This window comes from Schistocerca americana, chromosome 6 (assembly GCF_021461395.2).
Source record: "Schistocerca americana isolate TAMUIC-IGC-003095 chromosome 6, iqSchAmer2.1, whole genome shotgun sequence".
NCBI classification, from domain to species: Eukaryota; Metazoa; Arthropoda; class Insecta; order Orthoptera; family Acrididae; genus Schistocerca; species Schistocerca americana.
Genome location: NC_060124.1, coordinates 336,312,323 through 336,456,501, shown reverse-complemented (window position 1 = coordinate 336,456,501; position 144,179 = coordinate 336,312,323). Strand labels below are relative to the sequence as shown.

The 144,179-nt window shown below is 40.6% G+C and overlaps 1 protein-coding gene across 1 annotated transcript; it reads left to right on the top strand.

Moving 5' to 3' along the window:
* Window positions 1–63,666: 63,666 nt before the first annotated feature.
* Window positions 63,667–125,143, top strand: LOC124620128 (odorant receptor Or2-like). Its single transcript, XM_047146799.1, has 7 exons — window positions 63,667–63,731; window positions 80,576–80,924; window positions 90,096–90,544; window positions 101,588–101,687; window positions 120,394–120,498; window positions 123,375–123,536; window positions 125,081–125,143. The coding sequence occupies exons 1-7, from the start codon at window positions 63,667–63,669 to the stop codon at window positions 125,141–125,143; spliced, it is 1,293 nt and encodes a 430-aa protein (XP_047002755.1).
* The last annotated feature ends 19,036 nt before the right edge of the window (window positions 125,144–144,179 follow it).

Genomic DNA, 144,179 nt, shown 5'->3' with positions numbered 1-144,179 from the left:
ATTTCGTTCTTTGTAGTTTTTTAGTTTGATGCTTATTGCTGATAGATATTTGGCCCGGTCACTATCAATGGACCACCCTGTATACGACTGAGCTGCATAACCAACGGGCACTCAGAATTTGCTGTGAAACGACTTTACAGTACTGCACTATGCAAAAAGAATTTGAAGAATTATATGGCTATGAAAGAGCAAAAACTTTACAACAGTCGACAGACGGGAATCATTGTTCTGTATACGAAGAAGCACGTAGTGCAAAATTTGGAGGCCTGGAGCATATGAAGAAATTCGTGCCGGATACGATGGCCTATGTCCAGTGACCAATTTTCATCCAAAGCGCTGGGCAAGTTCACTCGTTTGTTCACAAGGGGAGGCCGACGGTATCTGGCACCTTCCGGATAGTTGGCAATGAGAGAAGCGAGGTCATACCCTGAATTCTTTCTCAAGCAAGTTTGCGGAGATTATTCGGTATAAAAATGTAATTTGCTTCACTTATAGGTTTATATCGCGCCGCGCCAGCGATGAAATCAGAGTGAAATATCGGCAACACTCCTCATATTTTATGGATAATTTGACATATCGAAGAAAGATTTTGGCAAATGATAGCACATAAAGAAAAGAGCATGTTGCCATATAATTATTAAGCAAAACTTCATTATCTACCATGTTATTCAACTAGCCACAGACATTTTTTATTAAACATTTTGGTTTTTAAGGGCCATCGATAACCGGTGAACGAGAAATGCTGTGGGTTTACGAACAAAATAATCGAAGACATTACACGTTTGTCTTGTCCGGAACACGAGCTTTTTTTTTAAGTTTCTAACCTTACTGTTCCTCAGTTCCTTCTTGATAAAGTAAATAAACTACTGTTTCAAAATTCTCTCGCTGTTGTTTCTACACACTATGTTGTAAGTAGGCTGTTTAGGTTTTCATGTTGGTAACGCCACGTAGCGCTCCGTATGAAAATCACTGACTGTGCTGTGTGCTGTCGGTGCCTGGTTGGACTCATTGTAGGAATATTCGCTTGTGTAGTGTTGGGCAGTTGGATGATGTGAACAGCTCGTAGTGTTGGGCAGTTGGAGGTGAGCCGCCAGCAGTGGTGGATGTGGAGAGAGAGGTGCCACAGTTTTGAGAGATTACTAAAAGCGGACGATCTGGACGTATGTCCGCCAGAAAAAGGAAATTTCTAAAGATGGATGTCATCAACTGATAGATATATATGTATATATATGATAACTTTTGAAGATTATTAAGGTAAATACATTGTTTGTTCTCTATCAAAATCTTTCATTTGCTAATATGCCTTATCAGTAGTTACTGCTTTCAGTAGTTAGAATCTTTTATTTAGCTGGCAGTATTGGCGCTCGCCAGCAATATTGGCGCTCGCTGTATTGCAGTAGGTCGAGTAACGAAGATTTTGTGAGGTAAGTGATTCATGAAAGCCATAGGTTATTGTTAGTCAGGGCCATTCTTTTGTGGGGATTATTGAAATTCACATTGCGTTGAGCTAAAAATATTGTGTGTCAGTTTAGTGATGATCAGAAAAAGTAAAGAGAGACATGTCTGAGTACGCTCAGTTTTGCTCTGCTGTTAGAAAATCAAATAACGTAGAAGTATTTCCAGCACTGTCATTCACAATATTTCAAAGGGGACGTATAAATGTTAGGTAGTTGATGTTTTGTAAGCCCCTCTGTGTTTTGGCAAAAGAAGCAGATTTTAACATGACAACAAGAGGAATTTCGCCATTCATGACGTTTCTGAGAAAGTTACAAATGGTTAAGAAGCGGAGCGAAAATAAATCACTGCATTTTCAATGGAGTTCTTTTTAGAGAGTAACCAAAGCAGTGGCGACAAATCTTTTTGAATGATAACCATGCAACAGTGGCTATGGAGGGGCGAGCTTAATATTTACAAAAAATATCAGCTTCAGTTTAAAATGGCAGTTCCCCTCCATCACTCGGCATTTCCCCTACGGTGCCTGCCCATGGCTCTCACCACTACCGCTCCCGCCAAACGTGCCCTGCCAGCTTCGCATCTACTGGCCACGGTATATTCCACAGACTCTACGAATAGTAAAATTACTAAACTCTTGCACACTATACCACTGTCAGTTGAAACTACTTTCAATGGAACTTAATGAGGAGGATGGAGACTTTATATTTTAATGCAAAGTAAGTTGGTTAAGTCAATGGGCATGAGTGGAACGACTGTTCGAACTAAATCTGTTGTTAAACCTATGATGAAAAAAGGAGTGCACGAACGAAAATTATAATATCTGAAAATGATTGCAGACCTCTCGTTTTAAAATGTGTGCAAGGTGAAGTAAAACTTTTTTCTGGTTTCATCTGGGTGCACTTAAAAAGAAAATCGCGTTGTAAAAGGAATGCATTCTGACAGAGTCCAGTTTCCTAGGTTAACCAGTGTTAAAGAAAGCAAATGATTTGAAGAAGCCATTGTGCCCTTGAAAGAAATATAATGATAATGTCATAAATTCTTTGATGACAATGCCAATGTTACATACTTTTTCGAGACCGTTTGTGGTTTCAGTTGAAAGCGCCGCTGTACACGTGCAGTTGTAACTGATCTGCAAGGTAATTTCCGTTTCGAAAAAAAAAAATTCCTTTAATGTTAAAACTGTCCATACGTCTACAGTTATTTTCTCAGGTACAGTTTATCATCTCCATTATGACCCTGGAATAGTGCTACAATATTTAGACCAACGCATGTGTGTAAAAGGCATATTTTCGTTCGCCAAATACAATAAGTCACAATTACGGATCAATTTTAGTGGTTAAAATCTGCAAATTTGTCTGCGTCTGTCTGTATGCCAATAGTTTGTACCGTATAGAAATTATATTATGCTTTCAGCGCCCCAAATCACACTGAAAATTAGTTTTGTGATGTATGTTGTTGAGAAATGTGAAGAATAAAATCAGGTCGTACGAAGTGCGACTTTAGTGCCATTTAATGTGGAACGTTCGCAGTTTCCCCCTCCCCCAGCAATTCATAGGCAAGATTAGTTACGTGTGGGTTGAATCAATATCCAACTATTATGGAAATGTTTCGGGATGACAGATGGGAATCCCTGGGTGGAGAGCGACATTCTTTTCGATGAAAACTATTGAGAAAATTTAGAGAACTGGCATTTGATGCTGTCTTCAGAACACTTCTATTGCCGCACCGGCAACATACATTTCGCATAGGGACGTCGGAGATAAGATAAATTAAGGAATGCCCTAGCTCTATTTGCGAGTCTAACAAGAAAAGAAATTACTGCTGGTGGTACAATGTACACCCTGCCACGCACCACACGGTGCCTTGTGGAGTATCTGTGTATATTCTTTGTGTTGTAATTTTGACAAACGTTACTGTGTACGGAAAATAGAACGGTACATTCGTAAAGAAGTTTGAGCATCAGTCGTCTCACTTGTTTGTTGCACGCCGCCACGAATTCCCTTCAGGTGCCAACCTCTTCATATCACAAGGGAAATTTCCAACCGCAGCCTCCTCAGATTTAGTGACAAAATGGCACCCTGGGTAGCCAATCAAAAACTAAACACTGATCAAGCACGAAACCTGGAAGAAGGTGTGCTGAACTGTGAAAAGAGAAGTAAAACAGAAGCAATCAACGGGCTGAGCTCAAGATGTGCGATATTGATCGAAATGGAAGAACCACGACGTCGTGATTTGTCTGATCACATTATTAGACTGCAACGCGGGAGATACTTGTTGAAATCTTTCTCGTCCTCAGTTTTTTTTTTCTTTTTTTCACAAAATTATGAAACTGTCCCCCCCAGTCATAGACGTGTCTGTACTCCTTCTGTAGTTTTGGAAATTTTCACACTATACATCGGTTATAGAACATGAGTCATGTGGTAAGAATAAGTTACGGTCGCAAGTAAACGTGATGAATGATGAGAGCTGGCAAAGTGCCGCAAAGCGCCCTCACAGAAATGAAAACAGCAAATAAACGGGTGTGAACTATGTTACAATAAACGAATTCAAGACTCAAAACTTCCATACTGGAAATCAAGTCATAACAAGTGGTATCTGGGTCGAACAAACAGTAAGTATGTAAGTCTGGAGGTCGCATACTGACGTCACGCTGTTGTAAACGGACGATACTCCACGACACAGACATAAATTTGAATAAAGCGAACGGACACGTCAATGGTCGGATCACAATGAAGAGAAAAAAATGGAGCATGAGAGAAATTTGAACGCTGATCTCCCCCCTCGCAGTTCAACATCATGACCACATTACTACGACGCTATAGCTACTCAAAGTCTCTCGATGTTGCACATCACGAGCTCGGATCGGTCACTGATTCTATTTTACTTCTTTTTTCGCAGTTCAATGCATCTGCTTCCTGTTTTCAGGCTTGATCTGTACTCAGTTTCTGGGGAGCTATCCACTGGGCCATCTTGTCACTGAATCTGAGGGGGACGAGATTGGGAGTTTCCCTTGTAAGAGTAGCACTGACAATGGGGTTTTTGTCATCTCTTAATGGCTTTCGACTGTGTGAGTCATGAAATTCTTCTAGATAAGCTAAAGTACTGTGACATGGGTGGGGAAGCGAACAAATAGTTTAATTCATATTTAACTGGAAGAATGCAGAATTTTTAAATTTACTGTGCAGTCTGCAGAAACGAGCAGAGTCCTCTAAAGGGGAGGTAGCAAGAACAGTGTCCCACAGGGTTCAGTCAATGGTCCTTATTGTTCTAAATATACATTAATGACTGGCCACTCTATATTCATGAAGGTAGAAAGTTAGTTCGTTATGCTGATGAGGCAAGTATAGTAATCAAACCCAACTAACAATAATTAAGTGAGGAAATTGTCGATAACGTCTTTCTGAAAAGTGTGAAGTGGTTCTCTGCAAATGGACTGTCACTAAATTTTGATAAAGCACAGCATATAGAGTTCTGTACAGTAAATGGCGTAGCATTATTAATAAGTATAGATTTTGAGCAGAGGTCTGTTGCTATGGTAGAATATTTAAAATTTCTGGGTCTGTGCACTGACGACAAATGGAATTGGAAGAAATACATTCGTGATCTGCTGAAACGTTTAGGTTCAGCTGCTTGTGTTGTTAAGGTTATTGCCAATTTTGGTGATAAACATATCAGTAAAATAGCCTGCTATGCATATTTTGGTTCACTGCTGTCTTAATCGATCGTATTTTGGGGTAACTCGTCGTTAAGAAAAAAAATATCCATTGCACAAAGGTGTGTAATCAGAATAAGAATACCTTGCGCACCTATATTTAACAAACTCGTGGTATTTATAGTATCTTCGCAATAGTGCATAGCTACAGCACTGGATAAATGGAAGATCTTCACTACTCTGGGTTAAAGCCGACTTTGGCCCAAAAAGAGGTGTATTGTGCTGGCACAAAAATCTTTCGTCATTTGCCAAAATGAATTAAAAGTCGGACAGAAAGTCAATCAGCATTAAGGGAATTACTGAATAACAGCTCCTTCTACTTAATAGGTGTCTTTTTAGATATGAAGGAGTAACTGTACAAAATAAACGAAAAATATAATATAAAGAAAACTTACTTTAAACTGACACATTTAATATCATTAATAAATTTCATATTGAAATCTATGGAACAAGTATTAATGTAATATAATAACGGCCTCAATGATTTGTTGGATTTATTCCAGTCTCTGTCTTTATTTACACTTTCCGTTCTTTATTCCAGTTCTTGTCTTCAGACTTTCTGACCTCTACGGTCCCCTTGTCGTGATGGAAGCTCTTCCCTGAATACGTAACAGATTTTGTGTCATCCCATACCTTCATGTTGTTAAGCGCTTCCTTACCAATTCTGCGGGAAGCCTCATCATTTCTTATGGTATTAGTCGTCCTAATTTTCATCAGCCTTATCTTGATCTATTTGGTTCTCTTCTTATCTCACAGTACATACTCACGTCTGAGGAGTACTGTTCATCACACGCTCTTTCTCAGTAATTTCTTCCTCAGAATTAACGGCCTCGTTAGGGAGTAGAAGATTACTTGCAGTGAGGAATGCTTCTGTGCCTGTGTTACTTTTACTTCTCGTATCGTTCTCGATTCTTCTGTCATGTGTTATTTTGCTTCGGAAATAGCGTAATGTCTTCGTGTGCAATGGAAGTTTTGTTTAAAGCCTTTCACTACGTTTCATTGTAAATAAAAGTTACTTCTTCAGAAGCAAAATTTTGACACTCTAAGCAGGTAACAGGAAATATTACTAGCGCTCTCTTTCGTCGGAAGCTTTCCTTACCCAGAGCGTTTTGTACGTGATGACAGTGCGGTAGCTGTTCGTTGTTGAAGTATTTCTCAATGACGACCACCATAGTATGCATATTTTTAACTTATGGGGATGAAATTATACATTTTACCCACGTCTTTCGATTGTATTTCAACGTACCTCCAGTAAAACATGTACCCCCGTAAGTCTGAATAATTTTTTATATTATTAAGCTGTTATCATTATTTTTGTATATACACTCCTGGAAATGGAAAAAAGAACACATTGACACCGGTGTGTCAGACCCACCATACTTGCTCCGGACACTGCGAGAGGGCTGTACAAGCAATGATCACACGCACGGCACAGCGGACACACCAGGAACCGCGGTGTTGGCCGTCGATTGGCGCTAGCTGTGCAGCATTTGTGCACCGCCGCCGTCAGTGTCAGCCAGTTTGCCGTGGCATACGGAGCTCCATCGCAGTCTTTAACACTGGTAGCATGCCGCGACAGCGTGGACATGAACCGTATGTGCAGTTGACGGACTTTGAGCGAGGGCGTATAGTGGGCATGCGGGAGGCCGGGTGGACGTACCGACGAATTGATCAACATGTGGGGCGTGAGGTCTCCACAGTACATCGATGTTGTCGCCAGTGGTCGGCGGAAGGTGCACGTGCCCGTCGACCTGGGACCGGACCGCAGCGACGCACGGATGCACGCCAAGACCGTAGGATCCTACGCAGTGCCGTAGAGGACCGCACCGCCACTTCCCAGCAAATTAGGGACACTGTTGCTCCTGGGGTATCGGCGAGGACCATTCGCAACCGTCTCCATGAAGCTGGGCTACGGTCCCGCACACCGTTAGGCCGTCTTCCGCTCACGCCCCAACATCGTGCAGCCCGCCTCCAGTGGTGTCGCGACAGGCGTGAATGGAGGGACGAATGGAGACGTGTCGTCTTCAGCGATGAGAGTCGTTTCTGTCTTGGTGCCAATGATGGTCGTATGCGTGTTTGGCGCCGTGCAGGTGAGCGCCACAATCAGGACTGCATACGACCGAGGCACACAGGGCCAACACCCGGCATCATGGTGTGGGGAGCGATCTCCTACACTGGCCGTACACCACTGGTGATCGTCGAGGGGACACTGAATAGTGCACGGTACATCCAAACCGTCATCGAACCCACCGTTCTACCATTCCTAGACCGGCAAGGGAACTTGCTGTTCCAACAGGACAATGCACGTCCGCATGTATCCCGTGCCACCCAACGTGCTCTAGAAGGTGTAAGTCAACTACCCTGGCCAGCAAGATCTCCGGATCTGTCCCCCATTGAGCATGTTTGGGACTGGATGAAGCGTCGTCTCACGCGGTCTGCACGTCCAGCACGAACGCTGGTCCAACTGAGGCGCCAGGTGGAAATGGCATGGCAAGCCGTTCCACAGGACTACATCCAGCATCTCTACGATCGTCTCCATGGGAGAATAGCAGCCTGCATTGCTGCGAAAGGTGGATATACACTGTACTAGTGCCGACATTGTGCATGCTCTGCTGCCTGTGTCTATGTCCCTGTGCTTCTGTCAGTGTGATCATGTGATGTATCTGACCCCAGGAATGTGTCAATAAAGTTTCCTCTTCCTGGGACAATGAATTCACGGTGTTCTTATTTCAATTTCCAGGAGTGTATGTAGCTTCACATACTGGCACTGTTTTCGGGGTAAGTTCACAGAATTCGAAGAAGGTGACAATGTTCCTATCCCACAGCACAAAAGAGAAACAAACACCATCCGAACAGGCCGTGAAGGTCCAATGGTAACGACAGACCGCCGTGTCGTCCTCGGCCCTTAAGCACCACCATGTGTGGATTCAGAGGGACGTGTGGTCAACACACTGCTCTCCCAGCTATTGTCAGTCTAGTGACTGGTATCGCTCCTTCTCAATCAAGTAGCATCTAAACTGGCCTCAAAGCACTCGGTAGCCCCGAATTGTGATCCATCAAATTACAAGCAAAGCCCAACAACACTTTACGTAGGTGATCTGATGGGATCTGGTGCTATGACTGTGGCAAGGAGGTTGACCATCTCACAACACACCCATCCTGAAAGCAATACCACTGAGTGTTATCATAGCATCCCCCAACCTCTTGGGACTCGTCAGTGCAGAGGTCCTCGATCCAAATTGAAGTGACCACCTAGCTGTCCTCCTTACCATTTCTTACATGGTACCTTAACTTCATGCAAACCATCCCAGTCTCACTCCTAAAGTAGCCAACAACTACTCTTACTTCAACTGTAATGCCTACTGAGAATCTATGGATACCCATATTTGCAGCCATCCACCCACCTACCAGCAACCTGACGGTAATCCCTCATGTCATGTCCTTCTGGCCACAGACCTTGTTGGACTGTATAAGTGTCCACATCCCTACCATGGCCAATACCCTTATCGCCCTACACACTCCCAAGTCCTAATCCTTTTCCGAGGATTCCATCCCATACACCATGCCTTACTAAGGACTTGTGACGAGGATACACTCACGCACTACCGTCAAATACAGAGGCGCACCAAAATTCTTCTCAACACTAATGAACGCCAGGACTGGTCTTATACACGCACCAGAGTCAACGTTGCAGTGCTCATTAACTCTCGTAAGCACTGGAATGTATTCCACCGACTCACTGGCAACCATTCCAAACTGAAGTACCCGCTCCTCCACAACAATCATTCCTTACCTGACAACCAGAGCAAAGCTGATGACTTTGCGTCTTACTTCTCTGACACCTTTTCAATCCAAGACGACCGTCACTTTTTCCCTACTATTCATGAGTGCGCAAATATCATTTTCTCATCCCTGACTAATAGCTCCCAGTACTTGGACAACATTAAACAAACAGAATTAAAACTAGTACTTCAGAGAAAGCGCAACACACCCTTGGTCACCACTGCATAAGATATTGACACCTTAAAGAGTACATCTCTCCTTTCTGGTCACCCTTGCAACCCTTTATACCACTATTGTCTCACAGATTACTATATTGAGCTATGGGAAAACACGAAAATTCTCCTTTTTCTCAAACCACGGAAATCCTCTAAAGAGACCTCCTCCTGTGGCCCTGTCTGGCTCATATTCTTATTCTCCAAAGTCTTAGAACTCATCCTATCTGGGCATACCCATCAACATCTGAACCAACACCAACTCCTTCCCATTAAATAGCGCAACTTCCATCCTACTTTCTTCTCTGATGACTAGATCATGCATCTCACCAATCTCCTGTCCCTTCCGATCAACACCTGTAAATCTGCTATCTTGGTCTCCCTCGACCTGGAGAAAGCTTCCTACCAAGTATAGCATTCCAGTCTCCTGTTCAAACTCCAGATCTACATATATACATTAATTTTGCTCATCTTGTGGCATCCTTCCTTTCTAATCATCCATTCTTTGCCACCATTAGCAGCACCAATTCCTACATTTTCCATTCCAAGCCTCTATCCTCTCTCCTCTCTCCTCTCCGTTATCTTCTTTAAATTGCTGATATACCCAAGCCATAGTCTAACTTCTTCACTTTTACGGTGACACCACTTACCTCACAGATATCCCAATAGTCGTTCCAAACCCACCTCAATCAATTTAACTCCCGCTGTAACCAATGGCTCCTGAAAATCAGTCCTTCCAAAAATCGGGCAAAAAATAGGATACACCATTCTCATCATTGTCTACATGAACTCTACCTCACCATTTACGATCGTCCATTCCAGTTAACCAACATATTGTAATATCTTGGACTAACTCTCGACCGACCACGAACTTGGAAACATCACTTTCTAACCATCCAAGAGAAAGCTCAAAATAGGCTAAAACTACAGCTACCAAAACTACTAACGCCCTGAACTTGTTGATTGCACCACTCAATTGTCCTCCATTCCTAAAAAGCTTTATCTGACCCTTCCTTTGATACGAAACTGTTGCACGGATATCCGCCCCCTAAGGAAGTCCCTCCAGATCTTTGAACGCTATGCCCTGCACGTCGCCATCCTCACATGACTATTTACCGTCAAATGGGCCCAACTCATCAAATTCCTGTCTCTTCTCACTCACACTGAACACCATCGAACGATATATACCATATACAGTCTCAACTCCGATAAATAGTGTTCACTTTACTTTCCCACCTTAGTACACTGCTGTAACCCTGCCAACACATGCCACAAATCCCTACACCTACATACCCGCCACATAGTCTCCCAAAGCAACTTGAACCGTCTCCCTACTCCAGGTCATGAACTCCATCCCAACATTTAACCCTCCTGCCAACTCAAAGCCCATTGCGATAATTCCACCTCGTCCTTTTGTCGGTGCTTACTCTCCCATCCTCCTCCATATTTTCTGTATTTCTTCTTTTAGCCCTTCCACCCTTCTCTCCCTAGCCCCTTTTCCCCACAATGCTTTAGCGTCACTAATATCCCCTCTACTCCAATCCCTCTTGGTTTCCAACAGACACCCCTTCCCAATCGATACATTCACATACCTCCTCCATTCTCACCTCCTCAGCGACCAACCTTTCCCCTCTGACAAGATAATACTTATCTCAGTGCAAGTCCTTCCAGCTTCAGTGCCAGGAAAGAGTTTCTTTTTAAAGTCTTTCTTTTCTGCATAAAGATTTTTAAGACGTTGCAAATGCTGTTAAATATAATCATACTGCATCTGTTTTATACTTTTATTGCAAGTATAACTAAAGGCGAAAGAAGTTATGCGTCTTACATATAAATGCTTCCTATTTTATTTTCAGTTCTTAACTTTTTTAATTCATTGAAATATTCCGCCTTTCCGTTTAGTATTCTTCCACCTCATTTCGATTTTTTGTCAATTATCTGAAGACCACCCTCTCCCTTCCCACGTCCATATGCGGCGAAGTCGGATTAAGTAATAATAAAGGAAAAAACTCACTGTTTTCCACCTGAAGAACATGTTTTTGACAACGTTGAAACGTAGTCTAGGAGTTACGTACAAAATTTAAAATATTTTTTTTCTCAGACAGTAATATGTCACAGCTATTAATATCGTACATCTGTAGAAAATCCGTTGTAATCTGTTGATTAACTGAGGTACTTGTCATTTCTTTCAGAGCGAAAAAGTAGCGCTCTCGGCATACGACGCGGTGACGTCAGTGCAGGAATGCCCCACGTCCACCAAACGGTCGCTGGTGCTTCTGATGGTCAGAGCCCAGAGGCCACTCCGCATCACTGCTGGTGGCTTCTTCACTCTCTCTAGAGAGTCTTTCGTGTCGGTGAGGATTTCTTCTAGCCAAGCCATAAGATCGTGTATCATGGATATATGTGTTAGCTTTATCCCTAAAAGTTTGCAGCATTCCAAATGTGCACTGATGTTCCAATGTGTTGCTAACTGTTACTGTACTGCCTCCTAAGCTGTCGCCAACAGCCAAAAATTAGTAAGATATTGGTTTCATGATAACAATACGTTTGCTGCTATCACAGCTGTTAATCTAATTCGCGGATAGGATACATTTACCTACTTTTCACGCTGTAACTTCATTTGGTTTGTCTAGTTTGTAGTACAAAATAGTCTGTACTGGGTTGATCAGTATTCTCTGTGAGTTGACCAGTATTCCCTATAGACCCGATGCTGCGGTTTCACATTGGTCCAAGATCAGTCTGTGAAAAGAGATGCACACCGCAGCAGTTTCTGCGCCACTCTACTCATAGGCAGAAATAGTCTCTGCTTAACAATACTTACCTGTTAATCGAGGTAAGGATTTGAGGTCCTCCTACGCGCGGAAATCTTGCATCTGCGGAATCATCCATCTGAAAGAGGTGCAAGGGTATGAGTGTATACACTTTTTGAGCATCAGACAGTCTACCACGTTCCTGGCTAAATAGCTGATCTCGCTGTGGTTTCCCTGCAGAGTGTGACGCTGCCGACGGCAACACGTCCGTCGGTCTATTGGATGGGAAATCAAAGCTCGGTGGGTTTTGATAGTAGCAGTTAATGAATCGACGACGGGTTTGGTCCTTTCGTTTCATTCATCCATAATCGTACAAAGATGAACATGCACTGGATTATATATAATGACTACGTTCACACAACTGTCACTTGGCATTCGCCAGGAGCGTCCGTAATATTACAAAGGCATTCATCTCAGTTGATCTCGCCACATAACGCCTGTCCTTTCTTTTATTACCGAAAGTAACTCTTTTTAAAGGACTGTAATCAGGACGTAGTTTCGTGATTGTTGTATTATGTTCAACATCCAGGTGGAACCTAAGAATAAACATCAGTCGACAGAGTCTGTTGAAAGCCTGTGATATGGTTTGTATCTAATCTTACCAGTTTAATTACTTCGTAAACCGGAGGCAAGTGCAGTGTTTTTCGATCTCACATTGAGTAAGATACTTTTATGACATACTGACAATTTTCACCTCAACTTGCCATTAATAGTTCACTGCAGTGTAATAAATTGCCAAAATTCACACGGATCAAATAAAGGAAACGATGAGCACTGATAACAACCCTTCCTTCAGACGTACTCAACCCTAGTCGTATTGTTCTTCGATGTCAGAAACAAATAAGATTTCATAGAAAGGTAACATTCATCTAATATGGTAAAATGTAGTTATTATTGGTCTTCCCGTTTTAAGCTTACAGCATTTTAATTAAAGAGAATTTTACATCAGACACGTTTCATTTTTATATACAAATCATCCTCCGTGGTTATTCTGCGAGTTGGATACATATGTATGTAATGAAAAAATTAAAGGACCATCAGAATGATGTATTATCAGTACGCCGAAGAGAATCAATTACGATGTTATTCCAGATGGCGACATCCTATGGTTACGCCCACTAGATCGATGGGTGGATAGATATTGAGATAGTAAAGTTAATAGTAAATGTACCTTGAAGATAATTTGTTAAGTTGAATGCCGTTTCCGAAAAAATAATCCCAAATATCATTATATGCAGAGTTTGTGGTATATTTCGTGATGATGTTACACGTCGTTAACAATGACCGAAAATGGTCGATGTATAGATTTGACGTAGGTCCTGAATTCACAGAGGACGGAATGTTGTAGAAATGTTTTCATCTATACAGCTTCTTCTGAGTGCATGCTGACGACAACTGTTAAGGCTTCTGTGCCTACGTGACATCATGGAAGTTAGTTGTTTCAAACGCTTTCAAGCCCGAGATTCTTCCTGTACATTTGTCAGTATGTAAGAATTTAAAAATTCATACCAGTTGAGATGACAATCATTAGGCTACTGGACGCGTGTTAGGAAAAGGCTAAAATCTCGAAACGGAAATCATCATATACGATCTGAACAAATAAAAGTCAAGAAAATGGCTGCAGGATTGTTCAAAGAGTTCCAGTCTGCTGCCTACCAAAATATTTCTAGGTTTACTTAAGGAGGCGTTCTTCCATGACGTATGTGTCACAGAGTTGCGGAACTGCAACTCTTAGTCTACACTTAACTTCCAGGTAGACCTTATGCATCGCGAGATATTAAATGCAGATGGCGTTACAACGTTTCTGACTGTCACTGATGCTCTGACTTTTATTTATGTTCATCAGTTCCAGAAATATTGTAGGCACGAATCTCTAGCAATTACCTCTCCTCCCGAAGAGGCCATGGAGGCCCCACAGGACCGACCGACCGCCGTGTCACTCTCGGACCATAGGCGTCACTGGATCCGGATATGTAGGGGCATGTGGTCAGCACCCCACTCTCCAGGCCGTATGTCAGTTTCCGAGACCGGAGCAGCTACTTCTCAATCAAGTAGCTACTCAGTTTGCCCCATAAGGGGAGAGTGCAACCCTCTTGCCAACAGCGCTCGGCAGACCGGATGGTCACCCATCCAAGTGCTAGCCCAGCCCGACAGTGCTTATTTTTGGTGATCAGGCGGGATCTGGTGTTACCACTGCGTCAAGACCGTTGGATCTAGTAAATATAGGTTAAGAAAAATTGTATGGAGACAATTTAAAAGTACTTTGGTATCAAGCAATAAGGAACCAGAAATGCTCCGGCACTGATATAACTACATTGCTGTTTCCAGTTATAGATGTACAGTTAATTTTTCTAAATGCAGCACTATTGAACAGCGTAGAGTTTGATTAAGAGGTGGGTGCTAAAGTTGTAAGTCCAAGATTGTTTCATTGCGTAACATTTGAGATCTACGTATCTATTACAATATACAACAATTTTGTGATTAAATTAAAAAATATAGATTTTCTACCGCATAGTTAATTTCTTGCAGGTGTTGAATGTGTCGTATTCATTCTTCGCCATTCTTCGTAATTTCAAGGATGATTAGAAGTGCCTGAATTCTGTTTGGGTTGCTTCTTCCGACTGATTTAACTACCTGGCTCGCTATAAGGCTACAACGGAACAGCTGTATCAAATATCACACTAATCAATAAAGTGGTATTGCAAATGCTTCACAATATTTATTGAACTGAACTATTCCCTATCGATAAACCGACATGCGGGTGCGAACGTACACACACACACATACATACACACGCACACACACACACACACACACACACACACACACACAGAGAGAGAGAGAGAGAGAGAGAGAGAGAGAGAGAGAGAGAGAGGCACTGACGTGTATCTTTCAATGAAAGGCAACGGAACAGCGCGTTAAGATACACATGCAGTTGTTAACAATTGAATCACAGAAGTGTCCTTAGTAGCACCAAGGAAGACGTTACATGTCCTGTGTGAAAATCACAACATCCTAAACTATACATTGAATGAGTGTTAATCCTCTGAGTGTAATGTCCATCCGTCTTTGGTTGCATGTTCGAAAGACAAAAAGGAATATCGTTATACTTACATTGGGGACATGATTTATTTGAGGAATCCAGTACTGGTGAGAGCGTATGTAGACCTTGAAATCACGTACCTGGTTAAATTAAAGTCCTACTGGGATGTCGCCCTATCTTAGCGCACATGAACAGTGTTAAGTTGTACATTAGAAGTCCTCCTACTGAAACAGCCAATGAACCGGAAGAACGGAAGCGAGGCAGACCTCGGTAGCAGCTGGGACAGCAGAAGAAGGCGTCAGACGGTGTCTAGCTGGTGACCCGACGCCGCCGAAATCCGCTGTTCGTCGCCGACCAGCTAGCATGCCGTCAGACGAGACAGTGAGCGGGTGTGAGCAGCACTTCGACACGGTATCTACTATGACCGAGACAGCGTAAAGCGTTAGCTTAGTGGATGTACATCGCTTACAGACAGTACCTTGGTTTCTTTGAGTTGAAGTGGTCAAGGTCCTCTACGCCTTCCAAGCTCAATCCTCGTCCTGCTGTTGACATTGTGGTTTACTTTTACGAATGGAGCGTAACAGTTCTGTAGCGTGAGTGCACCACCATTTGCCACATTCTTAGAATGAATACGGTAGAGAACTGTTCTTAAATGAGCCGTTGCTGTAGCTCATCGCTACTGATGAAGGCGGTGTAAGAGAACAGAAACAGAGTACACGAAGATTCACCCTTCGCTGCTGTAAGTGCATTCCCGCGTCTGCTGAATCAGTTGTTGACGAATACAACTGGCCACTCCGAACAAGAGTGAGACCTTGCTGCCACGCGGGTACCTTATCGTCACCGATCATAGCTCGTCCGAGTCGCGTTAGCGTCAGTAGGCGGCCGCGGCCCTCGAGTGTGTATATAAGTCGTGTTACAAGTAAAGTTATGTAAAAGTAGCTTGAAATTACGAATGGAGCGTAACAGTTCTGTAGCGTGAGTGCACCACCATTTGCCACATTCTTAGAATGAATACGGTAGAGAACTGTTCTTAAATGAGCCGTTGCTGTAGCTCATCGCTACTGATGAAGGCGGTGTAAGAGAACAGAAACAGAGTACACGAAGATTCACCCTTCGCTGCTGTAAGTGCATTCCCGCGTCTGCTGAATCAGTTGTTGACGAATACAACTGGCCACTCCGAACAAGAGTGAGACCTTGCTGCCACGCGGGTACCTTATCGTCACCGATCATAGCTCGTCCGAGTCGCGTTAGCGTCAGTAGGCGGCCGCGGCCCTCGAGTGTGTATATAAGTCGTGTTACAAGTAAAGTTATGTAAAAGTAGCTTGAAATTTGACATAAGTACCGATCACCTGCTCTACCTAATGACCCCACAGCTCTTCATCGCTCACACTGGACCAGACAAAATGAATACGTAATAACAAGAAATCTGTACTAATATTTTCACAGCACTGACATATGAAAAACTCTCGTATGACAATAATGTGCGAACAGAATGGAGCGGAGTGTGCGCTGATATGAAACTTCCTGGCAGATTAAAACTGTGTGCCGGACCGAGACTCGAACTCGGGACCTTTGTCTTTCGCTGGCAAGTGCTCTAGCAACTGAGCTACCCAAGCGTGACTCACGGCCCGTCCTCACAGATTTACTTCTGCCAGTACCTCGTCTCCTACCTTCCTAACTTTACAGAAGCTCTTCTGCGAACCTTGCAGAACTAGCACTCCTGAAAGAAATGATATTGCGGAGACATTGAGGAGACGGGGCGTGAGTCGTGCTTGGGTGGCTCTGTTGCTAGAGTTCTTGCCCGCGAAAGTCAAAGGTCACGAGTTTCAGTCTCGGTCCGGCACACAGTTTTAATTTCCTAAGAAGTTTAATAATGTGCAAAATAATCATCTGGAGTAGAGAAATTCCCAGTGCAAATTAACGAAGAAGGATATACCTACTAAGAAAAATAACACATTATTTTCATTTCGTCCTTGACTCTGTTGCGAGTCTTACTGAAGAACACCTTAATTACGATTTGATTGATCAGGAAATAAGAGTGTTTCATTACATTCAGGTGAACTGTATGGTCACAAATTAATGTTTACTTGATCTCTGAGTGAAAGAATATTGATGTGACTGACAGTCATAAGAAATATATTTGGTAAAAGCAAATAAATAAATTTACGTTGGCTGTATTAGGTAGACATGTACTACCTACTGGTGAAGTATGGGAATTTGTGCGAGATCTGAAACTGAACCCGCATTTTCCTGTGTATTGCCAGCGGTCGCTTTACCATTAGGCTGTCAATGTACGTTTCAAGCACAGACTCAAACTTCCATATGTTACTGTGTCCACCCTTATACGTGGTCTCTTACATTCATCAGTGAATGCTCGCTGCTTAAGTCTGCAATGCAGCACCAGTGACAGTGAGAGTGCGGGGAATCGAGACCTATGCAACTACCAACAGTGGACGCCTTCTCATTGTATTATTCTGACTGGTGTGGAATACAGTATTAAACAGTGAGCATTTAATGATGAATGTAGAAGATAATGGAACAGAGATGTAGACAGTGTGACATGTCAAAGATTGGAGCAGTCAGTAAAGTGTGCACGAACAGCCTAAAGGCGACCAGTGACAGTAAGCGGGAAATCTGGGTTCGAGTCCCTCTTTGGCACAAATATTCGTATGTCACCTAATACAGCTGATACCATGATATTTGCATTCAGTGAATTTATTCTGAACTAAGAAACTAATGAATATCGACTACTTTATTACATGTGCGAGTGCTGTCATGCAGTGTGCAATACTTCCTTGCCACCTTTATGACTAAGAGTAACCAAAGTCTTTGCCATTACTTAAAGTGCAAATATGACTGTAGAGTAAGTTTAGATATTCCTATTTAAAGTCTATAAGGAGTTATGTGGAAGTGATATAATAATACTGCAATTTAATAGTGAGAATTAAATGTGGATAACATTAACACTGATTGAAAGTGATACTAATGTATAATTTTAACATCAAGTTGTTGTGATGTAATATTTAGAACTAGAAACAATTTTCGTCTACTTATTTGAAAGACGAAATTGACACTCTCAATAAAGAAGATATTCTTCGAAAAAAACGACGAGAGGGTAAGTGCAGAATTATACATTACCAACTGACTTTTGGCAGAAAATACCATATGCGCTCAGTAAAACTATATGGTTCATCAGTCAAGGTCGATCAAAAATTGAATGTTGAAAGCAAGTACAGATGACACATGTGCTGCAACTTTATTGAATATAAACTCAGTTTATAAGGAGAATTATTAGAGACAGAGACGACAAAGTGTGTAGAAGAGCTACTGAGCCACCAGCGGCATCTTTGTCAGCTTGCATTTCGCTGTCAGCAGTTTGAACACGATGCAGCTAGGAGGTGCTGATGTATTACAACCAATCACGAAGAGACAACTCCCCATTCATGACCACACTGCAGAATCCTGTCAGTCAACAGGTGGGGTTCTCTGTTTCTTAGCTACACAATTCAGTGTGAAGTTAACTCTTAGTTGAGAACTCATATATTTGTTGTGGCAATCGATAATATGAACGTGTTAGGTAAATACCAACGTAAGCAAATGAAATGTCAAGCAATACTGAATTTCAAAAGAGAACTTCTACATCGAATTTAATTCATTACTGAAATACTGAAACAAAAGAGATAAATACTGTCTCATTCACATTTTCTTAGTTCATAATACAACCCCCAGAACTGTATGAATAAAAATTACTTGAAAGATTGATGAAAATTGCTATCTTAGCACACGATTTTAAAAGCAGTCAACAGACACAAAAGCAGTATGACACAAAGATGTTACTAAAATGAACAAAAAATTGATCAATAGATGATAGATTGGATCAAGTAGATAATAACTGAAAGTAGGACTATCTGATGTACAATACCAACAATGAGTAGAGGTATATGATCCCACAGACCTTAAGAAAGAAGCATGCTATGGCAATGTTAAACATATTAGTACTACAACTTCATTGAAGGCTGGCCATCTGAATGAAGAGTTATTGTCAGAAACAGAAGTAGTAGGAATATTAGATAACTTATGACAGTTGCGAATTGAGATTTAGAAATTTTTGTAGAAAGTATACAAAAATGGAACCTCAGCTGGAGAAATTAAAAACTGATTTCATCTGATAATGGTGAAATTGCTCACAGAACAGGTATGCAACCAATTTTACGTAATTTAAATCAGTGATATAACGGTCGCTATAAAAATACATTGAAGTTGCAGATTGTGTGGTGGCTACTTTCTTCAATTACACATTTCGATTACATCATCAGATTAATCAAGGCTTGGGTGAATACATCATACATGTGTATATAGTTACCTATCTTATCCACATGACAATATAATTAGTTGATGATGATGTACGAATCGAAAGATATAATTAAAAAATACTCACCACACAACCTGTGACTGTCGTGTTACTTTTGAGGTAACCAATAAAACAATGATGCAACTTTCTAAGTAATATACCAGCATGAAGCGCCACTGTGTATTCATCATCAGTGTCATCAGTTAGATGATTTCATCTTCTGAAACAACAGAAATTCGAGTAGTTTACCATCAAGAATTTATTACCTCCTGATAGCATTAAAACTTAGTGTGTTTTGTTGTTACTGAAATACTACTGATTTCAGTTAGTATTGATTCTTTAGTACTAAAATTTTACCTTCTGCTCTGCACAGGATTCACATATTCGTAATTGTTTGTACTTCAGATATGTTACAAGTGAGAGAAGTATACTATCAAATGGTTTATACTTTGGACCAAAATTGCTTTATGATTATGAACAATATTACAAATAATGTGCATGTTAGAAACTGACAGTAGTTACTACAGTTGTAGATTACATACGATGTTTAATAATATTAGAATCCTTATGAGACTTCATTGATGTGGAACATGTTGGTCCATTGCTTTGTGGAGATGGAGAATACCAGGCATTCCACTGGCATTTAATTTGTGGTGTTCATGCAGATGGAACAATGACAATTACATGCTGTGACTCATCAACACTAACAACAGAAATTAATGAGTGTGATTTAGAAATATTGATAATAGTGGTTAAAAACATAACGTTTATTAAAGAAAGTTTGCCATCTCATAATACCCACAAATTAAAAATTTAGAGATGCATAGTATTTCTAGCATCTTCCAAATATAGTGGGTCATTTATTTGGTTAAATATTAGGCAAAGTGACACTTTAAAAAGATAATTTGAAATTTTTTTTATTAATAACTACCAATATTTCTCTACTAACTCAGAGGGATTCATATAAAACTAGACATGTTGATTAGTAGTCATGGTGTGAAGAATTGGAGGCTATTCATGAGATGTAATTAGGAATGTAAATGTGCAGTGGCCCTGAGGACCTGCAGTGCTCAAGTAAGCGTTTGGTATCTGTTTCAATGTATTTATCAGATTTTAAAAGGTGATGATTGACAATGGGTCATAGCATTAACTGATATGCTCGTCTAGGACGCAATTTGACTTTTGCCTTTGAAGGAGTGAGCACATGTGTGCTGTATACAGAAACAGTGTGAAGTAGTGGGGACTCAAGAAACGTCTACCAGTATGTATCACGGTATAACTACCTTTGGTTCTCCATACACGAAAGAACCTTTCTTTCTTTGCTACAGGGAAGTAGCCAGCCATTCATTAGGAATTACCTTTGTCACTTTATCCATTGTCCTCTGTGCTGGGAGGCAACATTTTTCTTGTGCTAGATGGGAGTATCAGTTTTCTGAAGGAAATTTTCATTAGATAATAGAGTTCACCAGAAGTGATAATGGTGCTATTTGATATCCTGGAGGATACTGAACATCCTTGGGGAGCTTTACACAATGAGAGAAATACTTTTGGTCAAAAGATGTTGTGAATACCTTAACAGACTTAGAGTGTATTTTCCTAGAGTAACGATTGTTTCTGTATTATGGGAAGTCACAGACAAAAATTATGTGGAATTTATACCCATTAATAAGATTTATAGGTTTAATTCATTAAATTACAAATCCTGGTAAGCCTTTGTATAATTTCTACAGTCTTGTTATAAATACTGGCATTTTGTATGAAGGTTTATTGTGCTATTTTTAACACACAAAAGTATATGGTTCAGTTGATACAATTTTAATAGAGGCAAGCTTATATTAGTATAAGTAGTCAAGCATATTTTTTATCCTAAGAAGGTAAAGAATTAGAAAACAAGGTGCAGGTGTGAATTCCTAATTAGTCCACTTTGTAATTTAGTTAACGTGTTGTACAGAGGTTAATATTTTATTTCTGCCATCATCATAGCCTTTCTGCAGTCGGGCAATAGAACTAACTTTTGGTGTCTGTATAGGAGAAGCTGATGGTGGTTATCTGCGAGGCTTACTGGAATGCCTCTCATTAAATGCAGTATTGTTAGAGCTTGAAGGGGCGCACATACAAGCAGTACAATAGTGATTTTTCCAGATCGTCATTACAACAACTTTACTCTCTCACTGTTCAACTGAAACTGACAAGAATATCACCTGCTCGAGGCACTTAGCACTTGACAATCTATTCTGCACCTAACTTAGACCTGTGCAAGCAAAGTATGTTTAGCTCTCAGTAAGGGAGAATGGATCCCTTACATAATGAAGATCTTTATCACCTAGCCCACCTATGAAATACCATCAAAGAACATATCCTGCATTTGCAGTAAGAGATCTGTCTTTGGGGTCTATCTTCTTTCTTCCTTAGATTGTAACATTTCTTATCTTTCACTTTATTCCTTAATTCCCCATTTGGAATGCCATTTCCTCCTCCCCATATTGAGGAGTTCCACTCTGTAAATAGTCTTTTTGTATCTGTATTTAAACGCTTTTCTCATGTTTGCCCAAGTACATATCAGACAAGGTATTCCACCATACCATAGTACCATAAGGGGATCTGATAATTTCTACATTTCGTTTTGAAAAGAATAATTAATGTAGTAATGTAAGTAAAAGCGAGTACATAAATACCTTATGATATGATCATTGAAAGGCTGATAGAAAATATCATTTAATACGTGCAAGATTGCAACAGGTCTGATGAAACAGGTTCCTCAAAGCAGGATCTTGCTGCGATTAGATACTTGAAGTTGCGAGGTGAAGCAAGGACATTAGCACATGGTGTAAGATTATACAACATTGTGATATTAACAGAGCTGATGCAATTAATAAAGAAATTCATTTTATTAAAATCTACAAAATTATCATACTAAAAAAACAAAAAGAAAGCATAGCAATGAATAACAATACGAAATGATTTCTAATGATAATCGCAGAATTGTAAAAATCTTTAATTAATAGAATAACCTGGTAATGAGAAACAAAGACGAATATGAATTGTATCCAGTGGCCACTAGAATTGAATGAAAAACTATTCTTATTGTAATGTTTAATATTTCATTTGTATTACTTACACAACTATAACAGACTTACTCACCGACACTGGGCAGCATTTGTGGGGACACAGAATTTTTGTTAGGTTACACTTAAGATTATTCATGTGGTGCGAATTTTTCAATATCCCCATCATCTATAAACGAAGAATATTTACTTGACTTACATCTTGGGCACTGTGCCCAAATTGTAGTTCACTGGCAAACGCTGTTACACTACGGTTCACCATGGAGCTATCAACACAACATGGGCTACCCACAGGGCCCCTCAGAATCTACAAGATTAGAGACATAAGAGATAAAAGAAATACTAATGGTTGTAATTGCTGCTGAGACGACTTTTAAATTTTAATTCTGTGTGGTATCGGACTACACAAACCTGATATATTTACTGAATGTGAGTTATACGTTCTTTGTTACGTACAGGGTGTTACAAAAAGGTACGGCCAAACTTTCAGGAAACATCCCTCAAACACAAAGAAAGAAAATATGTTATGAGGACATGTGTCCGGAAACCCTTACTTTCCATGTTAGAGCTCATTTTATTACTTCTCTTCAAATCACATTAATCATGGAATGGAAACACACAGCAACAGAACGTACCTGCGTGACTTCAAACACTTTGTTACAAGAAATGTTCAAAATGTCCTCCGTTAGCGCGGATACATGCATCCACCCTCTATCGTATGGAATCACTGATGCGCTGATGCAGCCCTGGAGAATGGCGTATTGTATCACAGCCGTCCACAATACGAGCACCAAGAGTCTCTACATTTGGTACTGGGGTTGCGTAGATAAGAGCTTTCAAATGCCCCCATAAATGAAAGTCAAGAGGGTTGAGGTCAGGAGAGCGTGGAGGCCATGGTATTGGTCCGCCTCTACCAATCCATCGGTCACCGAATCTGTTGAGAGGCGTACGAACACTTCGACTGAAATGTGCAGGAGCTTCATCGTGCATGAACCACATGTTGTGTCGTACTTGTAAAGGCACATGTTCTAGCACCACAGGTAGAGTATCCCGTATGAAATCATGATAACGTTCTCCATTGAGCGTAGGTGGAAGAACATGGGGCCCAATCAAGACATCACCAACAATGCCTGCCCAAACGTTCACAGAAAATCTGTGTTGATGACGTTATTGCACAATTGCGTGAGGATTCTCGTCAGCCCACGCATGTTGATTGTCAAAATTTACAATCTGATCACATTGGAATGAAGCCTCATCCGTAAAGAGAACATTTGCACTGGAATGAGGATGGATACATTGTAGGATGAACCATTCGCAGAAGTGTACCTGTGGAAGCCAATCAGCTGCTGATAGTGTGTGCACACGCTGTACATGGTACGGAAACAACTGTTTCTCCCGTAGCACTCTCCATATAGTGACGTGGTCAAGGTTACCTTGTACAGCAGCAACTTCTCTGACGCTGACATTAGGGTTATCGTCAACTGCACGAAGAATTGCCTCGTCCATTGCAGGTGTCCTCGTCGTTCTAGGTCTTCCCCAGTCGCGAGTCATACGCCAGAATGTTTCATGCTCCCTAAGACGCCGATCAATTACTTCGAACGTCTTCATGTTGGGACACCTTCGTTCTGGAAATCTGTCTCGATACAAACGTATCGCGCCATGGCTATTGCCCTGTGCTAATCCATACTTCAAATGGGCATCAGACAACTCCGCATTTGTAAACATTGCACTGACTGCAAAACCAGGTTCGTGATGAAGACTAACCTGTTGATGCTACGTACTGATGTGCTTGATGCTAGTACTGTAGAGCAATGAGCCGCATGTCAACACAAGCACCGAAGTCAACATTACCTTCCTTCTATTGGGCCAACTAGCGGTGAATCGAGAAAGTACAGTACATACTGACGACACTAAAATGACCTCTAACATGGAAATTATGCGTTTCCGGACACATGTCCACATAACATCTTTTCTTTATTTGTGTGTGAGGAATGATTCCTGAAAGTTTGGCCGTACCTTTTTGTAACGCCCTGTATAACAGATCTAATCCCTTTTAAGAAGGTGAAGAATAAGTGAGTAAAATACATAAAATATGCATATACCGATATTATCATGGTTTGTCACATAAAACTCCCCAATACTGTTCTTTCACCTAAGGTAAATATCCAATACACTCAGTCAATTCATAGTCCTTGTGCTCAACTAACGAAGTACAGGGTAACATGGGTATATGTGCAGATGCCTCTATTCATGGTTGAGGACGATGTATTGAACAAAATTGTATCAGTGTTTACTTCATTTGCTGACTAATTATTAAATCTACGATAAGTAATACTTTTAGGTTCGTTAGTACCACCAAGTATACATGGCACAAGAAAGACATTAACGTTTATTTTTCATTGGGAAAAATGTCAGGTATCGAAGTGTGATGCATGGACGTAAAATGAAGAATCTATATCGAGAGGTACAGTCCATTCATGGTTCAGATACTACTGTGCAGAAATCATCAGGTTAATATGTTTGTAGGAAGGCTATCAGATGGAGGAATGAAACAACTAATACAGTGAAGTGGATACATATTAAGGTACCAATTATCACAACGTCTGTACCTGTACCCATAAAACCCTTTACAATCTTCTAGTTACAATAACACCTTTAACAAGCATAAACACAGCTAACCTTTCAATAAAAACGCTTTACTTCATCCAACACAACAAGAAAAGATGATCACCCTGTAACAGCCTCAACCTGGAGCAAAAGTAAAAGGCATTATTAGTATCTAACTCATCCTCTTACATTATTTAATACAGTCATTAAACGAAATAATTCTGCCATAACTTCCAGCTCCAGCAGACCTAACAAAATACCTGGCTCACCTCTTAGCAGTACACAAAATAATAATACTAACTACTTCAGGCTTCACGACTTTGTAACTTAAAGTCTAAGAAGCCGATCTTGCTTAGGGCATTTAATTGGTCACAGCTGGGGGATACTGAACGCTCCACTAGATATGGTGGACAGCTGTGAATACACAATAAGCAGTCCTAGACCAAGGCAAAATAAAACCCAGTTCTCTTTGCCTCTATCTTGTAGAAAGCGGCAAAGTGGTCAGCGTCTGTTAATCAATGGTGCGGCTGAAATATATATTCTTGAACTAACGCTTCCAGTCTTACCACTCTGAGTTCACTCAATGAGTCTACGCTAGCCTGCATGATACCAGGTACAATCATCATGGAGCATTCTGACAGTCACAATATTACGCCAATCGATCAATCCACCACCAGTATTACTGGCGCAACTTGTCTTCCAGTTTCTGGGGCAGCTTAACATCCTGTGTGCTTCGACAGATGAAGTTGGAGTCCTCTGGCCAACTTAAAAAAAACATTTTTAACAACACTTAAGAACAAATTTCTTTGCAACCAGGTAAACACAAATTGGGAGATACATTAAAAGAACAGAAAATTAAAATTTTGGTACTTCAAGAAATACGAATAGCGAAAGTAACCCCATGTATTTCGGTAATTACTGTCTTTTTACACGTAGAACTGATAAAAGAATCCTCAAAAATACACCACGAATGGGAGTTGCTTTCTCAGTCTCCAAAAATATTTTAAATCACTAACAGAGATAAAACTCATTACTAATAAACTAATGACAATTTCTCTTAAATCTGAAAATAAGACATACACTTTAACTGTCAAATGAAGATAACGATAAAAGATATGAAGAAGTTAACATATCTTGAGAACGTTAGAAGGCATCATCCCGAAAATTCCCTCAAACCATGTTAAAATTTTAATGGCTACTTTTATTGCTCATTTAGGTAAAGAGAAAAAAAGGATAGAAAAACTGTGGGTGGAATTCCTGGCATAAATGGACTAATCAAAATGGCCAAAGACTTCATGAAAGATCCTAAAATTTTAACCTTAAAATCATGTCAACATATTATAAAAATAACCCATATACTAGAAAAACTTGGTGGACACCCAGTAAATTTACTGAGGAAACTCAAAACTTTCATGTAGTAATTTTAAAATCAAAGTTACAAAAGAAGCTCATATAAATTGTGACCATTATTCAATTTAAACAAAAGTAAAACTTCAACCTCAAAAACTCTTCAAAACGAAAAATGATATCTCGTCTCAAAATTTGACACTGCTAAAATAACCCCAACTCTAACAAACGAACATGAAAAAAACAATCCAACAACTGGCAAAGCCTAAAAGAAAAGTTCATCACAACAGTAAAATATTTAATTCCACTTTCGAAAGAATAAAAATACCCTTGGTGGAAAGCAGATAGTGAAACAACATTTATATCTAGGCATGAGGTGTTCAAAAATTGGAATAGTAACTAAACTGAAAACTTGTATGACACCTTTCTACCAGTAAGAAAAAAAACATACAAATTAGTCCGACAGACTAAAGTAAACTACAAAATTGCCTGACTGCTAGAAAGCGAGAAAGATTTCCAAGCGAACAATACAAGACACTTTTATGAAGCATTGAAAAAAAACTAACTGGTTATAAAGCTCAAAATCTTTGCGTCAAATGGCTGTTTGGCTCTTGATATCGAGAAAAATTGTAAGTTACTTGCTAATTATTTTTAAAAACTATTAGATGGTCCAGAACCAGCGAATAAATTCCAACCACAGCTAACTAATAACACCAACCCTAATTCTAAAGAACCTGACGAAATCGAAGTAATTAAACAAATTAGGAAACCTAAAACCAAAGAAACATCCAGAGAACACGATATAATTGTAGAATTACTAAAATCAGCTGGCCCTAACGCTATAAAAGACATGTCTCAACTAACAGGACGTATCGGGCACACTGAGAAAATACCTGATGACTGGAAAACAGCGCTAATTCATTTACTGCATAAAAATGCCGTCAGAACTGATGTTAATAATTACCGAGGAATCTCTCATCTCCTGGTCACATACAAAACACTTTCGCATTGTTTACTTGAGCGAGCCCAAAAACGGTTACAACTTAAAATTGGAGAATACCAAAAAGGCTTTGGACTAAAGAGATCCAGTCCAGAACAAAATCTTAATTTAAAACTAATCTTTATGCACCAATGGATTTCTGATAACAATATGGTATGTAAATTTACAGATTTGGAAAAGTCTTATAACTCAGTTGATTGTGAATCCATTCTCCATATTTTAAAGGAGCAAGGGCTAGATAACAAAACTCTAACACTGATTAAGGAAACCTTAAGTGACACTAGCTGTAAAGTTAAATTCATGGGAGATATTTCTGAACCTTTTACTATAAAGACTGGTGTTAGACAGGGAGATGAAATCCCCCCCTTACTGCTTAACTGTGTTTTGGAAAAGGTGACTGCAGATGGCGAGAGTAAAAGTCGAGTCAAAATATAGACCAATCAAACAAGTTAGGCAGAAGTAATATTAGACTGCCTCATCTTTGCAAACGATCTGGAAATTTAACTAGGGATATTAACAAGCGTCGAACACAAATTTAATATATTAAAGAAGTTGCCACAGAAGTAGGACTACAAATATCCTTCGAAAAACGGAATATATGGCATGCAGCAAACATGCACCAATGTTTTTGAAATCAAAATATGCAAATATAAAAAAGGTTCCTCAGTTTCAATACTTGGGGGATATCATAAAAGACAACGGACTGGAAAAAGCTGCAAACGAAGATCGCTGTCGATACATGGCACCTATATTCAGATTAACACGAAATATCTATAATACAAAATCTTTCTAAGTTCAGTAAACTTAGGCATTATGTCACTGCAATCAAACCTCAATGTCTTAATAGAGCAGGAACTTTAAGAACACTTAATAAATTCAAAAGGAAGGAAGAAAGAAGGATTACTAGGAAAATATTAGGCCCAAATACTGCTGATGGAGGAACTTTCAGGCTGAGAAGTAATAAGGAAATTTGAGAATACACAGGCATACATTGTGACACGAGAAAACGAATACTTATATAATTACTATTAAAAACAGTCTTGATCACGATTTATTTAACAAGGTGACCGGTTTCGACCACTACTGCGGTCATCTTCAGACCATTGAGTAGGAACCCCTTTCTGTTGGAGATTCTCCAACAGAATGGGGTTCCTACTCAATGGTCTGAAGATGACCGCAGTAGTGGTCGAAACCGGTCACCTTGTTAAATAAATCGTGATCAAGACTGTTTTTAATAGTAATTATTTACAAGACATTGATCACTGCTGTTCCCATAATGCATTCAAAAGGAATACTTAAATGTTATGGGCACATTACAAGAGCGGAATCCACCAGGCAGACAAAAAAATATTAGAATTCTACGGAAACAGAAGTAAGGCCAAAACTGAGCCAGTGAAGTGGATCACTGCTATTAAGGCGGATCTTAAACTAGCTGATATAACTTAGGCCGATGTTACAGACAGAAAAAGCATACAGGCAGAAGATATTTGCTAGGAAAGTTTGTCAGAAGAAAATTAGAAAACGCACAGAGACTTGATTCTGAAAGGATGAATCAAATTTGGACACAAACGAAGGCTAACCATCAAATGTGACATTGATGGACTCTATCTCACGTGGTGTTATTGGGCCCAAACGTGAATAATAATAATACTCACTAAAAGTTAAATATGTCGAATTTACTCATAATGAGCTTAAATATCAATCCACATCTCAATACTCACTGTCAGAACATCGTTCCATGATAATTACGAATTTTTATTCCTTACATGAATTACAACAAGTTTTCCTTACCTTCATAGTTTGTAATTCTTCTACTTATCAGATGACTTTAATTTTCCAACATTTTTAGAACCAAGCTATAAATAGAGTAAAAGACCCAAAGTGAAAGAAAGATTAAAACAGAATGTGAAACAGTGCAGGAAATCGCAAATGAATTAAAATTCTTACTTTTTGGGTTCCTTGCCTTCTCTATGCGTTTATGCACAAAGAACAGTTAATACCCTAATGGTTAGTGGTGTTCTCCCCCTATAGCCTTGTTGCAGGTGTTCATTCTCTCAATTTAATCATACTGATCCATTATTAGAGGAATAAAGTAAACATCTTTAGAACATATTAAGCATCACACTGATTAACAGGAAATAAATTGCAAGAGTCAAATAAATTGGCCAGATACAAAAACAAAACAATGCTTGTGATAAAAAGCGGTATTTGTCACAGAATATCCACTTACAATATAATTAGTCAATATTCCCTATTCAGAAATGAAAAACTACCGTCCTCCACCAAGTATTTCTGTCACGAATTCTGTCAGGCATATCTGTCATGATTGATCAATGATTTGACATTGGAAATCGTGCCACATGCTCATTGTTGATGTAAACAGAGATAAGTAATTTGGTAACGATTTCATGATAGACGTGCACAAAAAAAAAAAAAACAGATTAATGAAGCATCGATACAAGCATGCATTTCAATTTCTTGGGAATTTCGACAGTGGACACTATACCCACTGTCTTTTTGTGAACAATCGACAGTAATTCCATAGATTCCTTGTTTTCACACAAAGTAAGTCACATGATTATGTAGGGCAATTATGTCACTGGGAATAGTCATACTAACAGAAAAAATAGAACACTGCTCAAACCACACTCACCAAGCGCTGCTCTAAAACCGATTGATGGAGAGTGTGAGGAAGAATCAGCATAACAGACCGGTTGCTTTCATAATTTTTAGAACAATTTGCAGATACAGCTTCTGAAAATAACAACTAAAATGGAACAGTCAATTTGTCAAATATGTATATGTAAAGGGAAATGCGTATGACAGCACATATCCCGTCTTATGTAAGCCTTCAGATTTTTCTGTCCCTTAAACGAATTTTAACAGTCTCTTACAAAAGAGTTGTTCTTTCAGCTAATATTTCTGCTAGATTTGTATTCCTTGTGTATCATAATTGTAGCGAAACCTTTCGCTACTAGAAGAGTGTAAGCGAAAGAGGCGGTGGCGATGGGTGGGGGCAAGGGTGTCAAATGGTAAGTAGCTTGTGTATGAAAAATGTTCTTGGACTGGCTCTGATTATTGTAATTCTGGGGGTTGTGGACGATAGATTTATTAATTCTAGCAATAGTAACGCTTTTCCCATAATGTGTACTACATAATGTATACTATCAAGATGGTGGGTACTTTCCAGCCCTCAGAAAAAAAGAAATGTCGTTATTGTTGTTAACTTTTACTAAAAATGTGATTTCCAAATAGTACTGATCTATAAGTAGGGTATCGAACTGAAAATATTCTTCAGGATGTACCATTGCATTTTCTATAATCTGTACACTGAGGGGAGGGGTACTTTATGACAGCCACAAAACATTTTTAAAATGTTAATATCGTTAATCATCGTTGATCATTGACTCACAACATAGTTTTTAAATATGTAGTGATGTGTGAGGAGGACCCTGACAGTGGGAATACGAATATGACATTTGCAGCAAAAACTCACAAATAATACAAAGACCTAAATTTGGGCTAAGATTGGAAAATGTAAAACAGATATGGAATGTGGTATAAGAATTAGAACAGTAAACATTGTTTTTCTAAATTTTGAAATATAGTGTACACTAGATGTAAAAAGGTGGGATGAAATTTCGCCCCTCCCATCTTTGGTATTTTGAGGGTTAAAATCACTCTCAAAATCTTCCCATTATGTTTAGTTGACAGTGTCACTAAATGTGCTGTGCAGTAGTGTGAAAGTTGGAAAGAATTCAGCATACTCCATAATGCACAAATATATTACAGAATGGCTATATCATTCTACTAGTCACCTCATCCTAGGTTCAGTTGGGCCACTAACAGATTTAAGAGCACTTAGTGGCGTCCAAAATATATAAATAATGTGACACCTGACCAACATTTTCTCTCTTTAGCACACCCCACAAAACAATGAATGGGAAAAGTTTAATACCGACTACATTTTAGATGTTCATACAGCAAAAGTTCAGCATCAAGGAAAATGTTTTCCGATATTATTTCTTTATTACTACGAGGGTTGACTGAAAAGTAATGCCTCTACCTTCGTAACTCTTCAACAGTTGGCAGCATTGGTATGCGGCAGGTACTGGCTTGTCCTGTAACCTCTTCTCTATAGCTCCAGTTGAAGGGAAGCCTTAGCACTCAACGGTTGCATAAAGAATGGAACCCTGTGCAGACGGTTGGTAAATGCGATTCAAGCAACATGCAGTCACTGAATTCTTGACAGCAGAAGCTGTCACGACAAAGGATATTCATCAGCGAATAAAATCAGTTTATGGTGGCTGTGTTGATGTGAGTACTGTGCGCCGTTGGGAGAGTATGTTTAAAGATGTTGCGGTGGGAACATCTGACCTACCTGACAAACTAAGCGTTGGGCGTCCTATGACAGCAACCACGGAGTTTCACAAGCAAAGTGTTGAGAGATTGATTCAGGACGATCGTCGTATCACTCAGAGAGAAATTGCAAGCACAATCGGCATTTCACAAGAACGTGGGGTCACAGTATTGCTTCGCTTGGCTGTCGGAAGTTCTGTGCATGGTGGGTACCTGGGATGCTGACTCCTGAAATGAAAGTGCACGGACTTGAAATTTGTCAGGAACTCCTCTCACGTTACGAGAACGAAGGTGACGCCTTTTCTCCATTCAGTTGTGACAGGAGACGAAACGTTGGTACACCATTACGACCAGGAGACGAGACGTCAGTCTATAGAATATTGACACAAAAGCTCACCCCGTGAAGGCTTCAGAAAACTGGTTCCTCGTTGGCAGAAATGAATCCACTTAGCTGGTGATAATGAGTGAAAGTTAATATTGAGATTTAAATATCCCATTCTAGGGATTATTTCTGCATTAGATTTATTAAAATATTCACAACCAAACCCAATTAACGAAGATGGAGGCTTTACTTTCTGTCCAAACCCCGAAATTCTAATAGCAACACATTTTTCAGCCAATATATACATATGTTGTAGATACACATTGATTTACTGAAAAGTAATCCATGATACACTTAACATCTCACTACATATTAACATTGAAATATTATAAACTTAATGTGAATTTACGGTAAAAATTATGATAATGTAGCACTGTACATTAGTGTCCCAGAAAAATTTACAGATGTACAAATAGAAGGTAATCTAATAATGAAGAAAGCTTGTGAAACATCTGCTTTCCATAGATGATTTTCATATTTGGGAACCACTCTTATTCTGTATAGGGACTGGGCTATGCTGTTTTGTTTCAGTCTTAGTAGAAACTTAGATGTTGCTATTTTACTTGATTTAGAACTGAAATGCTCTCAATGTTTCGTACATTTCACCATAATGTCCCTTTGGATTTATTTGTTAAGTTTGTACAATGAGGCTCTTCAATCATCTTGTGAATAGTTTTCTTATGTGTGCCTGATGGAATAGCTTCTGTTGTTAGCTTCTTTATGTGATGCTTTTTAGGCCAAAATGTCAACAGTCTTATTTCCATCGATACAAGTGAAGCCTTCAACTGATATATTATTTCTGTATTTCTTTCTCTGATGTACTATAAGACATGTCTTATTTGAATTGTGGTTCTTGTTACTGTGGAGGCGTTCGTTCAGAAAGCTTGGATATATGCTGTAGAGTCAACCAGTCTTACATGTTTTGTAATTGTGTTGATTCTCTATGACAGGTTGTTAACAACTAGTTTGATTGCATATAATTCAACAACAAAATTGGGTCACTCATTTACACACCTGAAAATACTGGTAAAATTATGTATATGATACATTTCAGGAGAATTGACGTCATGAACATTAACATGCATTGAAGACTAGCTTCTCCTTAAATGGAGCTATTGAAGTCTTTAAAAGATCTATAGTGAGAGGAGGAAGGGGGCTATCAGTTGTAAGTAGGATCATAGAAATATTGTTTTTCCTTCTTTCCTTGGTTGAATTAATTAAAACTATATGGCATTCATTTTAACTTTTAGTTTTTCATGTAATTATGAAAACATTTTTACAAATACATATGTAAAGTGAAACGTGTACACTGCTATCCTCACCATTATTCAGTCATCATGTTCACTTTCGATGATGACACAGCAGTTGCGGTCGGCATAAGCTGTGAGGCCACACTTGCCTACTGCTACCTCAATAAACTGAGTGTACTTTTGTGTTTTCTGTAAACTAGAGAGCAAACGTTCTACCTGTCCCTCCAATGTCAAATTTCATAACTCTTGAATGTTAATTTTATAAATGACTAAGCCAATAAAGCTCTGGGTTTATTGCCAATGTCGATGATTGTGTGTTACTCCCAATGCTCATGTAGTACATCCGCCTACACTAACTTAAGATTTTTCAAAACTATGATCTATTCACTCCAATACAACAGCCACACACAGACAAATAAAACAATGAAAATATTGGAATTTCTTAAAATGAAAGCAGGAGCGTTCTGTCAGCCTCAAATCTTTACCATGAAACTCCACATGCCGAAACAGTTCATTTAGCTTTTCAAAGTATCCTGCCTATTGCAAGATTAAAAGAATGCAGAACACTACAAGAAATAAAAATCATACTTTTCCTTCAATATAAATGTATAGTCTTGCACCAAATCTGTATTCTATAGTTATGAGACTATTACAGGTAGAATAGGTTAAATAGCATTATACCATACAGAACTCATTTTACTTATAACTTCTTGTCTATAACAGCTACCACACCCCACTTATTCTGCATCCAGTGTGAAAGGCAATATAGAAACCATATCACAGACCGCATCTCACAATTGGCGGGATTTTAGATTGCAACACACATTTCAAATTCGAATATAGAAAAAAACAAGACGCAGAGAGGTATTCCCACTGTCACAGATGGATGCCGACTGACGCGTCGAGCATACACATTGCAAAAATACGCGATCGGACCGAACCAAACAGTGTCAGACGGAAACGTCGCCCACTTTCTGTATATCCGTCGTATTAGTACAAATACTAACCACATTGACAGTGAAGAGTCTTCATTTACTTTGAATTATTTGAGATCCATCATAATTCAATGACATCTTAAATAGTGCTCTAAGAAAATCCAAAACTCTTCTGGGTTAATTTTTTAATAACTATTTTTGTGACTGCACGTCCTGTAAACGTTCCATTTAAGAAAAGTAAATGTTCCAGACATGTTCAGAAACTGACGTCATATAGAGAACACATTAGTCTATCGAATTGATAAATACACACAACAGACAATGGATATGTAATCATGTCGCCAACAGTGCATGTTTCTGAAGTTTCAGATTTAAGATCACTCCTTACTGATGTCAGAAATTCTGCTGATAGTGCCGAAAAACTTATATGACGATTACTTGGTACTGGAACGAGATTGATCTGACATAGCACAGTAGTTTTATAGCCCAGTACAACAGATTTCCTTAACAGCAAACGACGTATAAGATGAGCAATCTCCGTGTTTATGATCAATTTCTAACTGAAAAGTTCAAATGTAGAAATATTATATTTAGAGAGTTACCTGTACAGATATTCTCAGTGAACAATTTTTCATTTCAATTCCATTATCTGCACTTTATACAATGTTACACAATGGCTTTATTAAAAACCTACTTATAACGATCAAAATGCTATATATTATTACTGTGTTGTTCCACTGTGATAATTACTCACTGGAACAGATTATAAATATTTTAAAATTAAAATAGTAAATCGTTTTCAAGATTAAGATTGAAGTATATTCTACCAAGGAATGGACTTTTCTATAGTATTAGTATGAGAAGGGATTTAGTAAATTTTATAGTCATCAAAAGATCTTCATTGCCATCAACAAAGAGCTTCTCTTTACACACCACTATTTTTTTACAACATTACACAGGTTCTGACCTGAGTCAGTAATGGTTACTTTTGTATGGTTTTCAATTAAAATGTATTTTGAATTATCTTCAGCACCTGAAATGAAGTCATGAATACTCTCTGGAAGAAAGGCAGCCCTAATATGGAACACTAAAGAATACTGATATTATAGTATCACAACTGAATGTATTAATTTCAAATATGTTAGTGCTTAAAGCAATATTTAGCTATCAAATTTCAGGAGAATACCGAGTCTAACTGTATAAATTACAAACAATTTAGTGTCATAAAAGTTTGCTAAAATATACCATAGTCAATTCTAACGATATTTCACAGCCTACACAGTCAAATGAAGTTATTGGGACAAGGACCATTGCAAGCAAGAAGAAAAATATTTTCGTCCAAACAAAGCCAAAACTGCTTAAGCCAAATTACAAAACTGAGAATTTAATAAAGTGTACCACAATATAATTTTCATGATGCAGGCTCCAGAATGGGAAGAATTTCGCAATTCAGTCACTTGTATTATGATAACATGTAATGACTATACCTCAAGATCCTCAGCACTACACATTTGCTTTTAATTTTGAGGATGGACAGCTGGAACTGGGCACACAGTTTCACTAACTTGTCATTGTTCATAGCAATAAACAAGAAATAAAGTGAGTGAATAAATTTTTCTCAGAGATCAGGACAGCTTTTTCTATAGTCAGTCAGTTGTACTTACATGACTAGGCTATATTACTGTTGTTTTGAGTCATGTCGAAAGTATTTGAAAAACTTGGTATTTAGAACACCACATATTTCTTCTTTCTCCAACAGAAGTCTCAGCACTGACTTAAAGGAAAGTGATTTACATGTAATCAAATAAACTCCTGAAGTGAAATATATGTAGATACAGAACAGACAATCTCCATCACGTGAGAAGTCATTTTGAAATGATTTGAGAGTATGTGACGTGTAGGTATAAATGTATTATTTCATTTCACAATACTTTATGTAATTTACACTAAACTGAAAATAAAGACATTTAGGCTTTATGAGAGTGTACCAAAGTAAGTATTTACAAGAATGGAATAGAAAAGTTATTTTATTCTAGCGATATCATATTTTCTGTTTTGCAAACACAGTATAATACGTATGTAAATACAACTATGAAGATCAAATGTACGGCACTTTAATCTAACCTAAGGAAAAACCGAAGCTGACCACTGTGGCCGAGTGGTTCTAGGCACTTCAGTCCAGAACTGCACTGCTGCTATGGTCGAGGGTTCGAATTCTGCCTTGAGTATGGATGTGTGTGATGTCCTTAGGTTAGTTAGGTTTAAGTAGCTCTAAGTCTAGGGGACTGATGACCCCAGATGTTAAGCCCCATAGTGCTCAGAGCCATTTTTTCAAGAAACCGATACATGAGGCACAAAAACTTGAGCATCTCATTTTTTTAATCACCAACTTTTTACAGGAAGTACAGAGCACAAATACTTTCTGATTGATGAAATAAGAAGATTTTCCGGTTGTTGTTCACCACTAGCCTAAAGGATATCAGACACTTTTGCATGAATAACATATAACCCTTACATTGTGGTACTAGTGACCACCAGTGACATGAAACATTATTATTAGCTTCCAACAGATACACTGTGTGCTTCACTGATATTTCAGTGATTGCTGAATATGAATATCATAACACAGCTACAGTTACTAGGACATATGGTTTAACATCTGACATTACTATCAGATTCAGAGAAGGTGTACAAACAATACTTAGGCCACAATAGTAGTGACAGAATGAACAACGAAATGTTAATAATACGGGTAGATGCCATTAATTGAGGAAATTTGAATTCAGTCTTTGCATCTAAATGAAAAAGTGTGTTTATGAAACCAAAAATAAACTGTCTGAAGCAGGAAAGTAAGTAATTGGATTAACGAAGTGCATCACGAATAAAAAATTATCTGATATCTATCTTCAAATACCGCAGATAGAGTCGTGCTAGTTTACTACAATCATGGAAAAAGCCTGAACTTCCACATGCAGATCCACAGACAAAATGCTACTAAAACATAAAATGAAAATCACGAAACTAAACTGCACTGCATAAAGATCATAACGAAAATCACATACACATGCCCCATTTCCATCAAGAGTTGTGTATCATACGAATGTAATACTAACTGAAAACACACAGCATCCCTTGGAAAAAGGTTTAAAACATAATGCTGACTCACTTTGCAAATTAACAGCCAACTGAAAATCTCCTTGTAGTGGCTGATTATATTCTCACTAAGGATGAAAACATTAACTACAATAATGTAATACAAGACAAACTAGATAATTAAAAAAAGAAGAAATGGAAATCATATCAACACAGATTAAAAACAATAACAATAAATGCAGAAAATTAAAATATGAAGAAAAGCTACATGCAGAATATTATGATTAGAAGATATGACAAAGGGAGTTGTGTTGTACTCACAGAAACAAAGGAATACACATAAAAACACAGAATTCAGCAACAAAAAACATGGAAGCGTTAAAATGAGACTCAACTGACAATTTTAAACACGTGTTACAAACCTCTCATAACACAGAGCATACACATTCAGACAGGGAGAAATCGTCGAACCGAAAGTAGTAGCAAGAAATCAGTATGAAAAATATTTCTGACCGTAAAATAGTAATTTTCAATTTAGCATCCACATACCAACTACCAAAACAAATGCAATCACAGCTCGCACATGACTACAGTCTTGGAAATGATTGCAGAATAGGAAATACCATCAAGCTAATAGCACACATAAGAGATAAAATCCCTTACAGAAAAACTGCTATCATTTGATGGAGAAAGCCTCTATTGTTGCATCTCTGTTAGTGAAACCACTAAACTAACTGAAGGATTCACAATAAGACATAACCATCCCCCCTCATGAAAACATAGATGGAACAATTAAATTGTTTCGTTTAATAATACAACAAAATTATTTTCAGTTTGTTCAGAAATATTGAATACAAAAATAATGTTTAACTTTTGGTTCAACAATTTCAGGAACTCTAGCAATGTCATCCTGAAATATAAAAATTCACATTTGAAGGTACAACAACAAAGAAAAGCCAGACTATTAATTACTGGAACACATACAGGGACAACATAACGAGCACAGTAGATGAACTTTAAAATTAATAAAACAGTTACATGAAGACGTAAATAAAAACAAAAAACATTAAGGTTACAATGGAAGAAGAACAATAAAACCCCAAAATATCTGGAGGTAACCACCAGCAAACCAACACACATGTGATACATGCAGAAAACCCACAAAAAACGACAGAATAACAAATGAAACCCGAAACCACCCACAAAATCACCAATTGTCTGCAGTCACATATAAGCTGAACAGAGTCAATAACAGGTACTAAACATTGCCTAGAAAACGAATAACTTAGTACATAAGCATATACCTAAACTAAAATCAAAACGAGGTTGATACAATTAGTCTGTTATCTCCCATTTCAATTATAGGGACTGCGAAAGATTATAAGTATGGTGGGACATTTTGCACTAGAAATAATTATCACATAGTGCATGGAAATACAGTACAGACCATTCCACCTTCACAGACCACCTTAAACCACTCATTGTAGAAGAAGAGGTGAACATCATAAAAGCCAGTATTGGCAAACAGCTCCCCACTTCCCATAAAAAAATTCCGTACACAGGAAGCTCTTTCACACAGTAAACAGATACTAAATAATGAAATAAATTTTGAAAAGCAGACAGAGCACAAGGTAATCAGAAAAGTTCTGCAGAAAAAAATTTCCCTTTCCAGGCTTTACTGCCTGTTAACGCACCACCACCCTCCTCCCCTTTCCACTTCATCCCTTCTGTTCCAGCTCGCTATCCATTCCACTACATTGCTCATAATTTTCAGTAATTTTTGCCTCCCACACCCATCTGCTCACCATTTACATTTTTAACGCCATGACTACTCCATCTTTTCCCTTAAATATAAAATTAATATTTAGCAAAATAATGAAATAAAGAAATAAATGACGACATGTTGCAGAAGGAGAGAAAAAGTTAAAGAAGTGTTTACATCAAATCAAAACTTGTGAGAACGTTGATAACACTAGAGAAGACACACAAAACACTTCGACAGAAGGATGCAAATAAGTACTAACAATGTTCCCTTGTGTTGTGTTTAACCTTTTTGCAGGCTCATTTTTATGTAGCAATTCAGTGTAGATAATTTTTTTGCTGTCCTATTACAGTTGTGATCAACTGATTGTACTTATTTTTTATAAATTTAGCTTCTTAATTTAGTACCAAAAACTTCATTAGTGCATATATCACCATGACACCTCTCTGAGGTATTATGGCAATGGTGGTAAATGTATTTCCCTCTTCCCTTTTGAGTCTTTCCAGTTTTTACTTTATGTTTTCGTTTACTTTATTTAAAAATCCGATATTAGAGTTTGCTTACCAAATGTGAAAACACATACTTTATCACTCAATAAACGTGTGAGCTGATATAGGTCATAATAGTGTAATTGCAGAAGAGAAGGAATGTGTTCCGACAACTGTACTTATCTCACGACAGAGAGAAACTGATTGTTATAGTAGTTTCCATATACCTGGTGCAAAGGTTCTACCACAAGACTTCAGGCAAAGACAGAGGTGGTCAGACACATTCCCAAAAGCTTGGGGATACCCCTAAGTGGGTGGTATATACGCATCCCAAGGACCACAAAAGAAAAATTAATTCTGTGGTAAGTATATTTCTCAAGCTCCTTCCGTAAACTACTCTGTTGGTTAGCATACTTCCCAAGAACCATTAAACCACCGTTGTTTGGTGGGATACACGCTTCCAATAGTTCTGAGGATCAGGTTTCACAACAAACAGAAACTATGGCTGGTACAGTAGACTGCCATTGGATGCCAGGAGCATACAGAAGTTTAAACACATATTTCCTTGGAAGTTGTAAAGAAATACATTTAGTGGGAAGTATAGGCCCCATGGACCGCAAGAGGGTGTTTGTCTTGTGCTTAACATAAAAAGACACAGTTTTGCAATGCAACATGGGATTAGGCAATAACCAGCAATGTCAAGCGAAGAATTAGCACAAGACTATGCAAGCCGATGGTGTTTGCAGATGTGAGCGAAATATCAGGCATGAAATACCGTAAGTAATATCATGGTCGCCCAAATGAAGAACTCAATGACACCTTATCAACCGATAAGAGGTATTGAACGTACATTTGTAGTGTTACCACTATAGAACCAATTTAATTAAAAAGTTCGAGAAGATTCATTTTAATCTGCACAAAACTGTTAAAACCATCAGATTCAGTAACCATTGTAAAAGTAATAATCTTAAGTCAAATTACATAGACGTAAATGTCAAAGACAGTTCGAAGGTAGCGATATTCTGCAGACAATCTGAACCAAATTCTTAACTGAAACGCCAATCTAAGTGTGTCAGACAATTCAAATCAGAACATAAGAAGTTATTTTCCTAAATTAAATTTAGAATGTAGTAATGCAAAAAGCAGTGTATTCTGTCATCTGGCGACTGTAGTTTCATGCCCCACCACCGAAATAAATTGAGTTGTACTTTCCTTGCAAATTAGGGACAAAACCATAATTTCCTTTGCAAAATCATATTCCTCCTTGTTCTGTCAGTGGGAGGCTCATGCAATTTCGAATCCGTTTATCTCTATGGGATCAGTAAGCACATCCAACCAGAATTAAATAAATATTGTCTGACCAAATTTGAACGTCTTCTTCAGATCCATTACGCTGAGCAGCTGAACTTATGTTCCCCAGCCTATTTGTAGTTTTCCTTAGTGTGAAAATTGTGTGACCTCTTCGTTAAACATTTATTCTGTTATTCGACTTCATTTTACTAATTTTTTTCGGAATTTGCTTGCCCATTCTCTCTACCACTACTGTGAATAGTTGTATACATATAGACAAAACTTTCTCTCTGGCAACTTTATTTGGACCTTACTGCTTTAGAAACTGAAAATGGCTGTGAGAGTTAGTTTTGCTAGATTAAAGGGTAGAAGGATTGCTGTTGTGTTCTGCGCTTACATCTGATAGTGCACTTTGAAAAAAAAGTTGGTATCATCACCAATTTCGTTTGCGTCAAGTAAGTGATTTGCTGTTTGATTAGTTGCTTTCTCGTGCATCTGCATTATGAGCACCACAGAAGACAAAATTTTGCTAGAAGTCTGATTTTTCTAAATTACACTGCTGGCCACCGTAAATGCAACACCAAGAAAGACAAGAGGTAGCACAACAAAATTTATTTTGTAGATAACATGTTGACCAAGTATCAAATGATTACGTTTACAGACGTCTGTGACATGTGGTTCCTGCCAGAGTCAGTAGCCAGAGTAGCCGCCATTGTTGGAGATCACCGCTGCCACACGTCTCAGCATTGAGTCAAAGAGACGTTGGATGTGTTCCTGGGGTACAGCAGCCCAAGCAGCTTCCACACGTTGCCAAAGATCATCTGGTGTGGCAGCTGGGGATGTAATCTGGGTCACTCGTTGAGCAACCATGGACCACACGTTTTCTATCGGCTAAAGATCCGGAGAGCGAGCCGGCCAGGGAAGCAGTTCAATCTGTTTATTGACGAAGAACCTTTGGACAATTCGTGCCACGTGTGGTCGCGCATTATCCTGTTGAAATATGGCTGTGGCCGAGCCCTGATGGTAAGGAAGGACAACTGGCTCCAGCACCTCGGATATGTAGCGCCGGCTATTTAATGTACCGGCAATGCGTACTAGAGGCGTGCGAGAGTAATATCCAATACCGCCCCATACCATAATACCCGGTGCAAGACCAGTGTGGCGGTGCATAATGCAGCTGTCCAGCATCCTCTCTCCACGGTGTCTCCACACTCGAATCCGACCATCGTGGTGCTGCAGACAGAAGCGTGCCCCCGTCAGTAAAGACAACGTCATTCCATTCTGCCGTCCACATCCGTCTGTCATCACACCATTGGCGACGGAAACGTCTGTGGTTCTGCGTCAATGGTAGACGAAGCAATGGACGTCTTGCGGACAGACCACTCTGCTGTAAACGGCGTCGAATGGTACGCGCAGACACTGAATGATGCGTTACAGACGCAATGTGCTGTGCTATGGTTCGGGATGTCACTGAGCGATCCGTCACTGCCATTCGCACAATTTGCCTATCAGCACGTGCAATGGTGCACCGAGGTGAATGCGATCGACCACGTCGGTCCGTCGTACCCTCCTCCATCCAACGGTCACATATCAGCATTACAGTTGTTTGGTTTCGTCCAACACGACTAGCGATTACTCTGTATGATAATCAAGAATCTCAGTAAGCCACTATCCTTCCTCTGTCGAACTTGGATACTTGATCAAACGATGTTGGCTGTTGTCTACGAGGCATAACTGATCGTCTTGTGAAACAACCACAAGGTAAACACACGTGCCGAACGTACACTCGTCGAAATCGCCAAGCCTTAAATGGCGCTATGAGGTGGCGCCACAGGCGCGCGTGATGTGCGTCTGCGCTGATATTCTAATCAGTTGCATATCTCATCGCTGCAAAGCCATGGTGTAAATTTCACTTGATTCGGATGCTTCCTTCAGGGTGTTGCATTTACGGTGGCCAGCAGTGTAGCTTACGCCTAACAGTGATAATAGTTTCTCATCTCTATAAAATAAACGTGTTTAAAGTAACATGATTGATTTTCGTTTAAAATCTTGTTAGTTTGTGAAATAGTTTCTGTTTGCTCATTCTTCAATAGCTCTCTTAAAAACTACAAATAATATGCACCATTGTTTTATTCATACTCCAACTATGTCCAGTACGAGGCTCCTGGGTTACCACTGCACAGCCGCCTAAATACATGAGCATGGGATGCTCACTTCACGTGGTACAGAGAGTGGCGCACTCGCATGGCGGACACCCCTAGTGGGTATCTAGGTCCATACACTCTTGCGCGCACTCAACTTCCACGCATTTTGACACCAGATCCCTCCCACTGAAACCTCTGTATAGGGACACAAACGCCCAAGAAAGTGCAGTGGGGGGCGGAAGGAGGAAACGAAGGCAGACCCTGTGTCATCGACCACCAGCGGTGTGTTGGAAAGACAGCCTGTGGGATCCATCAAAATGTCACCAGAGGGCAGGGCATTCCACAGAGCCTCCAGTCCTTGTGGATGCGGGAGCTGGCGTGCCTGCAGGGAGCCAGTGGCCATCGGCAGTGGGCTAAATCAATGACCTCATGCACACAAGAAGGAGATGAAAGAGTTGGAGGAAGTGTGGTGACACAAAGGGATACAAGGCCAAAGTTGGTTTTGGTGGCAGCGCTGTAGTCTCTTCTGTGTCTAGAGTGACGTCACACACCGCCTATGGGTCATATGTACTGTGGTGGGAGTCCAAGCAGTCTTGCTCCAATAGGAGTGGGCCCACATGGCTGTGCCCAGGGTGTACCACTGAGAGGGTCAGAAGTGGGGCTCAGAAGGTAACTGAGTCAGCAAATGGAATAGGGTCCGTGGTCGCTGCCCATAGAGGAGACTGGCTGGACTATGACCATCAATCGGTTGGTGTGATCTCAGGAATAAGGTGAGGTCTAAGTATGCATCCATGATGAGTAACCACATCAATCCCAAGAAATGACTCGCTAAAATCGAGGTGCATGCTGTCCCTGGGCCATCGAGTCGTGGGCCATGGTGCAAATGATTGCAAGGGGTTGGCCTGGTGATATGAACACACTGTACATCCATGGACCAAGCGTTTGCTGTCGCCATCGACGCCAGGACAATACACGTGCTGGGGAACCAACACCTTCATATCAGATATCCCACTGTTTCCACGGTGTAGCGAGCATAGGACAGTGAGTTGCAAATGGGGTGTGATGATCATCAAATGGGTGTCAGCCTCAGTGGCCAACAGAAGGAAACCCATCACAACTGAGAGCCTGTGTTAGAAGTTCTTCCAGGAGCTGAATTCAGTTTTCAACTGGCGAGTAAGATTGGTGAGCCAACCATGGGTCATGTAGCAGAGAACCTTCCACAGAATGGGGGTCCTGGTTTGTGGCAGAGGTGTCTGTGTTGTACGGCAAACACAACCGTCAGATGCTTTTTCTCAATCTGAGAATAGTTCCTCTGTGCTGGGGATAGTGTCTTGGACACAGACACAATGGGCTGTCCTGAGCCACTCTCATTCAGGTGAACCAGGACTGCCCAATACCATAGGCCAAAGCATCAGCAGCCATAACCAAGTGGCGGTCAAGAGTGAAAGGAGTCAGGCAACGGACGGACATGAGCATAGTTTTCAAGTGGAAAGAGCTTGATCACAGGTAGGAGACTAGTTGAAAGCTACCCTTTACTGACACAAGCCTTCGAGGGGCTGTGCAACGTCAGGAGCCAAACATATTAAGTAGTAGTTAACCTTGCCCAAAAGAACCTGGACATCAGATAAATCCTTGCCATGGGGAAGGGAGTTGATGGCCATGGCGTTGCAATCCTATTGACAAAAGCTGGCTTTACTGAACGAATAGCCCAGGTATTCGATTTCAAGTTGAAAGGAACTACACTTTTCCAGCCGACAGCGTAAGCCAGCGGCCAGATGGGTCGGAACTGAGGTACTGAGGTTTTGCAAATACTCATGGCCTGTATGGCCAGTGCCCAAGATGTCACCGAGATAATTGACAAAAGGCAAGAGGGACTGAGTGAGATGATTCAGGTGCCTCAGGAAAATGGTTGGCGCTGTGGAAATACCAAATGGAAGGCGCTTGTTTTTCTACGATATGAAAGGTGTGTTGATGACAATGATATTCTGGGATTCCTCATCTAAGGGTGATTGCTGTTAAGCCTTCGCCAGGTCGATCTTAGAGAAGTGCTCGCCATGTGCAAGTTTGGCAGAAAGATCTTCCTGTGGGGGAATGGTATAAGTTTCTATCATGGACTGTGCATTGATTGTAACTCCAAAATCTCCACATGGGCGAAGGGAGCAATTTGGTTTTCTATCACCAGTAGTGGGGCCACCCAAGCACATGCTTTGATGGACTTGAGGACACCAGCAGCTTACAGACGATGGAGCTCTACCTTGACTGCTTGACGTAAGACCAGCGGAATGGATCGAGCCCACAAGAACAGCAGCTGAGCATCTGGCTATAGAGCAATGTGCACCTGGAAGTCCGAAGCACACCCTAAGTCAAACTGAAACATAGAGGCATAGGCCAAGCATAGATTGTCAATGTCCTGGAATGGGACAGCAGTGGAAACGACCTTAAATTCGTCAGAAATGGAAAAGCCAAACAGTGAGAAAGTATCGAATCCAAAAATGCTTGAAGCCAAGGCGTGGTCAACCACCAGTAGGGTCAGAAGCTGGGGAACGTGTTTATAGTTAGACAGGACCGAGCACTGACCAGGGAGGGTAACAGAAGCATCACTTTATGTGGGCAATAGACGTGAAGTGGGAGAGAGCTCCAGGGAACCAAGGCATGTATACATCACCAGATTGATCAAGGAGACAGTGGCCCCAATATCGACCTGGAAACGAATGTCAACGTTAAATTCTTGGAGTCTGAGGAACAACCCAAGTTAATGGGGTATCAAGTGGGATGACTGATTGCAGTGTGTGCACGGTATCCTGATGCCCTGTGGGTGAGGGGCAGGAGTAGGCTGAGTGGCTGCAAAAATAAAACGGATCAGATTGTCTTTCAGACAGAGCATGCATGTCTTCCAGCGATGGGAACAGTCTCTACGAGGCTGTGTGAAAAAGCACTGCAGCAGGATGGAAAAGACCCATGTGACTGCTGATGAGGGGCGACTGGCAGCTCTGAAACCACAAAGACGTCGGGCAAGGAGGAGTCCTGACGAAGTTACTCTTGGTGAGCTGTATGAAGCTGTTGGCGAGACGGAGGCACCTGCAGGGAAGATTCTACTGCTGCCACCTGCAGTCTCTCGAGGAGACACTCATTCACTGCTTGTGCGATTTCAAAGGCAGGGGGGATTTCACAGAATGTCTTCCAGCAAGGGGTTATCGAGTGTCAACGTATCCCTGTGGACCTCTGGATCGGGTGACAGTTGAACAAAAACATCGCGAATCAAGGAGTCAACATATGAAGCCTTGTGATGATGATTGGTGGAAGTGAAGTCGGATTTTTAGCTGAGATACTGCAAGTCTGTGACCCAAGAATGGTATGACTGACTGGGCTGTTTATGGTATTGGTGGAACTCAAGCTGAGATGCCATGACATGGTATAGCTGGGAATAGCAGTTATCTTGTTACAGGAGAGAGCCATGTGGCCTGACAATGGTGCCAACTTGCGAAGCAGAAAGAACTTGTCTGATGATGCCCAGGACAAGAATGACGACTGCTCTAGGGAGTCGTCCATGATGCTGTGAAATGTTATTTTGGATGATGTAAGTAAGTTTCCCAGTCATGCTTAGCATTGTTAAAGGAGCAGAAACAACAGCAGACGTGGGGAACTGTCAGAAACCAGGACACCCGGGAGCTGGTGCCATAGGGCAACCTGTGCCATAAGTTTGTCAATAAGCATATGCAAGGATTGCTGTAAGATGTCTAACTGGCGCTGCTGCTGCTGCATGAGCTGCTGTTATGGCTCTACGACACAGACAAACTTAGCCTCCATGCTACTGAACGTTGTATGTCGTCACAAATGTTATAGCTGTGAGCGACCAGTGAGTGGTGCATGGCAGAGAATGGAGAAACGAAGCTGCCAGATGGGGGAGCCACTACAGTTATTGCTAACAATGAACGGACAGGACAGACTAACAGGTAGTGGACGACAGATACTACAACCAACCAGGACACAACATGAGGCAAACAAGCATGAAGTGAGGTGATAACATGGGGAGACAACAACAACAACAATGCAGGAACACTCCAAACAACGACAGTGATAATTTCAACACATGGAACTGGAACACAATAGGGCTGAGAAGCACACTCCAATCATAGCGAGTACCAGACTGCGGGGGCAGCGTTTTTTCTTTTATTTTTTTCTTCTTTCCTTATTGTAATTTCATTTTCCTGCCCCATTGATAGGGGAGGGCTGGCAGTGGCACAGTCCATCGCTCTTCAGACAAACGGTCTTACAACATATATGAAAGGGGAACGCTTACAGAGATAGGGGGTGATAAAAATGGGACATAAAAACACAGCAAGTGGAGATGATCAGAGTTAAGATGTACACTAACACGAGAACATGCAGACAGGGGACAGTTAAAAAGTCGAAATAAAGTTAAAAGATCTCAGCTGGCAAGTCGTTGCACAGTTAAAATCATAGGTGTCAAACGCAAGTTAAAAGTCGGCCATAGTATAAAAATCACAAAGAGCAATACACTTAAAAGCAAAACCACTGAAAAGACAGAAACCTGAAAAACAATAAAAACCGATAGTAGGGACCTGCCGAGGGGCTGGAAGTCAGAAAGCTGAGAAAAAGAGTGGAGGGGGAATGGGGGTGGAAGGAAGAGGAAAAGGGGGTACAGGGGGCGCACCAAGCGGCAGGAGACAGGCAGGGCAGCAAACGAAGAGGGAAGACAAGGAAGGAGGGAGTGCAGAGACACTGAAGGGGAGCACGGGAGAGGCAGGGGTGTAGGATGGGGGAAGCCGCTCAGGGGAATGGAAGTGGAGGAGAGGAAGCCCTGAGGAGGGTTTGGACAGAAGTTTTTTAGGTTTGCATTATGTTCCATTCCGTGTTTGGGAGAAGTTTGTCAGAAATACAGAAAGAGCTGAATAGTGAAGATTCATATTTTCCAACGTTAGGGTCTGGTGTCATTCTTCTTCTTCTCCTATTTTATTGTATTCTGAGTAAAGCAGACTGCTTTACAAGATTAACAGGTATGTCTAAGTCTGGCTGCCCTGGCAACGGGAAGTGGGTACTTCTGCTTCGTAATTAGCAAATGCAGACCAGCCATCTGCCTTAGCACGTACACAAGTAGACAGTTTTCTGTTTAACCTTCGGCTGTAATAGACGGAGCTCTCTTAATAGACTGCTTTCTACGGTCGTGGAACGTGGATAAAAATTATAAAAATTTTAATTTTTTGGTCCATGTTAGGAGGGCTTTACGCAGGATCATTCACGTTCGTATGTTTTACCCTTCCATTAGCAGTTCTTCTTCACTTTCTGTGGAACTTTTCTCAACTTTAAAATTAGATTTACTTCTTTATGGACACAAACTGTCGTCCACTTTTACTTAATTTGGAATAGGTTTCTTGGGAAAATTATTTCAGCATAGGGCAGATTTTGTCATCATTGAACCACTACGACATGACACTGTAAGCACAGACACGATATACGGAATGCACGCCAACCAGATCCAGTTGTCGCGGCAATGACGACGCAGTACGTTCACTCGCTGACGTAAAGATGTGGTCAACTCATATATGGTAGTGAAGTCAGTTAGCGAGATTCAAGGTAATCTCTTCGCTTAGAAGTTTTTCTTATCTCAGAAAGGCTTGCGCAATTTCGATAACATCTGCAATGCACATTCGTTGTTGTTCGGGAAGGACAATTTGTCTCGTGAACGAGAAGTGGGAAATTTGTTGGTTTCTATTTCCTCGTTTTCTGTATCTTTATATTTGGCAACTAATTCGTTTAAATTAATTCTTGTTTTCCTACTGTAGCTTCTGGTTCACGTTTTACGTGACCAGCCATTGTTGAAATCAGTTTCAATGTCCTTTTGGTGATGGAAGTAAATGGTATTCCTTGAGCGTAATGTCTTGTTTCAGATACTACCACCATTCAACCTTTAAATTTGTACGTTGTGAATCCAGGAGTAAAGAAGTACCAGTTCCAATTAAGTTCGTCAGCCGTATTGTTTAGAAGTACCAAATTCAATTCACAGAAGTTAGTTGCATTATTGTAAGTAAGTAGCGTTATTACAAATAGTTCGAAGTAGGAATGATATATACTAAATGCTGGGCCTTAAACTGAATGGTACAGTTTAAAATTCCTTCCTTTAGATGTGTCTTTCAGATCCTTACTTATGTTCATCAGACTTTCAACTTGAGGTGAGTTGTGAAGCACAAACGAGTTAGAGTGCAGTTCAAAAATAATCACTCACTTTCGCAACTTAGGCATATCCAACTAACTATGTCTGCCTTTTTGACTCCTTACTAAAGAATTACTAATCTTTCGTCACTATTTACAAAACCAATCCCCATAACTTCCATTCCTCAGGAACCGTGCTCCAGACCTCCTCTCTGTTCTCTTTTAGGTCCTGTAAACTACCGATTTGCCAGAGCAATCTCCAACTCAACTCCTCCTTCAGTACACTGATGTCACTGCCTTCCTATTCCCGTACCCTACATTTTACACATCGCAAAGATCCCTCCAAATCCAAAACAACCCCTCCAAAACCTAGGCAATAATTTTAGCACAACCACTGACACCTTCCACCTCCATGACTTTTGTTTTATCATTTATGACCCTTCTATCCAGTTAATTAATACAACTACCAAACCCTGAAATATTTTACACGAAATCATGACCGGCAGCTAAAATGAAATACCTATCTTCTCACCATCCAAACGTAAGCACAGAATAGACTAATACTACAGAAACTACAAGCTGGCCTAAATAGGTGGTTGCACCCTTCTAGTATCAGCGACACCTTCCAAAACAATGATTTAATAATAAAATAATGTAATTCCCACCAAATTATTGAATATTTAGCACTTTCCCAAGCTTTTGGCATCCATGTGCCATCCCTCTCGCAAATCCTCTACCGTCTCATCAATATCCCACAGCACCTACCCACATTGTAAACTTCCATACATTCTACATCGTCTCTAGAGCAGATTTCCATAACCTCATTGCTTTCACTCAGATCACCTATCACAGAATGGTGCCGAGCCCTTATGACCACATCCTACGCTTCGTAACCTATCCAAATAGGTGTTCTACCGACCCCTTTTCCCAGGCAATGAAATCTGCACTGTCTATTCTCTTTTTGCCCTCCCCCTCCCACCTACCCCCCCCCCCCCCCCCCCGAACCGACCCCCTTAACAGACTCATACCCACCTTCTGTCTTCTAACAATTCACCACAACACGTACCTCCATCTCGCTTCTTACTTCCAAATATATCCTATATATGTTTTACATGCACCCTTTAATTCTATAGAACCCATTTTCCCCACCCCAACTACTTGTCTCCCAGTGTAAGTTCTTCAGCTTTCAAGTGAATATGTTCATTTATGGAACATCGACATTTTTTGCAATACGTTCCACATACAAATTTGTACTAATCTCAAAGTCCTTCTATCTTATTTTAAGAAACAAATAAAACCAACAATTTTAATATATTTCTTTGAAGGGGAGAAAATTTTAAACTTTTTATGTATTTGAAAACTATATGTCAACATTTCAACTTCTAATCATATTTCTCCCACTACAGTCTATATTTTTGAAGCTTTTAGCCAATGATTGCAGTTGAATACTGCTGACAGCCCATTCTCAACTTCTGCCAACCAATGCGGTGCCAAGTGGATAATACAATAATAAAGGGGAGTAAACGATCATCCCGCTCTTGCACTAGGACACCACATCCCCTCAAATTATAGACTAGTTCGGCTAGAACATCTGTACAGTGCCAGTTTTAACGCTGCTAGCTCATTGTCATTCATTTCGTGCTTTACCGGTCCTACATTGTCTAAAGGAATCATGTAGGACTAGGTTAACAGCAGCCACCTAGTTTGTCGCCTTTGTTTTGACTTCGTCACATTGTTCCATGCTCGCGCCACCGCCATCTGTTTCTGTATTTACTGCCCCATCTCTTTGGACATTGCTGTCATCGACTGTCACCTCGGAGGTCATTCCTCGCTGGTCGCCTAAACGTCGTCTACAACTCAGCCGTAGCACGTCGCCCCCATCCTCAGCGTCATCTCAGTAGTTGTCCATACCACTAAGTACCGCTCGTCACTATTTGCCATCATGGGCCTGCAAACCACTTCTTCCCACCTCTTACTTCGACACTGCGTCATCCATCCAATATCTTCCTCCAGTCCTCACCTACTACCCGTTTCCTCTCCAACTACAACACTACTAGATTACTGCCTAGGTCCTATCCTCCCATTCACATATATGTCCTCTTCAGTCCAACCCGAAATTCTACAAATTCCGAGCCACTCGCCTTCCAAACATGGAAATACAATAGTTGATCCCGATGCAAGAATCAGTCTTAATAAATACTCTGACCCCAAATTCTATAGTGACAACCTCTGAAAAATGTTTAGCATTACCTTTCACACTAAAACCGGGTTAACATTTCTCATAATCATTCCCCTGACCAAACAACCCCAACGTCTTCGAATCTGCCCACGAGCATTGCTGTGATCTCGAAGGTTGACCTCGACATCACAGATGAGGAAGTACGAATAGAATCTGATCTCCAACATCGATTTAGAAGTTCGAAAAAGCACTCCGGATCAAGAATGACCTAGTCCCCATATATTTTGGCCGCGTTTTTTCGGAATGTGCTTCGGCCATAAACCTTCTCCTTAAAAGAGGAGCTCTGACGTACAGCTCTTATCAGGAAGTAAAACCCTGCTACATTCCTGAAGCGTATTGCTGCAGTAAGTTCCTGTGCTATACTGAAAATCTCACAGCCGTTTGCAAAGACATTCCCACTTGTGCACACTGTAAAGGCTACCACTTTCTGAAAAAATGCCCTAACTTTCCTTCCCCTCTCACGTCAAACACATGTTACTATTCCCAAATCATCAATTCCACGAGATGCAAAGCCAAGTCTAAGCCTACCAAACCTGAAAACAGTTCCCCAGCCTGCCCCATCAACATCTTATTCTCCCCAACAACTCCCCTTTGCCCGTCTGACGCTATAAAATTCATGGCGACCATACTCCAAAACATCCATCCAGTTCAACGAGTACACACACCAACAGTCTCCCATTTCTTGCTCCATATTCCATCTAAATAGCCAAGACACATACTCCCAGAATCAGTCCCACTTCGTTTTCACCTGGTTGGACGACAGAGTTTTAAACCTCTTAAGCCCTCATCCCACCACTCTCTAACTCTTATCATGGAGTTACTGCACTATAACATCCTGTTCTACTTCATACCTTTCCTCCCAAGAAATAAGTCCCTGATCCTTGCTTTCATTTTAAATGAGGCCTCCACCTTACACTATCACGCCAACCAAACTTCTCCCTCTATCCTACAACTTATAGACAATCCACGGCGGATTTAGAGCAGCAATCGGCCACCGAAGCTACATTACATAAACGACTGATTTAGTCGCCCCATCTCCTACAGACTTAGTCTCCCACAATGACTGTACTTTTATATCTACATTCCAGTCACTTAACATCCACAGCAGTTCTTCCGGCAGTGGCGACAATTAACAGACATGCTAGAAGTTTCACTGTCCTATCTCACGGTACACCCAGCCCAAGCATAACACCATTCCAGATACTGACTTAGCATCTGTGAAACTCCTTGCATCCAACACTGAAACAGTGCACGACCAGATTGTAAATGACCACTACCTGTTTAGCATTTGCTAGTCACTACCTCATCCCTATGCACCCCATATCATTATATGTCGTAAAGGTAACCAAAACTACTCACACATCAACTGAAAAAACTACAGGGAATCCACTGATACCCAGACTGGAAGCCATCTGTTAACCTTCAACCAGCCTGATGATATCACTCATGGCACGTTCTTCATGCAGCAGACCTTGTCAGTCTCTACATATGCAAACATTTGTACCAAGACAATAAATACTCAACATCTCACCCTCCCCTATGAACCCCTACTCCTATTCTTAGAACCTATCACTTATACTACTATTTCCTGTAGAATTGTGACAAGGATACACTCACACACCATTGGGGAATACAGAGACTTATCAGTAACTTAATACATGCCATAGAAGCGCCAGACTCTGCGCCAGACATATACGAGACTTAATGCTACAGTCCCCTTTAACTGTTGCAGGTATTCTTACTGCGTTACGTGACTTAACCAGCATCAATACCAAAAGCATCCATTGTGTGACACCCTGCCCTGAAGACCTTTTGCGTCATATCTAGCGGCATCTTCACAATTTCTTAGGGCCCTTATTACCATTACTCTCTTTTCCCTACATCCTTTAATGCACAAATAAAAGTGACCAATTCTTAGCTCCCAGATTACACTACTTGGAAAACATACGACAGACAAATAAATACACTAATAATAGCACACAAACAAACCAATCACCCATGCTTCACTAAGAACGTCACACTACCTGATCACAATAGCATTGTATAGCGACATCTAAAATAATGACCATTCTCGTCCTTAGATCTCTTTACAATACGATACTCTTCAGAGGTTACAACATCGAATTGTGGAAGACTTTCAAAATCCCACATCTCTTCATGCCTCAGAAAATTCTTCCTCTTACCACCCCATCAGTCTCACAACATCGTTTAGCGAATGCTTTAAACCTATGCAGGCCCTAACAAATACATCAATAGCTAACATAATACTACCTCATTCTTGCTAACCAATTCGTTCAATCATATTTCAGTCCTGTCTCTTCCTCTGATGAATTGCTGCACCTGAACAACCAAAAATAGCGGATTACCCTATTCCTCGACCAAGAGTAAACGTATGGCTGTGTCTGCTGTGCTGTTCTTTTCAAATTTCAGAATTATGCACTTCCAATTAACTTTTTCCGCTTTCTTGTATCCTCATTACCAAATTGCGCACCATGTATTACTATTAACATTTTCAGTTCTCAAACCCTCCATACCACTGCAGGTGTGCCCAAAGGCTTCGTCCACACCATTTTCACAGGGCTGTTTAGTGAACTTTTGCTGACAATGCAGTGCTTCATTTTTAAAAACACAAATGTTTGGCATCGTTTCAAAATGTTTAAGTGTATTCTTATTGAGTCGTGCTTAAAATAAAAAAAAAGATTAAAATCAAATTTGCATCACGTAAATTAAATTCGCCCTACAATTTTTAAAATTATTTGCAAATATCTCACTGTTCATTTTAAGCTTTCCGTCTTTGTACATGTTTATGTCCTTGGCTGTAGAACGAGTTGACTGTACGGCTGAGAGCCCACCCCCTGCTTGTAGTGTGAGAGTGGAACGAAGTAAAAGTAGTGAAGAATAAATACGATTAATGTAGGTCGTTCTGACACAGCAAAGTAGAAATTTTGCACAAAATTGTTTTGTCCATTTAACTCTCTGCCTGGCTTTTGCTTCCTCCCCTCCATTTCCAGTTCCTCGAGGAAATGGAGAGCACAGCCCTTTGATAGTCTGTGGAGAATATGCGTATTATTCTGATTGCTCCTTATGAAGTGGGAGGTCTCTGCTTAATACAACTGCTTAATGCAGTTGTGTCCTGCAGTTGTAGATTTTTCTTAAAACTGAACACTTTTCGACCTTTTACACAAAGTTTTAGTGTATCGCTAACTTGGTAAACACATCATTAGATTTTCTAAGGCATTTCTATAAATGTTGGGATGTATTACTGAGAAAATTGATTGAATAGTTTTCATTCTTTCTTGGTACTTTCGTTTTCTTGGTGAGTGTGAGTTTACTTGCTGTTTACTTTTATGTTTCTTCAGCGTGATTTACTAACAGGACATTCATTGATAAACCATTTGATATTGCAGCTAACGTTAAAACACCAATGTTCTTTAGCTATTTCACTGTTGGTCAAGGGTGAACGAACGTGACGCACGTAACATCACGTTTCGGCAGAATGCGACCAATTCTGCAGAAAACGATATGTGCGTGATGCTTTGTGGTGGAGGAAGGTTGGTGGCACATTGGGACATGTCGTTTAGAGGAAGCCAAATGATACTGATTTATATCTTCAGGGTGGTAGCTTGCACCACACAGCTCTGCGTGAATGAATACTTCAGATCCTGAATGGTTATCGTCATAGTTTCCCCACCTCCAAATCACCATTCAACAGAGAGAATATAGTGAAACACAGAGCAGACGTGCTATGCTATCCACCTACCGTGAACCGGGTGAATGATGAAAATAAAAAGGTAATTCCAAAGTCTACAGCGTTTTTTACTTAAGCTGGTAGCTTTCCCTACAGGATTGATCGAATTCTGCGAAAATGTGAAGTTGAATCTTTTTTTCGACCACCATCTAACATTAGGGTTCTTTCAGAGTCCATAAAGGATGATCCTGGCCAAGAGAAATCTGCTAGAATCAAACACAGGTCTTAATTTGGGGGAGAGATGTCTAAGAAGATACGCTGGGAACACAGTGTTGTATGGCAGTGAGACTTAGACTTTGGGAAAACCGCAACAGAGGAGAACCGATGACTTTAAGGTATGGTGCTACAGAAGGGTGTTGAAAATTAGATGGATTGTTACGGTAATGAGGTGGTTTTCTGCAGAATCGGCGAGGGAATGAACGCATAGAAGACTCTGACAAGAAGAAGGAACAGGATGATACACATCTAATTAGACAACAGATTAAATAACAGGGAATAACGCCCATTGTACTGGAGGGAGCTGTAGAGGGTAAAAACAGTAGAGGAAGACGGAGAGTTCAATGCAATCAGCAATTTCACCACATAGGTTGCAACTGCTACTTTGAGACGTAAAGTTTGGCAGAGGAGAGGCATTCGTGGTGGGATGCATCAGACCAGGCAAACGACTCATGACTACAAAAAATAAAAGTATACCTTGATTTCCATAATGTGGGTATCCACTCTGTCCCTTGCCGTTGCGGCAGGGTAAACGCTGGTCAGTCCATCAGGACCGTGGAAGACTGGGACCGTGGAAGACTGGCGTACTGAGCGTAAGCATTACACATGCTTACAACAACCGAACAAATTTGCCATTGCAGAATATCGTTTTGGTACCAGTCGTTACGTTGAGTATAACAATACGAAGATTCTCGTACGTACATCGTGCTATTTGGATAGTGATATTAAGGAAGCAGCTCAGATAAAACACCAAGTGACGTAATAAGTGCAGTCGGAAGACTTTGCTTGAATCCTAATTGGCATCCTGCTCTCTTCCTGATCAAACAACACAGGTTCAGAATTCATCCTACTTCACCCATTGGTAACAGGTATTGTAATCAATACTCCCTATATCAGAAGTTGTCGGTGGTCATTTTCTGTTGCATAGTGCCGCAGGTGTTTCCTTTGTCTATGTTGTCCTTTGGAACACGCCCAACAAACTGCGGTTTTATATTTCCTTGGACAGGGCTTTCTCGCTGAATTTGTGTTTTGAAAATGATAGGGTACGGACCTGTCGGAATATCCATGGGTCTCAAGGACGTTACACAGTTACATTCATGTAAGCTGTGTGGCACAGAAAATTCAGTTTCCCGGTGCAAAGATAACAGATTAGAGTGGTGGCTGAGGGCGTCATAGAACTAGGTATGGCTCATACCTTATGTCTCAGCCGATATCTGGGAAACGAAAGGAGAGATATGTTGCAGAAGGCAGAGAGGCAGTCACAACACATCGCCACATCGACCTGAGCCGTAATCGAGATGAGCAAGCGACGCAGTATTCCAGCGAGGTCTTTTGGCGAGAATGTACAACAGTGCCATAACCTCCTCCTTCAACCCCTCGTCCTAGCACGGGCCAAAATGCAAGGGGAATGGGCAATAATCGAGACATCAAGTTGCGATGCAGAAATGTATAGTACCACTACAAAACGACGGTATCGTGATTGACAGCTTTAGAAGGTAAATATTATATGCATTTGTCAGAATATTTGCCACGTTGTCTGGTATGACTTGGTGTCTACATCTGCGGCTGAGGATGTAGTACAGAGAGAATGGTACGCAGCTCGTGCATTCGACATGAAACGAAACTAAACATATATTTACTGAATACTGATTACAAATAAAAAATATCAGACATTAATGGTGTACGTATTACAGCACTTTTATGTATTTTACGAATTTGTACGCTCTCTCACCTGTGACCGATTCGGTGGGGAGAGAAGCAATGTACAAGTCTCTACTTTCAAATAGTATATCTCACGTGTTAGATATTTGTGACGCACTTCTACACCAAAGAAGAATGAAAAACAGAGAAAATGTTAAATCCACACACTGCTCTGCGTATCAAAGCAATAAATTGTCAGTTAACAGAAATGGAGTGCGACAGTTCAATTTTAGAATGAGATTTTCACTCTGCAGTGGAGTGTGCGCTGAAATGAAACTTCTTCGTACATTAAAACTGTGTCCCGGGCTGAGACTCGAACCCAGGACCTTTTTCTTCCGCGGGAAAGTGCTCTACCATCTGAGCTAGCCAAGTACGACTCATGTCCTGTCCCCACAGCTTCACTTCGGCCAATAACTCGTCTCCTACCTTCCAAACTTTAGGAAGCTCTCCTGCGAACCTTGCAGAACTAGCACTCCTGAAAGAAAGAATATTGCGGAGACATGGCTTAGCCACAGCCTGGAGGATGTTTCCACAATGAGATTTGCACTCTGCAGCGGAGTGTGCGCTGACATGAAACTTCCTGGCAGATTAAAACAGTGTACCCGACTGAGGCTCGAACTCGGGACCTTTGTCTCCCGCGGGCAAGTGCTGTACCATCTACTCAGATGGTAGAGCACTTGTCCGCAAAAGGCAAAGGTCCCGAGTTCGAGTTTCAGTCGGGCACACAGTTTTAATCTGCCAGGAAGTTTCAGTTTAATTTTATGTTGCTTCACATAAGTTACACTTATGTGACGAAAGTCATGGAATAGCGACGTGGATATATACAGATGACGGTAGTATCGCGTACTCGAGATGTAAGAGGGCAGTGAATTTGCGTGGGCGTCATTTGTACTCACGTCATTGATATGAGATAGTCTCCGACGTAATTATGTCCACACAATGTGAACTAACAAACTTTGAATGCGGAATGGAGCTAGACGTATGGGATATTACATTTCGAACATCACTAGGTAATTCAATATTCCGAAACCCATACTTTCAAGAGAGTGCCGAAAATGCCAAATTTCAGGGATATCCTCTCACCATGTCAATGCTGTGACCGACGGCCTTCTTTTAACGCCCGAAAGCAGCGGCGTTTGCGTTGAGTTGTCAGTGCCAACAGATAAGCGACTCTGCATGAAATCAATGTGGCACGTGTGACGAACGTATCCATTACGACAGTGCGAAATAGTTGTTGTTAATGGGCTATGACAGCGGACGACAGCCTCAACTGCATTTGCTAACAGCAGGGCATCGCCTGCGGTGCTTCCCTGGGATCCTAACCCTATAGATTGGACTGTAGACAACTGAAAAACCGAGGCCGGGTCAGATGAGTCTCGATTTCAGTCGGTAACAGGTGATGACAGGGTTCAATTGTGGCGCAGACGCCACAAAGCCATGGGCCGAAGTTGTCAGCAAGGCATTTTGCAAGCTCGTGTTGTCTCCGTAATATTGTGGGCTGTTTACATGGAAGAGACTACGTCCGCTGCTCGTAACCGATCATTGACAGGAAATGGTTATGTTAGGTAACTTGGAGGCCATTTTCAGCGATTCATGGACACGATGTTCCCAAACAGGAATAGATTTTCTATATATGAGAATGCTCCATGTCACCAACCTACACTTGCTCTAGATTGTTTGAAGAACATTATGGACAATATGAGTGCATTATTTGGCCATCCAGATCGCCCGACATGAATCCGATCGAACATTTCTAGGAAACAATCGACAGATCAGTTCACGCGCAAAATCCAGCACTGGCGACATTTTCGCAATTATGCACGGCTATATAGGTAGATATAATGGCTGAATATATCTCCAAGGGACTTCCAACGAAGTGTTAAGTCCATCCCAAGTTGAGATTGTGCGTTACGCTGGGCAAAAGGAACACGATGTTAGGAGGTGTCCATCACTTTGCCACCTACGTGTGTATTCAGTTGCTTTAGATAATAGGAGTCTGTAGGATCGAAAAACACAAATATGTAAATTTGATTTTAGCGTAATACATATAATTTAATTTATCAATTATTATAATGTTACGACGGAAACATAAAAATTTTGAAAGAAGAATTCAAATGGAAATATTGGCAACTAAAAATAATGGTAATGTCGGTATGAAACTACTATCATAGAATGAGGTCCATCTGAAAATGGGAAAGTTGTGTGATGTGATGAGGGAATGAGGAGTATAGTTTTATGGACACATGTACCGAATGAATAGTAGCAGACTAACGAAGCAGATATTCACCTTATTAAACAGGTGCGAAAATTTCAGATGGTCCACTGAAACTGACACAGATATGTAAAACACTGCAAAGGGAACGGAAATAATAGGTAACAGAACACTATTTAGAAAAGCAACAGAGTATGTAGAACTTGTAGAAAGAAAGAGGACAACAAATGGGAGGATGTGTATGAAAGCGTCAATGAAAAGAAAGTCTCGAAGAATGAAGAAAGTGTGGGCGCTAGGAACAGTAGCTGAAGATGATTTACCGTACTCTCCTAAAGCGTTATTAAAATAAGTCGGCGCAGAATATCAGTTAAAAGATATTCGTCCGTAACTTCAATGAAGAGCATAGAACTGGGAGAAAGGGAGGCGTTTGATTTACAGCGAAATTCTACTTTTATCTACAACACATTCTATGTATATCCATGCGTTATGTTTACAGAATTCTCAAATGTCTTTCTCTACTATTGATTAGCAAACTCTATATTTTACTTTTGTTGTTTTGGTACTGTAAGTATTAGTTGTAGTATTTATAATGAAGAAAGGTTAATCTCAGTGAATGCCATGTCAGAATAGCAAGTCCCTAGACTAATGTCAGTCTAACTCTTGTAACAAGCACCAGTCTTCTCGGAAATTGAGTTTCAAAAGAAAACAAAAAGAAAAAAGTAAATAATTATGATTTAAGAATTACTAACCTCAGCCAGCTTGTTTCAGATTCAAAAATGAAAATAGAATTGATTTCTGCAGGGACTGGAAGCTCTCTTACACAGACGTGACTTGTGGATCAGAATCGTTCGTTAGCTGCAGTAAGCGCAGGAACTTCGTTACAAATATGGCTGTAAACTGTATGGTCTAACAGGCAGCTGCGATGCCCACTGATATTGCAGCGTAGATGACTATTCTGACTTGGTAGACATAGACGGTGTGGAATATACAACTCTAGTGTGCTTGCAGATTTTGTCGATAGTTTCGTCCATCATATTACAAGTGGGCAGAAGTCTTCTGTTGGTCTGCATTGTGAGTATTTAAGGCAAATGGAAAATGCTGAATAGATTGACTTTAACGATAACCGTCAAGAAGAATCACCGTAATGATCAATAAAATACTAATGATGTGGACTTAAGGTTCTGGTGCTGAAGATACTGTGATGATGAATACCAAAGTGTGGACATCCCTAAACAGGAAAATAACAGAGGTTGAAGAAACTAATATAGGTACAAGGAAAATAACTGCTAAGAAATCTTGAGAAACCGAACAAATACTTCAGTTGATCGAAGAAAGAGGAAAATATAAATACGTTTGTTCTGAGGGGAAAAGAATTCACCAATAAAAAACTCAACTCAACAGAAAGTACAGGAAAGTAAAAAAAGAGTTTGCAGGAGATATGAGATGTCACTGAAACGGTAATATTCTCCATAAGGACAACTTCAGCACATATAAAAGTCGAAATAAAATTCCGTGAAGTTAAATCAAAAGGGGTGAAAAATACGAGTGAAAGGGAAATTCCACTGCTAAACACAGAAGCAGTATAGTCTGGAGAGATAGACTAAGAAATGGATATCGATTCTGTAGACATAGGGAACCGAATTTTAGAGTCAGAGTTTGGTGGAGCTCTGGAAGATTTTCAGTCAAACAAGGCAAAGAGTAGATCCCATTCGTTCCCAAAATCAAAGAGGCAAGTCGCAATGAGACAGTTATTCAAATTAGCATAAAGAACGTATGAGAATGTTGGAATACCATAGGTGTTTTCGAATAATATTATCCCGTAGAGACAAAAGAGAAAAATGTGAGGAATATAAACATGTAGCACCACACAAACAAAATTCTGACATGACTAATATAAAGAAGATTGGAAATGAAAACTGAAGAACAGTTACACGACAATCAGTTTGACTTTACAAAAGACGGAGGCGCAAGGGAGCCATTTCTGAATCTGCGCTTGACAGTGGAAGCAAGACTTAAGAAAACTCAGGACACTCTCTTTCTCAGATTATGATGTAGTATTGTTATTCATATCTGTGGAAAAATTTCCGGTCCCTCTCTGACGTCTCTATGGTGTCGTATTTTCGAATGTACGCTGTTCAAATAGTTCAAATGGCTCTGAGCACTATGGGACTTAACATCTAAGGTCATCAGTCCCCTAGACTTACAACTACTTAAACCTAACCAACCTAAGGACATCTCACACACCCATGCCCGAGGCACGATTCCAACCTGCGACCGCAGCAGCAGCACGGTACCGGATTGAAGCGCCTAACCGTTCGGCAACAACTTCCAGCATTTAGACTATTCTCTGGTATTATTATTGCAGAGTTAATTTTCGTTACATTATCTCAGATAATGCATTGCAACGTAACAAGAATGGCGAACAAACATTTCAGTCTTCAGATCAGAAGAATGCGCGCAATATCCGAAGTTCCTTACGTCTTTTCATGTAGTCAAATAAATTCCTGCGAAAGTTATTACAAGTCAGGAAAGATCACTTTATCCCAAGGTTTATTACATAATCCTCACTTGATACCACCTCCATCCCACCCTCCCGCACACACAAGCACAAAAAACTATACAAAAGAAATTTCCCTCCTTGATAAAAACCAAATAAATTTACGTGCTCTTTAAATCGATAAATTACTTTCGACTTTTTCTTCTTTACAGTTACGTAGAAAATATATTTCGCTTTAGAGAGAGATTGGTATCAATTTTTAATCATAATCCGATTCTACTCAATAGTTCTATCAAATAAAAGATACTTACAGACGTCATTTGCGTGTTTTAGTATTTGTTCCAACCGCTGTTTTCGAGAACAATGTTAGTGCTAATGATGACAACTTTACTAAAGAGACTGATGTATCATCTGCCGGTAACTCATGTGTATAAATGACACGTGCTTCACTACAGTATATAATATGTTATCTATTAATAACGAAGGCAAATGTATAGTTTTGAATCCCAACAACAGTAATGAGCGAAAATCACAGTTCAGTTTTCTCTCCAGTGTATTAATGTGTTGATTCCTGGTGACGCTCGAGTCTTCGAAAGAATACACCGTTACCTTACTGTTTTTTGCTCAAGTTTTGAATCAGTTCTTTTGGTTCTTTGCTAAAAAGTACCCAATGGCATGGTTTTATTTAGGCGGAAATTCGCAAGGTTTTTCTTTTGTCTTTTCAGCTAGCGACATCCTTGTGTTGATGCCAAATCATAACATAGGTATAGTTCCGCCTTCTGGGCCTATACGGGGCAATCGCGCCCGACCAGTGTCAATGGCGTCATCGGATGCGGTACGCAGGGGCATGTGGTCAGCACAGCGCTCTCCCAGTGGTTGTCGGGTTTCTTGATCTTGGAACCGCTACTAATCGGTCGAGTGGCTAGTCAGTCAGCCTCGCGAGGCTGAATGCACCACGTACCCTTCCTCCCACCGAGAAAAAGTCCGCAGCTCTACCGGGAACCGAACTCGGGGCCCCGGATGGTGATCATCCACGCTGAACCCTCACCTACGCAGGCAGACTAATCATAGCATGTGAACCACTACATACGAGGATCTCAGATTGGCACACTAATAGCTGCAATAGCACATCAAGCTTAGGTAAAAATCAGTGTGTGGAAGTCACGAGTTTAGTTAACACTGGTTGCCATAATTATTCCTCTTGATGTGGGTTTCCTGCACTGGAGATCGAGCGTAGAGGTCACGGATATACATCTGTTATGTCGAGGTCTCAGTCTTCAGACTGAAAGCAGTAATTTGCATTTGTAGTTCAGAAGAATCTTGATATAAATCGTGAGTAAATGCCTGTCATAATAACCGGCCGCTCCTAATTGAAAGTCGGAAGAAGCGATCGGAAACAGGTACGAATTACCTCCGGCTTAGTTTCCGAAGCTCGATTCAGTAACAGATTTCGGGCAGGGAACAAATACCGAAGTAAATCTTCTCGCTGCCATTGGGGGCTAGGAATAAAATATTTACTATGATTGTGTCCACTGACTAACGGACAAAAGGAGGACAGTGACAATTTTTAAAATTTTATTTGGGACTTAATTATGGGGCTGAGGCGTCTTTACTTATGTAGTTGAGCAGAGGCGTAGCTCTGGCTTATTTTGGGAGATCACCGGAAAATGCACCAGTAATAGTTGAGTGAGCAGCGTTTGCTACCACCACGATTAATACATGATCAAATTACAGAAGGGAATCAAGCATCCTCACGAAGCAGAGCTCTTAAATAGCTGCACATCAGCTGGAACCACGATGTGTCTCAGCTGCCGCTGCCCAAGTATACTCTGCACTTTCTGCGCTCCTGAACAAAAGGCCAGGTAAGAAAGTTCCGGTCTATTGTGATTCGCGCTACGCTTACACCTTATAACAATTATTGCTTCACTTGGCATAAGTGTTTTTTGGAGTAAATAAAAACTTGTTTCCTAATACTTGTATTGACGCTCTCGCCCCGTTAACCAATGCTACATCAAACAGTAACTGATTTACCAAATGCCGCAGGTTTGATAGGAACACTGTATGATGGATACATGTACGTTTTGCAAGGAAAATTGAGAGTCAGATAATGGTATAACTTGCGTATTGTATTTTTTGTGGGTCGTATGATCACAGTCCAGAGCACTCTGACTCTTACTAACTACGCTTTCTTTCCTAAGAAAAGGTCAGGATATTAAGCTGTCAGAGATGAAATAGGTGTTTTATCAGATACCAGATACCGGAGGCCCAGCTGTCGTATAAGCCAGATGCCAAATATCCTAAGCCGAATATAAAGATAAACATCGGCACAGAGCTTGCTATAACCTGTACGTCTCAGTAAGGCCGCAAGTGTATGGTGCCGGCGATCGGGCAGTTTTGGGTAAAATCGGACTTCGTCGTACACAAGCGAAAGGAGCGAATGACGTGTTGATTGACTGCCTTGACTATTTAACTTGCAGCGAGTTGTGAAATACGTATAAAGAAAAACATCTTTCGGACTATTTTCATTCAGAGACTAACAATGATAAAATCGTTGTTTCTATATTCTTCTCAGTTCAAAATTCTTTTTGCGGAGTTGCGATAGTTTTTGATTGTTTTAATTTCAGGTTTCTACTGAAAATAGTTTCTTACTTGGAAAATAAATTATTAAATATGGAAGGAGATGAAAGCCTGTTTGAGAATATTTTGATATACATAGTGAGAATAACAAATTTGCCGTTGCGCTGAGAAAAAATTTCTGAGGGTGGAGACGGAAAGCGTGCAGGGATCCACAAAAGCTTTAGCTTGTACTTGATTCTTCTGTTTTGAATTTTTTTTATTACATTGATCTATATAGTATTTGTCCACAGATACGACAATTGATAACGTTAAGTAAGTATCTGTCTATCGAGTGCTCTGTTTAACTAAATTTGTTTGGTATGTGCGGAAACGTACTTTAACCTGATAGAATACCCCTCAGTATCTTCAACGATATAAAATGTTACTTTTATCGAACAGATACTTCACCTGAGAAAAACATTTGAAGACGAAACATGCACATAATGTACAGCCATTTAATAAATACTGCCACTGCCGTGTCTACAACGCCCTCATCTATGCCACATACAAGTTAAACACCGACAGAAAAGTAGTTCGTTATATCAGAATCGTTAGGAATGGAGCAGCGTTTGGATGTAAACGACATAAAAGCCAAAAAAGGTCATTACTAAAAACAGAGATGGTTACAGTAGAGAAAGAGCCATTTTCTAACGTTGGACCAGATTTGCAGACCTACTAGAAGAAGCTTTACTCCACAATAGATTTCCAAAGCACGCGTAAACTTCCCAAAAAATTGTTCCTAACACCTAAAACAGAATTCACGAAGAAAAGAAAATTTCAGGTGCCCTCATGCTCTCTGCAACTTATATGTTTCACAATTAATCGGTTCTCTCCTGAATACCAGTTGGAACGTGGAGTTCTAGCTTGAAGCCTTTTCTAGGTTCTGACACTGGAGGAAATATAGCAAGGGACTTTAACAAAATTGTATATGGCCAGAATACCGACCAATGTAAAATACATTTATTTATTCGCGACGGCAGTGCTCACATGATGAAATGTGTTCGATTGGCTGAATGTGGTTCTGCTACATATTTCACTCATTTGCTTTAGTGAGCCGGCAACTTAATCATTGATGGTCCAGCCTGAAGTAGCATGGAAGATCGCTACTGCTATGAGTCTATATTGCACTTGTTATTCAAGCTTAGCTTACTAAAGAAAAAAGAAAACAGTTGGCGATTCAAAAGGAGGTAATTTTAACTGAGCATCAGGTCGTACACGATATAAGAACGATGTGCCATTTCATCTTTTATAGAGTAGAGCTTGCACCGAAAAAATGAAACTGGATATGTCGCTGTAAGTGGCTGATCACGATACCCTTACTAATTTGTCGTCTCAACAGTGAAGTTTGTAGGAGAAGTGAGATAAGCATTTGAAGCTCTGGAAGTTCTAGTATCTCCTGCATATCCCAAGTGACAACACATGTTGTGGCATTAAATATTTAGCTAAGAATCGGAGAGTAGAAATATCCCGCGACTTACCACACATGAGAGCCTCGTTGGAAGCTGAGTGAAAATGGAATTTCAGCTCCGTAAGTGAAAATTCAAATTACTTGATTTCAAAATTTCTAGACATCGGAGTCAAGACAGACTGCCTAATGGCTGTTGGAGCGAAAAGAGGGAACCAAGGACCTAGAAACGATCCCCCCTCCCCTCCCCCACCGACGCCCCATACAGAATCACGGGTTATTGTGCGGTTCGGGCCCCAGTTTATCCCCCCCCCCCCCCCACCCCCTGGAAACGTCTAATACATGACGATTGTACCCCAAATGTTTGCATGGTAGAGTAATTATGGGATATGTGTACGTGGAGACAGTGTTAGCGCAGAAATCACCGACATAGCGTAACTGAGGCGGAATAAGGGGAACCAGCCTGCATTCGCCGAGACAGATGGAAAACCGCCTTAAAAATCATCCTCAGACCGACCGGCACACCGGACCTCGACACTAATCCAAAAACATGGTTCAATTGGCTCTGAGCACTATGGGACTTAATTTCTGTGGTCATCAGTCCCCTAGAACTTAGAACTACTTAAACCTAACTAACCTAAGGACGTCACACACATCCATGCCGGAGGCAGGATTCGAACCTGCGACCCTAGCTATCGCGCGGTTCCGGACTGAGCGCCTTAACCGCGAGACCACCGCGGCCGGCGACAATAATCCGCCGGGCGGATTACTGCCGGGGACCGACACGCCCTCGTGCTCCGGAAGTACCGCGTATACCACGCGGCTAGCTGGGCGGGCTCATATTGGGATACTGCGATATATCTTCCACCAGTGCTTGTTTAACTCCAGTACTTGCTAAAAGAGCTAACGGAGACAAGACTGAATCAACTGTGATTCGCGAAGCTCGCGGGGCGTTTTAGGATTGCTTTAACAATATGCCAAATGAACATGATAATATTTAGTGTGAGGGCCAGGATAGAAATGCTATTGCTAGCGCAACTCCAATTATTAGAAGGCAGTTTGAATGACTCTGCAGCCCGAGCCTTGGTGTTCAAATAATGCGATACAGAATGAGATTTTCACTCTGCAGCGGAGTGTGCGCTGATATGAAACTTCCTGGCAGATTAAAACTGTGTGCCGGACCGAGACTCGAACTCGGGAGCTTTGCAAAGGTCCCGAGTTCGAGTCTCGGTCCGGCACAAAGTTTTAATCTGCCAGGAAGTTTCAATGCGATACAGCATCTGCATTAGACAGTTTGCCGAATTCACCCTTCAGAGCCTTACAGCAAGTTAATGAAGCGGATGACTTTTCTCTGTAGCCCGCCTTACTGACGATGACAGGAGAAACTGCTTATCTCCTTTCAACGTGGAGTATTTTTTTACCACCCACTATAATTTTCCAATAATTCAGCAAAAGTACTACTTTATTCATTTGTTAAAATGAATTACAAACCGTGTTTCAAATTAAATATGTTATCGTTTTATTTCTGTTTACAATACATTACATCTGAATTAAATAAAATCCAATTTATGAAATTTTCGTGATTTATTGAAAATCTGTTACCCACCCAGTATTGACTGACTATATGGTAGCTGGATAGATAGTAAAATCAGGCCGTATAGGCCAGTTGTTGAATAATTATCAAATATCCGTTTCATTTCTAGTTGATATATCGTTATTTAAAAACATGTAGTTCCTGTCTGCATTTCCTAATATTTATCAATCGTTTCTCTTTACATCTATTGTAAATCCAAACTCCGAGGGGGAAAAGTTCGAAAGTCATGTTCCTCCTTTGCATTCGACGTTGATGCATGGGATGAACACTTTTCGGTTTCCCTCTGCATAAATCCGAGTCCCTCTAAATCTGCCTTTGTCATTATGAGAGATGTATGCCGGACCGAGTAATAAGTTCCTCAGCTCGTATTTGACAGCAAATACAGAATTTTGAGCGTATGGCCTACCGGAAGAAAAGTATGTGTCTCTCGCTGTCTCGTATTAGAGCTTGCTACCAATTTCTGCAATGTCTGCTCGCTGACTATACAGAGAGGTAGTGATCCGTGTTGCTCGTCTGCGCATCCCTCAAGCCAAAATGATTACTCATAAGGCGATAGAAATTACTAGAAATACTGCATCTAGCTCTTTTTGTATGCCTGTATTTCAGAAACTTCACGCATTTTCACCCATTTTGAATTCGAGTAACACATTTCTATCCTCATCGTTGCACGGTTCTATCGAAAAAAACAATAAATCCATTACTCCAAAACAAGATGGCTGAAGGCGTGAAACATGACTAGACGTAAATAGGGCTATGCAAACGTCTTTGCTTGCTGTAATTCTTCAAGAAATTTAGTACACAGTTGCGGAGTTCAGTCCTCTTTAACATGCACCAATTAACTTGCCATGTTTATAAAATGTGCACCGACGGTCAAAAGTTTTTAATCGCCTATGATAAAATCTATACAATTTATTTCAGTGTCCAAAGACGTCGTACAAATAAGCCGACCAACAAAATAAATATTTTCCGCCACCATCAGTAAGTGCAACACAATATTATTTAGATTTTAGCCTCTTCAAAGTATCCACCTTTTCCCGTACGAGAAGTTGCTGAGATTGCTGCTATTCTTCAGATAAGATTTTTTTGGGTTTCTGCAGATATTGAGGTTCTGCGCGTCCATAAATTTTCGCATAGCTCTTGACGTTAGATGACCTCAGTTTTCTGACTTCCCTCTCAAGTTAATTTTTTCGCAAATCCTGAGGCTAGATGACCTGAGTTTCCTCACCGCCTTTTCATGTTCATGACATAAGAGTTGAATGGCACTTGTCTAAATCATATTCTCCTGCAATCCACATTTCTCTTTTCCTATAATGTAAGCTCTGCACAATTTAGAAGCACGCTGGAATCATTTTCCTGCTGCAGAACAAACCCACGACCAGTAAGTCTCTTGTCGAGTGGAATTGCATTGTTGATAAGTATCCTGGAATATTTTCATTCTTTCATGCTCCATTAATTATCGCTACATAGCCGACTTTATCAACCGCCAAACATCCTCACGATGTGACCGACCCTCCATCATTCTTTACCGTTGCCGTCATGCACTGAGTCTTAATATATTCTCCACGAACTCGAAAAACATTCGACGATGGCTTCCAAATATTTCAAACTTACATTCATCCGTGAATAACACCTTAAAACATTGCTGCACGTTCCAGTTTTTATGTTGCTGTCCCCACTGAAATCTTTGCACCTAACATTGTTTGCGTAATAAGGTTTGATGGGTGCTATGCAGCCCTTTAAACCTCGTCCATGAAGACGACGTTGCGCTGTTCAGACAGATATTCGTGCTGCTCGGGGACTAATTGCCGCCTCATCTCAGCTACGGTTCGAGTCCTCTGACGTTTACTCTGTACATATATGAACTGAAATCCCCATGTGATGCTACTCAGAGTCTTCGAGATCGAGAAACACTTGCACTGGTACCTGTTTTCTAGAACCGCTGCACTTTATACGCCACTGGAGATTGAGCTACTACAACTTTATTGGCTATTATCCTTCAAGAATAGCCTTTCTGACGCAGAGCTATAATTACTGAATTTCTTGAATCACAGTCTCGTGCTTCACACACTTTGAGGGGTAATATGGTATGAACCTGTTAGATATACAACCACACTGCTAGATGCATACAGTGTGCTGTAAACTAATGCGAAGTGATTGCTACAGAAACGGCTAAAGAACTGGGGTCTATTAGAATGGAATTGTCTTAGGTAACGGCATATAGATGTTGTCGTCGATACTAATCAGAGCCCCTCTATGCGAAAAACCGATCAAATTCACAACAGAGGCGCTTAGTTTTATATGTTTGCATTCGTTTTACTATCAGAACTGGAATATGATAGAACATTCCAATGAATCCCTGCTTTAACTACAAATCTGTAGTTGTGATTTGTGCTCGGAATCTTTTGATCCGTAGAGTATAATTTATTTTGTGTGCCTGCAGTTGGTATAATAGGACAGTCATCATCATCAGTTATCTGCTATATTAGCAGGTCCTTTGCCTCTCCATTTCCTGCGGTCCATTGCTTCCTTCTTAAGCCTGCTGTATGTTGTACCGTCCATCATGTCATCCAGTATCTGCAATCTCTTCCTTCCTCGCTTCCTTTTCCTTCTACATAACCTTCTAAGACTGTTTTTATCAGTCCGTCATTCTTTCTTAATGTATGCCCAATCCAATTTCTTTTTCTTCTCTTTATTACATCTAGTAACTGTCTTTTCTCTCCCACTCTTCTCAGCACTTCTTCATTTTTTACTCTGTCCATCCGACTTACTCTTTCCATCTTCCGCCATGTCCAGATCTCAAAAGCCTCCAGCCTTTCTCTGTCTTTTTTCCTCATAATCCATGTTTCAGCGCCATATAGAAGAACACTCCATACAAGACATTTTATGAGTCTCTCTCTGAGTTCTCTGCTGCAGAAGATTCTCCTTTTCTTATAAAACGCCTCTTTTTCCATTGCTGTCATTGTTTTAATTTCTGTGGTGCACTTCCAGTCGGTGTCTATCCTGCTTCCAAGATACTTTAAATTTTGCACCTGTTCTAGTGTTTCTCCATTCAGCATAATTTTTATTTCTTTATTTCCTCCTAGTGCCAATACTTTTGTTTTATTTGTGTTAATTTTCATTCCATATTTTTTCCGTTAGTTGCAATGGTGACCAAGTCCTGTAATTCTTTTTCCCCTGTGGCTAGAAGGACCATGTCATCAGCAAATCTCAAACATCCTACTCTTCTTCTTCCAATTTCTACTCCTTTGTCATCTAACGAGCATTGGTCAATCATATTTTCCAAGTAGAGGTTGAAAAGAGTAGGTGATAAACAGTATCCTTGTCTTACTCCTTTTCCTAGTCTGATCCAGTTTGTACTTTCTCCTCTCACTTTAACTGAAACTTTTTGATTAAGATATAATGAGTTTATAAGTCTTCTGGTTTCCCAGTCCACTCCCTTTTCCCTCATAATAGTCACCAGCTTGTCCCAAACCACATTGTCAAATGCCTTTTCTAGATTGGAGAAGCACATTTCATTTTCAATAAACCTTTCCCCCAAGATTCGTAGGAGCCCTATTGCATCTCTGGTGCCCGTACTCCGTCTAAAGCCAAACTGCTCCTCGCCAAGATTCTCCTCCATTACTTTTTTTTTACTCCAATAGGACAGTACCATACGTAAATTAGGTTTACTTGGAGTCATTTTAATTACTATACGAAGAGCCACTTGTTTAGATGTATCAGATACTACTCCGTATTCCAAAATTTTTCCATTTGGTAAAGTCAAAATTAAAAACTCGCCATCTGAACGAGTCATTTTATCGATAAAGTTTCCGAAATTTGTAAGAAGCAGTATGTAGACTTCTGTTCAATTAGTGAGTGTGCCAAGAAAATTTTGTATACATCATTTAAAATATGGCTGGAAGAAGAAGAAGAAGAAGAGAGATTATGTTATGAGTTCATACACTCGTAAGACCGAAAAATTTATATCCTTGTAATATAGCCGTAGATATTCATTGAAAATTTGGTGGGCTGCTGATCCACATGTTGAGCAGTTTTCAGGAACATGGTTAAGAATGCCTCCATTGTGAACAGTTTAACGAAGCGCTAATGTGGAGTTACTTACAACATTCATAAAGTACACACAAGCTATCGGCGTTTCTCATTGGTCAGTCGGTTTTAAGTTGGGTTGAAGCACAGAGGAAGACAAATTGATCATGAATGTCATCCTCACTCTCGTGTAACGTGATTAAGAGCACCGTTAGAACGTGTGAGAATTGACCTATATTGTTTGTAAGGCAGCTGAAAGAGCGAAGAGTGGCAAATATTCCTGGTGGTTGTTTATCTTCAGTGGGAACTGGTCGAGTTGATTGAAGTGTTTCATGGGGTGGTTGGCAGAACAGTCGACTTAGTCTCGCAGACAGTAAGTTACATGTTAGATAGATCATTTGAACATTGTGTTTTCTCGAAATAATGTACAACTTGTCAGTTTACTGGTAATGCTAGTGGTTCTAAAATTATGGTTTGGAAGGAGTTATCCAGAATTAACGATGTGAGACTAAATCTAAACTCGCTTTGCTATTTCTCAGATACGGTATTGGACAGACGATGAAAGATTTTTGTTAATGCATATTAAAGTCATCTCTCAGCAGCCGATAACTTTAAAAATGAATAATAAAGGTCAGTTTCTTCAAACCAATTAATTTTTATCCGTAGTACACAAAATTGCATTGAAAATATGTAGTATACGTTTTTAAACGAAGAGGTGCCCTCTGTTTTACTAAGAACAATGACGGTTAGGATAGATGAATAATGCCGTCTTGCATGCCCTTGTCATTCACACAAATTTGGTCGTTACTGTTATTTTGGTGCGTGCAAAGATTTCGTGACATTTTGATGTTTAATTTAGATTACTCATTCTGTGTAAGGAAAGACACGAAGAATCAATCCACATCAAACGTCTGCAAAACAGTCTTTAATACAAATTTAGTGAGCAGGGACCTACTGACAGCGAAACTAACTCGCTTTCCTCAGCTATGTCAATGAACTTCGTCAAATTAGTGTGGTGATACAGTTTAATGTAGAATTCCAAGCTTGGGCCATGTTTGCAATATCGACAAATGGCGAATGTTGCTACAAGCCTTGTTCTAGTTGCAAGAATTTATCCTGCGACTGAGCAACATCTAGAATTCATTCTTACCCACCAGCGAGACTGAGTAGCACAGCTGTGAAATGTACAGATAGCCTGCGTACAAGAGGATTTTTTAACCTTAAAACTTGCATACAATGTTCTGAGAGATGAAAGCTCCCTCCAATTGAAGATATCAATTTCTGCGAGACATTTAACTTCCCTTAAAAGAAGGAAGAAGAAAAAGGTTTTATGAAGGGACACGATACAGAAGATTGGTACAAGACTGTCGTTTCATATTTTCTATTTCATAATGAAATATTTTAGTTTTAAGGCACGTGGTCTTCAAAAAAATTTCGATGATGTGTTCAAGGGAAAGAGCTTCAGAAACTGAGCAAGGCAGTAACACGTTGGTCCACCTCTGGCCCTTATGCAAAGCAGTTATTGGGCTTGGCAGTGATTAATAGAGTTGTTGGATGTCTTCCAGAGGAATATCATATCAAATTCTATCCAGCTGACATGATAGATCTTCAGAATCGGCAGGTGGCCGGGGGACCCTGCCCATCATGCTCCAAGCACACTCAATTGGAAATAAATCTTACGACCTTGGTGGCCAAGGTAGGGTTTGGGAAGCACGAAGACAAGCAGTTGGAACTCTCATCGTGTGAAGGCTGGCGTTATTTTTGCGAAACGTAACTCCAGGATGGCTTGCCATGAATGTCAAGGAAACAAGGCATGGAATATCTTCAACGAATTGTTGTGCTGTAATGATGCCGCGGATTACATCCGAAGGGGTCCTGGTATGAAACGAAACGACATCCGTGACCATGACTCCTGGTTGTCTGGCAGTATGGACATCGATAGTCAGGTTGGTGTCCCACCGCTTTCAACACTGGCGTCTCCAGACATGTCTCTGGCGTCACTGATTGGAATACAACTGTCTTCAGTGATGCGTCCCGATTGAAACTGAGCCCCAATGACCAGTGAAGACGAGTCTGGAGAAGCCCTGGACCGTGATGAGACACAAACCTGACTGTCTCCTGCCACACGACCCAACAACCACGTGTTGTGCCCTGGGGAGTCGTTTCATTTCATAGTAGGTCCCCTTCGGTTGTCATCCGTGGCACCCTTACAATACTGCCTTATGTTGACGATATTCTGCGTCCCCTTTTCGTTTTGTTCTGGGCAAGCCATCCTGAGCTCACATTTCAGCAAGATAACGCCCACCAGCACGAGAAGAGAGTTTCTAACGGTTTTCTTCGTGAGAGAAAACACTACCCTGACGAGCATGATCGACATATCTCTCCCCAGTTAACGTTTGGAACATTGTGGGTAGGGCGCACCAACCTCCTCGGGATTTTGATATTGCAGCTATTTTCACAGTGAATTCAGCAAACATGTCTTGTTGTGTCATATTCGGCAATATTTGTGAGTAAAATCTACTACGGTTTTTTACTGACAATATACTACAGTTCCACATTACGACGTTAATATGATCAAAATAAAAAAAAAAAAACTGCGCTGAATGTCGATGGTAATCGTTTATATGTGTGATGGAGATCGTCAGGTATTGTAAGCAACATTAAAAGTCAATGGATAGAACAAATGAACTATCATTACCATTAGCGTTTCGAAGAATTTCAGCAATGTTTTACCTCATCAAACACCATTTGAGCCAACAATTTACCTCATCGAACACCTTTTGAACGGGGAAAATGATAATACATAATGTTCTACGTTAACGAAATGTAATTGACGATAATAATTGGCTGATGTAGCTATTTACTATATTCAGTTTTAGACCTACTTAAAGTTACGTTCTACTGGAGGAACTTTCAACATGTGACACTTTTTGAAATCTTTCTTTAGTGCTTCTCCTAGTTTCTCACTATTTTATAGAGGAAGAGAGTGATGCATCATGTTCTGTATTACAAGACAATAGTCGTTACTCACTGGCTACATAGTTTTTTTATTGCTTTCTATCCTCAGCCTAGTTTAAGTTGTGTTATTGGTGACACAAAGATCGATCAAACATCAGCGATCAAGTTTTAAAAGTTTTTCACTAATATTTCACTTCGATAAGCACTTTCTTCGGAAGCAAGGACGTAATGTATCGTGTTCTACACTAGAAAAATGTAACTGACATTAATAACTGGATTTTCTTCGTGACATTTCCGACGTAACTTGATGTTAGAAAAGGCGCGGCTCATGGTTTCTGTACTGAGGAAGGCTACAACGCACACTGACCATAACCATGGTGTTAGGACTCACATGGTTTAAATATTTTATTTTCTTCCATTTTTAATAATCTACTACTAAATAATACCAAAGATTAACTCGTACATAATACCTATTCGATGTTTTGCTACGAAAGTCACTTTCGCAACACTTTTGAGCAAAAACCGTGCTAAATTGGCGTGCTTTGTACAGATCTGCAGCGCGCTATACTACTCATACTGCGTTTTCTCGTAACTGCAGTCGATAGTGAAGCTACGAAAAATATCATATACATGTTAACTTCATGAACACTTAGATCAGTGTGGCAGCCGCTTGGTTTGCTTCTGTCGATAAAATACGGGACAGGTTCTTTGACGTCATTATTTCCTCCAATGAACTCATACACTAGCGGAATTTGTTACCCAACATTACGTTTACCACTTTAGCAATGATCATGAAATGCAGTTATTTAATCTGTTTTAGAAACTTTAAATGTGCAGACCAGAAAATTAAGATACATTTCTCCTTTCTAAATAGATCCAAAGGGAATGGAGGTTTATAGAGAAAACCTTTCGTATTTCTAATGCATTAAATGTCCTTGGATACATTAATTTCTGTGACTACTGCATCACATGGTCACCCACCATTGTTATTTGCGGCACACACTGACTTTCAATGTTTCATGCTCTTACCCAGATTTTTTCGTACGCCCTTTTGAAAATAATTTGCGGGCCCTGGTTACGCTTCTGAAAAGGCTTATTCTTTTCCTAATAGCAGTTCACATTCTTTCTAGTATTTTTTTCAAATAATCCGGATTGTGTCTTTCGATTTCAACCTCTTCCATTTCCAATTTGCTTTAGGATACTAGTGCACAGAACGCATTAACTGGATTGAAATAAAAAAAAAAAAATTGACATCAGTATTTAGATATCCTGTGTCAAAAACTGCATAAAAGCATCAATAAAACCGGTATTTAACTATCTGGTTACTGGCTCAAGACATATTCAATGTGTTGTCCACCGTTTGCTGCCACACGATGAAGTCGAGCAACGACATGTTCCGCAGCAGATCGCTGTGTCTCAGGGGTCACGTTCAAAGTGCGTTGCCTTCAGTTCCACTGCGTTTGTGATTGGAGCACTGAACACAGCGTCTTTCAGCTAACCCTACAACCAGAAGTCATGTACATTGGGATCAGGTGATCTGAATGGCCAGGGTGTAGGGAAACGATGGCTGATAAGTCTAGCGTATCCAAAATGTCGCTTCAGTAGCTGCTTCATTGGCTGTGCAACAAGCGGAGGAACGCCAATCTGCATATAAATGATGCTACCCATCATCCAAGCTGTGAAAGTGTAGGAATAAAATTGATGTGCGAAAGACTCTCACAGCGTTTACCGCTTACTGTACAGGTAGCAGCACCCGCAGGAGCCATATCCATGAATAAATGTGGCCCTACGATAATCGATGCCGTCAAGCCGCACCACACACTTTCCTTTGCAGAATGAAGAGGTGCCGGCTGATGTGGGAGGGGATTTTCCTTCCACCATATTCTACAATTCTGTGTACCGAAGAATCCTTGAAAAGGTAAATAAGCTTCATCTGCCCACAGAATGTTCCATAGCCGTTCGTCGTCTGTTGTGTCCTGCGGTCGGCAGGAGAAAGTACTACCAGTCAATTTGTATACACTTTACTATAATTAAAAAAATGCCTTCTTGGAATACACTACGTTTTAAACGCAGGAACAACAAGTGAAAAACCAAATAAAGAAACAAGACTATGGATGAAAATACTGAGCAAAATATTCTCTGCACAATGCTAAATACAACGTGCTGCTACAAATGCTACAGTGAGTGAATACAATGCTGCGACCGGCGTAAGTATTGACCGGAGCTAAACTCTGCCAGTCTGACTGTGTAGGCGTGCTTATAAAGCCAGGTCGACGGAGTGCTACGTGAGTCATATGATTTCTGATTAGTGGAACACCGTCACATGTTGTCTGGCGAAGTAGTTCCGTGTTTATTAGGAAAGTCTCTAATTGTTTTTGTCTGCTGCCGATGTTTCTCTCCGCGCTCCTAAAAGGGGGTCGGCAACCCTTCTTGCGTGTCGGTTGTGCGGGCCCTCTAACAATAAGGAACCGCTACGACATGGTCCACTTCCATGCGAGCAAGAAATTGTAGAATAAGCCTTTACTTTACTGGCAGAACAGCATAAAACAACTCCTGAACATAAGTGATTTAATATGGTTAGTAACACTGGATGTTTCGTATAATTTTATGCACCATACTCACAGGCATATTCAAAGTTCGGGCAGTTACCTGTGCACTGCGTGCATCCAGAAAATGCAGACCAGCTCTCGACTTCTTCCGGAATGCTGTGGTCACGTCTCCCACTGACATAGGATCAAATGTTTTCCTTCCTCTGCCATAGTGTACTTCAAAAGAAAGTATCCTTTCGAATTTCTAATCATTCTCTCCAGACTCTTCGCAGACATCGGAATAATGCCTCTTTTCATATCCCTGTGTGTACGGATCATCTGCAGGGCTAATAGTTCACTGTCATTGTCGGAAGAGATATACCAGCATTGCGCGATCGCTCACTGAGACAGTCATTCCGAGCGTCTCAGAAGCAAACTTAGGATCAGCCGCCTACACCACGTCTTTTCGTTTGCATATTTACCACTAACAGCGCCGTCTAGTTATAACATTTCCTTTAAAAGATTATTTTTGTTTCCAATATCTTTCACCCTTGTTCGATATAATTCCTTTCAAGTTTGACGTCATTCTGAGCAATGTTTACTTCACCCCTTTGAAACTGGAACTTCATTTATCCACTGAGATTAAAGAAAGTCGTGGGATGCACTTACAGAAATGGTGGTAACATTGTATAAAGAGGCAGTTCATAGGCCGAGCTGTCATTCATATTCGGGTGATTCATGTGGAAAGTTTTCCGACGTGATTATGGGAGCACGACCGCAATAAACCGACTTCCAGCGCGAACTGGAACTAGACGCATGGGACATCCGATCTTCGAAAACATTGGGGAATTCAGTATTCCGAGATCTACATTGTAAAGAGTGTGGTGAGAATACCAAAATCGGACATTACCACTGACAACACAGGACCAACGGCCTTCACTTAATAACGGAGAGCAGCGGGGTTTGCGTAGAGCTTTCAGTACTAACAGACAAGGAACACAGTGTGAAATAAGCGCAGAAATCAATGTGAGACGTGTGACGAACGTATGAATTACGATAGTGCGGCGCAATTTGGGCTTAATGGGCTATGGCAGCAGACGATCGACGCGAGTGCCTTTGCTAAAAGCTCGACATCACCTGTAATGCTTCCTCAGGGCTCCTGACCATATTGAGTTGACACTAGACTGGAAAACCGTGGCCTCGTCAGAAGAATCCCGGTTTCAGTTGATAACAGCTGATGGTAGGGTTCATGTGTGATGCAGAACCTACGAAGCAATCGACCCAGGTTGTCAACAAGACACTGAGCAAGCTGGTGGTTTCTCGAATGGAGTGCGCTGTGTCTACATGGAATGGACGGGGTCCGCTGGTCAAACTGAACCGATCGTTGACTGGAAATGTGGTACGTTCGCTACTTATAGATGATCTGCAGTCATTCACGGACTTCATGATACTTCCTGGCAGATTAAAACCGGATCGAGACTCGAACTCGGCACCTATGCCTTTCGTGGGCAAGTGCTCTACCAACTGAGCTACCCAAGCACGACTCACGACCCGTCCCCACAGCTTCAGTTTTGCCAGTGCCTCATTTCCTACTTTCCAAATTTCACAGAAGCTCTTCTGCGAACTTTGCAGAACCAGCACTCCTGGAAGAAATGATATTGCGGAGACATGGCTTAGCCACAGCCAGGGGCGTGGTTCCAGAATGAGATTTTCACTTTGCAGTAGCACGTGCACTGATATGAAACTTCCTGGCAGATTAAAACTACGTGCCGGATCGAGACTCGAGCTTGGGACCTCTTGATCCGGCACAGAGTTATAATTTTCCAGGAAGTTTCATATCAACGCACACTCCGCTGCAGAATGAAAATCTCATTCTGGCACAGACTTAATTTTAACATGGCAGTTGTAATCTCCCTTCTCTTTCCTTCTTAAAGCTATTGTCCACATTAAACAACGCCCAGTCCAAGCAATTAATAAGCTAAGTCTCTATGAAGATTCTGAGAGGAGCGAAGATTACAATAAACTTCCAAGTTTACTTAGCTCGTCGCTTGAGATAGCTGCAGTTCTTCTTTTCTAAGGGTTTGATTCTTGAAGCTGAAGTCTCACATCAGGTCCTCACGGTTGGTTTGAACTAAGTAAATTTGAAGATTGTTGTTGCAGAATATTTTTACACAAAATACATTTTTTCACATTTTAGTATGTCATACAGTTTTATGATTTTTCACATTAACTAAGCCGATATTACTTTGTTCGCACCTGTTATACAAGAATACGTCGGTTCACACAGAGGCACGCTTACGACTCTCTCAGTCTGCGCAAAAAACAATATTCCAAAGGGTTTACAATTTTTCTTAAAAAATTAATTCCTACAAGTTTTCTTTACACTATCAATTTCGGTTATTATTTCATAAAAGAATCCAGAAATAAACATAGTAAATAGTATAGGAAGGCTTTAGAATTAATAGAAATTTTAAGTGAGCAAATAATTCGTAATTTCAAATGTTTCTAAAAAAATTATATTAACTTACATTCATAACTAGTAGCTTTCGATTATAGCATCGAAATTAATGTATTTTCATAATGTATTTTCATAATGTATTTTCATAAATTTTAGCTTGGAATATAACATACTGTGTACAAAATTATATGAAAGATTTCAGAAAAGCAACTGAGACAATATTGACCTGTCCAAAATTTGAAAATAATACTGGTATCGCCTACTGCTGTTGAGGAAATGTAACGCTAGAGGAGGATGTCCCGGTACATAGTGCGCCATATCACCGCCCTACTACTGTTCGTAATTGGTTTGGAGAACATTCTCAGCAATTCGAGCGAATGACTTTTCTGTCGAGGTCGCACAACAAGAAACCTAACGAACATCTGTGGGATATAATCGAGAGCTTAGGTCGTGCACATGACTTTGCACCGGAAACACTTACGCAATTATACACAACTGTACAGGCACCATGGTTCAGTATTTCCACGGAGGATCTCCAAAGGCTTTTTGAGTACATGCCACGTCGAGTTGCTGAAATATGACGGCCAAAATAAGGTCCTAGACGATATTAAGAGATATGCCATTGTCTCCACAGTATAATCTCCATGTATGTACGTGAATACAACATTTTCTTCTGCTTCTTCAGCGTCCGTCTTGAACCAGTGGAATCTCGGAAAGTACTTGCAGCTATGTTTCCCTCTGAAATCCTCTCTGTTGTGCGACTGGAAGAGTTAGTTGTTCCTGAAACTCTATCAAGCACATCGTAAAAGTGACTTTGGCTTCGTCCTTGAGCTGGAATTGCTTTTAATCATATGTACCCGATTGCGAGGAATATTCTCTGTACCTGCACTGATCGCTCACTATAACATGCCCTGTAGATGCTCTGACACTCTGCTGATTGGGTCACTCCTTCGGCACACCGGATGGAATGGCCCAGTGCTTAGAACAAGAATATGTTGCTATCACGATATTTGTGCAAACTGTACCGGTAACTTTATGTTAACGGTACTTACCAAGCCTCTTGTCGATAACAGTCGCTGAAAAGCGAAGCCGTACGCTCATACTCCCATTTCTCTCTGCAGGGAGTACCACAATATGGCCAGCGAAGCGCAGTCTCCTTCAGTGGCGGCGGCAGCAGAGACTGCCAGCGACCTCAACCACTTGCTGCGGCCTCTGCACTGGACGGCCGTCATGCCACACCCACGCGGCAGCGCCACATCACTTATCTGCTACCGACTCTACACCGTCGGCGTGTTAGCCTTGAACTTGTCGTTCTTCGTCTCCACGGTCATCGTGTTGTACAGCGAGGGCACAGCAGACCTGGACGTTTTCACGCTGACGCTCAGCGTCGCAGACACAAACGGCACCTGGCTCTTCCGCATGGCGCACACCTTTGTGTGCGAGCGTGCCTTCCATAAGCTCTCACATCAGGTTAGTATCGGAAATATGATAGAGTGTGTGGCGTTCTTGCGACTCCTCTCACGTTGTTTCACTTTCCTAGATTCTGGATGCTTACTAATATTATTCGTGAGTTACTGGTCTTGTCCCTAAGTATTCTACCACAGCAAGTTGACAACTGCTGTAAACTGACTCAGTTCACACTTCTAGGCAGCACCCTCACACTGATACTACTCACATTTCACACAGTGTAGCACTAAAAGTCTCAGTGCTGTGTGTGTTAGATTATTGTAGGGCATGTAGCCGAATATCTTGTAAGTTTCAACACATACGAGGGTCACTCCAATAGAAATGCACACTATATTTTCTTAAATCCATCTGTTATTCTACATGTTTGATAGTTTTACAGTGTGTAGATACATCCTTCAGAAACAATATTTTCATTTCTCCACATAATTTCTATCCCTCTCAACTGCCCTACGCCATCGCCTGTGTACCAGCACGGTAAAATTCTGGAGCAACCTGTTGGAGCCACTGTTTGGCAGCGTGTACAAGGGAGTCATTATCTTCAAACCTTGTTCCACAAAGAGAGTCTTTCAGTTTCCCAAAGAGATGATAGTCACATGGAGCCAGGTCAGGACTGTAAGGTGGGTGTTTCAGTATTGTCAATCAGAGCTTTGTGATCTCTTCCATAGTTTTTTGACTGACATGTGGCCGAGCATTGTCGTGCAACAGCAAAACATCCTGCTTTTGCCGATGTCGTCGAACACGACTCAGTCGAGCTACAAATTTCTTCAGAGTCGTCACATATGCATCAGAATTTATGGTGGTTCCAGTTGGCATGATGTCCACAAGCAAGAGTCCTTCGGAATCGAGAAACACCGTAGCAATAACTTTTCCAACAGAAAGTGTGGTTTTAATATTTTTTCTTGGTTGAATTTTCATGATGCCACTCTATTGATTGCCTCTTCGTCTCTGGTGATAAAATGATTGAGCCATGTTTCATCACTTGTCACAGTTCTTCCAAGAGATTCATCTCCACCATTCTCGTACTGTTCCAAAAGTTCGCTGCATATCGTTTTTCTTGTTTCTTTGTGAGCCACTGTCAACATCCTAAGAACTCACCTGGCTCAAACCTTTTTTAACGCCAACACTTTCAGTATCCTGCAAACACTTCCTTCCCCTATCCCAAAGTAGCGTGACTGTGATGCGTCTGTCAGCAGTCACCAATTCGTTAACTCTCTGCACATTGTCTGGAGTGTGTGCAGTACGAGGTCTACCGCTGCGAGGACAATCTTCAATATTGCCGTGCCCGCTTTCATCACGGAACCTGCTTGCCCACCGACTAATGTACTGCGATCGACAGCAGCATCTCCATACCCCTTTTCAACCTCTTGTGGATGTTTCCGACTGTCTCGTTTTCACAGCACAGGAATTCTATGACAGCACGATGCTTCTGAGGACCGTCAAGCTTATCAGCCATCCTGAAGACATGCTGTAATGGCGGCACTCACGGGAACAGGTTGAACGAAGTTTGAAAACAAGCGGGAAGTATCTATCTACGCACTGTAAAAGTTTCACACATGCAGAATGGAATCTTTATTTTACAAAAATAGTGTGCATTTCTTTTGCACTGACCCTCGTACAACGCCAACTAATGTGAACAAGGCTTTTCCTCCTTACATAGGGTGTTTACGGGAAACGTGATCCAACGACGCCATGTGATGTAGAAGTTATAGGCATCCGCGATTGCCACTAGACGTCCCATTGGGCTTCAAACCTTACTTTGTAGGCTGACGGACCGTCAATGGAACGTCTCTTAATGTTGCTTGTTATTATGGGGTCACGACTCATTGCCACGATTCCCAGTGGAGAACATCGCGTAGAAAGGCCTTGTGTCCGGAGAATGTAATGCTCTGTTGCCTTGGTGGATTTGGGTTTCGGACATGAGTTCCCATCTGCCGTTTATTTTTCCTGTACGCAGAACGACAATGGAGATTTTAGTGGGTTCTGGGAGAAAACTGAACTCCATAAACTGCAGTTGGAAACCCATGTCCGAAACCGTGATCCACCGAGGAAAAAGAGCTTCACATTCATGGAAAGAAAGGGCTATCTACGCAGGAGCAAACTCCATCCTCTACTGACCTTCGTGACATTCAGTCTTCCGTGCGTCAATGTATAAAGTCATGTTAGCTGCTGGAGGGGTGGTCCAGGGGCAGGCGGCGGCGCCTGTAACTTCGACGCTCTGTAGCGTCCTTGGATGACGTTTGTCGCAACAGTTCTGGGACAACCTGTAGATTGATAAACAGACAATATGCGTTTCGCAGCCACTAATTATTAGTGGGTTATTCTTGTTGGTCCAAGTAACAAATTTAAACACTTCACTACTAGTTTCGGTCAAATGACCAGTATCAAGCTAAGCTGACGTAAACGCCAGTGTTACCGGCTGTAGTGGGCCTTGCTTCTTGACGAAAACGGCTGTACACAGATGTTACTGTAAGAATTTTTACATACTAAGGTAGGCTCAAAAAAGCAAATAATTTTGTTCAGATTGAGGTAAAACATTCCTTCCGTTTATGCCATTTTAGCTTAATCATGGTCATTTGACCGAATGAAGATACGCCCTGCTAGGAGTTAGAGGGATAAAGGGAAAGGCTGCTAGATGGTGGAGTTATTACTTCTTTCTGGTGAGCCTTGCCGTCACAAAGAAGGATGTTTACGCTTGAGTACTGGATACAAACAGAGAGCTATCAGAATATTCACCCACTACTGCCAATGCCTTCCGTATTTCCGGCATGATTTTGGCACGTTGGACCAATTCTGTAGGGACGCAATATTAGTTCACTCCCTTGAGGAGCCAGTTATTCCGTTTTAATGTTTTGCAGCCAGCTAGTTTACTATCAATATGCGCCTTGGCGATCTCACTTGTGTTTAACCCTGCTTGCTCATGTTTTTCCTATAACTTACCATGTTTATAGTCACTGGTCGCGTTCATGGTTTATTTGCGTAACTTTGTTTTTCTCATGCCCAACCTCCTGTGCCAAGATGATCAGAATTCCTTCATCGAAATATTAAATGTTCAATTGTTTACCTCAGGGTGTAGTTTAGGTGTCTTGCCTTTCGATAATAAACTTAGCTGTTGTAATGACCGTTTGTTTCAATTATCGTTAGGTGATCTCTCCTCTCATTAATAACTCTATACGTGTGGTAACCAAATATTCATTTTTATTATGCCAGCCCTATTAATTATCATTTAGTAAGACATTTCTGTCATGTAGCATTATTGTTATCTTTAAGTAATATGCATGATTGTTTGGGGTCACTGCAAATTCGACTGTAGGATCGTAAGGTTACGCAAAAGAGCACACCTGACACACTACATAGCTGTTTTTTTTTTCAGGAAATGGAGAGGCAGGACGATGCGTTCAGAAAATTGTAGCTCCGAACCCTTACTTCCAAAGGTTACTGCATGCACTGGATCTATTCCATGTTCAAACCTAAGGTTATTACGGTAAATTGCTACGAGTGGGTGTCGATCTAATAGGATGTTGAGACAAGAACTACAAGGTAGTGGGTTACTTACTACTGGCACAACTTTTCACGTATCAGGAGCAGATCCTCGCCCCAAAGCCACTTTCATTGCGTCCGCTGTAGTGAATATGACACAGCTCTTGATATACTGGTCGGATAACCTATTGGAGGTACTCCCCGCCCAGAACTTAATATACCTAACTATACCCTAGTCCGTTACCTACTCCATTCACTGAACGAACTGATGCAAACTTATGAAGGACGCACTACCACGTAGCGGATGCTCCAGAATGTACTGACATACCGTAGTGAGCAATTCGTTTAAGTCAAGGCAGTAAGTCTGTCGGTTCCTGGTGCTGTTGTGATTACGACTCTACTTAGTGTAACCTTTATCCCCTATAGGTGCTAAAATGTTTGACCACTAGTGCTGTCAGAGCATTGATAGCCAGAAGATTGGGTTCAGTTTGGAAAACCCTAATTACTGTAATAACACGCCAATGAACAGTGCGGTTCACCCTGAAATAGAAAAACTAAAATTGAGGAATATTATACATATCTGTCAAACTATGAATGTGTTGAGAGATTTCTCCAGAAATCTAAATGTATGACAAGCCAGTCCAGTGGAATTCCTGAAGGGGACAGGAGTGTTGTGCCACGTTTCAGACTGGTATAGCGAATGCCTTTTGCTAAAGAATCAGCAGAACAACATCATAAGGAGTGTATCGCAAAATGTTGGTCAACCTGGTGCAAGAACTAATATTAATTGATTTGAGAATGCTGAACACATTACGATGCAGACAGGGCTACTGAAAACGCTGATGTGAATGTAGAAATGAATTTTCTCATTTTGAGTAATCAGCAGGAACGATCTGTCTAACTTGGTAAAAACTTTCTAAAGCCAGAATCGCATAAATATTTCTTTACTAACAAAAACCGGTTTCGACAGACTTTGCTATCATCTTCAGGTTGAGGAACTTCTTATTCTACGATGACTTCTGTATTGAGGGTTCGTGGATATCATAAATTGGATCAAGATGAAGCTGTTTATGTGTGGAGTAAAGAATCTGGCGTTTCTGATTCTGTGAGTCATGCTGGTGTTTTCCACAGCATATTATCGTAAATGAAGAATGCTGATACCCTAAAAGAGAACTACATATTGACTGAGAAGCGATTTTTGGTGCTGAAGTTCTCAAGGGCAGCTGGGATGCTCTCTGAGTGAGGCACTCTTTTGCATGACAGCTCAATTGCATAGCACGAAACAGAACTGTGTGCCGTAGCGAACTGGAAGGCCAGGGGGTGACAGCAAAGTCTGTTGAAACCAGATGTTGAAAACAAATAAATATTTATTCGATCTTCGCTTTGGAAGTTTACACGATGAGTATCAAGCTAGGAAAAGTGGTATCGTGCAGCCGAACGATTTTTCTCGACATCTAAGACCTGTTATGACTTAGTGTGCACGATCGCTGCTGTTTCAGAAACACTAACCGAACCGACTTGTAGATTTAATGCCATAATTCAGACTGGCGTTATTATCTACGCACTCACGGACAGCGAATAGTTATGAGGTGAGCTTTACACCCATCTTCCCTCTCAGAGGAGTAGGGATTTGTCCATATCAGACGCTGCCATTAATAGCAGCAAGTCGCTGCAAGTGTGACTGCTACCGCCTTGGCACCCTGACACTGTCGGATCACCCACTGAGAGACTCATGGTCATCTTCCTGGTGGGCCATGAGCTAGAGTATGGGCCACCTAGCTGCCAGGTCATCACTACCTGAGTGGGTGAAGCCTGTCACTGTACATATGCCTTTGTGTGGCATTCACTGTTGCAGTCCACCAACATCCACACGGGGTGTCGAAATTTGATACTGCGGGACCCAGTACGTGTCGTGCTGAAAATAGGGGCAGGTAAGGTGCCTGAGGCCACACACTGCTCGTCTGCTACGCGTCACCTTGCGCTGCTGCCTGAGTCGGGGTCGGTGCCGCCATGCTGATTGCAGCACCTTGCTGGTTGCCGCCATCACCTAATGGAGCACACAGCACTCCGTAGTTCTGGCTATTGCTGACACTAGATCTCTTTACCAGCTGTCACAGAGACCATTGATTGCCTTTTGAGCTCTGTCTCCACTGCTGCAATCGCTATGGCATGAAAGAGTAATTCAGCCAGCATTGTTTCCATGACGGTCCAGCAGACGCCTACCACCACCTCGCGAGAGCCTTACGTTGGAAGGTGAACTGCCACACACCTGAACCTATCACAGTAAGCTTCACTTGGCACCATATTGATTACACACTACAAACTCAACAAGTTATTTTAACTAAATTCTAGGATCACATAATATTGTATGTGACATAGTGGGTCATTAAAAACCAAATTAAATTCAAGTCTCTTAAGTGGAAAATTTCTTAGGCCTATTTGGAAGTTGCATATCTTAGAAGTGTAACACCACCAAAATTTATTATGGTCCGATTAAATGCATTAATTTAAAGATTCTTAGCCACTGCAGTTAAACTAAGGAAATGTTATCCAACACCAAGTTCATAGTCTCCAGCTCTTATGTATAATATATGTCATTGCCATGTTTATTTAAAGCCGGCATTATACCTTTACCGAGAAGCTAAATAAGTTTAATAGGGCATATAATACTTCTTTCATTTATGTGTTTTGCCGCTACAAAGTGCCATCATTTTTATAAGTTTAGGTAAAACAATTTTCTCTTTCCCCTCATCACTGAGCTAGCTTTATTCCATTTCAGTTGATAGTTGTAAGTTACAAATAACAAATTCTTTTTGAAGCTAACAAGATATTGTTGATATTTAGTAACTACACACAATTAAGACTAATACGTTAGAAATGTACACAGTCAACTCACGTCAATGTGAAATAACCACCGCATGCTGGGGGCTATACAGACAACAGTGCAGTCTTTATCGTAATCTGAAAAGTGACCGATTTATCAGACGACCGAAAAGGTATGACCATTGGATTTTGAGTCAATGATGGAAGCATTTCCGAAACGCCTGAGTTTGTAAACCCTGTGTTGCTATGGTTAAAGTATACCGGGCATGCAAAATGGCGCTATCCCAAACTGGCGCCATGGTATCTGAGGTACATCATAGGCATAGATGACAGGGTGGAATGACGGCTGCAGAGATGTGAATGGGCCAATAAACTTGAGACTCTTGAGCAACTGGCCACACAGATGAACCAAAGGGGTGCCAACAGCAACTCTTTAACGATTGTTTAGCGACCGTTGCTGCATATGGGTCTCTGCAGCTGACACTTGCTCCATGGACCCATGCTGACTGGTGGTTATCGGAATGAAGAATGGAATTTGCACGCCAGCGTAGCAAATGGACGTCCACCGAGAGGCGATAGGTGGTCTTCTCCGATGATTCACCTTCCATGCTGCATCGCACATATGACCGCCGGCGTGCACAGCCCTGGAAGAATCGTTGGCAGGTTTCAGACCAAAGGAGGAAGTATTATGGTCTAAGGAATGTTTTGTGGCATTCCCTGGGGGATCTCATCATTCTGGAAGTCGCAATGGAAAAACACAACTATGCATGTGCCCTTGAGTATCATGTCCAACATAAAATGCGATTCGTATTTTCTCGGCACAATGACAGCTACTTGCAAGACAATGCAATCTGTCACATAGGTCGCAAGGCTTGCGCGTTTTTCTGAGAGCACCGGGATGAGTTTACCTTATTCTTCTGAGCACCAAAATCCCCGAATTCAAACCTAATCGCGAATATGTGAAACTGATCGGGCTGTTTGCGCCATACATCCTCAACCAAGGGCAGCCTGCCACACCTACCTTCCTGAACCTCAATGTCTCACTTCTAGCTTGTCTCTCAGTGATCTGCTCTGCAAAAGGTGGTTATTCAGGCTTTGGATGGGCGTTCACTAAAGTGTTCAAAATGCTTCAAATGGCTCTGAGCACTATGGGACAACTTCTGAGGTAATGAGTCCCCTAGAACTTAGAACTACTCAAACCCAACCAACCTAAGGACGTCACACACATTCATGCCCGAGGCAGGATTCGAACCTGCGACCTTAGCGGTCGGGCGGTTCCAGACTGTAGCGCCTAGAACCGCTCGGCCACCCCGGCCGGACAAAGTGTCTGGAAAGTGTATTTTTCTGGTGTAAGGTAATTGTTAACGAAAATGCCAGCCACTACGTAAGTAGATTCACTCAAGATGTCTCTCCTATCTTAAACAATAGGATATAAGATGAGGAGTTCTGGACAGAAAAATATTAATATATCGCTCATGAGAGAGATATACACAGACCCTCCGCAAATAATGAAAATGTTTGAAGAAAGATCAAGTGTGCACGACTTTTAGTTACGCTAAGTCATGAAATAAAATAGTGAGATTTTTAGATTTTATCCAGTGTGAGTGAGAGACAAATAATTTTCCACTGTGATATCGGAGTATAAATTCTGTATTGAATTTCTGCACTATGTTCGAATTCAATGAATTTTAATTGTAATCGGATATTTGGGAGTTCCAGAGAGGTAGTTGCGTTTGTATTGATTCAAATGGCTCTGAGCACTATGGGACTCAACTGCTGAGGTCATTAGTCCCCTAGAACTTAGAACTAGTTAAACCTATCTAACCTAAGGACATCACAAACATCCGTGCCCGAGGCAGGATTCGAACCTGCGACCGTAGCGGTCTTGCGGTTCCAGATTGCAGCACCTTTAACCGCACGGCCACTTCGGCCGGCTGCTTTTGTATTATTCATAAAACCACACATACGCGTTACGGCAGTTAATGGAAAACTATAACTTGTACGTACAGATCTAAAAATAATACGCATGTCTTAGCAATATTTTGGCTGTCTAGTTTGTTCAAGAACTGCTTCTAAATCATTCATTCTTGGTGAGAATGGTATCGCTACCTTAATACCATAAAACCCTCTATGGAAGGACGGTCTCATGTCTAATATCATGAGTGGGTAGTATCTGTGCGTAACATGTGTCAGGTATCCTTGAAACATAATCTCGACCTTTGTTCAAGACAGATAAAGAATGATTCATCGTCAGCATCAGTTTCGTTTAGTCATTGGTATATTTCCAACTGATCAAGTAATGCGGTTTGTAAGACAAGGGACTTTAATGTCGGAAACGGAGGGCATGAATTACAGTCTAGCGACTTTGACTTGGAGCTTCCAGGCTTCCCCTAAATTGGGTCCCGGGTTCTGTCTTCTTCAACAGGTTTCAGCAGATTCGCCACAGCCGCTATCATCCATCTCTCCCCAAAACACTTACTTATTCTTGTTGAACTGATCTGGTGTTACACCTCTGACTGCCTCGGCTAAAACTCCCTAGATCGCGTAATACTCATTTATTTATAACTACGCTTCATCTACTACCTACGTGAATTTAAAAGGTAAAACATGTAAAACAAAGTTCAGTGTTTCTTGCAGAGAGACCTATGCAGTGTTCTGTTACAAGTTCTATGTTTCGATCTGATGGGGGCAAAAACCGAAAGGTAAAGGGCGTTAAGCAGTCTAGAAGACTTAATTAGCAAACTCCGCATTTAGGAAATTAATTACTTTTATTGAGTGCCTGTACTTGCAGTTTAGACGTCTCATAACTCTATATAACTGCAATTGTCATTAAGTCCTTTGAACATACACAGTGATGCATTTCTCTGCCTGCAGGTGGGTGATGACTTCGCTGAGTTCCTCACTTGGGACGACATTCCGATGCTACGCGCGCAGTGTCGTGTTATGCGTCGATTCACGCTGACCTACATCTGGTTCGGCATTATTGCCTGCGCCTATTACCTGGTCTCGCCCGTCAGCGCTGAGGGCCTGCCCTTCATACTCGCTCTGCCCATTGATGCGATGCAGCCGGTGGGCTTTGCCGTCACGTGGCTCTACTGCACCGTGGTGACCCTCCATGCTGTGGTCATGACCATGGTGCTCGACTCCTTCAATGTCAGCCTCATCTCGCAGCTACGTGTACAGCTCACACTGCTCAACAAGAAAATTGTCAGTCTCGCCAGAGAGATGTCCGAGAGAACAGAGAACTCTTCAGAAACGACTGACCACGCTGAACTTCATTATCGACTGGAGAAGTGTATCCTCCACCATCAAGCAATTATCAAGTAAGAACATTACCAAGTAGTCTGGACTGTACTATTTTCTGCTTGCTTAAGGCGTTTGTATGTATACTTGAGGCAGTATGTAAAGTAGCCTGTTGTGTCGGGTATTCCACTACCAACTAAAAGTCTGTTTCCAATGCCACTATCGTATTCACATGTCCCCACGGATTCACTTTTCACCATCTATTTATTACACGGAAATATTGTAATCATGAAAAAATTTATAGTATTTGTTGGGACCAGGTTAAACTACAATCGTCAGGTCGCAACTGTTGGTTATTTGAGTACTCTGAGAGATGTTTCAGTTTTAACTACAACAGATGTAATATTAGTTCACATTATTACATAAATGAATAGAAGATTTATTTAACTTTGGCAGATTTCCTAGCTACAGGGTTACTGGGCAATTTACAATTATCATAAAACGGCAACGCATCCCTTGCTGCATTATTTATTAACTGTTCTCTTCAGGTACAATGTGGAACGTTGCGAAGTGTATTTCATCAGAAACTGTAACAGTCTCTGTTCTCCTCGATGATGTTGACTGCTGTAGCTGAGATCTCAATCTGGAGCAGAGTTCTCGGTAGCTCGACTCTATACTGACCTCAGTGTAAGGGCGTTGCTATGCTGAGTGGGGAGGTATGCCTTCAGTAGCGCGTCCCATACGTCGTTGCAGATAGCAGCAAGCTCTCGGTAAAGTCTGTGGTATTGATTCGCGTTACTGACATTGATGTGACACCGCGATCTCTGGACGGTACCATAGTATTCCAGACCTAAAACAAATTAAATTTGCCAGAAAGTGAATAGGAGCTTCAGGGGCTAGGGCAAACATCACAAAACCCGTTCTGATTGCAGAACAATCAATAGATTTCGCAACAACGCAATGGGCGTTTTATCTAAATTATACACGGTATCTATATTAGATGTTAGTACTTGTTACTATGATAAACATTACAAGCGATGAAACTTAGTCTCAGATTAAAACTGTGTGCCAGACCGAAACTCTAACTTGAGACCCTTGTCTTTTACCGACTGAGCTATCCAAGCACGTCTCAGTTGCAGTTCTCATACATTTACATCCGCCAGTACCTCGCCTCGTACTTTCCATAATTTACAGACCCTCTCCTGTAAAACCTATAAGCTAGCACTCCTGGAAGGAAGGATACTGCAAGACATGGGTTAGTCACAGCCTGTGTGAATTTCCAAAATGAATTTTTCATTCCGCAGCGGAGTGTCTGCTGGTATCAAACTTCCTGGCAGATTGACATATAGTTCCTAGAAATTCACCGAGGCTGTGGCTACGCCATGTCTCCGCAAGTCCTTTCTTCCAGGAGTGCTAGTCTTTCAAGTTTAGCAGGAGAGCTTCTGTGAAGTTTAGAAGGTAGGAGACGAGGTTCTGGCGGCAGTAAAGTTGTTAGACCGGGTTGTGAGTCGCGTTTGGATAGCGCAGTCGGTAGAGCACTTGTCCACAAAAGGCAAAGGTTTCGAGTGCGACTCTCGGACCGGCAGTCTTAATGTGATAGGAAGTTTCACATTAGGTTACACTCCGCTGCAGACTTAAATTTCATTCTGATTAAAAGAGATGTTCGAAATAGCCTTAATATGAGTGTGAGTGTCAAGGCCTCAACAAACTACGTCAGTCTCCCAAAAACGTTAGATAGTCCCCAAACGATATCATTAGCTGTGAGCAACATTGTTAGAATTTCTGCATATGCCTCAACATGTGCAAGACTTTTATAATGACCTTACTAGAAAATAAGAAATGGATCACGGAAATGATCCATTGCTTAATCTTCATGTTTAACATAGCGTTGCGTGGTGTGCGCCAGAACAGTCTTTCTCCACCAGTATTATATCGCCCGATATGCAAAATATCACTGCCTGTCCTGCTTTAGATTGCGGTTAGGGCCGCTAAACTAACATGCTGTCCCTACAGCATCGTACATCCGCACTGTCATCAGGTGACAAAAAGAGTCGGAGTGAGCTGTGCTTAGCATGTTTTGCTTCGAAAATGGCCTAATGTTCTGGGGTCTCGCATATGAAACACAGTTATACGTCTTTGACGTGGCAGGTACTTTCTTTGCTTGCAGACACGCTTTATGTCTTTACAGATGTCTCTGTCAGTTCCGCGACGAGCCCTGAAACAGAAAGTGCTGACCTCGTAGAAACGCTGTGCTGGTAGATGGTTGATATACTGGCAGTTGCTGTCCTTAAAACAGTTTTCGACGGCAGGTTTTCATTCAACATAAAATCCTTTTGGACCTAACTGAATATTCACAGATGTCGTTCCTAGATGCCTAAACATACTTTTCCGTGAAAATTCAGAGTTTTCATCACACGCAATTCTGCTGTTAGTCAAAATTATGAGTCCAACTGACGTGCCAGTTACACCAGCTGGAAATGACCACTGTACAGTCGTCCGGTCATAACACTGAATCGTCTTTGATATTGTTCGTTTTTCTGGCAGCACCTAATCTGAAACGACACAGGACGGCGCTGCAGTGTATAATGTGGATCGTGTTCCCCAAAGTTACCGATGCGTTCCTAATATGAACTGCTGTGAATTTTATGGTAACTTATTTAGTAAACACAGTCGTCATAACTTTTAAGTTGTTAATTTTTGATTTTTATGTGACCGGTCACTCGAACAATAGACGAAAAATTTTCTGGTATTCGTCAGGAGACGTCTGCTTGACATCATGGGATGTTACACGTTACACGCTAGTATTGTCCTTTAATGGGCGTGACGATACGATTAGTAGATGAGTTCGCAGGAACTCGAATGATGTAAAGTGACACACCCTAATTTGGTATTGGAAAAACAGCAAACAGACTAGGTAACTCACCTGGTGAAAGATGCTGAGTCGTAACCCTAAAAATTCATCGATTGGTATGCTCATATCTATACGTTTAGATTTTTCATGGCAGACCTGAAGCACTTTCGGTTTATTATATTACAGTTTATTTCAGCAATAATTGAATCAGTAGTTAACAATGAAGGTTAATTAAATAATATTTGTACACAAATATATTTTCTTGTAATACACTGAGATGATAAAAGTCATGGAATGCCTGCTAATAACTTGTAGAACCTCCTTTTGCTCGGCATAGTGCACCAGCTCCACGTCGCATGGACTCAACAAGTCGTTGGAAGCCCCCTGGAAAAATATTGAACGATGTTGCCTCTACAGGGTGTTACAAAAAAGTGCAGCCAAACTTTCAGGAAACATTCCTCACACACAAATAAAGAAACGATGTTATGTGGACATGTGTCCGGAAACGCTTAATTTCCATGTTAGAGCTCATTTTAGTTTAGTCAGTACGGAGCACGTTATCACGATTTCATACGGAATATTCTACTTGTGCTGCTAGAACATGAGGCTTTACAAGTACGACACAACATGTGGTTCATGCACGATGGAGCTCCTGCACATTTCAGTCGGAGTGTTCGTACGCTTCTCAACAACAGATTCGGTGACCGATGGATTGGTAGAGGCGGACCAATTCCATGGCCTCCACGCTCTCCTGACTTCAACCCTCTTGACTTTCATTTATGGGGGCACTTGAAAGCTCTTGTATACACAACCCCGGTACCAAATGTACTGAAGAGACTCTTCGTGCTCGTATTGTGGACGGCTGTGATACAATACGCCATTCTCCACTGTTGCATCAGCGCATCAGAGATTCCATGCGACGGAGGATGGATGAATGTATCCTCGCTAACGGAGGACACTTTGAGCATTCCCTATAACAAAGTGTTTGAAGTCACGCTGGTACGTTCTGTTGCTGTGTGTTTCCATTCCATGATTAATGTGATTTGAAGAGAAGTAATAAAATGTGCTCTAACATGGAAAGTAAGCGTTTCCGGACACATGTCCACATAACATATTTTCTTTCTTTGTGTGTGAGGAACGTTTCCTGAAAGTTTGGCCGTACCTTTTTGTAACACCCTGTATAGCAGTCCATAACAGCGAAAGTGTTGCCAGCGCCGGATTTTGTGTACCATTATGTCCCATAAATGTTTTCCTGGAATTCATGTCAGGCGAGCTCAAAGTGTCCAGAACGCTCTTCCAATTAATTGCGAACACTTGTGGCCCGCTCACATTATTCGTTGATTCATTGCCGTCCATAACATGGCGTCGTTGTTTGGGAACATGATATCCACGAATGGCTGCAAATGATCTAAGAATAGGCAACATATAGAGGACCCAATCCATTCCATGTAAACACAGCCCACACCATCATGGCGCCACCACGAGCTTGCATAGTGCCTTATTGACAACTTAGTTGCAAGGCTCAGTGGTATCTGCGGAAAAATCATACCCTACCATCAGCTCTTCCCAACTGAAATCGGGATTCATCTGATTAGGCCTCGGTTTTCCAGTCGTCTGTGGTCCAGCCGCTATGGTCCTGAGTCCAGGCGAGGCTGTGCAGGGGTTGTCGTACTGTTGAAATGGAAATGTCGTGTGGCTAGGGCCTCCCGTCGGGTAGACCGTTCGCCTGGTGCAGGTCTTTCGATTTGACGCCGCTTCGGCGACCTGCGCGTCGATTGGGATGAAATGATGATGATTAGGACAACACAACACTCAGTCCCTGAGCGGAAAAAATTTCCGACCCAGCCGGGAATCGAACCCGGGCCCTTAGGATTGACAGTCTGTCACGCTGACCACTCAGCTACCAGGGCGGACGTCGTAATGTTAGCAAAGGTACTCGCGTTGGTCGCCTGCTACCATCGCCTATTAAGATCTGATTTCGTACTGAGCGAGGTGGCGCCAGTGGCTAGCATACTGGACTCGCATTCGGGAGGACGACGTTCGATCCCGACGGCCATCCTGATTTAGGTTTTCCGTGATTTCGCTCAATCGCTCTAGGCAAATGCCGGGATAGTTCCTGTGAAAGGGCACGGCCTTCCCTAATCCCATGAGACCGATGACCTTGCTGTCTGGTCTCCTTCCCCAACCACCCCAACCCTCTACTCCTATTCAGGTATCAGTCTGTCGATAATCAGATTTCGTCGCACTGTCCTAACGGATGTGGTCGTAGTACGTCCCACATTGTTTCTACGGTAATTTTGCATAATGTTGTTTGTTTGTTAGCACTGACAACTCTACGTAAACGCCGCAGCTCGCGGTCGTTAAGTGAATACCGTCGGCAGCTGCATTGTAATGCCTGGTATTCTCAGTACATACTTGGCACTGTGGTTAGCGGAATATAGAATTCCATAACGATTTCCGAAACTGAATGTCTCATGCCTGTAGCTCCAACAACTGTACCGCGTTCAAAGTCTGTTAATTCCCGTTGTGCGGCCATAATCATCATCAGAAATCATTTAACACCAATCACCTGAATGCAAATGACTGCACCGCTAGTGAACTGCCCTTTTATACCTCTTGCACGAGATATAAATACAATATGTGCATAACATATTGTAGAAAGGGTGTCGGATTTGCTTTCAATACGAGGATACATCAGACAGTGAGTTAGTTACTTTGAAAAATTAGTGATACTATTCTCATCAGCAAACCAACGCAATATCATGTATGGTGTAACAGACGGCACAACCTGAAGATGAAGAGACAGAGAAAGTATATGATGATACTGAAAAGATAATTCACTACATAGAGGGACAATATAATCTATTAATCATGGGGTAGCAGAATGCTATCGCAACAATGGTAAGGTGCTGGACTTCAGGTCCAAAGGGCTTGGCTTCGATTACCGATCGATGCTAGGAATTTTGTTTACCACTCCTTTGGCTTCATCAAACGTCAGGGCAACAAGACCGCTGGGGTCGAGTTATGGCTGACGTGGCTGCACTTATAAAGGCAGAGAAAAATGCCACGCAATATGCACCGGACATGCCCGAGCTTGTTCTCCAGATCGTCACTGATACTGTTACTGCAGCAACAACAGAAAAAACACAGAAAACTCTACAGATGAATGTGAGCGACGTTCGTGCTCTCAATAAATCATTAAAAGAAACTAATAACAGAGCAGAATTGCTCGAACAGAAGCTGATTAGAAAATAGCACGACCTTCATCAATATCAGAAACTCAATCATCTCCGACAGCAGTGATGAATCATGCTTCAGAGAAGATGGGTCTACAGATGACACAAAATCAGATGCCTTGAGCTGAAACACACAGACTTATAAGAAAGAAGTTCCTTTCGTGAAGCAAAAGATCAGAAATCATCAAAATGAATAACAAATTCTCTAAGTCAGGTCTGAGAGGCGAGTATGTCAGCAATTACGGATTACTCTAGTCCAAATATTTAAACATTTTTCTGCATCTGGTTTGTAAATGGGTGGATCTATCTTATTTTGGGGTGCTGAATATACGGGTAAAATCAGTTTTTCTCTATGAGGTCACATTTACTAAATACACACCAGAATAAAAAAATGGTAACAGCGAAAATTGACACAATTAAGTCAAACAAAAATACACATTCAGAACCTCTGAAATCAATTCCACTTTTTATATCTATATGGGCATGATGCCAATAAAAGGTCCAAATTAGTTCAGAAGGTATATTAACCTTTAATTGCCTTTTGTTTTTGAAAAATGCGACGACAGAACTCTTCTTTTATTTGCCGTTCCATCACTCATCCTAACAAGACCACATCAGTAACCCGTGATCGAAGTATTCCAATGGCCTTGGTAACGGTCATCCATGGTAAGAATGTCTTGGTGAAAGCGTTCACCATGTTTATCGCTTACGTTTCCCAAATTTTTCGGGTAGAAATCAAGGTGAGAATGTAAAAAGTGAATTTTGAACGACATTTTACATCGAATGTTCTTACAGTTGTACAACAGATCTTTCACAATGGTAACATAGTTTTTGTCTTTTCACTTGCCCAAAAATCCCTCCACAATTACTTTAAAAGAAGAGCAAGCAGGTAATTGGATATATGTGAGTCTGCGATTAAAGGTTGGATCTTTCAGCAATTTTCTTATTTGTGGTCCAACAGATATACCCTCTTTCTGCTCTGCCTCACTTCATTCGGGTGACTTTTCTTTTAAGCGATTGGATGACTCACCTGGTTTATCCAGTGCTTTTACAAAGTTCTTGGTAAGGCGCAACTTGGTATGAATGGGAGGCAAAATGATTTTATCGGGCTCAACCACTGGGCTATTGTTCACATTTATGTATCCAGGAATATACGACTTCCTTATAGGCCATTCCTTGCTTCTATAGCTGTTCTTGGTGTCGCGTCCGTCACAGAGGCCAAAAAGCAGCAGTATTTCGTGAATCCAGCCTCTAAACCTGTAAGGAGTGCAAAAACTTTTAAATCACAGCAAAGCTGTCATTCATCATCCTTATATTTGATTGCCACTAGCAGCAAAGCCATGGTTTCATGAGTTTCTTTCATGTCTACTGCGTACGCCAAAGGTACCGATAGAAGTGCATTGCCATTATGCACTAATATTGGTTTCAAGCTGGTTTTACTGGAGTCAATAAATAGTCACCACTCCTGTTGATTATGTTGTACACCCTGCTGCATCAAAAAGTTTGCACTATCTTTCACACGAAATACTCAAATGGTTCTGAGCACTATGGGGTTTAACGTCTGAGGTCATCAGTCCCCTAGAACTTAGAACTACTGAAACCTAACTAACCTATGGACATCACACACTTCCATGCCCGAGGCAGGATTCCAATCTGTGACCGTAGTGGTCGCGCGGTTCCAGACTGTAGCGCCTAGAACCGCTCGGCCACTCCGACCGGCCCGAAACACTCACTGAGGATCTCTTTCACACCACTGGATTACCACACCAATCATTTACAGACGATCTGTAGATCGTCTAACTCTCCGCTGCAACTCCAAAATAAAGAATTAAACATAACAACTGAAGAGCAGCAAAAAGCGAAATACTGAATACAAAAAATAAAAAAACCTTTGAAAACTCATAAATGTTACGCGCCAGAACATTTTGAAAGGTATATTCGGATTCTACACACCAGAATACACACTAGTTGATGTATCACATCCCAGATGGAAAATGGCTGTTGACTAGTTTTATGAACAGCGAGATGTGTTCTACCAAGCTTCTGGTAACATGTTAGACCTCCACCACCTTCCAATGAGGTCTCGCTTGACACCATTGAAGTCAGTGAAATGCACACTACTGGGCGTCTGGCTCGGAGCTATCCTTGAGGTAACCGACTTTCAATAGTTCGTTGTATCTCTGTGGTACCACCTGGTGTTTACGTTTCGGCTGGAAATGCAGTACGAAGGGCCAGAGCCATACGCAGAACACGATGATCTCTCTTCGTGGTAGCACATGGCCCTCAAGAACCCGATCTTCTTGGTATAGTGACCACATTCCTGTCAATTCTTTCTGCAGTATTGCAGAAGGGACATCCAGCTATTAATAGCCCTACAACACGCCCTCGTTCAATCTCATTGAATTATTGATAGGTAACGCTCACGTCCGTTACAGAGTGTATTTAAAGCTAACCTGGTTCAAATGGTTCAAATGGCTCTAAGTACTATGGGACTTAACATCTGAGGTCATGAGTCCCCTAGAACTTAGAACTACTTAAACCTGACTAACCTAAGGACATCATGCACATCCATGCCCGAGGCAGGATTCGAACCTGCGACCGTAGCTATCACGCTATTCCAGACTGAAGCGCCTAGAACCACTCAGCTACACCGGCCGGCAAAGCTAACCTGATTTGTACCTTATAGTAGCGGTACTAGCCTCACTCTTATGCGACTGGCACGAAATTTTAATTCGCTTAATCTTTCAGATGCAGAAACACAGCTGACAACTTTCGTTTATATCCCACAACACTTTCTTGGTGTTGTGACATTTTTCCATTGGTGTGTGATAGATTCAGATTAACACGTCATACAACCACGTTATTGACAAGAATAACGTACAGGAGAAATGGAAAGGAAGTTGAGGATGTCTCAAGTGACGATCAACTCGTTGTCAGGCTAGTTGAAGGTACGAAAGGGAAAGAACTGACGTTGCTCTTGATAATGAAAGGAAGACTTTAGAAGAATCAAGGCACCTTCATAATGTCACCCTAGAAAATAATTTGACGATGTACAACAGTGCAAGACGTTAGAAATGCCGTGAAAAATAGGTGTAAGATACAGGGAAAGCCGGGTAATATATCTTTTGTATAAGACCTAACAAGTAGCAATAAGAATGGAAGGACAAGTGCGAAGTGCACTGATAGTCTATACAGTAAAGATGCCAAAAGTGAAACGAAAAGTAATGTAAGGAATGATATTGTAATTCAGGATGAGGAAGCATTTTTAATGAGATTTGTGGATGACATTGCTATCCTAAGCGAAAGTAACGAAGAATTTCAGAATATTCCCAGTGTAATGAACAGTCTACTTAGCACAAAACATAGATTGAGAGAAAATTGAAGAAAGGGTGTAGATGAAATGAGATTAGTGATAAATTAAAATTAAAATAGGGGACCACAGATTATACGAAGTGAAGGAAGCCTACTATTTTCGAACCAAGCTAAGATATGCTGGACGAAGCAGGGACATAAGAAAACTGACTAGCGAAACCAAAGAAGACATTCGTGGGCAAAAGAAGTGAGCTGGCTTCAAACATTTGCCTTCATTTAAAGAAAATGCTTCTGATAATGTACGTCTGGTACACAGAACTGCATGGAACTGAACCGTAGAATGTGGGAAAGCCAGGAAAATGATGGAATGGAAACGTTTCAGATATTGACTTATAGACGTATCTAAAAATTTGCTGCAGTCATACGATATGCTTCTGTAACCGAGTGGTCATCGTGACTCACGGCCATGCGGGTGACCAGGATCCGGTTCCCACTATTGCCAAGCATTTATCCTTCGTGGGCGGACTGGGCCGCGGTAAAAGCCTCGTGATACCACTTGATGGACGACGTAATTGACAGGTAGCGACTCCAATGTCGAAACACCGACAAAGATGGGAGTGCGGTGGGCTAACTCCATCTCCTCCATACCGCATTCAATGATGAGTGACTGAGGATGACACATCGGTAGGTAGAGTATCACGTAGTCTTTGAGTCTGGATCGCGCGGTTTCCTTTCCTCCTCTTTGATAAGATAAGATACTAAGAAGTTGTCCGAAAAAACTCTCTGGTAGAAATGTGTGAAAAATATTGAAAAGGACAAAAGCCAGAATTACTCGAAATATATTAAGACGTCAGCAAATAACATTTATGTTACTGGATGCAGCTGGAGAGGGTAAAAACTGGACGACAAGAGTGAACTCAGAATATCTAACAAATGCTTCAAATGAAAATTATGGTACAGAACAGGAAATCATGTCGATCTGCACCTAATCAGTGAGACGACCAATTACTTAAAAAGTACGGTTAGAGTTTTCTGGTTCCAACCATGTACGTTGTTCCAGAAACGTATTCATAATGAAGTAGGCTGCACGTAGATCTTCAAGCGCACTGGAACCGGAGGAAAACGGATGCAGAACAAAAATGGTTCCAATGGCTCTGAGCACTATGGGAGTTAACATCTATGGTCATCAGTCCCCTAGAACGTAGAACTACTTAAACCTGACTAACCTAAGGACATCACACAACACCCAGCCATCACGAGGCAGAGAAAATCCCTGACCCCGCCGGGAATCAAACCCGGGAACCCGGGCGTGGGAAGCGAGAACGCTACCGCACGACCACGAGATGCGAGCGATGCAGAACACAAAATGCTTGTTCATTCTGACTATGAACTCTTATTGTTTTTGAAAGCATCTACCTTGCCACATATACAAGTATGTTTAACAATAGCGTAAGTTATGTAGGTGTCTCGTCATATTTCATAATAGGTTACATTATAGGTTCAGACACATAAAGTTTGTCCACAAATGTTGCGCTATATAATTTGGTTACTTTCGTTTTTCAGAAAATGTCACTCGGCTAACTAGACTCGTGCATTTGATTCGTTGCTGGCAGTCGCGTGTAACTAGACTCAAAACTCAAAGCAGTATTTTTGTACTTCAGTTTCTCATCACACTTCCCAGTCGACCGCTAACAAGACGTGTCTTCCGCTGTGTGTTTTAACAGGAACGCAGACTTGTTGGAGAGCAGCCTGGCAGGGATGCTACTGGCGCAGAGCATGTCTATCGGCGCCTCCACTTGCTTCCAGATGTTCCAACTTGCCACGGTGAGTGAACGCACACAATCGCCGCGCGGAGTGACCGCGCGGTTAGAGGCACCATGTCACTAATTGCTCGGCCCCTCCCGCCGGAGGCTCGAGTCCTCCCTCGCGCATGGGTGTGTGTGTGTGTGTTGTTCTTGGCATAAGTTAGATTAAGTTGTGTGTAAGTCTAGGGACACATGACCTCAGCAGTTTGGTACCATACGAATTCACACACATTTGAACATTTTCATTTTCAACGCAGACGATAATTACACAGACTGGGATCTGGAGACGTATCTCTTATCCTATAGTTTCATTCATAAATTCCTGATGTGTTTTTTTACGTTTTACATTAATCACCTGTTTAATCAGATATTCCATTGGTCATCTGACAGATTTATTTCATGTGGTGTGGAACTAGTCAATTTACATGTTAATTCTACTCATAAGTATATATTACATTACGTTAGTTCTCCCTTTACCGAGATCACAAATTGTGAAAAAAAGTAAAATCAAACGATAAAGGTAAGTATTTTAGACTTTTATTCTGCACATGTGCCCATTTGTTAAAAAAATCGTGTACAATGAAACAGGAGAAATTGAAACTGTCAGCATCTGCGATATAATATTACTGAATGATTGAACCGAACAATAAGAAAACAAGAAATGTTAGCAAAAATGGCAAAGAAGGACGTCAATGGAAGATATTACTCTCACAACGCCAAGGTTGGTGAGACATGTCTTAGTGCAGTCAATAGAAGAACAGCTGAGTATTGAAACTGCACTACCAGAAAGATTCAATTGTGTATAAGACGTGACATCCCATATGATATAGGGGTAAAGCTAAACATGTTGCCATAATTCAGAAAGAAAAGTGGAACTAGGCTTCTTGTGCTGTCCTCAATGCACTCCCTGCATTTAATGTCCTTATGTTGCTGTTTGTGAAAGCTGTAATATGACACAAATGTATTTCACCCTTATTCTTGAACGAAAAAAATACATTAAGTGCTCTTCTTGTTAGCCATACACTTACTCTACTTCCACAGTTATATTATTACAGCTTACTCTAAAATCTCTCCGTTTCAGCTGTATTAACTATATGATGAGAGTGTGATACCGAAAGACTGTACTGTTAGAGTTAAAAAACTATGTCATTGATGGATGTAGTGTCCTTTCTGGAAAATATAATTTCTCTACCGTTGTTCCTATTAGGCTACATCCTTAAAGTACATACATCTGCTACAAGAATTTCTTTCCCCGTGGTAGTGGATGGGAATCACTGGGAGCTACATTTGATTCATAATGGATGTTACTACTTAAAATCTCTCAGATTCCCCATTCTAAAACTGTCTTCGTTTACTTTCGAGAATGTTTTCTTTAGTTGCCTGGCCTGTTTTCATTTTTCCATCTAGTGATCCCAGAAGACTGCGAAACACCACAGTATATACTTCCCATTGACACTCCTCAACTATCTTTTGGCACGCCTCGTCTTTGAGAACAAATCTCTAAATTTTTTACCCTAAGTTTAATGGATAAGGCGAATATTACGGCTATAGGCCTGGATCTTAAAGTGGAGAATGTACTCAAAATTTCGCTCTGGCTTTTGTTGTACTACTGGAGCAGTGTGTTGTGTATGACTTGGAGTTGGTTGCTGATAGCTTACAGGACACAGATCAGAAGCCTACAACTTAAAGTGAGTGAAGGATCAAACAAGAATAATGATTCACTTCAATAATCGCATTTATTCACAAACACATTTATGGGACCACCATACAAAGTGAATAACCAAAAACGAGTGGCAATTATATCTCTCCATTTTTGCATGAACATGAAATGGAAGTCATAATAACTCCAGTCTCAGTTATATTATTTATTTCCCTATTAAGAATTTACTCTCTACCGAATTCTGAGATAATTGACAACTAGCTAATACTGTAATTCTCAATCTGAGCAGTTACTGGAAGTTGGCGACTAACTCCTAGAAGTCGACACGTTCATTACCACTGCGAAAGCAGATGAGACAGACGATCGATCTGAATTCCACAAATGGGATATAACATTGGACTACTCTGCAGGCACTGCTATTTATCTTCAGCGCAAGTATGATTGAGTTGCAGCAAGATATGAGCTGCAGAGGTGCTGTCCCCTTCGTGAAGATGGAGTCATCAGCGTCTTTACAGCACTTCAAGACGTGGCAGCCTCTACCGCGCTACTACGTCAAGTCGATCAGGATATCATAGCTTCCTAACCGAAATTCGATGCATACGCTCTTGCCTTCTACCAAAAGGCTCCCTCCTGGCGCTCATTTACATCGTGCCTATTTCCAGCCGCCAAGAAAGTGTTAGATGCCTATTGCAAAATTACGAAATCTGCGGTGCTATCAAGTGGATTCCTTCCAACGGAGCATCACGCCAAGATATAGTGCGTCTTTTTCATCCACCAATGACAACTCTCCAGTACTGCCAAAAAGCACTCATTTTAGCAGCGGTACACCTAATATTACGCAGATCGCACGTTCTATCATCAATATCCATTGCTTTACAACTGGTTTCGAGAAATTGAGGGATCACTGCTACGAGGCTAGAGTTTATTCCCCATCGCCCTCACTTTCTACAGGTGGCAAATGCTTATCTACAAAAGAAGTCAGTAAATATGGAAAGACGCACCCAACTCACACACACGCCGCTGTAATGCCCTCTAGCCGGACATTCCCCAGACAGTCATGTGGGAGGACAACGCGTCCGCCCAATGTGCGTCCCGAGTTGGCCTCACATCCAACAACCTTACGCCAACAGGCCACGGTCCCGTCCATTGGTTCCAACCCGCTTGACCCAAACGTTTCCTGTTGCTCCGTCTTAAATCCAGTACACTGCACTTCCCCATGCATCCCACAAACATTCACAATCCATTAAAATAAGTCACCGAATCAGTAAAGAGAAATATGCAAATTACACTCTGCTGCCAGTCACCATGGCTTATAATATAAATAATATTTTCATTCCGATTTTCCATATTGTCAGACTCAGAATGACCAATGTATTCTAATTTTTAATGAAACTGACATGCAAAATTATTAGGATATTTCAACACGATTATTCTACTTCCTAGAAGAGAAGCAATGTGGAGCTTATGTATTCCATGAAACGTCGTCATAATCTGACCGATTATTTTTAGTCATCACTCTTCTGAATGGCTTGATGGGGCTTCTCATGAATTCCTCTCTTTGTTAACTTCTTCATCTCAAAGTAGGAATTGCTCCCTACATCTTCAATTATTTGCTGCACGTATTCCAAACGCTGTCTCCCTTTACAGATTTTCTACCCAGTACAGATATCCCTAGCACTATGACGATTATTCCCTGATGTCTTAACACATGTCCTATCGTCCTCTCCCGTTTGCTTGTCAATGTTTTCAATATATTAAGTTCTTCGCCGATTCTGCTGAGAACTCCTCTTTCCTTATCCTATTAGCCACATACTTTTCAACATTCTTTTGTAGCACCACATCTCAAAGTCTTAGATTTCCTCCTATTGCCATTTTTACATTGTCCAAGATTCACCACCGCACAACGCTCTGCTCCACAGGTATATTTTCAGATATTTCTTCCTTAAAATAAGGCCAATGTCTGACAGTGGTCGTCTTCTCTTGGCCACGAATGCCCGCTTTGCCTGTACTAGCCCACTTCCTATGTCCTCTTTGCTTCGTCCGTCATAGGTTATTTTGCTTATAATGTATCGGAGTTCCTTACCTACGTCTACTTTGGGAACACCAATTTCAATGTTAAGTTTGTTGCTCTCTTCATTCCTGCTATTCGTCATTATTTTTCTCTTTTTTTCTGGATCACTCTCAACCCATATTCTATATTGATTAGACTGTTCTTTTGATTCAACAACTCCGGCAATTCCTTTTCACTTCTACAATGTCATCAGCGAATAACATCATTGATATCCTTTGACCCTAAATTTCAATTGCACTCGTGAAACTTTCTTTCATTTTCATCATTGTTCCTTCGATATACAGAATGAACATTAAGGGGAAGGACTGCAGCCCTCTTTTACACCCTTTCCAAGATGATCACTAGATTCTGGCTTTTAAAATCACTATTGTTTCCTCTTGGTACTTGTAACTATTGTTTTACCCATCTTTCTTTATATCACATCAATTACTCGGAGAATTTCAAATGTCTAGCATCATTTGCCATTGTCAAACGATATCCCTACGTCAACAAATCCGGTGACCTTGTTTTGATTTTTCTTCAGTCTTGCTTACATTAATAAGCCCAACATCGTATGTGCCTCCATGGTGCCCTTTTTTTCCTAAAGCAAAACTGATCGTGTAACAGATACTTAATTTTCTTTCGCATTCTCCTGTACATTATCCTTCCCAGCAGCTTGCGTGCATGAACTTTGCGATAGTTATCGCAGTTACCTGACCTTGCTATCTTCTTATTTGTGTGGATTATATTTTTCCGAATATCTGAGGGTTCGTCGCCAGTCCCGTAGATTCTGCGCATGAAACTCAGTAGTCGTTTTGTTGCCACTTCCCCAATGACTTAAGAAATTCTAGTGAGCTGTTTTCCGGCCCTTCGGCCTTATTATTTAAGTAGTCTAGATTTATTTTATGTCGTGACCACAATACTGGATTCCATATATCTTCCCTATCCACTTCACTTGGCCGGCCGCTGTGGCCGAGCGGTTCTAGGCGCTTCAGTCCGGAACCGCGCTGCTGCTACGATCGCAGGTTCGAATCCTGCCTCGGGCATGGATGTGTGTGATGTCCTTAGGTTAGTTAGGTTTAAGTAGTTCTAAGTCTAGGGGACTGATGACCTCAGATGTTAAGACCCATAGTACTTAGAGCCATTTGAATTTGAACTAACTTCAATTTCTTCTTCTATCGTCGTCAGACAAGGTCTCGGCGGCCTGACAGATGCGTTCAGTGTACTCTACTCACCTATCCACTAGTTCCATTGCTTTAAGCAGTTTAATTTCCATTGCACTCTTATTGTTAACGCTCTTGGTTTTAATTTCACGGAGGATTGATTTCACTTTTATACATGCTCAGTCAGTCCAGCCGACGATCATTTCTCTTCCGATTTCTTCGCAACTTCCCTGCAGCCATTTCCCCTCAGCTGCCCTGCGCTTCATTTTCATATCATTCGAAAGTGATTTATATTGCAGTATTCCTGTCTTTCCCTGAAGACATTTGTACTGCTTTCTTTCATTGATCAATTGAAATATTTCTTCTGTTACTCAAAGTTTCTTCGCACTTACTTTTCTTGTATCTGTGCTTGTCTTCCTACATCTGTGATTGCCCTTTCTTAGAGGAATTCATTCCCCTTAAACTGAAGTACCTACTTTCGAAGTCCTTAACACAGTATCCACATCCTTACAGAACTTCAAACGTGTCTCATTGCTCCTCAATACGTCAGTACCAACATCCTACCATACTGAATGCCCCACACGATTCTCTTCAACTTCAGTCTACTCTTCATCATTACTAAATCGTGATTTGAGTATATATTTGCACCAGGGTGCGCCTTACAGTCCAGCATCTGATTTTGGATTCTCTGACTGACCATGTTGTAACCCAACTCGAATCTTCCTGTGTGTCTAGGACTTTTGCAAGTATACCTCCTCCTCTTGTAATTCTTGAACAGAGTTCTCTCTGTTACCATCTGATACTAATCTAGAACTGAATTACCTGTGGCTTCAGTTTCAAACATCCACTATGGTCACCTTCAAGAGAAGAGAGTCTCAGAAGTCCATTTCTTTAGCACTGAAAAGAAGAGTGCAGATCTCTGTTAAATCTTCAGCAATTCTACATAAGTTCAATTGGCAATAAATCACCCAAAACGAAGAATTTACGTGACTCCACGACTTTTCATTTTACCTATTAGAACGAAATAGAAACGATTCGACTGCTATGAAGTGGTAGGTATACGATAGCAAGCCGCAGGTTAAGTTGATCCTTCATTTACGTTATTTATCAACACAAACGTAAGAAATCATTTGTATCTGTCTGAGGCCAAGAAATTCTCAGGTCAGTTATCTACCTGATAATCTATGTATTTTTCAAAGTGTGTCCGCATTTGAAAGAAAACTAACTGACTATGAGGTTACTATTTGCTTCCTTTTTACATTTTTTACCATATCACCATCAAAGTTTGTCTTAAGATGACTCCTTCTCTACTCTACGTCATCCTACACGTCTTAACTTTGTTGTATATTCATTCCTATTTCTTCACTTCTGTGTAATTTTGCCTTCCTTTTTTCTTGTGTCTATTCCAGGTATCCTCTTCTAATTCCAATTTCTGTGATAATGCTGCACAGATTAGTTCTCGTTTCTCATCCATATTTGTTGAAGTAACCAGCGTATAGCTGAAACTACAGATTCTTGTGATAAAATTTTCTCTGCCTCGTGATGACTGGGTGTTGTGTGATGTCCCTAGGTTAGTTAGGTTTAAGTAGTTCTAAGTTCTAGTGCGCAGAGCCATTTGAACCATTTTTTTGTGATAATATTATAGTCATTACCTAGCTATTTCGTCTTTTGTATGATTTGTATTTCTCTTATTACAACAGAACAATATTCTTTAATTTTACTGCCACATTATCCCAAATTCTATGTACGATTTGAAATAATTCGTGAACAGATGTTCAAGATGATGGATGGCATGGGTTTCTCAATCCTTTCAAAAGCACAACAGTAATCTGCATTTCGTAGATTACTATCACAGCTATACAAAATGTGCAGTAAGTAAAATTAACTGCAGAAAATGACTAATGGTAAAATAATGTTAAATGCAGATAATAAAAGCATATTAGTGAGGCATGTCATAAAAAAGAAACTGAAGAAGCAGGAAAAATGCAACGGGAACACGTCTTTTGGTACCATTAATACTTTCGCACATCATTAGGCTGTTGTTGCATTAAAGACAATGTGCTAAATATACTGCTGGGCTTTGTTGATTAATAATCATTAACTTTGATTAATCCGGTTCCTTTAACTACTAAATTATTTCGATACGTAAGTTCTGGACAATATTTATTAATACTAAATCGCTTTCCAGCGCACTGAAATTCCACATTACACACTATTTGGCTGCATTCTGTGCCCTCAACTTAAATGCAAGAACTAGCTCTTAGTGGGCTGCTAACGCTCATCCTAGTCTAATGCCAACTGAGTAACTACTATTCTTTGCGTTGTCCCAATTTATATCTTTAAGAGAACTGTTTCTCTGCGTGGCCACCCTTGTCTCACTAGAGTCAGACTCCAACTAACTCTTTACTTTCTGTGTTTTGGTGTCAGTGTCATTATATTAAACTATCAAGGGTACTGTTCCTCTACATATCCCCAAGCTTCAATGCATAATTTATTGGTCAAGTAAAATTTGAATTTAAAGTTATAAGACGGAAAAAATACATAATTACGTTTAGTATGTAAATTAGTTGTTTCAGTACAGCAGCAGGTATTTAATTAATACCAGTAGCCATTCAATTAAAAGCCATACAAACGCAACTTTTACATGAACGCAACTGAAAAATTATACTGCAATTAAAAAAGATGCTATGCTGCAACATTAGTTATTTACATAAATAAAATTAGATCTTGTATGAGAAGAAACCAATTATGATTATTGTATGTATGTTAGTGAGTAAAGGTTATGAGGTATGTTGATAGGTTATTTTTGTTTAAAGTCTGTATGTTTGTGCATTTTTAAAAACGACTGCCTTTTGGAAGGGCCTGAAGATTATTTGTATGGACCGTGGAAAAGCGGTGGGGAAATCACTGTCCATAATATCCGGTCAACAGTCCACAGTTCACAATAACATAAATAAGAAATTTCCATATATACATTGGGTCGAAGCTTACTGCTTCACTAGTCCAGAAATTTCTCGAGTACAACCTACAGCACTATTATTAAACTAGATCTATCATTACAGCTAATTTATGCCTGCTAGGAAAAGAATGATACAAAACGTTGCACAACTCACTTACTTCAGACCCACTCTCAAAAACTCAGCTCCCTATTATTCCTGAAACATTTCATTCTGTAGAGGTGCCTCTTGAAATTGGTAATGCTTATCTTTCTCAGCCTGTCTGCAAGTAATATCATCTCTTTTACACTTAATAATCCCATTTACACATAGAGTCACAGTGTCATCCATATTCACGTTTTCGACTTCCTTTTCGAACTATTCCACCAATTTCAAATCAAAGCAGTGGACGAATTCATGTACTTTTATTTGCGGCACATCGGCTAAACCTCTTGTAGCGACGGTGTTCTTTCGCATCATTGAAATTTAAATCATTGTCATTTGGCTCTACGTCTTCTATACGTCTTTTAACAAGCTGGCACAGCTCATTCGTATCTTAAACATGTAGTACTTGCAACCCCCCTCATCAGCCCCTAATCCTCAGAATTTTGCATTACTGAATCCACATCCTCCTGAGGAAATTTAGTCAGTGGATTTACACAATTCAGGTAAATGTAAGCATACGCGCCATCTTCACTATCACCTGTTACGTTTAAGCTATTTGGGTCTTCCCTGCTACCTGTAATATTTTCTTTTTTATGCTTATCTCACTTTATAATGATCCCAGAACAATGTCTATTAGACAAACAGTATTGTTCAACAGATTGACAGTACTGGTAGATGTTACTGAAACGTCAACCTGTCATCGATTTGAGTGTTTTGATTTAGTACTTTGGTCTATTTGTCAGTCACTGACTTTAATTTTGTCTCCACCTAGTAAGTACCAGTTTCCTCATTGATGGGAGTTAGTTTCTCTCATATGGCCAAGTGTATTCAACAGTCATGTTTTCATATCAGAACGCATTTTGATTTCCATTCAGTCTCAACTATACATTTTCTATATGTTTGCATTCCTCATAATTTCTATGTCCTTAATGCGACATTCATGATAGTAATCACAGGGCCTACCATTAGTGTGCATTTCCTCTTCATCAGCAGGCAGTCCCTCTACCATTCGAGAGATTCATTGAATCCATCAGCATTATCTCTAGGTGTCGAAATGATTAATTTCTGTCAGTAGCAAGGCAGTTTACATTCTAACCCTATTATTCTCATTTATACTTTCTCATTTTCTGTCAGATACGACAAACACAAAACCCACATCCTAAAGAATTTTTTCTTCGGTTTACAACCACTGTGATTGCTGCAACTGTAAAATTTTCTTAATGCGATATTTCGTTTGCTCTGTGACCTGAATTAAAAAATTGTTTTACATTGTATCATGACATCAGCTGACCAGCATAAAACATCTCCAGAAATAGACTTCTCATAAATGAAATTTTCTTGCGTTCAAAACACCCATTTTGCAACACTTCTTCGAAATAATTCCAGAACTGTAATACATGTGTTCGCTTGTATGGATATTGTACACATAAAGCGAAAGCGGCGACAATAGAAATAATTGTCGCACAGTAGTATTATAAAAATTACTAAAGTTTATCTGTTTTCAATGTCAGCAATGCTAGAATTTAAATCCTCTCCTCAGAATTCTACTGCTTCTAATTCGTCAGAAATTTTTTTGTCAGTTTCATCACTTTTTTCTTTCCGTTTTGTTTTTTATATATGTCATGCAATTTGGAAAACTGATGCCTACTTTTACTTTCAAATCATGATGATTTGAATCAGTTTTGTAGTTTAAGGTACTTATGATATCATTCATTATCACTAGACTCTAAGTCACGTGTAGAATTCGATGCCATTTTATTTCACTGTACTTTAAGAGTCAGAATCGATTTTAAGGTTATTCCAAGAATTTTGGAAAATAATAACTGTATCCAATCGGTCGTCTCTACGTTTCCATTAAAACTAGTTTAAAGAAGTCTGTGGCGCCATCTGACTCACTGGAATCCTGGAACCCTGAGTTTCAGTTTCATTGTCTCACACCTCCAGCAGTACTCTTTTTTACTTTAGTAACCTCAACATGCATTACATTATCATCATAAGTTGGTTACCTTTCTCATTGCCCTTATCAATCGATTTTGACTTAGATCTATTTACCGTCTCTTCGGCATCATCGCGAGAAAGTGGTTGTATCTTAATTTTCACATCCCTCTTTCCAGTAGGTTCAATCTTTAAAAACTGATTATAAGCAGTTAATACATATCTTATATATTCTCGACTTAATTTATTTTCATGAACTCGACGAGTAATTCCAGCGTGGTGTACCAGTAATTATGTTGCAAGACTTCGCGGCGTAATGCAGACAGCAACAACAGCAGTGGTGGCTGTGACGGCGATGGGTATCGCCTATGGCAGTAGCGCCAGTGGGGTATCCGTCTGACATCGGTGAATGTACACAGCAGCTTATACACCCACGCACATCTGCGATGATGCACCTTCTCCCACTGCACTCAGTGCTGGTGGAGGCCGAAACGTAGCGTCGTCTTACTTCCTCCCATCACACTCAGATTCGCCTTAGATATCAATCGCAGTTCAGACTTTACAGTCACGAACAGAAGATAACAGTGTTTTCACTGTTTCTTTCTCTGGGTCTTGCTTCTGTATGTTCCGTTTTGGGATCCTGTTTGTACCTATCAATTTCAGTTCCTACACCGATCACTTCCACTGTTCACTTTGCCGCACCAGTTCGTATCATTTGTAGGATAGAGGGTAAAAGTAATGAGGATTGTTGTTTGGCTATTTCTGTTGACAGTTTGAACCTTCGTGCCATTTTGAAAAACCATGATTATTTTTGTTGACAGTTTGAATCTTCGTGCCATTTTTCAATACCAATGCTTGTTACAAGGGCCTGAAGATTATTTGTATAGACGGCCAGTATGTGGTGGAAAATGTGCTGCTCGTAATGTCCAATACACAAGTCCACAACTCAGCCAGCCAAAACTGAATGAGGGGACTTATGACCACAGCAGTTGAGTCCCATAGTGCTCAGAGCCATTTGAGCCAAAACTGAATGAAAATATTCTACTTTTCTATGTATAATTCAGAAGAATCCGGAACTACGATGATAATGAAAAGTCTGCTGTCGTTTGATTAATGAGGGCATTCTGGTAATGGTTATCATGCACAAGAAATAAATTAGCAATACGGTAAAGTTTTCTTATCGTACTCAGCATTTCACACGGTTTAGAGGTGACTTATACTCAACGATCAGAGTATTCATCATTGTTGCTCCGCCTGCTAATAAAATAAACCTAGTTGGTCGCCATAGATGTGGCGAATGAACTACGCCGATTGCCACGTGGGCTTGTGTAACATAGCGGATGGTACACAAAACAATGCAGCAAAATCGAAATCAAGAATTTCCAATAAACAATTAATACATTAATGTTTACTTTTAGGCATTTGCACTGGATGCGAGCGACAACTAATTCGACTGAAAACGCAGTCTTGCCAATCATCATAAACGCCATCCTCGACTGATCGGACACAATCATGATCAGAATTACGGCACATTCTGAAGTGTGGCAAGACGCATGGAAGACAACTGAATCAACTCCTGAGACTCTTCAGTCCTTGCACCCATTTTGACTACAAAATTATTTGTATTGTTGTTAGTTAACAATTAACAAAATTTCCAATATTTATATGAGAAAAACTGTGCTATGCTTACCTGTAAAACATCAGATCGATAACTCTTAAACTCTGTCTTTGAGAAATTTTCAAAATAAACAATACATCGATTCTGAAGTGTCTCTTTTCTGACTTGTGTACCTTAGTCAAATATTAGAAACTTCTTGAAAATTGATACGACTCAATCATTACATGTACTAAATTCAATGTTGTAATTTGAGCTCATTATTGTGATTATAAAAGTTACTTAAGGCAACAGCCTTGCCTTAGTGGATACACTTGTTCCCGTGATATCACCGAAGTTAAGCGCTGTCCGACGTGGTCGGCACTTGGATGGGTGACCATCCAGGCCGCCATGCACTGTTGCCATTTTTCGGGGTGCACCCAGTCTCGTGATGGCAATTGAGGAGCTACTCTACCGATTAGTAGCGGCTTCGGTAAGAACACAATCATAACGACTGGGAGAGCGGTGTGCTGACCCCACGTCCCTCATATTCGCATCCTCCTCTGAGGATGACACGGCGGTCGGATGGCCCTGGTAGGCCACTCGTGGCCTGGAGACGGAGTGCTTTTTTTATAAAAATTACTTAATGCAACATGTTTTTAAGCTTTTTGTTTCAAGACTCAGTTTTTACCTAATATTTCAAAACGTAAAACTGGTAGTTTCGTGAAAACCTTTGCCATACGTTTGTGACTGTAAAAAGCTCTATAATCAGAAGTATTACTTTTTACTTCTAATACTACACGCTTTTGAAGTTTCATTAAGTGTGAATTTTTATGGAAACTCATCAAGAGACCATACTGAAACTCAAAACATATTTCATGTATGTAGTTATGTATAATCTTGTCATGTCTTGCTACATTATTTAAATGTTAACACTATTTTAGTTTATTACACAATTCTTTGTCTGCTATGTACAGACATGGATTAGGCAATGCTGACTTCACCTAGAAGAGTGACAGTGAAAACCTCAAAACTCAAGTCTCTCACAAAAAGACTGTCTCTCACTTGCCACCATAGACGTAGAGATGTAGCATTTGCTTCGTCACATTGTCAGTCAAGTACCTCCTCAATTTTGCCTCACACTGTACATAATTACTGTAGACGATCTCTCCTAACGTAGTCGAAAGACAAAAATATACTACATAACCTACAAGTCTCCATATAAGCAGTTGTGTTAACACCTCCTTCTCCCCTCCCCCACCCCGCTCCCCACAAAAACCACCTAAATGGAATATGTGTAGCTTACTGTAGTGTAATTGGATACGACCAGCAATTCACAGTCCATGTGTTGCACTGATTTAATAAGAAGCACAATTTGCAGCATGTTGCTTAATGAGATAGAACAAAAGATAAGAAATATAGACATTTACATAAATGAGGACATGAATATGTGAAACACTGCATGATATGTACAGCCCTACATGTGAACAGATAGTTGGACTAAGTGAAATGGTTATATTGGAACACTAGCATTTGCCTACTGAACAGGTGTCATAAGCTTAAGACAGTAAAATCTTATGTTGTTCAATAAGTAGCAGAATGTTTTTAATACCATAAGTGAAAACCATTGATATAATGAAATTGTAGCAGTTAGATACCTGTAAACATGATTAACAGTTAACTATGATATTGTAAAACCTACTGAAGACCTTGAACTGGCAAATTTGTATATTATTACCTCATGAGAAGCTTAGTGTCACGTACAGTCGCATAAAAGTTCGAAAATTGGCAATAGGGAAGAAAGTAAGTTGACACTGAATTTACGATCTATTTATGCAAAACATCTACAAATTTATACATACCTTGGCATAATAGATTTATAAAAGTCATAAAAAACTCATCCATTAACACATCGTGCAGCACTGGTAATTATTGCACTGCTGTGAATAACTGGAAACACATCATTAGGCACTCCTTTTAATGTCCTGACTATATGTTGAGCTTTGCTTCACGCACAAAGACGCAACTTATCGACGCGTCGAGTTTTGTCATCGCTGCCCCAGGGGACTAAAGAACAAGTAAAATCGTCTTAAACACATAACTATTTATTCTGCTTTGGCACGTTTACTGTATGTTGATCTGTTATCCACACGTAATTATTTCTTGGGGTAGAAGGGCTGTGACGTTGTCGCCGCGGGAGGCAGTAATGAGTCCCAGTTAACGTGACAGCTGTATAGGCCCGTTGCCACTGTAGTGTCGCTACAGCTGATTCGCGTGCTCGCAGTGGTCTCAATACTGACTAGATGTCGAACTTCAGCTGTCTGAACGTGCCGGCCAAAGATGCTGTTCTTTCGTTTCTTGCTTAATTAGAACTAGGTTTCCACGAAATGTCGCGAGTACGTAAAATGAAAATATTTTTCGATTCTGCTCCCACATCAGCTGACTACATCGCATTTTCATATGAAGTTCACAGCCAGAAAAATGCACTGATTTATCACGAACAGACTGATCGAATTTACAATATGGCGGACTATGCAGATGAGAAGAATATGCAGGCACTTCGTAGTTCTGTGCTCAGAGATCAGGGTGAACATGTAGGTAGTATTGAGATAACCGCGTGCACCTCAGTGTGGCTTGACTAGCGCCGCCAAATAGTTGACCGATGAGGTCGGCCCCGCCATGGCTCCTTGCGGACTCCACTGGACGTCTCACCAACACGAAAATACAAAACTTTACGTCAGCGTTGGTCATGCTGTCAGCATATGACTCTCGCGTTCCTAGATACCTTCACATAAACGAAACATTCGCTACGCGCCCTACTGTTATTTTTCTGCTGTAGCTTCAAGCGAGTTACAGTGCTCAATAGCGTCATCATAATACTAAAATATAATTGCTACATGTTCTTTATAACTATTTCACTTACATACAGAGTGACAACACCAACCTACTAATGATTCCTAAATAAAATTAACTGTTATTCGAAACATTGTCTACTTTTTTCTGAAGGCTACACACGCTAGTCTGCCATGACCTTTCCATTGCCTCTCATTAATACGTTTGCGTTGTATTTTCCGTTCTGGCTCTGTAATTCACTGTAAGTCTTCGTCTGATACGTAATCTGGGACGCAAATAGTCCAGCGTTTGCACAACGGGAAAACATAGCTCTGCATTCATTGACGTCAATAACGTCCTCTCATAATGAACTGCACAGATTGTATCTTACTGACTTCTTGTCACAAATGCACACTTCGTATGAGCTAAAGTTGTCTGCTATGCTGTCATAAAGGTTCTCATAGCTAATTTTAAGCTGTTTGCAAAATTCGGTCAAGTAAATCTTCCACCAGTTCAGTTGCAATTGGTTACAAAATTCTGAAAGAGTTTCCCACAGCGAAGTATCTCTGCACGATTAGAACACAATTTGCCAAACAGTGTTCTATACTTTATGATTCAAACGATTTACATGGAACAATCGCTTTGTCATTAAGTACATATGGTGTCTCAACACTTCCTACATTAGTCATAGCATTCTTCATGCCCCGACGTGAATTTTTAATTTCTTGAGTTCGTCCTTCGATTTTTTGGCGAAAGATTTCCATTTTGTTGGAAAAAAATTTCAATTTTTTGATGATATGTTTCAAATCTCTGATTAAGTTTTTGAAATATTAGCCACTGTAAGTCATTGCTATGCTATGCACTGTCGAATCAAAATCACAAATGCGGAAACGCTCTCTGGAGGGGGGTTGGGGGGGGGGGGATGTACAACTCGAAGTATTATCGGTATTAAAATTCTGTTCTAGATTAAATGAATCGTCAAACTGTTCTTCTTCAGCAATAATATCGCTATTGTTTTGCTCTGTGTCAGCCATTATAAAAATGTTCACAACAGTTACTGCTCGTTATAACAGAATAATGTACTCGGAACTTAAAAGTTTCTTCGCGAAATTAATTTTTTTTCAGAGTTCACAGTTGCTTTACTATTCACAACTAAGCAACGTTGTATCCAGTTGTAGACTAAGCCCCGCTGTAAAAGATTTCACGTTACACGCTTTTGAGCGGTGCTCTGTGCCATTAGTGCAACCGTTAGAACCACCTCTCTGCATGGCCGCCCTTGGCTCACTGCAATCAAACACTAAGTAACTCATTGTCAACGCAGTTGCCGCTGCCAACCGACCGCTTGGTGAAGTGATGCCGGGGCTGGACTTCATTTAAGGAGTTTTAATTCGACATGGTATCACGCTACTATAGGTTTTAATTTTTAATGTTGACTGTGTCTTACTCTGGCATGTTATAGTAATTTTACGCATCTGAAGAAGGCTAGATCATTCTAGCCGAAACCTGGGTAAAGACCAGAAAAGTTTCGCAGCTGAGGCGGATTTTTCAATATATAAGTAAATCACAGTTGCTGACGGGCCTGCAATGTGGTAAAAATTCTTAGATTTCTATCGTCACAGCAAAGCAAACATCCTAGAAACTCAGCTGGTTGTATTTATTATTTGTCACCTAACCACAGCAAAGTTTTCGGATACACGGGATCTCAAAATCTTGGTCACACCGAGAAGAAAAATTTTAATTTAGTCTTTCATGTGAGAAATTGTCAACGAACTGTACAGACCAACGTTCTTCAAATTTTTGGAAGCTAAAATAGAAAAACTTTCAACTGTATGGGACCACCCTCACCTAAAGACTGCTATAAGCGACATGTCTATAACTTCATCTGCAATGCACTCAATGAAAGAGAAATGAGACAAACACTCACCTTAGGTAACTGAGCATACTAATGCATAGCCAAGTGAGTGAAGTACGAGTTGTGCATTGGACGAATTGCGCTATTGTCTCAGTGAAATTTACATGCTTCAAGCACAGCATGAGAGGGCACCGGACAGCATAATTTGAGAGACTAGAAGCGAATTCTCTCCCTTAGAAACAGTTCTCTGCGGTATCCTAAACTTTCCTAAGCTCTCCTATGTGGGGAGATTGAATGCTGCGACCAATCTGACAAACGAATATGTTCTCGTACATGTGGGGGAAAGCAACTGAATCTTCTCACTCAAAGCTTGCAGAAAGGATCATAATATTCGAAGACTTTGGTAGTGGCTTGGAACAGTCTCTCTCAATTAGTCAGCGCCGACCGTACCGCGTCTGCTAGCACGAGAACCAATCTGGACTGGACAGTCTGTCATTTCTGGAGTGAAACAAAGAAGTTTTCTCGCCAGGGAAATAGCAGGTAGCACTCTCCTCTTTCAGATACAGATAGGATGGCCATTTTGATTCTCAGTTACCCTCTGGGGAAGATTTGTCGCATCCGGTGTCATCCCTACCTGTGCCAACCAGATTAGCACCAGCAACTCTGCACACAGACCATATCGAAAACCAGGAACATTTTCACCAAAACCGGCGGCTACCGAGAAGGCACCCATTCCCTGCTACGGAGACACTCTGAAAAACCTCTTCCCGACCATACGGATCTGCCTAGCTTTGAGGAGCTACCCCTTTTTGGCGAGAAATAGAATATTTGCCAGTCCGAGCAAAATGTGATAAGCTCACACAATTAATCGTGACAGGCGAAAATAATAGCAAAGTGACATGTGACTGTCATGTTTCAGTTGCGCTCCATTACCAGAATTTGAATAAAATGGACTAATGAATAACACGAATATATACATTTCTTCTAACTGAACAAAGTTTCGTTTCTGAAATGGGACAATCACAAAATCAACCATTACAGACTTTACAATAGTGGCGCTCGAAGCTCTTGACAAGGATGACTGTATTGCAGCCATTTTATCGCACTTGTACAAGACTTACGATTCTACTGACTAGAAAACACTGCTAGAACCGCTAGGTGTAGGAGCAATCGTGAACAAATGCTTCAGGGTGGAGAAGACAAATATAGGGCTAAAATTTTCTGATGATAAATTTTTTGTAAGGCAATTGTCAGACTAGAAGTATATAAACGTAGGTGTCCTTAGATGTGTTCTATTGGCTCCAGTTCTTAATACATATCAATAACTTTCCAGGTACTGTAAGACATGGAGTAACAACTCACTTTTTTGATGACAAACACATCAGTAAATAAAAAGTGAGTATGAATATATCAAACTGTGTGCAGTGTCAGTTTATGTACCAATCTCTGGTGCATATCCATATCACATATGCATTACTGAAAGCTCTACACAAGGCAGAGGACCAAGAACCAAAGAACCAGTGAGGGTTCACAGTAAAAAAAAAAAAAAAAAAAAAAAAAAATTATAACATAAGATTTCCCAAGGAAATCAAGTATCTCTTCAAAAAGGCAGCTAAAACATTCTTCTTAAGTATTAGATAATACACAATTAAAGATTACCTCGTGGGCTCACTGTAGTACTTAATAATGAAAGGAGATAACTGTAATACACTGACACATGTCAATAAACGATCAAGGTTTACGGCTTTCACAAGAAAATTAAATGTAAAGTGCACGAGAGCAATATCTTGTCAGTCTACTGAGTTCAACATTGCACTCACCACAGGTAGATGCTGACTCAGTTTTTGAAGTGGACAGGTGGAAGGAAAGGAAGGCAGACATGGAGCATAGATGAGTGTTTATGGCCCTGGAGTCAGTTTTCCGCACAGAGTGTGGTTAATGCAATGGGCATGGTAGCATCTTCAAGGCCCAGATGTCGTCAGTAGGTGTCCGTAGTGTGTGTGGCGATGAAGAGAATAACTACGTTTCACATTACAATTTGTATGAGGCAAATTGTGTGTAAAACAAACAACATTGTATAATATGGACCAACAAAAACGGCAGGACAGCTTTTAAGACACTAACCACTTACATGCAAGGATAAAGTTTGCCTTCGACATGGTTTTCCTAAATCTCTTCAAGCAAATGCTGGAATGGTTTCTTCATGAAGGCATAGCCAACTGCCCGTCCTGTTCTCACAGAGCACACTTATGTATACTGATTCTGTACAACTGAATTCTACTGTATTATCATGATAATTGTAACATCATTCTGAGACGATTCTTGGATGAATAAAACTGAATAAATTAATGAATGATAAGATAAAATGACATCAAAAATAAAACTAATTTAAAATTATAATTTACTCATAATTACAAATAGTGGAAATTCCCGAAATCGACCCTGAGGGCTAAAAGAGCTTTGAAGACCCTTTTAATATATCAGTTATAGCCTGCGAAGAATTTTGATTTCTTGTGCCTAACAGCAGCTGTTTTACAGAGAACAAATGGTATGCAACAGACTGGGAAATCCGGCAGCTACCTGATTGCAATGCTTGCGGAGCTCTTTGTGTACTGCTACTTTGGAGATGATCTCATTAATGAAGTAAGTTATTCATTGCGAAAATGTTACTTTCATTAGCACATGCTTTTACTTGAATACCTAGACTAGCGTCATCACACATTTCCTTTTAAAATAACAAATAGATACTAGAATACATTAAAATGTTCAGGTTGTAGTTTTAGGAACCCAGTTCCATATGTAATATCTGAAGGTCCTTGATTTAAAAACAACAGACTGACAATTAAAATATGCCTGTTTATAAAAGTATAGTAAAAGGACTTCGCTCTAATGTTTGAAGTAACCGTTAATCGAGTTGTCATAAATGTAAGTCATTTAGTTCTTGCAACTGATGATAAGAGAATAATTTTACATACATTTATCTTCCGAACGACTGCTGTTTGCTACGGTAACAGACACTTTGAGGCTAATGTAACCTGTAGAAAACTGGAATATGGAACAATGTCGAGAGAAATTCGATACATGATTAAGTCTACTCCCATTTACAGCACGTAGAGATTAAACATAATATCAACACCACGAGTTTTATATCGTGTATTATTGATGAAGCCATATCACAGGGCAGGCCAAAATTATTATAATTGTAGCTGAATAGTTAATTTCTTATTAGAAAATCCATTTCACGTCCCTTATTCAAAAGGAGAGTGATCATTGGGTTTACATAAACGTTTTCCAGCTAATTACAATTAAGACTAACAGTCTGATGTTAAGTGTGTAATTTTTCAATAACTGTTCACTGTTAAACATTCAGTTTATAATTTTTCAGTTACCTAATATAAATACGAAACTGAAAGCCTAATTAGTTGTGTAAAAGAAGCGTTCAAAGTACGAGTAATAAGGAGTAAGCGTAATAAATTAATTTGCAACATATGAGGAAATTTATTTTGCCGCCTCATTACCGAAGAATCTGTAACGATGTTGTTCAATACTTAGTGACCCTGTATTAGATTCAGAACTGATTACCGAAAATAAGGTTTCCCTTCTGTCCGTCTGTGTGAATTTTGCTGTTTGTCTCATGCTAGAATGCATTAATCACTACAGTTTCATCCAGATAGAAAATCATCGTACAACTGAAGTTAGTAGTAAACGCTGGTATATGACTACACGGTTTCCTTACGTAGAAACCACGTATAACTAGAATTACTTTGTCTCATTCTCTCTTACTTAAATAAATAGTTGAACAACTTATTTATTAATAATTATCCTATAAAGTTATCATTGTATCCATATAACTCCATTTATTTTAGAAACTCTCATTAATTTGCTTTTGCCGGCCGGAGTGGCCGTGCGGTTCTAGGCACTTCAGTCTGGAGCCGCGTGACCACTACGGTCGCAGGTTCGAATCCTGCCTCGGGCATGGATGTGTGTGATGTCCTTAGGTTAGTTAGGTTTAAGTAGTTCTAAGTTCTAGGGAACTGATGACCACAGCAGTTAAGTCTCCTAGTGCTCAGAGCCATTTGAACCATTAATTGGCTTTTCTGAACTTTTTTCCTAAGAGGTTAAAGCATTGAGACAGACAGTCTTTAGTCCACCGTTTTTGCAATTTCCCTGATGTACTTGACCAACATGACTGTCTAAAAGCATTTCAGAACAGTACTCAACGACTTACCCTGTCTCTAAATCTTCACTGTTATCCCACATGATCAGATGGAATCCTCATACGCCAGAGCACTGTCCAAAAAGACAAGAGTACAGATCCAGTCTTCGGTTCAAGAACCTATTTCTCTCTAGAAGTGTCATATTACTATACTCCCTGCTGTAGAATAAATGTTTTATACACGGGCAGTTGGGTCTTTCGAAAAGGGAACTCCTTTCGTCTCCTATTCAAAATGAAACTGAATGCATCTCACGAATAAGTTGACATTAAATGAAAGATAACTGAAACCTGCAGTTCTAGTCCACCCATTTTACTTGCTGGATCAGCAACTCTAATGTGTGAGTGCAGGTAGTACCGTTAAACAAAGGAATATGATGATAAGTAAAATTTCATATTTCCATTGCGGTTCTGACAATATTAAATAGTGGATTTCATCGATTCTGAAGCTTTCACCCATTATTTGATACATATCTTTTTCTTTTATTCGCAAGATACAATACGAGGGGGAGTTGGTAAATAAGTTTCCCCTGTTGACTGTGGGCAGAGTTTTGTGATATGGTCGAAAGACAAAACGACAGGTGAATGTACACATGCAAGACACCGATATGGCATTGGGAAGAGGTCGACCGCGATCAAGCAGATGGCGCTGTCGCTGTGCCTGCGCAAAGCGGAGGCCAGCCGCTCAGTGTTTTCCCATAGCTGTGGAGAGAATGTGCGTTTTGGAGTCGTGGTCAAAGGCAGAAGTGTGAGCTGTTATCCGCTATGAATGGGCACGTGGAGTATCAGGCGCAGAAATTCGTATCCGCTTTGTTAAGGGGTATGGGTCAGGTGTGATGTCAAGGCAAATGGTGCAGTGATGGTGCCAATAATTCAGTGATGAACGTCAGCAAGTGCAGGACATACCGAGACCGGGACAGATCCACACAGCCCCTACAGATGCAAATGTCAGGAAGGTGGATGACATGATTAAAGCGAACCGGCGTATCACCAGCGATGGAGTAGCGGCAGAACATGGAATCGGACATGAACGAGCTCACAAGATCCTATAAATCGGTATGACATATGTCTCAATGTACCGGTACTTGGAAATTATGTAGAAAAGTAAGGATATGTCTCATCTTTAATGTCCCATTCTCTTTTTTTTTTCTTCCTTTCACTCACAACCCTGACCACATTCGACAGGGGAAACTTATTTTCCAACTCCCCCTCGTAATATATCACATTTTAAAAATTTTGAAAGTATTATGAGTATAATGGTCGGTGGGTTACAGTGACTTGGTACTAATGGTGGTGTCATTTACAGAGCGAGAACGTGGCGCTGGCAGCGTACGACGCTGTGACTTCACTGCAGGAGTGCCCCCTGTCCATCAAACGTTCGCTGCTGCTTCTGATGCACCGCGCGCAGCGACCGCTGCGCATCACGGCCGGTGGGTTTTTCCCACTCTCCAGGGAGTCCTTTGTCTCGGTACGGAGACTTTTCCAGTATTCCTGAAATCTTTTGTACTTCGTTTCCTACTTATAGTACAGATTATGTCTAGAGATCCACTTTCATCAACACTACTTCCATGCAGTGCCCGCTGGACTTATCTTCACACACTTTTCTGTCTTACAGGTCTGATGATATTTAGTTGACGTGAAACTATAACTATTCTCTCTTCCTTCTCAAATAGGAGCTGATAAGTTTGTAGTTTTATTAGTTAGAGCATGATTCATGAGTTAAAAGTGTTGCCCAGGTGGAACTCTGAATCATTTGTATCAAATTATAATAAACTTGTAGTTTTTCCAAACTATTCATGTTGTAAGCTGCCACAGAATACGAGTCAGCATTTTGCGACAAAGCGTAAGGCATTGTGTCCCTCTAGTAGCTAGATTGCACTTATCACACGATTAGTGTAGTAATGGGTATACAAAGTGGTTAAATAGACTAAAGCTACACTGCACAGACATTAGCTTCTGTTTCCATTGTGGGGGGATCTGCTTCGACCCTAGAGCTCATGCACTTTTAAGTAAAATTAATAAAGCAAGACTAGTGCAGCTAACACCTGACGCTTTCTAAGCCGAGAATTGTGCAGAAAACATGTGCTCTTTGTGGGAAAATACTATCAGGAAACTCTATCGTTGTGACATCAATTCTAGGAGGCTTCTGCTAACTCAGTTAGAGAAAATACAAAGTAGGAAACAGATGAAATTATGCACATTTAAAATTACATGATGAAGTGCAATATGTGTGAAATCAATTTACAGAAAATATTTTAGTATGCTTTAAAGTATTAATACTGATTTAAAACCCTAATTAAGAAATTATTTGTAGCCTTTGTAAATTGGTAGTAAACTTAAATAATTCAACAACCGAGTGAACTCAGTAAAATATTTTATTAGCGTAATTTCTACAAGAATTAGTGATTTTGCTGTTGTTCTTTTAACTAGTTTTTACTTCATGGTTAAAAAAAATACCCATATCACGTGGTTTAGAAAATTGACTTTAATCTACTCCTATTGACCGCTAGTGATTGCTTATTCCGCCAATGGCTAGCGTGTAAATACTTGGCGTTCCTTCCTTCTACACACTACGCTAGCGAAAGAAAAATGATTTGTGTTATGACGTTATCCCCTCAATCGACATTGCGCATCACTGTTCTTGAACTTTCTAGAGAGTGTAGGTCTCCACAACTGAGCGTTATCTCGTACGTTTCAGAGATACTTGCAACGTATTCATAACTGTGATATTTAAAAACTCCCTCAATTAGAAGTTTACAAATTTAGTATTCATTGCAATATATTCTGTAATATGTTGCCAGGTTCTGCTACGTTAATACCAGCAACAATTCGGAAGGGAAACATTACCATAGTCATGTCGTAACGGCTTAAGAATTTTTAATCTCAAGGGATAAGTTACGTCAAGCACGGTACTACATATATCCGATGTGGTGAAAAAACTGTGTTATTTCTGAAGAAGAAACACTTGACTAAATGTGGAATCTCCAACTCATGACTCTTTTTCTTTTGCAGGTCGTCAATGTCTCTTACTCATTCTTCGCCATTCTACGAAATTTCAAGAATGAAGGGGAGTAACGAACTTCATCTTGTAAAACTGTTCTGACGCTTTGTTCCGTTACAAAGGAAGATTACATCAGGATTGAGCAATATCACTTTATTTTGTTTTGTGAACAAGGGATTATTTTTCTCCTGAAAGCGTTTGTTACGTAGTATAATACAACAAATTAGTGTAATAGTAAAAGAAAAATTCGTGAGGCAGACATGAGAACAGAGTTCGCAACTATGAAATGTAGTCTGTAGCAGTTGCAGTCATAAACATTTCTACACAGTTCATAACGCATGCTGTAGTCCTAGAAAGGCCTTATTACTTAGTCGGCTATCAAACATATTCCTCCAAAGAATTAGATAGATATTTAGATGCTGATTTTTTATGTATTTTATGTATGTTTATTATCAACGCACACTTGAACACAAGTATTAGCTACCTGCAATGTTTATACAATATATGGGTTAATATACTCACCCTCGAAAGTGGTTTTCATCACAAAGAAAATTATTTTTCACAAAAACTTGAAAAAACTGCCACACTAAGAAGGAGACATAAAGCTGAATCAATTATCACTATATGACAGTACAAATGGTTACAATACACATGAGACCTTGCTATGAGAATTCGTTACATGGAGGAATCAGTGCATCTGCACGCCAGGCATGGTATGAAATGGTCCATGAATGTGTACAGCTGTTCACATAATATCCGTCCGGGGTTGAAATATGCCTTCGAGAGGTACTGTAACGGGTTCTATGTTTTCTCTAGCGTAGCAGTAGTAGCATCAACTGCTCTCATCCAGCAGATGTCAAGCTGGCAATTACATCTACAGTTATACTCTCCAAATAACTGTCAGTCGCATGGCAAAGGTTCTATCCACTGGTGCACCAAACCGTGACATTCCATTGCCGACATACATTGCAACGTACCTCATTGTCATCTCTGTCGTAATCCCCAGCAGGTATGTATGGTACAGGACAGACCAATAGTCGACAAAACACACTCCGCTATGCTGATAAAAGATGGCATTTTAGAGCCAAATAGAAATGGCCTTCGTTCCCAATTTCCAAAAAAGTTTAAGTAGTTTTTATAGAAATAACGGATATTTTGGCGATGCTAATGACTAATTAACTACATTCATGAGATACGGAAAGTATGTATGTTCAGTATCAAATTTTGATGAATATACTCACATTTTCCATGTAAAAATGCAGGGTTCTTGTCAGCGGGCTCTTATTCTCCAGTGAATACACAATTTCACACAATTCCTTCTCATTTTATAACAAATTTTTATCTTTCACAGAAATAAAGCACTTTTTACACGACTTTACTCACAATGTAACGATTTGCAGAATATTTTTCGAAAACAAAACGTATGCTATATGCGCAGAAAAATATCTGGCAGACCACAGCTCCACTGGCAACTGATAGCCCGCATCTCGTGGTCGTGCGGTAGCGTTCTCGCTTCCCACGCCCGGGTTCCCGGGTTCGATTCCCGGCGGGGTCAGGGAATTTCTCTGCCTCGTGATGGCTGCGTGTTGTGTGCTGTCCTTAGGTTAGTTAGGTTTAAGTAGTTCTAAGTTCTAGGGGACTTATGACCACAGCAGTTGAGTCCCATAGTGCTCAGAGCCATTTTTTTTTTGGCAACTGATAGCAGGCTGATTATCAACTAACTGGCTTGGCGTGCATTCAGTTCTGAATAACAAATTACGTTTTTTCCAGAATTTACTAAAAGCTGTTTGGTCATAAAGAAGATTAATATTTCATCCGGTTTTACACACAGAAAGACTATAAATAAACATTTATGTTTTTATACGTAGAGAAATCTATGTATAAAAGTGGTAATAAAGTTGTTGAATATAGTCGCAACGGAAAAATTTAAAATATCATGATATGCCTCGTGGCAAGGTTTGTTTACATTGATAATTAATATCATAGCAATTTTTCTACAGGAACTGTGTTTTTCATATAAATGTTGTATTCCCTTTACAAACTTGAAGGTTTTGTAGGGGTGACGTGAGGAAAATCGTTTGTTAGGTAGGCATGTAACAGGGTAGTTATGGTGGCAGGTGGTTACGTCTAATCGGCTGATGTCATTTGACTTCCATTCTATCTCTCTGACGTAGTTCGAGCCTCATTCATGTATCTGTGAGTGTAACAGAAACATGGCTGAGTACACGTTTGCAGAATACACTGACATGATCCTAAGTGACTAAGCTCACGGTACTGGAAGAACTGTTCGTCTCCTATATCAAGATCGTTCTCTACAACGTCCGACTCCCTCGCATGCCCGTTTCGCCACAATTACGGAACGGCTTCCAGAAAGGGTACTTTCAGCACCAGCAGACATTGCTGTGGTGCCTCAAAGAGTGGCCGCACTCTAGAACTGGAAGAGTCGGTGATGCATGAATCTAAAAATAACCAGTCAACAACTACAATATCAATTTCTTTGACTATTATTGAATGGTAATGTAAAACACGTTTATACTGAGTCATTCCTAATCCATTGCTTGTAAAAGTTCTCGTCTTACCAACGTTTGTTCAAATGGTTGTAAATGGAAACGCTTTGTTTCCGGACGAGGGTTTCAGTTCAAAGTGCTTCTTTTCACTCCTCTCTACCAAATCCTAGAAGTGTGCAACGGGAATTTCCAAAAACCGCATAATAATGGTTCTTAATTTCATTTATAATAAGGTATAATTTGTTGTAGATGTAGATGTAGATGGTTGTAGATGGAAACGATTTGTTTCCGGACAAGGGTTTCAGTTCAAATTGCTTCTTTTCACTCCTCTCTACCAAATCCCAAAAGTGTGTAACAGGAATTTCCAAAAACCGCATAATAATGGTTCTTAATTTCATGTATAATAAGGTATAATTTTCTACCACATAAATTACATTTGGAAAACATCCAGTGCAGGTGGCATGACGAATAAATACAAATTAAAAATTTCATAGATACAACATCTCTTTGTAAGGCGAAAAATGTAGGATGACACTTCACTAAAGAGTGTAATAATGTTATAAACAAATATGGAAAAGAATATAATTCCTTAAGTACTTCAGAGTAAAACGTACTTATATAACGTCCATAAATTTCATATTCTACGAACGAAATCAGAATAAACGTCGCCCAAAACGAGATGCAATCGCAATTCTTAAGTGAGAATGGAAACAGAAATTTCGATTGATTTTGAAACCACACAATCTTTGTTTATTCTAAACTGCTGTTTCTACTTTCATAATCCGCAAGCCACAATATACTGCATAGCGGAGGGTACTTCGTATCGCTCCTACTCGTTATCATTCATGTTCCATTGGGATGTGAAGCGAAGGAAAAACGATTGTATGCTTCCATACGAGCTCAGTTTTACCTTTTCTAGCGATTGTTGGGCGATATGTGTGTTTGTGAAAGTAGGTACATTCTGGAGTCTGATGCGCATACTAGTTCTCTAAACTTTCTCGTAGTGTCCCGTGAAAATAAGTCAGTTTCCCTCAAGGAATTCTCATTTGAGGATTTCCCTAACGCTCGCGAGTTGATCTGAACTAACGGCAACGCATCTAGCAACTGGCCTACGAACTGCTGCCTCCTTTATAGAGGAGCTACATTTTCCAAAGTCGACGAGTCGGCTTACTTACAGCTGAATTTAGTTGCTCGTTTCGATTGTTGACCCTCTGCAACGTTGTGAAAAAGTATTTAATCGGCGTGGCTGTGTCAGAAGGCACGCCACCAATACTGTTTTCTAACATTACGAGACCGGATCTCCTATCCCTCTTCTTTAATTTACATCTCCCAGTCAGATAAAAACGACACTATCCCGCACAAAAAATAGTTCCATATTGCTACTTTTGAGCTGATTGTAGAGAATAAACTCTGAGACCAGGGCATGAGTATGACGGGTTACAGGCTGCAGCAGAGTATCGAACCAGCGACGAATGAGAATCCCATTTCTCAGATATCGATCCTTGTCCCTGCAGATCCATACAATGATCTTCGAAGTCGACAATTTGTATTAGAATACCACTTGCTTAGAGAAGATCTCTTGCTTTTATAGTAATATACAAAATGACTGTATAGGGCCAACGTGAATGCTTCCCTTGCAGTTTTGATCTCTTACTCTATACAGACAATTTCACATATCTTTCGTGACCTGTCTGACAGATAGTCATTCTTTCTATGTGATGCAATTATAAAAAATGTTCATTGTAACTGATCGATTTGCTTTCAAGTTTACTGTACTCCAAGGAAGTACATTCAGTTGTCATTCTGTACGTATAGTACACTGACGGAGTAAAGATCACAACACCAAAAAATAATTGATGCAAGACAATGAAATTTCGGGAATGCATTTGCCTGGATGACATGTTTAAGTGATTAAAACTGAAAGATCATAGCTTAATGTAAGTGCGACACAAGCCACTGCAAATAGTGTGAAATGCTGGTATATTAATATTCCGTATGACCGCCATAATGCTGAATGCAAGCATGCAAACGTGCATTCATTTTGTTGGAAAGGTGACGGATGCAAGTTTGTGGGATGGAGCTCCATGCTCAACACAGGGACGATTAACGCTGCTTGTGGATGACACTGGAGTTGTCGGATGATGCATTTGTGCTCGATTGGATCTGATCTGGTGGTGGAGCGGACCAAAATAACTTGTCGACATTCTGTAGAATATGGTGGGCTACAACCACGGTATGTGGACGAGCGTTATGCTGTAGGAAAACACAGTCTGGAATACTGCTTATGAATGGCAGCACAACAGGACAAATCTCCAAACTGACGCACAATTTTGCAGCCAGGATGCCTGGGCTAACAACGAGAATCCTCCTGCTCTCACACGAAATCGCACCTCAGGCAATCCAGCGCGTCGGCTGCAGGTCCTCAGCTGACCTCCTTCAAACCAACACACGGGCATCACTGGCACCGAGACATCCAGCTTTCATCAGACAACACAACAGATCTGCATCCTGCTCTCTAATGAGCTGTCGCTTGACACCAATGAAGTCCAAAACTGCTAGTTTAAGGTCAGTGGAATACACGGCTCAGGGCGTCTGGCTCGGAGTAGTCCTTGAAATAACCGATTTGCAACAGTCCGTTGTATCACTATGATGACAACTTCTGCTCCAATTGCTGCCGCAGATGCCGTATGATGCGACAGGGCAGTACACCGAACACCGATGGTCTTCCCTGTCGGTAGTGGCACGTGGCCGTCCAGAGCGCGGTCTTCTTGCAACTGTACATTCTCCGGCACTGCCAGGAATCATGTACAGTGGCAGTGGCAATATAGCGGAAGGAACATCCAGCTCCTCATAGCCCCACTGCACGATCTAGTTCAAGCCCTCTGAGATGTTAATAGTGGCGTCTTTATCGCCTAAAAGGCTTTCTTGACAAACATCAAGCCACCACGTCCAATCTCAAAGGTAACTAACGCTCATGATCGTTACAGCGTGTATTTAAAACAGACTGATTTCCGTCCGCATAGTGACGCTACTAGCCCCCAATTTGAATAGACATCTTCTTTCAGTTGTAAAGATACGTCTACCAACTTTCGCGTATGTCACAGAACTCCTTCTTCGAGTTGCGTGTCTTTCGTTTTTTGTTCTGATTATCGATTAAAAACAGTTTTTTTCTTCAAATCCGTCGTACAATGTGGTGTTTATTGCCGTTTTTTACAAGTTCTGAAGCACCTAAACCAGTCAGGGGTTGAAGTCGAAAAAGTTGGTTACACATTCACCCCTCACAACCCGCTTTTTCTTTTCCTGCATCTGCGTCTGTTTGGAGTTCAATTCACTTTTGTGAGTGTACACTATAGTTGTCTGCACTGAAATAGCATTGCAATTTCACGTGATTTCCAGTCAGCTAATAAAGAGGGAAGAATCTGTCGGTTTCACAGTATGTAAACAGTAGGAATATCCCACGGCGACGTGGCACTACCGATAGGGAAGGCAACCATGTTCGGTGTATGGCTCTAGTGCATCGTAATGAATGTACAGCAACTATCTCATCAGCGATTGGCCCCACAGTGACATAATCATTTGTTACAAATCGGTTACTTCAAGATCAGCTTCGAACCAGATGCCCTGTGGCCTGCATTTCATTGACCCCATACCACCACCATCTGCGACTTCAGAGGTGTCAAGCGAGAGATCGTTAAAGAGCAGGTTGGAGACCTGTTGTTTAGTATGGTGAAAGATGGTACTGCCTCGGTGCCAGAGATGGGTGTGTGTTGATTAGAAAGAGCCTAGTTGAGGGCCGACAATCATTTTCTGCTAGACACACTGGATCGTCTGGGATGCGATTCCATGTGACGCTCCCTGACTGCAGATTTGTACGTCAATCTGGTGATTCCACCTGCTGCACTGCCATTCATGAACAGCATTCCAGGGGGTGTTTTCCAACATGATAACGCTGGCCTACATACCGCTGTTATAACCCAACGTGCTCTAAGTGTGTCGACATGCTACTTTGGCCTGATTGGTCACCAGATCTGTCTCTCATCGGAAGGCGGCTCTGGCGTCCTGCACCAGTAGCATTAATCGTCCCTGAGCACGTCTTACGCCCTACTTTTAAAGAAAAACTATTTTTCATCTATAAAAAGGGAAATGTTGCATATTATTATCTATTCTTTATTTACTGACTGATATGAATGTAAATTGAAATGTGTCTCGTGGAAAACTCTTAAAATTCAAATAACCCTAAATTTATTAACTATAACTCATTGGCATTGTATACTGGATCTACTGCAGAAGTGTAGGACTCTTTTTCAATGGTACTTTAAAAATTCTTTAGTCTTTATCTAATCACACATACCATTCTCATCTTTCACTCCTACACATATCAGCCAACAAAGTGCTGAAAATTTTTTTCCTGTAATGTATCCCTCTGTATTTTACTGTTTCGGAATCCATAGTAAGTAGTAATAATCCTCCTCAATCGCAACGATACATTTAATTGGCTCAGTTTTGGCTTTACTTCTTTCTTCGTAGGATTCTGCTGTTTGTTTTGTCAACCTATTGGGTGCCATTCCTTTAATGTGCCCACAAATTTCGGTCTTCGTTTTCTCATGTCACCATGTATTCTTCTATTTTCTAATTACTTCTCAGCCAGTAAGCTTCCCCAGCTGGAATTTTGGGGCCTAAAAGTTTCCTGAAATTAGAAAATGATTTTTTGTTGTAAATATTTCGTGTTAATCGGAATGTAGTTGCCGTTTTTCGACAGCGACCGTTGTTTGCGGCTTTCTCCATACCATTTTCTTGTATGATTTTCCCAAAGTATTTAAACTGAGAAGCAAATTTTATTTTTCCATATGTTGTGTTCAAAACTTTGGTGATTGTTTGTTGCATGTCATATATTCCGTTTTATATCGAATAGTAATTGTAGTCCTACTGCTTTCGCCACTTCCTTAAGAATTTCAATTTGTTTTTCTGCTGTGGTAGTATCCCTAGTGAAAACTACCAGATCATCTGCAAAGGTCAGGCAATCTACTCTAATATTACTTCTGCTTAGTTTCATTGATTGATCTTTATTTTGACTCAACTTTTCCTGTCACTGTTCCGTAATCACCTTTTCCAAAACACAGGTAAATAGTAATAGAGAGAGACCATCTCTCTGTCTAACACCAGTTTTATATCAAATGGTTAAGAAATTTCTCCCATTCATTTAACTTATTCTGTGTAAGAATTTTATTATCTAGCCATTGCTTCTTTGAAATTTGGAAAAGAGATTAACGATCAACTGAGTCGTAAGCCTCTTTAAAATCCACAAATGGACATACTATATTGTTATCAGTAATACGTTGTTGCCTAAGGATTAGTTTTAAATTAAGAAATTGTTAATGACAGGATCTGTTTGGTCTAAGGCCTGCTTGGTATTAACCAGTTTTAGGCTCTAACTGTTCTTGGGTTCGGTCAATTAAACGCTACGAGAGAGTTCTGTATGTGACAGGGAGAAGAGAGATTCCTCTGTAATTATTAACATTGCTTCTATAGCCTTTTCTATGCAATGGATGAATTACAGCGGTTTTCCAGTCCTTAGGTATTTTCTCAGTTTGCCAGATATACACTATTAGTTGAGGGATCTCTTTTACCTAGTTAGGGCAAGCAGGTTCTTTAGAGGTAGTGTTGATGTTATTAGTTTGCTGTGGTTGGAATTTATTCGCTGGTTCTGGACAGTTCAATAGTTTTTCCAAAATAGTTCAAGTACCTTACAATTTTCCTGGTTGTTAGGAGTCAAACAGCCTTTTTCATTTGTGAAACAAAGACTTTGATGTTGGTAACCAGTTAGTTTTGTTTTGAATGTTTTATATAAGTTTCTTGTATTGTTTTTTGGAAGTCTGTTTCGATTTCTAAAAGTTCGTCATTTTCGTAGTTTCTTTTAGTCCGTCCAATTAATTTAGAAGTTTATTTTCTTACAATCAGAAAGGCATTGTTCGTGCATTCAGGTTTGTTACTATTCCAATTTTTTAATGACTCATGCCTAGACTTAAATGCTGTATCACAATCCGCTTTCCACTAAGGGTGTATTTGTTTCTTTCGAAACGGAATTAGTGTTTGTGCTGTTGAGATGAACTTTTCTTTTAGGCTTTGCCAATTGCTGGATTGTTTTTTGTCAAGGTCGCTTGTTAGGGTCGGTATTTTAGCAGTGTCAAATTTTGGGATAATTTTTGTATGTTTTTAAGGGTTTTTGAGGGCTGAACTTTTACTTTTATTCACATTAAATAATGGTCAGAATCTATTTTAGCCCCTTTCCTAACATGAACATTTAAAATGTCTTTGTAGTTAGGGTATGAAATTGCTACATGATCGATTCGAAATTCCTGAACAAAAGTATTGGATGCCCACCAAGGTATATGTTTGGAAGGGCTCTTTTCTAAATGTGTTAACATGATTTTAAGGTTAAAATTTTAGCACGTTTCAACAGGTCTTCGGCCATTTTCATTTGTCCATTTATGAGCAGAAAATCCATCCACCGTTTTCTTACAACTTCTCTGATTCATCTTGGTATTTCAGAGGCTTAACTTCTCATTAGGTAGTTGTATGGGTATACGACATGTAGGGGTTGTGTTTATGAGTTTGGGGTAGCCCGTCGCGCTGTCTCCAAAGATCACAGTCTCTAATTTCTGCCGTATCACATCCCATATCAAGAGAGAGAGAGATAGAGAATAGCCACACCAGTGCAGCTAGAGCTCGCGCTCTGAGGGTTCCGTACAAACTTATATATACAGATAATAATAATAATTACTTCATGTGGTTTAATGGCCTGGTGCAGTTCCTTCTGCTGGATCCAACTTCGGCGACTTGCATGGCCCTAACCTACCCCAGTTATCCGACAGGGAAGAACAGTTTGACATGAAGTCCCATCCACGTGTTTTGTCTGTTGACTCCTCACCTCATCGCGTGGCGGAGGCTATGTTAAAACTAAGACATAAAGCTCTGTGGTCCAAACGAGAGTCGTGCTTGACGTGGACTTCCACTTATTACGATCCTCTACCGGTTCCTGAGTAAGTTTCCATAGACGACCGTATCATTACATTACATTGACTTAGAACCTTAAGTTTTTACGCCGCCAACGGACGTAGACCATAGTATTTGACATAAGTTTCAAATTGGTACCTATCCCTTTCCTGAGAAAAAAGGGTCTCAACAGACGGACAACAAACAGCGAAAAGTGTGCTTCATTTGATATAATTACAACAGTTATCGAATTACTTCCTTTACGTGTGCTGTGATTTCTGGTTTCTTCTGAAATTTCATGATTCTCGGTCAATGAAAGTCACCTATCATTTATAATGAATGATAACTCAATTGAGAACTTGATACCAGGGTCTGAGTTTAATGTGTATTGCACCGAAGATGATAACTATGTGATCGAAAATCGATTCTGCTGTTAATAAAACATCAATATTACGACCAACGCTGACCTTCCTTTTAATTTAATATAATGAATGAGTTTGCGACTATCGAAATATGTGACGTAAATGGTCGTATCTTTTTATTATATTTACTTGGAAGACTGAGGAACAACAAACAGATCGGATAAAGTTTCTGTCTTTACCGATTGAGGGACGCGTCTCGAAAAATAGACTGTGAACAATGGAGACAGTGCGACAGGCTGCCCCACTGCTATTCTACGTGTGCTCTTTCCCAGTTGCTTGTAAAGGTGTTCTGCTCTTATCACTAAGAATACTTCTCAACACTACATTGCTGCACACATTTTGTTCCACCAAGTGTACTGTTGTGTACTAGTGCCATCAGTTGAAAGCGTTCAGGTGACAGTATCAATAGTTGTGTGTGCGCATTTTATATCTTTTGATCAGTTTTTTTGTGTGATTTGTTACTCGTGTCTGTTTGCCAATTTATCAGGTGTCTCGCTCTGGTTTATTTTGGTGGGAAGACAAATATTTCAACTAAACACACAAAGACATGAATCAGATAGCACCCTACCCCACACACATCCAATCACCACTAATTCGTGCACCCCACCCACTCATACACACACACACACACACACACACACACACACACTCACACACACATACGCAAGCGCGCGCTGTTATAAGTGGCGCAAAATATATTCTGCAGTTAGGAAACAACGTAATATGAGGTATATTAGTGCAAGTGCAGTTTCCTGGTGTGTTGACAACAATACTTAGTTCTGGAGACACAATAAAGTCTCTACCAACAAAACAGCAAGTACTAGCAGAAAACTACTTCAACTGTAGGGAATGGTGCTGATTAGCCGCAATATTACATGTATGACTACTTGCTTAATAGCACGTTATTCCACCTTTGGAAAGCAATATAGAACTGATTTTGTATGGAATGGATTTGAAAACTCCGTGGTACCTTTCTAGAGGTATGTAACATTTGATGATTACCCGTATTCCACGCACCTCCCGCAGACACATGGTTTGTGGAAGCAGGGCTGCTTCACAATTTCCAGACTGCTTTTCAGAAGCAGATATTTTACGTAGGTTTCAGATTAGCTTAATTTAATGGCCATGACTTCGAAAAGAGTTTGCAGTATTGCTCTTCATACCGCTGTAGCACAAGTCAGGACTTGGAAAGCAGTCACTTATCGTGCTGGAAGACGTCTGAAAAGACATCGAGTATGAAGGGATGAAGTCGGTCCGCAACAATGTACACATACACTACAGCTGTCATGATGCTTTCAGTGAGCAGCCACAGCCCAATGAAACTCCAGTTGAGTAACCTTCACAGCGACTGTTCGCACTGACTCGTTGTTTCATCTTTCGAGCTGCCATTCGCCATTTTGATGTGGTATGAAGAAACGATCATCGAATTGATTCAAGTATCAACGTGATTCATCTCACCAGAAGACAGGTATCCGCTAACCCACGGTCTAATCTCGATGATCCAATACCCACTGACATAGTTTTCCACGATGGGGACACGTAAGGCTAGTTTGCTATGGAGCCCCGTGTTCCACATTGGGCGCTTAATGGTGTGCCCCGAACCGCATGTGCCCGCACCAGAACTGCGCTCTGTCGTCAGATCTACGATGGATCGTCGCCCGTGCTGGTTAACAGAGCACTCAAGCCTCCAACCTAGACTTTCTGTGACGGGATATGGAAGGTGAACACGTTGTCGCTTACTCGTATTTTTTCCGCTTTTCAGACAACATGGTTCCTGACGACAGCAAAAACGAACACCCGTCCAGTTCAACCGTTCATGAAACGCTCGTTTCCCGGTGCAGGGTCATGAGAATCTATCCTTTACCAAAGTTGGTTATGTCTGTGAATTTCCTCATGTATGACCTCCAGCGCAGCTATGATATTCGTCTCTGTTCTGCTTACATATTTTCGTTGGCATTTCGTCGAGCCCGAAAATCCTCGTGTGTACACCACACATATCTGCTTCTTCTACCGTAGTATAAACTCCAATGTCTACTGCACCCCTGACATAGTGAGAAAGGCCATATTCTCCACCTGACAGCGAATTTCGTAATTCGTGGTACGTATCATCCGTAGAATGAGTCCCTATTCGTCTTTGCTCCACTTAGGTTGTTAGGGGTATGAGTGGCGATCTTCTGTTGGAAACTGACGACTGTGTATTGAACGACATTACATAATTATTTACTTCATTTGCAGACTACTAATTATAGATAATAGAAGTAGTAAGTTTTTAGATTGACTAGTGCGTCTTAGTACATGTAGCAACAGCAAACCATTCATGTCTATTTTTTTGCTGGGCAGCAGGTCAGATGTGGAAGCCAAATGGTCAGTCTATACTGACAGACATAGTCCATTTAGTGACGCAGTTACGACCACGCAGAAAACATCAGGTAATAAATTATTTGACATTTTTAGCGGAAGGCTGTTACACACAGAGAAAAAACAACTCAGAGACGTGGGTACGTATCAAGGCACGAATGATCACAATACTCGCACATATATGCCTAACAATCTATATGTTTTCCTTACCTTGTCACGTGAAGGCACCAGGAACCATTCAGTCTTGCGGTGAGAATTGCTCATGGTACTTCTCGCTCACCAGTGCACATTTTAAGTAAGAAAGTACCATGGCCGGAACGGTCGTACCTCCTAAATTCAGGTCATGGACTGTGCGGCTGGTCCCAGCGGAGGTTCGAGTCCTACCTCGGGCATGGCTGTGTGTGTTTGTCCTTAGGATACTTTAGGTTAAGTTGTGTGTAAGCTTAGGGACTGATGACCTTATCAGTTAAGTCCCATAAGATTTCACACACATTTTTTTTCTAAGTTCAGGATGGTTATAATTAAACTTCCGGTACCTCAGCCACTATAAGCGGTACCCCGTGGCACAGGAATGATACTGAGACGGTGCGCTGCAGAATTTATGTCGTTTATGGTGATGGTGTGATGACTTGCAGGTGGGCGCTGGTGCTGGTACAGCGACATAGGAAAAACTCGATCCTAAGAACCAATGATATGCAGCATGAACGGCACACCCGAATGTAATCTGCTTCGCCAACAGGTGACCCCTTGCTTCACAGAGCTTGCGAGGTCACGTGCTTACTCCGTAACACATTTAGAGCAAACCAAATCACTGGGCGAGCTTTGCAAACTACGTTTCCACTAAGATTACCAGAATTGAACCCGTGTGACATGTGGCTTTGGTGTTACCTGAAGGACAGAGTGTATCAATGGGATACTAACATACGTTGGATGCTGAAGATGACCTTAGCAGGGAGGTAGCCAACATCCCCCAAGCAGTGCAGCGATCTCTAGCGCACTTTCAGTCTCTCGTTGATGCCTTTGGTCATCACATTGAGCGACTTCTGTAACTAGACACGTAAACATGGTATACAATTAACAAAAGTTACCCTATCACGTCGAAATACAAATCTTTCTTTCAATAGTTTATTCGTTATTTCTCTTTCGCGTCCACTTACAAATTTTTCCAAGAAGTTTTATGGTCCTACTATCACTCGTTTCTCATGGGTACCCTCTCAAGTAACGAAAGTTTCATTGTAATCATCCTGCACTATGAAACAATAATACGTAAGTTCAGTGTGGTTCGTTATAGTGCTTAGAATAATGACAAAACCTAATGTATTGCCACAGATCTGCAACGATGAGGTGAAATATTTATTCTTCTTCTTCTTCTGCGTTACAGTCCCTGTAGGACTACTGGCAGCCTCTTCATGGTTTGCATTTCCTTATTCTCCTCCCACAACCCCTTCATGCACTCTCTTCTAACCTCCCACTCTTCTTCTGAGATCTTTAGTGTTTTCTTCCATTGTCGGCCCCACTGATGTTTCGCTATCCTCAGAGGAAATGTCTAAAAGTACGATGTGCATTACAATATAGCTAAGTAATTAAATGAAAGTCGCGGATTTAACAATCTACATATTTAACAAATAAACAACAGAGTTTTGGTAGATGACAGTCGTCCCCTTAATGCTTCTCAGGAGACAACCTAATACAGTTACCTGAAGATGTGCCACTGCTTCTGAGTTATGATAACTGGTTTATGCAGATAGTTGAGAGCTCTTTTAACCGCACAGAAATGCAACCCATGGATGTTCAATATCCACGGCAATGAATTGATTGAGGTAGGCCAGTAGATATTGAAACAGCCTCTCGTTGGCTTATAATCTTCGGTACAGAACAACTATATTCGTGTATCACACTCGATGCAAGATATAACAGTGCATAAGGAAAGCGAGTAGCTTGTTTCATAGTGTACCACTACAGTGCTAATGCCCATCAAGAGGTTTCACGCTGCTCTACACCAGCATCTACCCCTAGTATGGTGTGGAACCACAAGCCATCCACTCGGCCAACACCACTGCACAATATGTACTTCATAAGGCGTGAAGGTCTCTTGAGTCATGCTACTTCAGTCACTTGACACAGCCTCTGCTTAGTATTTTCTTAATCAGCAAACTAACAAATTGACTGATATGTCACACCAGAAAGTCAACCACTGTTAAGGTATAAATGTACTATTGTATTGAACGTATGGTGAAGTTAAAAGTACTGATAAATATTTCTATACTTAAACTTGTAGCGGCAATAATTTTTTCTAACCAGTATTGTCTGGTCTGTTTCATCAGACATATATCTGCACAAAACTGATTAATCAAATTATCTGCGAACATGAAATATGTCGTTCTTCCAACATTTCCCTTTTCAAGTTATTAAGAATGTTCGGAAGGAGGAAATGCAGACTTAGCCAGGTGCTTATGTGTTCCACTAAGTACACGATTCCAGAAATCAACAGAGTTGTGGGAAAGAGGCGACATAGATCTTAGATCTATTATTTAAGCGATATGTAGTGCTAGCTGATTTGCTGCGTCGTCTATTGTCTCTCCGGATTTACGCTTCTCACCAATGGTTATTAACTTGATGGTCTTTTAATATGCCAGCCCGCTATATTTCAGTGTAAATGTTAATTGTTAACTGTTCCAGAAATAATTTCAGCTGCTTGGTCGCCTGAAATGTTCCATATATTTTTAAATAAAATTCAAAAGGGCATTGTGGAGTTAGATAACAACAGAATAAATTTCTCGCACAGGAGTTCCTGAACTTTTCTTAATTCTTCGTATTGTGGACTCACAAGACAAAATTTCAAATTTAAGTAACGCCATTACAAAACGTAACTTACCAATTATTCACTTCTTAACGTGTTTTTCTTTTGTAGGAACTGTTGACAGTCCTTTCGTATCCGCTCGTGTCATGTAGTCGTCGTAATTGTCAATAAGGTCCTCCAGCTCGTTTTTTCACTAGCTCGTATCCACGTATCGGCTGTAGTCTACCGGACTCTAAGCGAATTTCCTTCGTTTTTCTGGCAGCCACTGAAATTGCTATTACAGATGCGGATATGAACCATAGGTCACGAATATCTGCGGAGTGAGTATTCAGATGATCAGAACAGAACTCTCGCAGCTAACATCCCTTACCTCCAACAGTCACGTGAATTAGAAGCGTCGTACGTTTCTCCCTGCAAGCATGTATTAGAATTTGAATGTCATTGGTTGCTAGTACAGATACATCGTTCAAATTAGTGTAGACTTTCTCGTCTTTATTTTTTTCATTCGATATCTGGAATGAATGTCGATACAAGATTTGAAGGATTAAGTACAGGGACATTCTGCTTGCTTGCAGTAGGTGTCACTATTCGAATTATCTTACAGGAAATAAGAGATATTCACCACAATTTTCCATGATGTTTTAGGATTCGTTCTTCTGAATTCAATTAGTTGTAATGTATAGTTAGTGCCGTATATGACAACTGGAAGTCATAGTAACTTATTTTTATCAACTATTTCCCCTCTTTTTGGAAAGTAGATTGATTAACAAAGTCATAAATTTATTAAGTACACAATTTGGAGTATTTCTACAAGTAAAGCAAATTTTGTAACTACCTTTATATATTGTTTCTATATTTTTCTTTGAAAACGTCCACAAATTGCGAATTGATAAAAATTTGTAGCAGCTTGCTTTTAAAATTACTTGTTACCCGCTCGTGGTCCTGCGATAGCGTTCTCGCTTCCCGAGCACGGGGTCCCGGGTTCGATTCCCGGCGGGGTCAGAGATTTTTCCTGCCTCGAGATGACTGGGTGTTATTGTGTCGTTTTCATCATCATCATTCATCCCCATTACGGTCGGAGGAAGGCAATGGCAAACCACCCCCACTAGGACCTTGCCTAGTAAGGCACCGAGGGTCTTCCGCGTCGCTCCCCTACGCTCTGTAAAGAAGTGTGGGACTTCATCATCATCATCATCATGTTACCTTATTACAGTACCATGGTCACCAATAATCATTAATATGAGATATGTTACAAGAATAAATGAGTTCATGAAACACCAAGGTGTTAAATGCATTAAAGAACAAGTGCAACCCAATTACCTACTACTTGTATGTAGTTTCACTCCTAGTTGCTTAGAAAATTATTCCAACTTCCCGAATAACACCAAAAATCCTATATAACAGACTAATGTCTCAATGTTTCTCTCTATCAGCAATACTGCCGATGAGGTTTACACAGTTATTAAATTTATCATATTCACATTTGGTGTTGTCCTTTAGTGGAAATAAATTAATTTAATAATTAATATTTCCATATACATATTTAAAGAATTATATTATTTAAACAACTCATCCAATTCAAACACTAATAACTGTCAGTATCATCAGTTATAGCTATCGCAAATATGAATTGCAGCATGAGAAAGTAACATATGGTGTATTATGGTCCATATTGGTTGATTCTTCAGTTTAACAGACGCTCCAAAAGGAAGCGATCAATAGAACTTGTACTTGTTTATACAGTCTGTCTGATCCATCCAAACATAAGAAAAATGGACTTTGCAGAGGTTGGATGGCTTGTGTGGCTCTATGTTACAGATTGCTGTGCCGTATGTGAACGGCATTGCTGGGTTATCTGTGTCGTAACTGAAGAGGGAAAGTATCCTTTTCAGTACCTGTAAGGGCCAACTGTGAACGGCTGAAAGAAGGGCAACAACAGCTGTTTCACATGCAGCTGTAATGTGCGGCTTAATAAACTCCTGGGTAAACTATTTGAAGGTAACATACACCCGCATTCGGATTTTTCGGTGGAACTAGCAAGGAAGGTGTGTCATCAGGAGAAACCGAATGATCATTGTACAGGGTGCTGCGTGTAATGTTATATTCCTTAATCATGTAGGCAGGAGAATTTGAAAATGTAAATGTATTCGTTCAAGGTTTTATTTAATGAGAGTTATTGAAGAGCGATGGTAATAATAATACAACTTTCGATCATGTGCCTATATAGAATGTGTCTAACACAGCAGCAAATCTAATAGTGAACAAGAAAGTAGAAAAACGGGTAAGTTACTATGAATAGCACTGTAAACGAAATACAGTAGCCAGAACAGATGCGAAATCAATGCCCGCCACAGAAATACAAGATGAGGTGAAAGAAATTATTTCAATAGTTTAAGTAGGCAAAAATTAAATTTTTGTGGGGACTGAATAGGATAGTAGGTAAAGGATGGAAAAGACGTTTAGTAGGAGAACATGGGGAAATGAAAGGGGGTGTCGCCCAGTATAATGCCTCTCCTCGCACCATTTTGGTTTAAATATCAAGAAGGAAGGCTGTATACAACGGTTTAAGTAGATTTCATAAAGCGTTTGAAACCAGATTTGAAGCTGACGAACTTTCCCAGCAGTAATTAGCTGTAGCAGGTCTACAGTTTAAAAATGAAGATACTGCAGAATGAGTGTAAAATACCAAAGAAGGGGGCAGGTGGAGATACATTATGCCCACCTTTCGAAAATATAGTAATGTAGTCAATCACTTTATATTTTAAAATTTGAAAGGAATACTTATTGCTTCTAATGAAATCTACTAGATTTTATAAATGTCTTAAATCTTAGTAGTAGATGTCGCTTTCCCAATGAATGTCATATTCCATAATTTTGCACCCAGGAATCCTTCTTATATATCAATGTCTCGTTGAAGGTTATGCTGAGAGTAACTGTGAACAACAATTAATAAAATTTATGTTTTTAAATTTTTTCTTGTGGTAGTACACGTTATTGTTCAGTGCTTTGGTGCTGCCAATAATGTGCTAAAAGATATTACTTGTAAATCAGCATTTATTCAAAAGGTATATTGTTAAATACAATTTACTGGTCTATCAGGGTAATGTGCATTGCGTTAAAATTGCTGTGGTTAAGGAGGTGCGACCTGGATAAGTAGGAAGAATCAAAGGTTTTTGAGAGTTTAAACGGGAAAATTAGGCTACGACTGACTGAAACATGAGTAACAAAATATTAGAAGAAGTTTGAGTTTTCCTGAGAGATGAAACAGTGAAGGCAGCAGAGTAACAAACAGACAAAAAGACAAGAGGCAGTAGAAATCGTTCGATAGCCCATGAGATATGGAAACTAAAGCATGAGATATGGAATCTAATTCACGAAATGAGTAAATGTAACAATTAAGGAAATGAAATAGTTAAAATAGAACGCCGTATACTTAATGATGCCGTTCACAGGAAGTGCAAGCTGCCAAAGTGGGTATGTCGAGATAACAATGCGAAACTATAAAAGCATGTATGACTATGGAAATGATGAATGTAGCGTACAGCATATTTTAAGACACGTCTGTGGAAAATGGAATATTCTTTACGAATATTAAGAGCACAAATGTCAAGCCATCACTAAAACAAAAAAAGAACAGAAGTCTGAGAGTTGGTGGTAATTCGTAAAAAGATAAGGGAAGTCTCTTGAGGCCGTATTACAGAAAGAGAAGAAGAAGTAAAAGAATATGAAATGGAATGTGTAATACTGGGAGAAGATTTTGACAGAGTTCTGAAAGATGAAAGTCGAAACAAGCTGACAATGATCCCTAAGGATTGTTGAGGTCCTAGAAAGAGCCATCCCTCACAAAAATGCTTTGTCTGATATGTGCGGTATGTGATAAAGGCGAAATACCACCAATCTTGAATAGGAACATAATTATTCTAATTCCGAAGAAGGCAGGTGTCGATAGAAGCGAACTGATCCTAACACTATTTATTTACTTAAGAACTGATAAAATTGGTAAAATCTGATCTAAGAAAATATTAGTTTC

Bases quoted from the DNA above. Each gene is read 5' to 3' on its own strand.
- LOC124620128 (XM_047146799.1), top strand. From the start codon at position 63,667: ATGTGTCTCAGCTGCCGCTGCCCAAGTATACTCTGCACTTTCTGCGCT. The intron at 120,499-123,374 runs GTAAGTTATTCA...TGTCATTTACAG, and splicing joins GAGATGATCTCATTAATGAA to AGCGAGAACGTGGCGCTGGC. The intron at 123,537-125,080 runs GTACGGAGACTT...TTTCTTTTGCAG, and splicing joins CCAGGGAGTCCTTTGTCTCG to GTCGTCAATGTCTCTTACTC.